The sequence below is a fragment of the Oncorhynchus masou genome, chromosome 17 (assembly GCF_036934945.1).
Source record: "Oncorhynchus masou masou isolate Uvic2021 chromosome 17, UVic_Omas_1.1, whole genome shotgun sequence".
Lineage (NCBI taxonomy): Eukaryota > Metazoa > Chordata > Actinopteri > Salmoniformes > Salmonidae > Oncorhynchus > Oncorhynchus masou.
In genome coordinates, this window is record NC_088228.1 from 11,158,817 (window position 1) to 11,280,987 (window position 122,171).

The following is a 122,171-nucleotide window of genomic DNA, read 5'->3' on the forward strand; positions in this document are numbered from 1 at the left end:
CCCTAAGCAAGCTGGTCCTGGGCCTCTGTTCACAAAAACAAACAGACTCCATAGAGCCCCAGGACAGAAATACAATTAGACCCAACCAAATCATGAGAAAACAAAAAGATAATTACTTGACACATTGGAAAGAATTAACAAAAAAAACAGAGAGTATACAGTGGCAGAATACCTGACCACCGTGACTGACCCAAAATTAAGGAAAGCTTTGACTATATACAGACTCAGTGAACATAGCCTCAGTGGTGTACTTAAGTAAAAATACTTTAAAGAACTAGTTAAGTCATTTTTTTGGGTATCTGTAATCTACTATTTATTTTACTGACACCCAGAAGTACTTGTTACATTTTGAATGCTTAGCGGGATAGGAAAATGGTCCAATTCATGCACTTATCAAGAGAACCTCCCTGGTCATCCCAAGCCTCGGATCTAACAGACTCACTAAACACAAATGCATAACTTGTAAATTATGTCTGAGTGTTGGAGTGTGCCCCTGGCTATCTGTAAAATTGAAAAACAAGAAATGGTGCCATCTGCTTTGCTTAAAAGGAGGAATTTGAAAGTATTTATACTTCTACTTTTGATACTTAAGTATATTTTAGCAATTACATTTACTTTTTATACTTAAGTATATTTAGAACCAAATACTTTTAGACTTTTCCTCAAATAGTTAGTATTTTACTGGGTGACTAACTTTTACTTGAGTAACTTCCTATTAAGGTATCTATACTTTTACTCAAGTATCACAATTGGATACTTTTTACACCCCTGCATAGCCTTGCTATTGAGAGATGCCGCCGTAGGCAGACCTGGCTCTCGAGAGAAGACAGGCTATGTGCACGCTGCCCACAAAATGAGGTGGAAACTGAGCTGCACTTCCTAACCTCCTGCCAAATGTATGACCATATTAGAGACACATATTTCCCTCAGATTACACAGATCCACAAAGAATTCGAAAACAAATCCAAATTTGATAAACTCCCATATCTACTGGGTGAAATACCACAGCAGCAAGATTTGTGACCTGTTGCCACAAGAAAAGGGCAACCAGTGAAGAACAAACACCATTGTAAATAAAACCTATCTTTATGTTTATTTATTTTCCCTTTTGTACTTTAACTATTTGCACATCGTTACACCACTGCATATAGCCATAATATAACATTTGAAATGTCTCTATTCCTTTGGAACTTTTGTGAATGTAATGCTTACTGTTTATTTTTGATTGTTAATTTCACTTTAGTTTATTATCTATTTCACTTGCTTTGGCAATGTAAAGATATGTTTCCCACGTCGATTAACCATTTGAAATGAAATTGAATTAACCGTAATAAAAGAAATTCCCGCTCCTGTGCGCCTAAGAAAATATCACTACACCAACTGGTTGAACAGTAGGAAACACGTTTACTGTAAACTCTGATAACTCCGCTACAACGAGTGACGTTTGGAAAGACTGTAGCAGGCTGCCAGGACTGCCCATTTTTGTAGGGAAAGTCACGTTACTGTGTCTGAAGCCGTTGGTTTCGAACCGCCTGGCTCTGTATCTCTAGGTATTATCTTTAAAATGTTCATACATTTCCTTGAGATATCAATTTTGCAATATTTGTAAATGGATAACATGGTTTAGCTTGAACACGAGGATTACAGCGGAAACCATCTATCAAAAGATTTCAGACAAAGTAGGTACTGGATTATGGAGACATTTTGAAAGAGCAGCTCGCTAACTAGCCTAGCCTACTTGCTAGCGTTTAGCAGAACATTTCATATAAGACCGAATCGTATGTTTTGTATTTGTTGTTGGAACATAGGAATGAATGCAAAATATTGCCACCCCTTTCAAAACGATTTGCCTTTGGTTTTTGAAACAACTACGTTAGTGTAGCTAGCTAGCTAACGCTAAGTCCTTTAGCAATGCCTCATGGGCACGGGAGTGTGGCGAGCGGAAAAACCACGTCGCGGTGCTCAGGCTAGCTAGCTAACTTACATTAGCTTAGCCTCATTTGCTAACAACCGTGTGGGGGATGGGATTTGTGCTCTCCCCGTTAGCTAGCCAGTTAGCTAAGATAGCTTTAGCCTGGTGACATAACGCTAGCTAGCTAACGTTAGGTGACAGACCGTAATAGTTTGGCTAGATGAATGAATTTCTGTTTTAAAAGCTGAGGTTATACGTTAGATGCAATTTAAACGACGCCGTTAACTGTTTATTTAAGTTACCTATAGTAAAATGTGCTAACTAGTTAGCTAGTTAACTAGTAAATGACCTCCAATTAGTTAGCTACCAGTGTGCTAATGTTAGCAGTCTTCTACCACTACTAGTAGGTCCTCATGCTTCGGCAGTGGGGGACTTTTGTTAACTGGGTGTTAAAGAAATAGAAATTGCCATGGTACCTGGGCTCAACCTCCCATTTTAAGACCATGATAATAATGAGTAGGGATTAATCCGATATTTGATATCAAGTAGACGTGTTCAACTAGGCTACCATGGGAAATAACGTTAGCTAGGTATCCACTGTTTTAAACTCACAACTCACTCATTAGTGACTTGTGTACAGTTAAAGGGGAGAGTTCATTAACTACTGTAGTAGGGAACGGTTCAGTCAGACTAGCTATATCCCAACTCATTAGTAACTTGTGTACAGTTAAAGGGGAGAGTTCATTAACTACTGTAGTAAGGAACGGCTCAGTCAGTCTAACTATCTCATTCAAGCGTTGTATTTTCAAATAGAGAAGAGAGAAATGGCAGAATTAATGATTTGTAGCGCCAGAGGAAAAGTCCATCAAATACACTACTAAGTGTTTTTGTTGAGTGTGTGTTGAACTGGGATGGAGAGTGTGGAACCAACATCCCACTATAGTCTACACACAAACACTAACACATGATTTCTTACATTTGCTATCAATTTCTTCAACCTTCTAGCTCGGTGTCAAGAAAACGGAGCCTAAGTTATAGAAACAAAATCATAGCCCTTCCAATAATTGAACTACCATGTTGTAGGCTACATGTTGAAAATTCAACACACATTTTCAAGGTACACTACTATACACAGTCCTTGTGAACTGTATAAAATAATTCTCGTCAGTCTGCTTCTTGCATTCTCCCACCAGGGCACTGGTAGCACAAAGGTCCATTGGCTGTTTTGGCTTCAACACTGCTGACCTGGTTTCCCTGATAGTATAGTGAGTGACACAACCTTCCTGGCCAGTCAACTCTTAACTCTTTCCTCAATCTGCCTACATAGGCACTGCTACATTTTCCTCAGAACTCCCATACAACATTAATAGGTAATATCTATGCGCTGGGATTTGTATGTTTGTCATGGATAATCATGAGGTCTGATGTTGCTATGAAATATGATAGCGTCATCCTCTTTCCATGCTATATACTTTTAAACAGTATACTCAAGGTTTCACTCAAGTACTGGCTCAGAGGAGGGTCAACATGAACAACAGCGTCATTGTTATTTTCCCTGTCTTGGGTCCTAGATTGCGGAGTTCCTCCTATGGATGGTGGAGCAATGAGCTTCTGAAAGACACTTGATCACATGGTGAGTAATCTGGAGCTGACATCATCGTATGTAATAGCCTACATGGGGTCCCTTAGAAGCAACACACAAGTTGTGCTTTTGTCCAATAACGTATATTAGAAAGCACAGTGGTTATCGCAGGTTCACACTTTGACTTGAGTGCAAAGTGCGTTGTATGGATGACTTTCTCTATACGTTGGCTCAGACCTGGACGACCAGGATGCAGAGTTAATTTTGGATACCACGTAGGATAAGCGTGTCATTTTGCATCAACATAGTCTTTTCTCATCTGCTCTGTGAACTGTAGTGAAGGAGCACGAGAGGAGTCTGCAGGCACAGTCATGCCCCCGAAAACATGTCAGGACTCTGGGGTTAAGGCCTGTACTTCAGTGTACGTCAAACAGAGAGACAAAGACCTCACACCAGTGAGTCATATGCACCCTCCATGACCCGACTGACTTGTGGCACAACCTTGAAGCGGCACGGACTGGAAAAAAGAAACACCTTCCGTCCCTTGAACGCTGTAAATAATTTACGTAGGGGAATAGGAATACACATCGGCACAATTTAGTAAACGCCTCAAACCGTTGTAATCTGGCTTGTCGAGCTGTAGCTGACATGATTTCCCGCACATTCACTCTGGAGGCCCCAGCTGTGATTTATGGATGGAACGTGCCGTACAAACGGTGCTGTGCTGGGTTAATGCATTCACACGCACAGCCTTGGGCCTCGTGCTCAGGGAGATTGCTGTCCTTGGGGCTCGTATTCATAGAACATAGCTTTGTCACGAAACCAGGTACTACAATACATGATTTTCCATGGCAGGAAAACACAAGTCAGACAACTCTTTGGTCCTACTGTATGTAAAATATTGTGCTATGGCTTGGAAAAGAAACATGTGATTCTGGGTAACAACATAAGGCTGTTTGTTTCCAATATTAGGACTGTTTTCCTCAGCAAATTTTGTCCGCTTCATGTTTTGTTTCCTTGCCACGATACTTCTGAGTTTTGTGATACTGGTATCGTGACAACCCAAGAGAGAGTGCTGTCCGTGGGCCTCGCGTTCAGAGAGGGAGTACAATACAGTAGAAGCTACAGTGTACTATAGCCTACCGAGAGGTAGGGATGTTAACCGGTTAGCCCTCAAAAATACATGTGATTGGTTGTGCTTATTGGTCTATGGGTTAATTTGCATTATTTAGTACAATTAAATTGTCGGTTGTGTGTTTTCATTAGTCATCATGTATCTTATCACACGCACAGCATACAGAGCCTAGTTTGAGGAGAGGAATATACTGTCACCTGTCAGACAGAATGAGAGCAGCTCTTGAAAAAGATGCTACTGGAGTGAAACTTGTTTTTATAAGCCCTGTCATTGCATAACAAATTCTATATGCTATCATGTGCTCACTGTTTTGATGGCCACGATTAAAAAGCTACTCTTTTATTTTTTTATTGTAATTATAGTGTGCCTCCGATTCGCCATTTGAGTGCATAGGCTATAGTCAATGGTAGGCAGGCTAGGCTATCAGCAGGTCACTCACCACTTTGCAATGTGAGCTATGGTCTGGCTTAACATCACTAATCCTGGCCAATGGGTGGGTGTTTTCAAGCAGCTACAAGTTTGAATGAAAACCTGGCACTTTCTCATTCTTCTCCTCCAACGCCTTTTGAGAAGGAGGCGAGGAGAGAGACCCTGTCTGTAATTGATATGGGACAAGAGAAAAGCAATGTACTCAGCAAATAACATGCAAACCTGTTGTCAGTGTATTTAAAAATATATATGTATGTATGTAGACACCACCTCAGCAACCTGACCCCTCATAGTCAATGTGAACACCTATGGGTGTCTCCTGCAATGCGGTTACGCACCCAACATTGTCATGATTCTGTCTGCGCAATGAAGTGCATCGTCATTCGCCAGAGTCCAAGGCGCTCTTGATTTGATTAGCGTTGGATCTAATTTCTGGCCTGAGTGTTGACTTTAGTGTGCTGGCATGACAGAGAGCTGGAAGTTTCAATCCAGCCACCCTCTACGTCCCTGTTTATTTCCACAGTCCTGTTTAAACAGTGTGTGGCTTTGCTTGAATAAATACGCGGCAGGGATACAAACTATGCTGGCTGTTATTCCCGTACCCCCCCCCCCCCCCATTTCCTTTCCCCCAGTGGTTTTGTCCACAAGAATTAGCCTGACCTCTTTAAGGAGGGCTTGGTAATGATTTCCAGTTGTGGGGATTAATGAATGGAAACTAGTGCCCCGCCTAAGGACCAGGATGGGAACACTCCACAACCCACCAAAGAAGAATTCAACTCCATGATTGTACTGCCAAATGATGATCGCTGTAGCCACAGAGTTATGAAGTTTGCACAAAGTAGGTCGGGCAAGGTGAGGGATCAAAAGGCCTTAGGTCATTATCTGTTGGGGAGTTAGTCTTTAAAAAAAAAAATACACCCTGTTTTCAAGGATCTACTACACATTTACAATCTACACTACGTGTTGAAAGTCAATGTTGTCACTTGCCAAGACTACCAAGTTCAAAAGCATGTCCAGTTCCAACTAAATACTTAATTACTAATCGGTGTATTGGTAATCCATGGGCAAGCGTTCAAATGTTCAACCCCGGCGAAGGCACTGGGTTCATTGACATGTCAGTTCACTCGGTAAATAATTGTCTTACTATAATAGGATTCAGCATTCGTATTTCGTCAGGGTAGGTGTTGTAACTGTGTCTGTCTCTTGTTCTTGCCAGGCTCCTATCCTGCGCTGACCCCATGGTTTAACCACCAGGATTAAAAATGAGCATTAGCAGTGATGAGGTCAACTTCCTGGTGTACAGATACCTGCAAGAGTCGGGTAAGACAGACCTACATCTTCTCATGTACTTTGTGCAGTAGCCTGCGCCGAAAATGTAGTGTCTCGTCCTATTGAACATTTCTATTTGAACTAATTGGGACCACTATCAATTGTCAGATCTGCAATTTATCTAGCTGAAATGCAGGAAAAATGCTTAATATTTCTACCACCATAATCCTCAAATGGAATGTTAACTGAGTGCTACACAGCTGGTGAAGCTGGTTGAAATGATGTCACTATGACCAGACACTAGTTGAAATGATGTCACTATGACCAGACACTAGTTGAAATGATGTCACTATGACCAGACACTGGTTGAAATGTCACTGTGACATCATTTCAACAAGTTTCGCCCGCTGAGTATAAACTCAAGGTGAACGTAACCATAACAACCTAATGACGCAGTGGTGTGGCGCTTTGAAGGACAGGGGAGTAACAACACCAATGTCCCTCTCTCGCTCTCTCCATCCCTCTCCCTGTCTGCCAGGCTTCTCCCACTCGGCTTTCACCTTTGGCATAGAGAGCCACATCAGCCAGTCCAATATCAACGGAGCCCTGGTGCCCCCTGCTGCCCTCATCTCCATCATCCAGAAGGGCCTGCAGTACGTGGAGGCAGAGGTCAGCATCAACGAGGTCAGTACCCTCAATGCTAACTTGCTTATTTACTGACTGTACGCCACTCTAACTGTCAACTTTCCTATATATTGACTGTTTATTTTATTTAACCTTTATTTAACTAGGCAAGTCAGTTAAGAACAAATTATTATGTACAATGATGGCCTAGGAACAGTGGGTTAACTGCCTTGTTCAGGGGCAGAACGACAGATTTTTACCTCGTCAGCTCAGGGATTCGATCTAGCAACCTTTCGGGTTACTGGCCCAACGCTGTAACCACTAGGTTACCTGCCGCTGTGTGCATTACTTTCTCTGTAGCCTTTAATTTCCTAAATGTAAGACAGTTGAAGTTGCCCCAACCACAAATCTAGGATTACATTACATCTAATCCTAGGGAAGAGCAATCCTATGACATCATCCGCTCTATTGCTCTGCTATAGCTGATGTCATTGGATTGTAATTTTCTAGTGCTCTTCTACAGATTTTGACTAAAGTTTCTGGGTAAAGACGCATGTTAGACATATCAATTGAAACATTCAAAGGTAAAGAAAGAAATTTAAACTTTTGAGTGGAATTTCCCTTAAGCCATTAGGGTATTATGAAACCATCTGGCCCTGAATCACCTGTAGTGATGGGGTGGGAATTAATGAAGTTACAAATCGCAATATTATTTTTGGACTATCTTATCTATATTTGACTCAAAGTATCGATTTGTACATGTATTTATTATAATTTTTGCTACTGTAGTTAGTTAGCTAGTGCTGGTCATCTGTGCCTGTGCCGAAACTGCTGTTTTTCATCCTATAGCTTGTTCTCTGTTTTGTTTTTAAATAGTGAGCCAACATGTTTTCAGCACTTCGTTTCACTGACTGATCAAAACTTGTTTTCTACTGTTCTCTCTTGTCCCTCAGCAGCAGACATAGTGAGCAATATGTTAGGAACATCAAATCACAGTGAAAGCACGCTGTTGAATCAATACATATACAGTAGGGAGAACAAGTATTTGACACACTGCCGATTTTGCAGGTTTTCCTACTTACAAAGCATGTAGAGGTCTGTAATTTTTTATCATAGGTAGTACACTTCAACTGTGAGAGACGGAATCAAAAAAATAAAAAATCCAGAAAATCACATTGTATGATTTTAAAGTAATTAATTAGCATTTTATTGCATGACATAAGTATTTGATCACCTACCAACCAGTAAGAATTCCGGCTCACACAGACTTGTTAGTTTTTTTTTAAGAAGCCCTCCTGTTCTCCACTCATTACCTGTATTAACTGCACCTGTTTGAACTCATTACCTGTATAAAAGAAACCTGTCCACATACTCAATCAAACAGACTCCAACCTCTCCACAATGGCCAAGACCAGAGAGCTGTGTAAGGACATCAGGGATAAAATTGTAGACCTGCACAAGGCTGGGATGGGCTACAGGACAATAGGCAAGCAGCTTGGTGAGAAGGCAACAACTGTTGGCGCAATTAATTCGAAAATGGAAGAGGGGCTCCACGCAAGATCTCACCTCGTGGGGCATCAATGATCATGAGGAAGGTGAGGGATCAGCCCAGAATTACACGGCAGGACCTGGTCAATGACCTGAAGAGAGCTGGGACCACAGTCTCAAAGAAAACCATTAGTAACACACTACGTTGTCATGGATTAAAATCCTGCAGCGCATGCAAGGTCCCCTTGCTCAAGCCAGCGCATGTCCAGGCCCGTCTGAAGTTTGCCAATGACCATCTGGATGATCCAGAGGAGGAATGGGAGAAGGTCATGTGGTCTGATGAGAAAATTGAGCTGTTTGGTCTAAACTCCACTCGTCGTGTTTGGAGGAAGAAGAAGGATGAGTACAACCCCAAGAACACCATTCCAACCGTGAAGCATGGAGGTGGAAACATCATTCTTTGGGGATGCTTTTCTGCAAAGGGGACAGAATGACTGCACCGTATTGAGGGGAGGACGGATGGGGCCATGTATCGCGAGATCTTGGCCAACAACCTCCTTCCCTCAGTAAGAGCATTGAAGATGGGTCGTGGCTGGGTCTTCCAGCATGACAACGACCCGAAACACACAGCCAGGGCAACTAAGGAGTGGCTCCGTAAGAAGCATCTCAAGGTCCTGGGGTGGCCATGCCAGTCTCCAGACCTGAACCCAACAGAAAATCTTTGGGGGGAGCTGAAAGTCCGTATTGCCCAGCGACAGCCCCGGAACCTGAAGGATCTGGAGAAGGTCTGTATGGAGGAGTGGGTCAAAATCCCTGCTGCAGTGTGTGCAAACCTGGTCAAGAACTACAGGAAACGTATGATCTCTGTAATTGCAAACAAAGGTTTCTGTACCAAATATTAAGTTCTGCTTTTTTGATGTATCAAATACTTATGTCATGCAATAAAATGCAAATGAATTACTTAAAAATCATCATCAAATGTGATTTTCTGGATTTTTGTTTTAGATTCCATCTCTCACAGTTGGTGTACCTATGATAAAAATTACAGACCTCTACCTGCTTTGTAAGTAGGAAACACTGCCAATTTGCAGGTTATCAAATACTTGTTCGCCCCACTGTAGAATCATGATAATCACAATACATATATAATCAATGTTTATCGACTCGGGAGAATCGCAATACATATCGAATTGGAATACATATAGAATCGCAATACATACAGTTGAAGTCGGAAGTTTACATACACTTAGGTTGAAGTCATTAAAATTAGTGTTTCAACCATTCCACAAATTTCTTGTTAACAAACTATAGTTTTGGCAAGTGGATTAGGACATCTACTTTGTGCATGACAAGTCATTTTTCCAACAATTGTTTACAGAGATTATTTAACTTATAATTCACTGAATCACAATTCCAGTGTGTCAGAATTTTACATACACTAAGTTGACTGTGCCTTTAAACAGCTTGGAAAATTTCAGAAAATTACGTCATGGCTTTAGAAGCTTCTGATAATCTAATTGACATCATTAGAGTCAATTGGAGGTGTATCTGTGGATGTATTTCAAGGCCTACCTTCAAACCCAGTGCCTTTTTGCTTGACGTCATGGGAATATCAAAATAAATCAGCCAAGACCTCAATTTTTTTGTAGACCTCCACAAGTCTGGTTCATCCTTGGGAGCAATTTCCAGATGTCTGAAGGTACCATGTTCATCTGTACAAACAATAGTACGCAAGTATAAACACCATGGGACCACGCAGCTGTCATACCGCTCAGGAAGGAGACTCATTCTGTCTCCTGGAGATGAATGTACTTTGGTGCGAAAAGTGCAAATCAATCCCAGAACAACAGCAAAGGACCTTGTGAAGATGCTGGAGGAAACAGTTACAAAAGTATCTATATCCACAGTAAAGCGAGTCCTATATCAACATTACCTGAAAGGTTGCTCAGCAAAGAAGGCACTGCTCCAAAACCTCCATAAAGCTAGACTACTGTTTGCAACTGCACATGGGGACAAAGATCGTACTTTTTGGAGAGATGTCCTGTGGTTTGATGAAAAAAAAACAGAACTGTTTGGCCATAATCACCATCGTTATGTTTGTGGGGTGTTTTGCTGCAGGAGGGACTGGTGCACTTCACAAAATAGATGGCATCATGAGGAAAATTACGTGGATATATTGAAGCAACATCTCAAGACATCAGTCAGGAAGTTCAAGCTTGGTCGCAAATGCGGCTTCCAAATGGACAATGACCCCAAGCATACTTCCAAAGTCGTGGCAAAATGGCTTAAGGACAACAAAGTCCAGGTATTGGAGTGGCCATCACAAAGCCCTGACCTCAATCCTATAGAAAGTTTGTGGGCAGAACTGAGAAGGCGTGTGCGAGCAAGGAGGCCTCCAAACCTGGCTTAGTTACACCAGCTCTGTCAGGAGGAATGGGCCAAAATTCACCCAACCTATTGTGTGAAGCTTGTGGAAGGCTATCTGCAACGTTTGACCCAAGTTAAACAGTTTAAAGGCAATGCTACCAAATACTAATCGAGTTTGATAGCTTCTGACCCACTGGGAATGTGATGAAAGAAATAAAAGCTGAAATAAATCACACTCTACCATTACACTGACATTTAACATTCTTAAAATGAAGTGGTGACCCTAACTGACCTAAGACAGGGAATTTTTACTAGGATTAAATGTCAGGAAAAACTGGGTTTTATTGCATTTGGCTAAGGCGTGTGTAAACTTCTGATCTCAATTGTATAGAATTGCAATACATATAAAATCGCAATACAATATAGAAACGTAAGAATCACAATACTTATAGAATCAGCAGCGAAGTATGGTGATGATATCATGAGGTCTCTGCAGTTCCCAGCCCCACCCATCATTAGTAGTACCTGAAGCCGTGCAAGAACCCAAACTTCTGTCTTGTTGCCACCCAGGATGGCACTCTTTTTGACGGGCGGCCCATCGAGTCGCTGTCCCTGATCGACGCGGTTATGCCCGACGTGGTGCAGACGCGGCAGCAGGCCTACAGAGAAAAGCTGGCCCAACAGCAGCAGGTGGGCAGCACCAGCGGCACCCAGGGCCTCCAACCTGGCGGTGCCAAGAACGGAGAGGGAGGCACGGCTGCCAACGGCGAGGAGAACGGCGCCCATGGCTTAGCCAGTGAGCAGAACCTTTTATTATCGCACGTCTTTGATTATTTTTGTTACATTTTCCATGTTTCCTTTCATGATCCATAACAGTACAACTGATTTACAATACATAGGCCTCACACCTCCTTGAGTTTAAAGCACAATGTATGGTGGAGACTGTTGTCATCCATACTAACACTAGCGTAGGTTTAGCTGCTATTCGACAAGCTAGCAATATCTCCCTCTGGTCATGGATTTAACAGGGGTGGAAACTCCCATCAGCCAATGCTTACGTCAATCCTATGCATTTTAAATGATGGAGGAATGTGCAAGTGCAGAATTGGCCCTGGACTCCGCCCAAGAACTCTGATCTGTGTGTCTAGGATAGAGATGGAGGACTCATGATGGATATAAGACATTTGATACACGATGAGTCCTCTAACTTTATGGTTTGCCCCCCCCAGACCACCATGCAGAGATGATGGAGGTGGACCAGGATGTGGAGATCCCCCAAAACAAGGCCATGGTGCTGAGGGGCCACGAGTCAGAGGTGTTCATCTGTGCCTGGAACCCCGTCAACGACCTGCTCGCCTCTGGGTACAGAACAAACTCCTATATCCTTCTGTTTCACTGTCCGTACTACTTCTGTTTCACTGTCTGTCCTCCTCCTCCTGTTTCACTGTCTGTCCTCCTCCTCCTGTTTCACTACAGAGAAGGGACATACCCTAAAGAAATGATTTCTGTTCATAAAGTAAAATCCACCTTCATACAGCATTGGTAGTCTGGAGAAGTATGCATTGACCTACATTTTGATGTGGCAGAACTTAGTCAAGGCTGTTTCCAACAGGTTGCTGGTGGTAACCTTCAGTGAAATAATGTTTATTTGTGTTTCGTACTCGCACATCTAATTGAATCCTACATATAATACAATCTACGTAGTCAGACATTACTGTGGTTTTAGGCTATCCAAGAAGTTGGATGACTGTGTGTGTGTGTGTGTGTGTGTAGGTCTGGGGACTCGACGGCGCGGATCTGGAACCTGAGTGAGAACGGCACGGGCAGCTCCACGCAGCTGGTGCTGAGGCACTGTATACGGGAGGGAGGCCAGGACGTACCCAGCAACAAAGACGTCACCTCACTGGACTGGAATGTGAGTTAGAGAGAGACCCCGATTAGTTTGTATTCCCAGCTGGAAATATGGGACTGGCTTCTCTCTCCCATGGAAAATACAGGGCTGTCGCTACTGAATAAAGATTTACAGTAGAGCATTTCCCTGCTCTATGAAGGATACTCAACCTGCTTTTAAGTACTTTGAGCCTAATCACAACTCAGGGCGAGCAGGCAAAACTGACTTTCTGGTAAATGTTTGATGTCATCAGGAGATCATTTTTTTCCCAAGGTTTTAGTAATGCACATAAATCTCAAATTAGGATCGGTCCCTTGTTTGGTCCCAATCTGGTATGCATCAGAAACAAACAAAAATATGGCAACCCAGAATTCCAGGTTAAACCTCTCTGGGATATGTGGGACACTGGTGTCCCACCTGGCCAAAAGCCAGGGAAAATGCAGAGCGCCAAATTCAAAGAAATAACTATAAAAATCAAACTTTCATTAAATCACACATGCAAGATAGCAGATTAAAGCTACACTTGTTGTGAATCCAGCCAACATGTCAGATTTCAAAAAGGCTTTTCGGCAAAAGCAAACGATGCTATTATCTGAGGATAGCACCTCCGTAAACAAAGAGAGAAACCATATTTCAGGCGCGACACAAAACGCAGAAATAAAAAATATTCATGTCTTACCTTTGACGAGCTTCTTTTGTTGGCACTCTAATATGTCCCATAAACACCACAAATGGTCCTTTTGTTTGATTAATTCCATCGATATATATATCCAAAATGTCAATTTATTTGGCGCGTTTGATCTAGAAAAACACCGGTTCCAACTTGCTCAATGTGACTACAAAATATCTCAAGTTACCTGTAAACTTTGCCAAAACATTTCAAACTACTTTTGTAATACAACGTTAGGTAATTTTTAACGTAAATAATAGATACAATTGAAGACTGGATGATCTGTGTTCAATACAGGAAGAAAACAAACTGAAGCATGCTTTCTGGTCACGCGCCTCTAACAGTACACTTCAAGTGACCCTCGTTCAAGATTGCCGTACTTCTTCATTACACAAAGGAAAAACCTCAACCAATTTCTAAAGACTGTTGACATCCAGTGGAAGCGATAATAACTGCAAGAAGGTCCCTTAGAAATCTGGATTCCCAATGAAAACCCATTGAAAAGTGACCTAAAAATAAATAAATCTGAATGGTTTGTCCTCGGGATTTCGCCTGCTAAATAAGTTCTGTTATACACAGACATGATTCAAACAGTTTTAGAAACGTCAGTGTCTTCTATCCAAATCTACTAATAACATGCATATCTTATCTTCTGGGGGTGAGTAGCAGGCAGTTGAATTTGGGGCATGCATTTCATCTGGATGTGAAAATACTGCCCCCTGTCACCAAGAAGTTGAAGGTTTTTGTTTTTGTTTTGGTCTAAATTATGAATTTGTATTTTTCAGAGTGAGGGTACGCTGCTAGCCACAGGCTCGTACGACGGCTTTGCCAGAATATGGACTAAAGACGGTAAGCCATTTTAAAGATGCACTACGGCCGTTGTTAGTGGTTTACATAACATTTTTTGCTTTAATAGTTTTAGGCAAACCAATATAAGCGTTTGTCCAATGAGGTGATTTCTGGACAACATGTCTGTCCATTTAGGGGGATCCTTTTTGGTTAGAGCAGCATCTCAACATTTCTAAACACCGAATCATAGATGACCCATAAACCTGTTCCCATGCTAAACAAGCACTGTGACATGTGTTTTTGCAGGTAACCTCGCCAGTACCTTGGGCCAGCATAAAGGTCCTATATTTGCCCTTAAATGGAATAAGAAAGGAAACTTCATCCTCAGTGCAGGAGTAGATAAGGTAAGATAACGGGTTTTGTGATAGACAGTAGGATTTAAAATCCTTTTTAACTGAATTTGATTCATCATGGGGTGCTGTCATTGGTCAGTCATGATGAAAGGACTCTGACAGTTTATCCATCTCCCGTTCAGACCACCATCATTTGGGACGCTCACACAGGAGAGGCCAAGCAGCAGTTTCCCTTCCACTCTGCGCCGGCCCTGGACGTGGACTGGCAGAGCAACAACACCTTTGCCTCCTGCAGCACAGACATGTGCATCCACGTGTGTAAGCTGGGCCAGGACCGGCCTGTCAAGACTTTTCAGGGACACACGGTAAGACCAGGGACTGGCTGTCTGGCCTGGATGCGTTTCAACAGTCTCCTCTCTGTCACGTTGACATTGTGACTGACATTGATTCATCTCTATAGTCTAAAGGCCTAGTCTTCAAATGCACTGACCTGAATATAAAGGTGAAGGCGTTTGCCCGCCCTGTTCCTGTTCTCACGTCACTACAGGAAGTGCCTTTAGACAGATAATGCATTCTTTGTGTGCTGCTATATTATAAAGTTCACAACGTGTTTCCTTGTATTTCCACTCATCCCTTTCTCTTTCCCTCCTATAGAATGAAGTGAATGCAATCAAGTGGGATCCCACGGGGAGTCTGCTGGCCTCCTGCTCTGACGACATGACACTCAAGGTCATTACACACACACAGCTCTCACACACACACACCTCTCGCGCGCACACACCTCTTGCGCGCACGCACACACACACCTCTCGCGCGCACGCACACACACACCTCTCGCACGCACACACACGCACAGCTCTCTCACTCTCTCACAACTCTCTCACACACGCACAGCTCTCTCTCTCACACACACACACACACACACACACACACACACACACACACACACACACACACACACACACACACACACACACACACACACACCTCAGAACAAGCTTCCTGACATCTTCCTAAATGAAAGTGACCTCTAGCTACTGTACTGGCAAATCTGTCTACAACCTCTCCTTCCTGAGTCGGTCCCATGGTGCTACATAATGTCTCCGTCTCTCCTTCCTGAGTCAATCACATGGTGCTACATAATGTCTCCGTCTCTCCTTCCTGAGTCAATCACATGGTGCTACATAATGTCTCCGTCTCTCCTTCCTGAGTCAATCACATGATGCTACGTAATGTCTCTGTCTCTCTCCTTCCTGAGTCGACCCCATGGTGCTACGTAATGTCTGTCTCTCCTTCCTGAGTCAATCACATGATGCTACGTAATGTCTCTGTCTCTCTCCTTCCTGAGTCGACCCCATGGTGCTACGTAATGTCTGTCTCTCCTTCCTGAGTCGGTCCCATGGTGCTACGTAATGTCTCTCTCTCCTTCCTGAGTCGATCACATGGTGCTACGTAATGTCTCTGTCGACCCCATGGTGCTACATAATGTCTGTCTCTCTCCTTCCTGAATCGATCCCATGGTGCTACATAATGTTTGTCTCTCTCCCGTCTGTCTCTCTCAGATTTGGAGTATGAAGCAGGACTCGTGTGTCCACGACCTGCAGGCCCACAGTAAGGAGATCTACACCATCAAGTGGAGCCCCACGGGGCCCGGGACCAACAACCCCAATGCCAACCTGATGCTGGCCAGGTAATAAAAGATGGTGAATCACTCCAACTCCCAGCATTCCTCTTTTTTTTTTTTTTTTTTAATCATAAGAGGTTATGTATCATAAAAAAACATTTAGGATCTGTACGTGATGTAGTATGGAGTCATGTGTTCATCTCTATCTGTGACGTTCTGTTTCCCTCAGATGAAGAAAAATATAAAGAGCCCAGGATCGTCACTGTAATCAAATATGTGAATAGATCTTCTGTCCTTCTCTCTGCTTTTTACCCTCCTAAACAGCTCCAGGGGCGCTGCACCATGCTCCCTCCCAAATGGGTGGTGTCTGGGTCGTTAGGAGCAGAAGATGAATACTATAAAGTACTGTTCTTCTTCTCCCCAGTGCGTCGTTTGACTCGACGGTGCGTCTGTGGGATGTGGAGCGAGGCGTGTGCATCCACACGCTCACCCGCCACCAGGAGCCCGTCTACAGTGTGGCCTTCAGCCCCGACGGGCGCCACCTGGCCAGCGGCTCCTTCGACAAGTGTGTCCACATCTGGAACACACAGGTACGGGGCGGACTGACACACACACACACACACAGTCGCTGACCTCACTCGTACATCATTCACATCTCAAGCCCGACTGTTTCTTGTAGGGCTGGTCTGGTGGTCGACGAATGGGCTTGAATATTTAGGTCTGAATCTGGGTGCCTGACTCTGACATATATGATGCATTGATTTCAATGGGTGGTTTCTGTGAAAATGTTGAGTTCTACATGTAAATCTGGAGCTCAGCCCTTAGTGAGATGCGTGTAATAATGTAAACATGATTGAAATTGAGTTGCCCCAAATCCATTTTGTCCTGGTCATTGTTGGCTGATTACACCCCTATCCCTCTGTCTATCCCTCTGTCCAGACGGGTGCTTTAGTCCATAGCTATAGGGGAACGGGGGGCATCTTCGAGGTGTGCTGGAACGCCACGGGCGACAAGGTGGGAGCCAGTGCATCAGACGGATCGGTGAGTCTCACTAGCTGCCTCTTAATGGACACAGCCAGGAATTATTTCCTGGTGTCCGGAGGAGCTGAGATGGAATGACGTCAGACCCCAGTTAAAAGCTTTATCTAGGGCCCAAGGTGTTTCCTGCTCACGTCTCGTGGTCCGGGTAAACGCCTGGCTTCATTTACACACACTGTTCACGAGCACCAAGTAGTGACACTTTATATAGATTGTAGTACTGTGCTAATGATCTGTCAGCTACCTGTCCAGTATCTAGCGTCTGTTATATTCATCTGGAGGTCAAAAGGAGCAATGAACAGAATTGTTTACTTGCCAACAGTTGCAGCTGAGGAGTAATGAATCAAACGGCTAGTTTGTCGATGGTCTTGAGCATCTACAGGTCATCTGTAAGGGATTGTTCTAGAAGTTCTACACCATAGTGCCCTCCAAGCTCATCACTAAGCCCAGGAACCTGGGACTGAACACATCCTTCTGCAACTGGATCCTGGACTTTGAGGGACCACAGTGGGGGTAGGCAATAACGCATCCGCCACACAGACCCTCAATACGGGGGCCCCTTAGGGGTGCGTGCTTAGTCCCTTCCTGTACTCCCTGTTCACCCACGACTGGCGTGGCCGCGCACGACTCCCAACACCATTGAGTCTGCTGACGACACATCTACATCAACGGAGCTGTAGTGGAACGGATCGAGAGCTTCAAGTTCCTTGGTGTCCACTATGGAATTATCGTCCACGCACAGAAACGGTTGTGAAGAAGGCACGACAATGCCTTTTCCCCATCAGGAGGCTGAAAAGATTTGGCATGGGCTCTCAGATCCTCAGTTATTCGGCAGCACCATTGAGAGCATCTTGACTGGCTGCATCATCGCTTGGTATGGCAACTGCTTGGCATCCGAATGCAAGGTGCTACAGCGGGTAGTGCGTATTTTATTTATTTATTTTACCTTTATTTAACTAGGCAAGTCAGTTAAGAACAAATTCTTATTTTCAATGACGGCCTAGGAACAGTGGGTTAACTGCCTGTTCAGGGGCAGAACGACAGATTTGTACCTTGTCAGCTCGGGGGTTTGAACTTGCAACCTTCCAGTTACTAGTCCAACGCTCTAACCACGAGGCTACCCTGCCGCCCCGTATGCCCTAGTACATCACTGTAGCCGAGCTCTCCAAATAGCCAGATAATGCTAACTAGCATTAGCATAATGACTGGAAGTCTATGGTACCTGCTAGCAGATACCCATACACTTTCAGTCATTGCGCTAATGCTCGTTGGCAATGGCACGCAAATCTACCTCTTAACTTCAAACTGCACACAGAGACATAATGTTTATCTGACTATGGGAAAGTAGATCACGGCCCTTAAGGCCAGGGGTTTTCCAGGTCTGGTCACGTGGTCAGAAAAAAATATGGCCCAGCTCATTACATATGACCTTTAACGTCTATCTTTCCTGCTCTCTTTCTCTGGTTCCAGGTTTGTGTATTAGATCTGAGGAAATGACGCTCGTTTGGGGAGCCATGGACCGACTACGAATGTGTACATAGCCAAAATGACTGTCCCTGCCTGTCGTCTACACTGCTGTAGTCCCATCAGAAGCCATGGCCTGCCATCACAACCACCACCACAGACGGAGTGTCCAACACCCACATAAACACTTAAACTACACCTCCAGAGAAGGGGTCAAACTAACCTCCAGTGAAGGGGGTCTGCCCCCCCACCCCACCCCATCAAGTCACTCAGACCCACAGGAGAGAGAAATTACTTTTACGTTCAGAGAATTTAAAAAATCCCAAAGGGGACCCATTGCATACATACCAAAATATCTGCTATTTTGTTTACTTTGTTTATTTTTATCCTTTATACCAGGAATTAGACGTCTTTTTTTCCCCTCGTGTCGTTGGTGTGTGCATATTGTACATGTCAGCATGTTTTGTTGTCCTTTTGCCGTAGGTTTGTGTTACATGTCGGGGTAAGAGTGGAGAGGTCAGTAGGCTTTTTGTTTATTTTACCATTTGGTTTTGAAACTGTTTATTGGGAGAAATCCATTCACTTTGGCACTGTATTTTTTTTTTTATGGCTCAAGAAAACATTGAACAAATCTATATTTCATAAGTTGAAATGGGTTAATTGTAATTGTAATTTTGATGCTTGTTTTTCAGTTTGCCCAAAATTGTTTGTTTAAATTTTTTGTTGTTGTTGTCAGAGCATTTAGTGAGGAGGAATGCCCAATGTCTCATTTTGCTTGTTTACCTTGAGAAATGGTTTCAGGTGTGAACTGTTAGATCTCTGGACTAAAGATCATCACCGTTAGCTACTACATAACCCCATCCTGTCATATTTTAAGGACATGTTTAGGTTTCAGTGTTATGTAGAAGGAAAGGCTGATTGTCCATCTGTGCCTCCGTGGCTCTTTTAGCCAGAACACAGGAATGACAGTGCTTTGGGTAGCTCATGAATGAATAGGACACAGGACAACCCCCATATAAACGCCGATGTCAAAGTTAGCCGGGAGTTTTCATACCTGAAATTGGTCAAACATGAGATTTTGTCAACGTTCCAAGACTACTTTTGGGTCGTAACTTCTGACCAACTTTGATTTTGGAGTGAACCATTGTTTCAAGTGTTCTGTTTGAGGACGCCCTGCTGCGTCTGCTCTTAGGTCATTGTGGATGATTGATTTTCTACCCAGCACCAACACTTGGGAGACAGGCTGTGTCAAGGCCTGTGCATGGACAGATGGTGCTTATTTCTTTTGTGGTGGTCAGAAGGTGATGTTTTCTAGGCAGGGAGATGAGAAGTGGACTTTGGAACATATGACTTGACGTAACATTCTAACTACATATAATATATATATATATTATATATGTGTGTGACATCACAGGGGATTCTTTTTGTATGGCTCTTGTATGCAAGGTTGGTTTTGAGAAATTCTCCATAACTCGAAGACACGCTTGGAAATGTGTTATTCTTATGCATCATGTGGGTCTTTCACCATGAGAAATGGTTCTTTATAAAATACCATTAAACGGTCATAGCTGTAAAAGAGCAGCCCTAAGAATGGGTTTGTTTTTAAGTTATTTTCTGCACTTAAGAATAATGCAAAACAGGGACATGTGTTCAAGCAAGGGTTGGGGGTCATTTCCATTTGGATTCATTCTGGAAGTGAACTCCCAATTCTAGAATTTGAATAAAAATATTAATTGAAAATAAATGGCAACTTTTTTTCCCGTTATTGAATTGGAATTTGAGCACTTTAAAATGGCTTTGACCACCAACCCTGGTTGGTACTTCCAGACGCAGGATAATGCTGTTAGTTTAATATCTCTCCAGTAGCTGAACGCGTGCAGTCGTTCTGTGAAAAAGCGAGGGACAATAGTAGTTTCTAAACTGTTGACTTGTTGGGTACACATTGGATCCAACCCAACTTCATGGCATTCCAACATACCATCTCTTAGCCCTAGCTAACATCCAGTGGCTTTAAAAACACCCATGTTTTATTTAACAAAAAAAATTATCCAAAAGCCTCCTTTGCTCAAAGAATGTCACTTGTTTTACAAAAGCATTTTGTACAGAAGCTATCTAAGAGTATTTTGAAGTTTGCTTTAATATAACCAACAGTGAGTGGATCGTACCATGAAGACTATTAGGAAGTCTGACAGTGGAATGGTATTTTATAATGTTTGTTTTAAAATGATCTTTTTACACTGCATTCAAGTGTTTGCTATTTCTTGTTCCTACCTACAGTACTAATTCTCTTTGCTATGCCTAAAAAGCTCTTGAAGGTTTTGTACTCTTTGAAAAACTTTTATAATTCTGATTTATTTGTAGCTATGTACGCAAAAATGAACAAGAACAATAAATCTAAACTTTAATGTGGATGTATCCATAACACCCTGGACCATGTAGGTAAATACCAGTGTGCAGATTTTTTTGGTTTTTGTTTAATTTTGTCTTTGCCCTCACCCATGTTATCTTCTCTCACTCACACAGATGCTGAGACTCTCTGCAACCTACGCATCTGACTGTTGTAATATCAATCAGACCTTTGAAACGTCTAGAATAAAAAATCTATTTTGATAATAGCCGTGTGGTTTTTCTGTTGACTTGGTTTGTTTCTCATCTAGAGGCCTTTTTGGTGTATTGCATGATTTTTTTTTTTTATTTAATCTTTTTCGTTTATGAAATACACATCCTCTTCAGCCATAGGTTGTGCAGTAGTCTATCCTTGGTCATGGTACATTCGAAAATATTCAGACCCCTCGACTGGGGCTGCAGGGTAGCCTAGTGGTTAGAGCGTTGGGAGTAGTAACCGAAAGGTTGCAAGTTCATATCCCTGAGCTTGAACAGGCAGTTAACCCACTAGGTGGTCATTGAAAATAATCATCCTGGGTATGATGCTACAAGCTTTCCACACATGTATTTGGGGAGTTTCTCCCATTCCTCTGCAGATCATCTCAAGCTCTTGTCAGGTTGGATGGGGAGCATCACTGGACAGTTGTTTGGGTTCAAGTCCAGACTCTGGCTGGGCCACAAGAACATTCAGAGACTTGTCCCGAAGCCACTTCTGCATTGTGTGTTCTGGGTCATTGTTCTGCTGAAAGGTGAACCTTTGTCCCAGTCTGAGGTCCTGAGTAGGTTTTCATGGAGCAGGTTTTCATCAAGGATCTCTCTGTACTTTGCTCCGTTCATCTTTCCCCCAATCCTGACTAGTCTCCCAGTCCCTGCCATTGAAAAACATCCCCACAGCATGATGCTTCACTGTAGGGATGGTGCCAGGTTTCTTCCAGACGTGACACCTGGAATTTAGGCCAAATAGTTCAATCTTGGTTTTATCAGACCAGAGAATCTTGTTTCTCATGGTCAGAGTCCTTTAGGTGCCTTTTGGCAAACTCCAAGTGGGCTGCCATGTGCCTTTTACTGAGGAGTGGCTTCCGTCTTGCCACCTGATTGGTGGAGTTCTGCAGAGATGGTTGTCCTTCTGGCAGATGATCAATGGAAACAGGATGCACCTGAGCTCAATTTCCAATTGAGGCAGGGTAGCCTAGTGGTTAGAGTGTTGGACTAGTAACCGGAAGGTTGCAAGTTCAAACCCCTGAGCTGACAAGGTACAAATCTGTCGTTCTGCCCCTGAACAGGCAGTTAACCCACTGTTCCTAGGCCGTCATTGAAAATAAGAATTTGTTCTTAACTGACTTGCCTAGTAAAATAAAGATTAAAAAAAAATCTCAGTGAAGGGTCTGAATGCTTATGTAAATAAGGTTATTTTTATTGATTTTTTTCTTTGCTTTGTCATTATGGGGTATTGTGTGTAGATTGATGAGAATGTTTTTTAAATGTAATACATTAAAGAAAAGGCTGTAACGTAACAACATGTGAGAAAAGGGGTCTGAATACTTTCTGAATGCACTGTAGCATCGTCCCTCGAGCACTTTCGGCACAGACAGAAGGAGCCAGATGTCTCACAGGATGTATAAATCTGAAGTATCCGTTTAGAACTTCCACTCACCACCAAATATGGTAATAAGAGGAAGTCCAATGATGGGAAGTGGGAGAAGATGGAGCCAGATGAAACTTGGACGCCGTTCTGCTAACTTCAACTTTTAATACATTGTAGTTTTGGGAACAGAAAATCTTAAGAACAGAGTGCTCAAAGTTTTGTAGACTTGACCCTTTGCCAAGGTTTTGAAATATTGTGTTGTTTAAAAGGCAAGGAAGGGTGAATTGAGTTAGTGCACACACACTTCAGTTATTGCCTCACGGAAATAAGCAAATGTAAGAAACAAAAAATATAAATGCAACCATTTCAAAGATTTTACTGAGTTACAGTTCCTATAAGGAAATCAGTCAATTTAAATAAATTAGGCCCTAATCTATGGATTTCACATGACTGGGAATTCAGATAACTTTTCTTTTTAAAGATAGGAGCGTGGATCAGAAAACCAGTCAGTATCTGGTGTGACCACCATGTATTTGCCTCATGCAGCGCGGCAAATTTCCCTCGCATAGAGTTGATCAGATTGTTGATTGTGGCATGTGGAATGTTGTCTCACTCTTCAATAGCTGTGCGAAGTTGCTGGATATTGGCGGGAACTGGAACACGCTGTCGTACACATCGACCCAGAGCATCCCATGCTGAAACATGAGCTGATGGTTGCAGATGAATGGCAAGACAATGGGCCTCAGAATCTCATCAAGGTATCTCTGTGCATTCAAACTGCCATCGATAAAATGCAATTGTCTTCGTTGTCTGTAGTTTATGTCTGCCCATACCATAACCCCACCGCCACCATGGGGCACTCTGTTCACAACATTGACATCAGCAAACCGCTCGTCCACACGAAGCCATACATGTGGTCTGCGCTTGTGAGACCGGTTGGACCTACTGCCAAATTCTCTAAAATGCTCCCTCAAAACTTTAAAATTGTGTTGTGTGACAAAACTGAACATTTTAGAGTGGCCTTTTGCTGTCCCCAGCACAAGGTGCACCTGTGTAATGATCATGTTTAATAAGCTTCTTGATATGCCATACCTGTCGGGTGGATGGATGAATTTAGCACTAATAAGGATGTAAAGAAAAGCTTACTGTGCCTATGGAACATTTCTGGGATCTTTTATTTCAGCTCATGAAACATGGGAACAACACTTTACATGTTGCGTTATCTGAGTTAGTATTTGCTTTCGGTCTTGTGATGTTTGCATGCTCTGTGTCTAGTTGTCCAAACCTAGGCTACAAGTTAGGGAAAGCATGCAGTCCAGTGAGCAGCCGATGCTTTTTTTTTCAATGGCCATTGACTGCCATCTAGTGGTCAAAAGTACATTGTGAAATTGGGATATTAAAAGGAATTGCTTTTGAGACTACTTTAAACCCCTTCATTGCAAAACTGTGTTTTATGCAGATATGATTTATATGAAGTTTTATTTACAATGATGATTTTTAAAATATATATATATTTTTTTAAATGGTCTTGTTTCAAATTTACAGGTGAGGTCCATTCTCCATTTCCTCCCTGCATTGGCCTTCCTTGCCATTATCACAGGAAGTCACTAAATTATATATGCAGATTGCTCATCCTACTGGTTTTGAAATTACACAGCCTAATACAGACAAAAGCATGTATGTTCTACTCAATATATTCCCAAATACATGTATTCTTAAATGTTGTTGTTTTTTAAAATCTGTGTGCACTGAACTGACATGCATGATTGTTGACGTGCCCTCCGATGTTCAGATGAAGGGAATTAATTCATCTTTAACGTGCACCACAGTAGCGCTCAATTCCGACAGCGGTGTGTAGCCTACTGTAACTGCTGGCAAAGTCATTCAGAGCCTGTACTTTTAACTATGTACCTTTCCAGAGATACTATTTTTGACCTAATGTTGTTTTTATAACAAAATCAGACAACCCCACAGTAGCACAGTTGACCTATTTACCTAGTCGGCTTGTTGTGTTCTATGTGAGATAAATATTCCTCTCGAGGCGTGTTAGAGAGCCATAGGAGGGGAATTTACTCAGACAAGTAGTCAATGCACAACAATTCTTAATGCGATAGCTGGTAAACACGTTTGAAAGCAGTTTTGGGCTTTGTTTTAAAAAAAAGGGGGGGGGGCAGTTTTACATTGCTACCACGTTTATTTATTTTAAAAATTAAATTGCGCGTGGCATCATTTGACAAATGCCGTCTTTACATCCTGAGTTTCAAGCATGGTTTAGACACAGCTGCGCAACAGAGCCCTTAAAGAGGTAATGTCACCTTTAAAACGTCATTACATACCTGGTAATAGAAACCAAAAACATCTGACAAGTAGCAACAGAAACATTTATTTAATTTCCAATATCTAATTGATCATGATAATTTAGATTATCTACTTTTTCTACTGTTAAATGTTATGATATTCTTGCACCCAAAGAGTACTGGGTCGATGATAGTTACACTGGTCCTAGATGGCTGTTCCCTACTGGGTCCAGGATAGTTACACTGGTCCTAGATGGTTGTTCCCTACTGGGTCCAGGATAGTTACACTGGTCCTAGATGGCTGTTCCCTACTGGGTCCAGGATAGTTACACTGGTCCTAGATGGCTGTTCCCTACTGGGTCCAGGATAGTTACACTGGTCCTAGATGGCTGTTCCCTACTGGGTCCAGGATAGTTACACTGGTCCTAGATGGTTGTTCCCTACTGGGTCCAGGATAGTTACACTGGTCCTAGATGGCTGTTCCCTACTGGGTCCAGGATAGTTACACTGGTCCTAGATGGTTGTTCCCTACTGGGTCCAGGATAGTTACACTGGTCCTAGATGGCTGTTCCCTACTGGGTCCAGGATAGTTACACTGGTCCTAGATGGTTGTTCCCTACTGGGTCCAGGATAGTTACACTGGTCCTAGATGGTTGTTCCCTACTGGGTCCAGGATAGTTACACTGGTCCTAGATGGTTGTTCCCTACTGGGTCCAGGATAGTTACACTGGTCCTAGATGGTTGTTCCCTACTGGGTCCAGGATAGTTACACTGGTCCTAGATGGTTGTTCCCTACTGGGTCCAGGATAGTTACACTGGTCCTAGATGGCTGTTCCCTACTGGGTCCAGGATAGTTACACTGGTCCTAGATGGTTGTTCCCTACTGGGTCTAGGATAGTTACACTGGTCCTAGATGGTTGTTCCCTACTGGGTCCAGGATAGTTACACTGGTCCTAGATGGTTGTTCCCTACTGGGTCCAGGATAGTTACACTGGTCCTAGATGGCTGTTCCCTACTGGGTCCAGGATAGTTACACTGGTCCTAGATGGCTGTTCCCTACTGGGTCCAGGATAGTTACACTGGTCCTAGATGGCTGTTCCCTACTGGGTCCAGGATAGTTACACTGGTCCTAGATGGCTGTTCCCTACTGGGTCCAGGATAGTTACACTGGTCCTAGATGGCTGTTCCCTACTGGGTCCAGGATAGTTACACTGGTCCTAGATGGTTGTTCCCTACTGGGTCCAGGATAGTTACACTGGTCCTAGATGGTTGTTCCCTACTGGGTCCAGGATAGTTACACTGGTCCTAGATGGTTGTTCCCTACTGGGTCCAGGATAGTTACACTGGTCCTAGATGGCTGTTCCCTACTGGGTCCAGGATAGTTACACTGGTCCTAGATGGTTGTTCCCTACTGGGTCCAGGATAGTTACACTGGTCCTAGATGGCTGTTCCCTACTGGGTCCAGGATAGTTACACTAATGCTAGATCGTTGTCTGAGATCAGTGATGGGCAACTGGCGGCCAGCTGTTTTTCTCTTGTTATGTCAGTCACTGATGGGCTAACTGACTATGTTAGCTTACATTTTTTAGATTGCTAAATTAGTTTAGCGGCCAGCTATCTAAACTTGTTATCATGGTCGAATTACCGGCCAGGGAGGCCCCATAATTTTTTGTCAGTCTCACTCATATTACAGACTGCAAATATTTCTCTCCAACATATGGCAAAATGTGTAGATTTGAGGGAAATTAGCTGTAAAACTGCAAAGTCTTCTCACCGTCCCATGGCAAAATGTGCATAGTAATAATATGATAATAATAATAACAACAATCAGGATGTTGTGTCCAATGGGGTGAATGCAGATTTTATAGCCACTAATCTTCATCAGTTGGGTTACAGGTGATAATGCTTATTGCTAATAGCACATCTGATAATATAGACCATGCATAGGCTATATCCAATATGTTCAAATCATTTTAGCATAATTTTTATCAGTATGTTATTAGGCCCATTTTTGGAGGTGGTAATTATAGCTTAGATGGTGTCAGCATGAACTTATTTTAATTAATTTTGGAGTATGTCCTTTTAACAAGTCACCAGAACTGAGCTTCTCAGTCCTTCTACTTAAACATTCTCCCAGGGGAGGACCCTGGACCCCCTTATCAAGGGGACTGTAATCAGTCACACTCGCAGTTTAAAACATGTACAAAATGATCCTCTTTCCCTAAAAGCATAATGGTTATGACTTTATTACAGTACCAGTCAAAAGTTTGGACACACCTGCTCATTCAAGGGTTTTTCTTGATTTTTACTATTTTCTACATTGTCGAATAATATTTAAGACATCAAAACTATGAAATAACACATATGGAATCATGTCGTAACCAAAAAAATTGTTAAACAATTAAAACTATATTTTATATTTCAGATGCTTCAAAGTAGCCACCCTTTGCCTTGATGACAGCTTTGCACACTCTTGGCATTCTCTCAACCAGCTTCATGAGGTAGTCACCTGGAATGCATTTCAATTAACAGGAGTGCCTTGTTAAGTTAATTTGTGGAATTTCTTTCCTTCTTAATGCGTTTGAGCCAATCAGTTGTGTTGTGACAAGGTATGGGTGGTATACAGAAGATAGCCCTATTTGGTAAAATAGAAACAAAGTCCTGAAGGCACTGTAATCACTATTGGTAAGGTATTGATAATATCATTGACAATATAAACATTAGAATAACGCAATCATAATCAGTTGACTGTTCCTTCATTGAGTGTTCGTTAATCCAGCTCATATTTCTAGAACACCCCTTTTATCTATGATGGTTGTTGGAACTTTGTTCTTGTTAAACATTGGATCTAATCTTTAACCAAGGTTATGGAACGAAAATCCTTGATGGTGGGTTCACTTAGTTGTCATACAAGCTATTAACAAAGGTGTTGGCACGGAAAAAGGCTGTAAACATTTTACTTTTGATGGGGCACACACACACACACACACACACACACACACACACACACACACACACACACACACACACACACACACACACACACACACACACACTGGTGTAAAGTACCTAAGTACTTTTTTGGGGTATCTGTAATTCACTATTTATATTTTTTTACTACTTTTACTTCACTACATTTAGTAAGAAAATATTTTACTTTATACTCCATACATTTTCCTTGATACCCAAAAGTACTCGTTACATTTTGAATGCTTAGCAGGACAGGAAAATAGCCAAATTCACACACTTATCAACCGAACGTCCCTGGTCATTCCTACTGCCTGTGATCTCGCGGACTCACTAAACACACATGCTTAGTTTGTAAATGATGTCTGGGTGTTGGCATGTGCCCCTGGCTTTCCGTTTTTTAAAAACGAGAAAATGGTGCCATCTGGTTTGCTTAAAGGATCGTACCCTTTTTTTTCTTCCAATTTTCACCTAAAATGACCCAAATCTAACTGCCTGAAGCTCAGGACCTGAAGCAAGGATATGCATATTCTTGATAGCATTTGAAAGGAAACATTTGAAGTTTGTGGAGATTTTAAATTAATGTAGGAATATAACACGTTAGATCTGGTAAAAGACAATACAAACAAAAAAATGCATATTTAAAAATAAATGAATCTTTGAAATGCAAGACATAGGCCATACTTTCAGATAGCAGTCTAGGTGCAATTTATATTTTGGCCAGCAGACGGCAGCAGTGTGTGTGCAAAGTTTCAGACAGATCCAGTGAAGAATTACATTACTGCACAACATTTTGTATCAAGTCTGCCAGGAGTTTACCCAAATGTGTGGAATTGGTCAATTTATACATTTTGAAGTACATAGCTATGGTAATAAAATATTTAAGTTGACACACTCCCAGGAATGTCATACATGATGGATCATTAGATTATACACTAACTTTCACACATCTAGACGGCCGGGCGGGGTGGGTGTGCAGCCAGAGACAGCAGTGGGGGTCAAACTGTAGACCCCATTTCCAACATTTGAACATACATTTTTTTCAAACAAAACTCTGCTACATTTAATCTCTGGGACCCTCAGCGGTGAATGTATCAAACCAGTTATCGTGATAAGTGTTTTGTTGTTGTGCATTCTCCTCAAACAATAGCAAGGTATTTCTTTCACTGTAATAGCTACTGTTAAATTGGACACCGCAGTTAGATTAACAAAAATGTAAGCTTTCTGCCCATATAAAACATGTCTATGTCCCGGAAAGTTGGCTGTTGTATACAACATCATTCTAGTCACATTAGCGCACATTAGCAACAACCATCCCAATTTAGGGACACCCATCTCGTACGTAGTGGTTAATAGAAGGAATTTGAAATTATTTATACTTTTACTTTTGATGCTTAAGTATATTTTAAACCAAATACTTTTAGACTTACTCAAGTAGATTTTACTGTGTGACTTCTACTTTTACTTGAGTCATTTTCTATTAAAAAGGTATTTTTTTTACTTTTTCTCAAGTATGACAATTGGGTACCTTTTGCACCTGGGTTGTCATACAAGCTATTAACAAAGGTGTGGGCATGGAAACACACGCACATGCACGCACACACACACACAGGCACACCTTTCGCTGTTATCACTCTCACCTTAAGCTTTCTCCATTATGCCGTGTGTTCAGCTGCATGTCACACAGACTTCCACCTACTGTTTATTTAAGTGATAATGCCAGGGAAGCCGGTGTTTGGGGGATAAATTGACACGGGTATTGTTTCGTCTCGGGCTGGCAAACTGTGTCAATATATCCTCCAAACACCGGCTTCAAGGGCATTATGAATTTACGTCACACAGACTTCCATGTACTATATCCCCTAGAACCAGGCACTAGCATCACCCCTTCATCTCTGTGGCTTGTGAGACCATCAATCGGAGATCGACTTACATTCCCATCACAGGATCCAGTGGTTGCTGTATTAATCCCTGACTATAGACCAAGATTCGTCATTGAATTGAAGCAATATGGTGTATATTGTACCATTGCAGCAAAAGTTAATTTATGTCTGTTAAATTCGTTGACTGAATCAACATTGAATGTAAAATATTTACACTAGATTTTTTTTGTCACCTAGTGAACGCCTGTGTAAACACAGCTCTGCAGTAAAGCAGAACTGTGAAACTGTTTTGTTGTGTGTGAGAGAGTGTGTGTGTGTATTTCTTGATTTTCAGTCTTAGTACCTACCATGGCCATTTTTTTTAAAGATTCATAGTACATGACAACCAGACATTGAGTACTCAAAAACATTTAACGTGCTAATTACATACCCATTCTCAATGTTGATCCAGTGAAACCTGTTAAGGTGGTTGGCAGTAGGGCGTCAATTGAACACATTCTTTTAAAGCAAATACCTCAAGCTGGCTAAGGAGGCACATGCACATTTTCCATGCCCAATTGCCTATACAGCACAATAAAACTTGTTGAGGAGTAATGCAGTAGCCTAGTGTATCAATGAGCAGAACATTGGAATGTCAATGTTGACAATAGCTCAAACTTAATCATGATAAACACACCCGTTTTCCAAACTGTCCGTCCAATGACGCCAGTTGATGGGTGCAACGGCATTGAATCAATGGAAGGTATAGACACCATGATGATGTCAATGTGGACGGTATCTCAAGTCGGGTGTGAAGCAGACAATCTCTGAGAGAAATCCATTGCTGCATGGTCACTACCATGACGTCATATCTACTGCATCACGAGGCACTAGTCCCAAATGGAACCCTGTATGGGCCCTGGTCAAAAAGAGGTGCACTACATAAGGAATAGAGTGCCATTTGGGATGCTGACACAGTCTCTGATCTGATCTCAGACCAGATTGAATGGATTTTTAGCAGCTCCGGTGGGAAAGCAATGTGTCTGTTCCCCTCTCTAACTCCATCTAAATATATCGGTAGAATGACTTATCCTATCAAGGCTAATTTAAATGGTGACCTACAGTGCATTTGGGAATTATTCAGACCCTTATTCTAAAATGGATTAAATTGTTTTCCCCCCCTCAATCTACACACAATAGCCCATAATGACGAAACAAAAACAGGTTTGTATTTTTGTTTTGCAAATGTATTAGAAATACGAGACTGAAATGTCACATTTATTCAGGCCCTTTAATCAGTATTTTGTTGAATCATTGTTGGCAGCGATTACAGCCTCAAGTCTTCTTGGGTATGATGCTACAAGCTTGGCACACCTGTATTTGGGGAGTTCCTCCCATCCCCTCTGCAGATCCTCTCAAGCTCTGTCTGAACAGCTATTTTCAGGTCTCCACAGAGATGTTCAATCGGGTTCAAGTCCAGGCTCTGGCTGGGCCACTCAAGGACATTCAGAGACTTGTCCCGAAGGCACACCTGCGTTGTCTTGGCTGTGTGCTTAGGGTCATAGTCCTGTTGGAAGGTGAACCTTCGCCCCAGTCTGAGGTCCTGAGCAGGTTTTCATCAAGGTTTTCTCTGTACTTTGCTCCATTAATCTTTTCCTCAATCCTGACTAGTCTCCCAGTCCCTGAAAAACATCCCCACAGCATGATGCTGCCACCACTATACTTCACCGTAGGGATGTGTCACGTAGAGTAGGCCAGAAGGCTAAACTGGATAACCTAACCTCTATCAAAATAAAAAGATGGCGGAACCGCAAAAGTTCTTCTGTGCAAAGGTGTTTATTTACAAGTGATTCCGGAACAAAAAACAACAGTACGGCCATCAACGTCTACCTTATGGGACAGCTTAAAAAACAATGCTGCCCCATCCACAGCTCAATCCAAACTGCCTCTTCATGACTGAAAGAGAGGCTCCTTTTGTAGGGCTAGCCCCTCCCCTCAGAACAATTAACCCTAATTAATTAATCAATTAACAATACAAACCTACATTTTCCATGAACTAAACATACTAAAGGATATACATTGCAACACGGTTTTAAACAATATCACAACATAACATTTACAACATTACATCACTACTGACAATATCTTTCAATATGCCCATATGCATTAATGAGCCATTTGGGACAGGCACTATAAAGCCAACCCAATTCCCTTAGCTCGGGTCCTTTTCCAGCATACCCGGAAGCTACAGAGATGGAGAGAGAGGAACAGAACAAACAAACAATGCGCTCATCCACAACATTGATAAGTATAATAATTATTGTATCTCTCAAATATGAACATTGACAAGTGTGAAATGCATGCACCAAGACAGAAGTTAATTTGTGTGTCGACCCACATTGTTAACTTATCTTATAATGGCGCAGGGAGGAGTGATGAATATGTGTGTGCGTTAAAGAACCAAATGCTGCCAGTGACGGACTTCTACGTCACAGGATGGTTCTCATTGTCTGAGTGTTCTTTAGGTGCCTTTTGGCAAACTCCAAGTGGGCTGTCATGTGCCTTCTACTGAGGAGGGGTTTCCGTCTGGCCACTCTACGATAAAGACCTGATTGGTGAAGTACTGCAGAGATCTGGAAGGTTCTCCCATCTCCAAGGAGGAACTCTAGATCTCTGGCAGAGTGACCATTGGGTTCTTGTCCAACTCCCTGACCAAGGCCCTTCTCCCCCGATAGCTCAGTTTGGCCGGGCGGCCAGCCCTAGGAAGAATCTTGGTGGTTCCAAACATCTTCCATTTAAGAATGATGAGGTCACTGTGTTCTTGGGGACCTTCAATCCTGCGGAATGTTTTTGGTACCCTTCCCCAGATTTCCGGTCACAACTTGCAGACTTGTTTACGTGTTGCTGTGCATTTTGTTGCCAACCTTACTTTGCTACCTGACAACTTTACGGTTTTTACTTTTTAATTACCGTTTATATTTTTGTTTTTTCCCTCACTCAACTTTTTTTTCATTCAACTTTTTCAGTCCGGACGCTTTATCTGGACGTGGTTCGTCAGAACCTCCAACAGCCGGAGCTAAGTAGTAACATTAACATGATGCCTTCTAATTGCAGTCACTGTACTCATAATATACAGGAGAACGATCGCCTTACGGCGAGGATAGCTGTGCTACAAGCCCAGCTTCAGACGCAATCGTTAGGCAAGGGTAATTTCAGTGTAGGAAAGGATGAAACCGCGTCTGTGCCACCAGTAAGTACAGATAGTAACGTTAGTATAAATCCCCTCGCCCGGTCCCCGCAGCCGGACAACTTTCTCACGGTTTCAGGAGGGAAATGCTGCAGGAATGCTGTGGGAATGCTGTAGGAATGCTCAACCGGTGTCGCTCATTCAGCCGAAAGAAACTGTCAACCGGTTTTCCCCGTTAAGCAACGAGTCGGAGTCAGAGGCCAAGCCTTCTCTTGTCTCTACTCCTCTCGTTACGGGGTCTGAGATGCCGAAGCTTCCCACCATTAGCTTTGACAAATTGAAAACTCTAGTCATTGGCGACTCCATTACCTTCCGTATGGGCTCAGGAGAGATGAAGGTTGAAAGTCATGTGTCCTCCGATACACAACCCAACCAAGCCGCACTGCTTCTTAATCAAATCAAATCAAATCAAATTTATTTATATAGCCCTTCGTACATCAGCTGATATCTCAAAGTGCTGTACAGAAACCCAGCCTAAAACCCCAAACAGCAAGCAATGCAGGTGTAGAAGCACGGTGGCTAGGAAAAACTCCCTAGAAAAGCAAAAACCTAGGAAGAAACCTAGAGAGGAACCAGGCTATGTGGGGTGGCCAGTCCTCTTCTGGCTGTGCCGGGTAGAGATTATAACAGAACATGGCCAAGATGTTCAAATGTTCATAAATGACCAGCATGGTCGAATAATAATAAGGCAGAACAGTTGAAACTGGAGCAGCAGCACGGCCAGGTGGACTGGGGACAGCAAGGAGTCATCATGTCAAGTAGTCCTGGGGCATGGTCCTAGGGCCGCGGTTCAGTTGAAACTGGAGCAGCAGCACGGCCAGGTGGACTGGGGACAGCAAGGAGTCATCATGTCAGGTAGTCCTGGGGCATGGTCCTAGGGCTCAGGTCCTCCGAGAGAGAGAAGGAGAGAATTAGAGAACGCACACTTAGATTCACACAGGACACCGAATTGGACAGGAGAAGTACTCCAGATATAACAAACTGACCCCAGCCCCCCGACACATAAACTACTGCAGCATAAATACTGAAGGCTGAGACAGGAGGGGTCAGGAGACACTGTGGCCCCACCCGAGGACACCCCCGGACAGGGCCAAACAGGAAGGATATAACCCCACCCACTATGCCAAAGCACAGCCCCCACACCACTGGAGGGATATCTTCAACCACCAACTTACCATCCAACTTACCATCCTGAGACATCCTTAACACAGCTCCATCCAACCCAGAAGCCAGCCGCACCAATGTGTCGGAGGAAACACTGTGCACCTGGCAACCTTGGTTAGTGCGCACTGTGCCTGACTCGCCACAGGAGTCACTGGTGCGCGATGAGACAAGGATTTCCCTACCAGCCAAACCCTAACCCGGACGACGCTAGACCAATTGTACGTCGCCCCACGGACCTCCCGGTTGCGGCCGGTTACGACAGAGCCTGGGCACGAACCCAGTGTCTCTGGTGGCACAGCAGTACAGCGCCCTTAACCACTGCGCCACCCGGGAGGCTGTCCCTAGAATTTCTAAGCAAACAGCTGGAGGCAGGGCTTTCTCCTATAGAACTCCATTTTTATGGAATGGTCTGCCTCCCCATGTGAGAGACGCAAACTCGGTCTCAACCTTTAAGTCTTTACTGAAGACTCATCTCTTCAGTAGGTCATATGATTGAGTGTAGTCTGGCCCAGGAGTGTGAAGGTGAACGGAAAGGCTCTGGAGCAACAAACCGCCCTTGCTGTCTCCGACTGGCCGGTTCCCCTCTTTCCACTGGAATTCTCTGCCTCTAACCCTATTACAGGGGCTGAGTCACTGGCTTACTGGTGCTCTTCCATGCCATCCCTAGGAGGGGTGTGTTACTGATGCGATCTTCCTGTCTGGATTGGCACCCCCCCTTGGGTTGCGCCGTGGCGGAGATCTTTGTGGGCTATACTCGGCCTTGTCTCAGGATGGTAAGTTGGTGGTTGAAGGTATCCCTCTAGTGGTGTGGGGGGGTTGTGCTTTGGCAAAGTGGGTGGGGTTATATCCTTACTGTTTGGCCTTTTTCGGGGGTGTCATCGGATGGGGCCACAATGTCTCCTGACCCCTTCTGTCTCAGCCTCCAGTATTTATGCTGCAGTAGTTTGTAACGGGGGGCTAGGGTCAGTTTGTTATATCTGGAGTACTTCTCCTGTCTCATCCGGTGTCCTGTGTGAATTTAAGTATGCTCTCTCTAATTCTCTCCTTCTCTCTTTCTTTCTCTCTCTCGGAAGACCTGAGCCCTAGGACCATGTCTCAGGACTACCTGGCATGATGACTCCTTGCTGTCCCCAGTCCACCTGGCCGTGCTGCTGCTCCAGTTTCAACTGTTCTGCCTGTGATTATTATTATTTGACCATGCTGGTCATTTATGAATATTTGAACATCTTGGCCATGTTCTGTTATAATCTCCACCCGGCACAGCCAGAAGAGGCCTGGCCACCCCTCATAGCCTGGTTCCTCTCTAGGTTTCTTCCTAGGTTTTGGCCTTTCTAGGGTGTTTTTCCTAGCCACCATGCTTCTACACCTGCATTGCTTGCTGTTTGGAGTTTTAGGCTGGGTTTCTGTACAGCACTTTGAGATATCAGCTAATGTACGAAGGGCTCTATAAATACATTTGATTTGATCTTGTGTTATTGACTGTACGTTTGTTTATCCCATGTGTAACTCTGTTGTTTTTGTCGCACTGCTTTGTTTTATCTTGGGCAGGTCGCAGTTGTAAATGAGAACATGTTCTCAACTGGCTTACCTGGTTATGTAAAGGTAAAATAAAAATAAATGTTTAAAAAAATCTGTGCCTCGACACAATCACATCACAGAGCTCTACGGACAACTGTTTTGACTTCATGACTGCCTCGCCTGGTTCACCAACTACTTCTCAGAATTCATTGTGTCAAATCGGAGGGCCTGGTGTCTGGACCTCTGGCAGTCTATGGGGGTACCACAGGGTTCAATTCTCGGGCAGACTCTTTTCTCTGTATATATCAATGTCACTCTTGCTGCTAGTGATTCCTTGATCCACTTCTACGCAGACAACACCATTCTGTATACATCTGGCTCTTTGGGCACTGTGTTAACAAACCTCCAAACGAGCTTCAATGCCATACAACACTCCTTCCGTGGTCTCCAACTGCTCTTAAATGCTAGTAAAACTAAATGCATGCTCTTCAACCGATCGCTGCCCGCACCAGCCTGCATGACAAGCATCCCTACTCTGGACGGTTCTGACTTAGAATATGTGGACAACTACAAATACCTAGGTGTCTGGCTCGACTGTACACTCTCCTTCCAGACTCATTAAGCATCTCTAATCTAAAATTAAATCTAGAATCTGCTTCCTATTTTGCAACAAAGCCTCCTTCACTCTCTGCCAAACATACCCCCGTAAAAATGACTATCCTGCCAATCCTTGACTTCGGCGATGTCATTTACAAAATAGCCAAAGCCCCATATACCACCCACCACTGCGATCTGTATGCTCTCTTCGGCTCGCCCTCGCTACATATTCGTTGCCAGACCCACTGGCTCCAGGTCATCTATAAGTCTTTGCTCGGTAAAGCCCCGCCTTATCTCAGCTCACTGGTCACCATAACACCCACCCGTAGCACGTGCTCCAGCAGGTATATCTCACTGGTCATCCCCAAAGCCAACAACTCCTTTGGCCGCCTTTCCTTCCAGTTCTCTGCTGCCAGTGACTGGAACGAACTGCAAAAATAGCTGAAGTTGGAGACTTATCTCCCTCACTTAAAGCATCAGCTATCTGAGCAGCTTACCAATCGCTGCAGCTGTACATAGCCCATCTGTGAGTACCCCATCCAACTGCCTACCTCATCCCCATATTGTTTTTATTTACTTTTTTGCACACCAGTATTTCTACTTGCACAACATCTGCACATCTATCACTCCAGTCTTAATGTGCTAAATTGTAATTACTTCGCTACTATGGGCTATTTACTGCCTTACCTCCTTGTTCCATTTGCACACACTGTATATAGATTTTTATTTTGTGTTATTGACTGTACTTTTGTTTATCCCATGTGTAACTCTGTTTTTTGTCACACTGCTTTGCTTTATCTTGGCCAGGTCGCACTTGTTCTCAACTGACCTACCTGGATAACGGTGAAATATATATTTTTTTAATATATAGAGAGGTGTGTGCCTTTCCAAATCATGTCCAATCAATTTAATTTACTACAGGTGTACTCCAATCAAGTTGTAGAAACATCTCAAGGATGATCAATGGAAACAGGATGCACATGAGCTCAATTTCGAGTCTCTTAGCAAAGGGTCTGAATACTTATGTGAATATGAATTTTATACATTTGCAATAATTTCTAAAAACCTGTTTTTGCTTTGTCATTATGGGATATTGTGTGTAAATTGCTGAGTTTTTTTTTATTCAATCCATTTTAGAATAAGGCTGTAATGTAATAAAATGAGTTTCATTATCCTTAATGAGTTGTTGCTACCTCAATTCATGTGATTTTTTTAACATTCTGATTGTTTTTAATTGTTTTTCTATTTTATTTTACTTTAACCCACCTCCCCAATGTGTGGGGCCTAAACCATTTTTGACATTTATGTGTAGAACATTTCCTTTATATTTTAAAGTGATTGTTTGCGTAAGTGGCAATGTACGCACGCACACACACACTAACACAGAGCTGTAGGGGTGATGCTAGTGCCTGGCTCTGGGGGGAAGGAACAGGTACAATACATGCCTGTATTCTGATTGTGTCCATCACCACTAATGTAAACACACACACACACCAGCCTCAGAGATGTAGGGGTGATGCCAATGCTTGGTCTACAGGATATTGTACATTTATACAAAAGGTGTGTCTAATCCTGAAGGCTGATTGTTTAAAAAAACGCATTCCAGCCGAGTGTCTATTCCACAAATCATCACTGGCTAAATCTATGACTTTAAAATGCCTATTTACTTTGTTCCATCTGGCTGTGCAATCCACTGTCTCATCAGCCCAGCCAGGCAAGTTATAAACTTGTTCTCCACTATAAAAAGCATCTAGACATCTCACATTTCTTTCAGACTAACATTTAGTTGTCATCAGCAGAGATTTGTATAAACCTTGATATCTGTTGCAAATGTCGGAGAGACATTGTTTCAATATACAAATTCGATCTCCAGCTGTCCCATAGTAATGAACATGTCGGGAGTCGCAATGAGACAGACGGGCAGGCAGCTTTTCTCAGCCAGTCGAAATCATGAATCAGCATAATTTTTAAGGATATATACAAAGAACTATCAATAGAAAACAGGTAAATGAAATGAAATTGTAGATGGTTAAATCTTTCCAGCTTCAGACTTTAGTGATTGTGTTAGCTGTGTTGTTGGCTCCTCTGAACAAGTGTCCTGACGAGAGAGCTCATTTTCTACACCAGGCGAAATCGCTCATCATTAGCTCATAGTTATGGATATATCCAAATAAATGCCACTAAGAAACAGCTTAAACGCAAATGCAGCTACTGTAATTTGTTATTTTGGCTTCACTGATTGACGTGACTGTAAGTTAGCCGTAGTTGGCGAGCTAGCAAGCAAGGGATAAGAACGTTGTCAGCCAGTATGGCAATGGAACATTTAGAATAAATGACTAGGTCGCGTCCATAGATACAGAACAAAAAGACTGAACGACTGGGTCGCGTCTATGGCAACCAAACCAATAGAATGAATGACCGAGCCCGCTTGGGTAGCAACCCTAGAATTGTGTCGGGACTATATCTTGAGGAAGGATGAATAGTAGGAATACATTTTTTATTAAAATATGTATATAAATTATATTATCAATTCTATTATCAATACCTTAGCAATAGTGATTACAGAACGTATTCATACCCATTGTCTTATTCCACACTTTGATGTGTTAGGCTACAATTTGAATTCAAACTGGATTACATTTATTTTTTCTCTCACCCATCTACGCACAATACCCCATGATGACAAAGTGAAAACATGTTTATAGAAATGTTTACGCATTTATTGAAAATAAAATACAGAAATATCTAATTTACATAGCTAAGTCAATACATGTTAGAATCATCTTTGACAGTGAATACAGCTGTGAGTCTTTCTGGGTAAATCTAAGAGATTTGCACACCGGGATTATTATTTTTGAAATTCTACCAAGCTCTATCAAATTAGTTGATGATCGTTGCTAGACAACCATTTTCAAATCTTGCCATAGATTTTCAAGCCGATATACGTCAAAACTGTAACTAGGCTACTCAGTAACCGTCAATGTCATCTTGGTAAGTAACTATAGTGTATATTTGGCTTGTGTTTTAGTTTATTGTTCTGCAGAAAGGTGAATTTGTCGCGCCGTGTCTGTTGGACAGCAGACTGAACCAGTTTTTTCTGTGCTTAGCTTTTTATTTAAAAAAACAACTTCCTAGTCCTTCCCAATCTTTATTTCACTAGGCAAGTCAGTTAAGAACAAATTCTTACCCCAGCCAACACTGGGCCAATGGTGCAGCGTCCTATAGAACTCCCAATCACGGCCGGATATGATTCAGCCCGGATTCAAACCAGGAACTGTAGTGACACCTCTTGCACTGAGATGCAGTGCCTTAGACCACTGCGCCCTTGGGTTAATAACTGCGCTACGCTCGAAGGGATATTCAATGTCTGCTTGTTTACATTTTGATCTTTGTGGTTAAATCTGTGTTTCCAATTCACTGCTCGATTGAAGGACCTTGCAGATGATTGTATGTGTGGGGTACAGAGATGAGGTAGTCATTCAAAAATCAGGTTAAACACTAATATTGTACACAGAGTGAGTCCATGCAGCTTATTATGTGACTTGTTAAGCACATTTTTACTCCTGAACTGTTAGACTTGCCATATCAAAGGGGTTGAATATTTGACTTGAGACATGTTTTTATATATAGATTTTTTATACATTTGTAAAAATGTATGTGTAGGCCAGTGACACAAAATCTTAATTCAATCCGAATTCAGGCTGTAACGCAACAAAAATTGGAAAAAGTCAAGGGTTTGAATTCTTTCTGAAGTTACTGTAAGGGTGACTCACTTCTTACTGACACTCCAGGAGGAAGTGAATGCAAGGCACACAATGTACGGAATCCTGTAGCACACAGTCAAACATATGCTGTCATATGCGCACACGCAGGTGCCGAACTGATTTGGTCAGATCTATAATAAAGATAAAACCAACATTCACTTATTTCCAGGCAGCACTTTTACTCCAGTGTAACATAATACGCCAGGAGTCAGGTGCGGAAGGTGAGTTTAATAAAGAAATGATTCAGAACGTGAGAAAAAACAATATTACCTAATGACTGATGTCAACTCAGGGCTAAATGAAGAGGGAGTAATCACAGAGTAAATGATGACCAGGTGTGCGTAATGATGGATGTTGAGCACCTGAGGGAGGGAGGCAGCAGGAGTAGGCGAGACGGTGGTACACCCTGCCAAGGTGCTTCAACAAAGTACTGAGTAAAGGGTCTGAATACTTATGTAAATGTGATATTTCATATTTGTATTTGTTATAAATTTGCAAAAAATTCAAAAAACCTGTTTTTGCTTTATCATTAAGGGGTATTGTGTGTAGATTTAGGGGATTACATTTTTTTTTTTACAATAAGGCTGTAACATAACAAAATGTGGAAAAAGTCAAGGAGTCTGAATCCTTTTCGAATGCACTGTATGGTATATGTGTTTGGTCCACAGCCATTGCAACAAACATTGGATTTAAAAATGTTTTGTGATTGGTCAGATACAAGTGTCATATTTCCTAATAAAACACCATAGTTAAACTGTGCTCAACCAGATATTAGCATTAGCATGTAGATTCCGTAGAGCGAAATGGCTTGCGTTGAGTCCCGGGTTCCCATGGACACAGTAGTATTTTTCCTGAGCCTGTGTGAGATTTAGGATGTGAAATCTGAAAGCACTTGAAGCTAGGATGTCCCTCCTACAATTTCATTTTTTCTTCTGACTGTCCATCAACTACTGGCTGAAACCTAAACATCACAGCCACTGACAAAGCACATGCTTGCAATCGTTACATCATAGCGCAGCAGGAGTGTGTTTTTTCATCACGGGTATCACATTCAGAGATCGATATATAGCCATTCATCTCAAATAATGAATAGATTTGAATCAAAAACAGTTTGTCATAGAAGGACAATATTAATGAGATGAAAGGCGAGTTCTTGAGGAGTTCAGGAAGCTGAGCTAGAGCTCTGTGAAACATTCACAACGATGGGGGGCAGATGTTTTGATCAAGAGAGACCTTTAGAAAATATGCACATTTTCTCTAATACTAAACATACATATATGTATTTTACAGTTATAAGGAAGTTGAAATCGTATATACTTAGTCGTGTTTCATAATCTGATCATGCTATATTTAGAAAGCATATACAGTGCCTTGCAAAAGTATTCGGCCCCCTTGAACTTTGCAACCTTTTGCCACATTTCAGGCTTCAAACATAAAGATATAAAACTGTATTTTTTTGTGAAGAATCAACAACAAGTGGGACACAATCATGAAGTGGAACGACATTTATTGGATATTTCAAACTTTTTTAACAAATCAAAAACTGAAAAATTGGGCGTGCAAAATTATTCAGCCCCTTTACTTTCAGTGCAGCAAACTCACTCCAGAAGTTCAGTGAGGATCTCTGAATGATCCAATGTTGACCTAAATGACTAATGATGATAAATACAATCCACCTGTGTGTAATCAAGTCTCTGTATAAATGCACCTGCACTGTGATAGTCTCAGAGGTCCGTTAAAAGCGCAGAGAGCATCATGAAGAACAAGGAACACACCAGGCAGGTCCGAGATACTGTTGTGAAGAAGTTTAAAGCCGGATTTGGATACAAAAAGATTTCCCAAGCTTTAAACATCCCAAGGAGCACTGTGCAAGCGATAATATTGAAATGGAAGGAGTATCAGACCACTGCAAATCTACCAAGACCTGGCCGTCCCTCTAAACTTTCAGCTCATACAAGGAGAAGACTGATCAGAGATGCAGCCAAGAGGCCCATGATCACTCTGGATGAACTGCAGAGATCTACAGCTGAGGTGGGAGACTCTGTCCATAGATCAACAATCAGTCGTATATTGCACAAATCTGGCCTTTATGGAAGAGTGGCAAGAAGAAAGAAATTTCTTAAAGATATCCATAAAAAGTGTTGTTTAAAGTTTGCCACAAGCCACCTGGGAGACACACCAAACATGTGGAAGAAGGTGCTCTGGTCAGATGAAACCAAAATTGAACTTTTTGGCAACAATGCAAAACGTTATGTTTGGTGTAAAAGCAACACAGCTCATCACCCTGAACACACCATACCCACTGTCAAACATGGTGGTGGCAGCATCATGGTTTGGGCCTGCTTTTCTTCAGCAGGGACAGGGAAGATGGTTAAAATTGATGTGAAGATGGATGGAGCCAAATACAGGACCATTCTGGAAGCAAACCTGATGGAGTCTGCAAAAGACCTGAGACTTGGACGGAGATTTGTCTTCCAACAAGACAATGATCCAAAACATAAAGTAAAATCTACAATGGAATGGTTCAAAAATAAACATATCCAGGTGTTAGAATGGCCAAGTCAAAGTCCAGACCTGAATCCAATCGAGAATCTGTGGAAAGAACTGAAAACTGCTGTTCACAAATGCTCTCCATCCAACCTCACTGAGCTCGAGCTGTTTTGCAAGGAGGAATGGGAAAAAAATTTGTCTCTCGATGTGCAAAACTGATAGAGACATACCCCAAGCGACTTACAGCTGTAATCGCAGCAAAAGGTGGCGCTACAAAGTATTAACTTAAGGGGGCTGAATAATTTTGCACGCCCAATTTTTCAGTTTTTGATTTGTTAAAAAAGTTTGAAATATCCAATAAATGTCGTTCCACTTCATGATTGTGTCCCACTTGTTGTTGATTCTTCACAAAAAAATACAGTTTTATATCTTTATGTTTGAAGCCTGAAATGTGGCAAAAGGTCGCAAAGTTCTGGGGGCCAAATACTTTCGCAAGGCACTGTAACCTAATTTCAAGCCTTATTCATACAGTTTTGTTGAATAGGAAATACATCGTATAAAATATTTTCTATTTGTACTGTGTACTGGAGCTTGTGTCCTCAAACGTAACTATACCTCAACAATGTATAAACTATGTTTAAGAGAAAGGTGAGATTTTAGCCTTTATTTGAGTAGGCCTATGCAGCATTACTAGTTATTGTTTATGGCCCTCTCATGATAAATGAAGATTACCTTTAACTGGTTAACAAAAGACCCAGCCGCCCAGAACATGACACTAGCCCAGGACAGGACTAGACTAGTAGAACACTGAACATTCATTTTGGTGAGAGAGAGAACAGGAAGAATAATAGATGCATGACAGATAGATACTTGAGCATGTGTCATCAAATGTGACTACACAACAGCAATTTATAACTATGTTTACCAGAAAGCTGAAATGTTAACCTTTGAGTATGCATCATTGCTAGTTATTGTTTATGCCCCCCCCCCCCCCCCCGATAAATAATTACTTTTTGGGAATATGTAGATTCCATGTAGTTACATTTAGCTGTTTAACAAAAAGACCCAGCAGCCCAGAACATGACACTCGCCCAGAACAGCACTAGAGTAGTACATCAGGAAAAACACTTAATTGTGGTGAGAGAGAGAATAGGAAGAGGCCTTGACAGTGTGTCTCCTCCCTCTGTTAATAGCTAGCTAATACTAGATGCATGATAGATAATTTCCTTTGTCTCTACTCTCGTTGTACTAGATGAGTATAATGGTTTCAGTTGAAAGACAGGACCCATCCTTATATAATAATAGATACATGACAGATAATTTCCTTTGTCTTAAAAAAATAAATATTAGATCAGTATTATTTGTTGGGAAACTCAGATAATTTCCTTTGTCTTTACTTTTACTATATGATAGATGACTTTCTCTATATGATATGATTGGGGCGGCAGGTAGCCAAACCGGAAGATTGCTGGATCAAATTCCGGACCTAGCAATGTAAAAAAAAAGGTTGTTCTGCCACTGAACAAGGCAGTTAACCCACTGTTCCCCGGTAGGCCGCCATTGTAAATAAGAATTTGTTCTTAATAAAAGATAGGTACTATAGATGATCTAGGGACATGTTTATGGATTTGATATCGTCAGGGGAAAACCTCTGGTTGAAAATGTTGAGGTAGAAGCAAGCACTTAAAGGGTCTTTCACTCCCTCATATGGCTTCCTACCTCCCTGTCTACACACCCCCACAGTGTGTGAGGGCGGGGAGTGAGCAGAGAGACGTATTCACACGCTCTTGACAGAGTGATGCTGACACACTCAGTTGAACTGGCAGCTGCTGCCGCTGCTTCTAGAAAGAGGAGTGTGTGTGTGTGACTCCACTCCAGGGAGAGTAGACAGAAACATTTCCAGAGCTATACAAGGAGAGAATCTGTACAGGAGGGGAGAACTCAACAGGAGTCGGTTGACATTGGGATATTATGCATAACAGCGGTAAGTGCTGTGTTGTGGCGCGTGCTCGGCAGTGATTCTTTCCAGTTTGAGATCTATTTATACCACTTGTGACCATAGCGGCGGGAAGATGTTTTGTTATTTTATGTAGAATACTAAATGATATATTATGTGATCTCCCAAGACATTGATTCAGCTTTGATCTAACTACTAAAGGAGCACCATTGTGAGAAGTGGCAGAGCCAAACTCCATGCGCTCTCCGGACCGCTGCGGTCCGCTGCACCTACCCAACTATTTTTGCCTCCACATATTTGGCATTTTTATGAAAATCTTAGAATATTTGGCCAAGGAAACGTTTCTGGTTGATCTAAACCAGTAAAACATGAAGGGAAACGGGTTAAAACGGGATTGAGTGCCGTAGCAGCAAATATGTTGAAAGAACAACTAATAAGCATGGAGAGGCTCATAAATTTGACCGAATTACTTTATAATCTAACGCCATTTGCTTATTTGTCATCAGAACAACATATTACACTGCACCGACCTGGTGACAATAAAATATGTATATATATATATTTTTTTAAACATGCTTTTTGAAAGTAGTTAGGCCTACTGGCCTCTAAGTTTAGCCGGAACAAATATTATGGATATACTGACAAGATATACAGGTCTCTCCGCCCTAACGAGGGCTATATCAGACTGCTAATACAGGACTAGTGAAGGCCCAGTGCTCTACATTTGTGAATACATGTTTTTTTTAATATACAGTACCAGTCAAAAGTTTGGACACCTACTCATTCAGGTTTTTTCTTTATTTGTACTATTTTCTACATTGAAGAATAGCGAAGACATCAAAACTATGAAATAACATATGGAATCATGTACTAACTAAAAAGTGTGAAACATCAAAATATATTTGATATTCTCCAAAGTAGCCACCCTTTGCCTTGATGACAGGCTCTTGGCGTTCTCTCAACCAGCTTCATGAGGTAGTGACCTAGAATGCATTTCAATTAACAGGTGTGCCTTGTTCAAAGCTCATTTGGGGAATTTCTTTCCTTTTTAATGCGTTTGAGCTAATCAGTTGTGGTGTGACAAGGTAGGGGCGGTATACAGAAGATGGCCCTATTTGGTAAAAGACCAAGTCCATATTATGGCAAGAATAGCTCAAATAAGCAAAGAGAAAACGACAGTCCATCATTACTTTAAGACATGAAGGTCAGTCAATTCAGTGGCAAAATCCATCAAGCGCTATGATGAAACTGGCTCTCATGAGGACAGCCACAGCAAAGGAAGACAAATTTAACTCTGCTGCAGAGGATAAGTTCTAGGCTACACTGCCGGGGCGGCAGTGGACTAGTAACCGAAAAGTAACCGAAAGGTTGCAAGTTCAAATCCCCGAGCTGACAAGGTACAAAATCTGTCATTCTGCCCCTGAACAGGCAGTTAACCCACTGTTCCTAGGCCGTCATTGAAAATAAGAATTTGTTCTTAACTGACTTGCCTAGTAAAATAAAGGTAAAAAATAATAATAAAATAAAAATAAATAAATGGTTCAAAGAGTTCAAGTTACAGACACATCTCAGCATCAACTGTTCAGAGGAGACTGTGTGAATTAGGCCTTCATGGTTGAATTGCTGCAAAGAAACCACTACTAAAGAACACCAATAATAAGAAGAGACTTCCTTGGGCCAAGAAACACCAGCAATGGACATTAGACCAGTGGAAATCTGTCCTTTGGTCTGATGAGTCCAAATTTGAGATTTTTGGTCCAACTGCCTTGTCTTTGTGAAACGCAGAGTAGGTGAACGGATGATCTCCGCATGTGTGGTTCCAGCCGTGAAGCATGGAGGTGGTGGTGTGATGCTTTGCTGGTGACACCGTCTGTGATTTTAACCAGCATGGCTACCACAGCATTCTGCAGCGATACGCAATCCCATCTGGTTTGCGCTTAGTGGGACTATCATTTGTTTTCCATCAGGACAATGACCCATCACAACTCCAGGCTGTATAAGGGCTATTTGACCAACAAGGAGAGTGATAGAGTGCTGCATCACATGACCTGGCTTCTACAATTACCTGACCTCACCCCAATTGAGATGGATTGGGATGAGTTGGACCGCAGAGTGAAGGAAAAGCAGCCAACATGTGCTCAGCATTCCAGGTGAAGCTGGTTGAGAGAATGCAAAGCTGTCAACAAGGCAAATGTTGGCAACTATGAAGAATCTAAAATAGATTTTGATTTGTTTAACCTCTTATCACGGCAACTACTTTGATACATTCACCCTGGAAGGTAAATAATGTACTTACATTCAGTAATCTTGCTCTGCTTTGTCATCCTGAAGGTCTCAGAAATAAAATGTAGCATAGTTTTGTTTGATAAATACATTTTTATGTCCAAATGTAGGCACTGGGACCTACAGTTTGACCCCACTGCTGTCTCTGGCTCCACACCCACCACGCCCGGCCACCTAGATGTGTGAAAGTTAGTGTATAAGCTAATGATCTATAATTTATGACATTCCTGGGTGTGTGTAAACTTAAATGTTTTATTACCATAGCATTTTGTATGTTCACTATAGTTATGTACTTGAAAATGTATCAATTGGGCACATTTGGGCAAACTCCTGGCAGACTTAATACAAAATTTGGTGCAGTAATGTAATTCTTCACTGGATCAGTTGGAAACTTTGCACACAAACTGCTGCCGTCTGGTGGCCAAAATATAAATTACACCTAGACTCCTATCTGAAAGTATAGCCTTTCTCTTGCATTTCAATGATGATGAAAAAAAACGCACCTCAATGAGCTGTAAGCTGTATACGTATATGTATATGCACCTCAAATGAGCTGTATACGTCCATAAGCAAACAGGAAAACGCTCAAAAAGAGGCAGCGCTCTTAGTGGCCGGAGACATTAATGCAGGGAAACTCAAATCCATTTTACCTCATTTCTACCAGCATGTTAAATGTGCAACCAGAGTGAAAAAAATTCTAGACCACCTTTACTCCACACACAGAGACGCGTACAAAGCACTCCCGCCATTTGGCAAATCTGACCATCAAATCTGACCATCAAATCCAATTTTATTAGACACATGCGCTGAATAGAACAGGTAGGCCTTACAATGAAATGCTTACTTATGAGCCTAACCAACAATGTATTTAAAAAAATACAGATAAGAATAAGAAATAAAAGTAACAAGTAATTAAAGAGCAGCAGTGGAATAACAATAGCGAGACTATATACAGGGGGCTACCTGTACAGAGTCAGTGTGTGGGGGCACCGGTTAGTTGAGGTAATATGTACATGTAGGTAGAGTTATTAAAGTGACTATGCATAGATGATAACAGAGAGTAGCAGCAGTGTAAAATGGGGGGGGGGGTGCAAAAAGTTTGGCTAGCCATTTGATTAGATGTTCAGGCTTCTCACGACTTGGGGGTAGAAGCGGTTTAGTAGCCTCTTGGACCTAGACTTGGCGCTCCGGTACCGTTGCCATGAGTTAGCAGAGAGAACAGTCTATGTCTAGGGTGGCTGGAGTCTGACAATTTTTAGGGTCTTCCTCTGACACCATGTGGTATAGAGGTCCTGGATGGCAGGAACCTTGGACCCAGTGATGTACTGGGCCTTTCGAACTACCCTCTGTAGTGACTTGCGGTCGGAGGCCGAGCAGTTGCCATACCAGGCAGTTGCCATACCAGGCAGTGATGCTACCAGTCAGGATGCTCTCGATGGTGCAGCTGACCCTTTTGAGGATCTGAGGACCCATGCCAAATCTTTTCAGTCTTCTGAGGGGGAATAGGTCTTGTTGTGCTTTGACCATGTTAGTTTGTTGATGATGTGGACACCAAAGAACTTGAAGCTCTCAACCTGCAGCCCCGTTGATGAGAACGGGGGCATGCTCAGTCGTGTTTTTCCTGTAGTCCACAATCATCTCCTTTGTTTTGATCACATTGAGGGAGGGGTTGTTGTCCTGGCACCACAGGTCTCTGACCTCCTCCCTATAGGCTGTCTCGTCGTTGTCGGTGATCAAGCCTACCACTGTTGTGTCATTGGCAAACTTAATGATGGTGTTGGAGTCGTGCCTGGCCGTGCAGTCATGAGAGAACAGGGAGTACAGGAGGGGACTGAGCACGCACCCCTGAGGAGCCCCTGTGTGGAGGATCAGCATGGCAGATGTTGTTACCTACCCTTACCACCTGGGGGCGGCCCGTTAGGAAGTCCAGGATCCAGTTGCAGATGGAGGTGTTTAGTCCCAGGGTCCTTAGCCTATGAGTTTTGAGGGCACTATGGTGTTGAACGCAAAGCTGTAGTCAATGAATATCATTCTCACATAGGTGTTCCTTTTGTCCAAGTGGGAAAGGGCATTGTGGAGTGCAATAGAGATTTCATCACCTGTGGATCTGTTGGGGCGGTATGCAAATTAGAGTGGGTCTAGGGTTTCTGGGATAATGGTGTTGATGTGAGCCATGACCAGACTTTCAAAGCACTTCATGGCTACAGACGTGAATGCTACAGGTCAGTTGTCATTTAGGCAGGTTACCTTAGGCACAGGCACTATGGTGGTCTGCTTAAAACATGTTGGTATTAGACTCAGACAGGGAGAGGTTGAAAATGTCAGTGAAGACACTTGCAGTTGATCAGGGCATGCTTGCAGTACACGTCCTGGTAATCGTCATATCGGCAGCGGAGAGCGTGATCACACACTCTTCCAGAACAGCTGGTGCTCTCATGCATGTTTCAGTGTTATTTGCCTCGAAGAGAGCATAGAAGTAGTTTAGCTCGTCTGGTAAGCTTGTGTCACTGGGCAGCTCTCGGCTGTGCTTCCCTTTGTAGTCTGTAATGGTTTGCAAGTCCTGCCACATCCGACGAGCATCAGAGCCGGTGTATTACGATTCAATCTTAGTCCTGTATTGACGCTTTTCCTGTTTGATGGTTCGTCAGAGGGCATAGCAGGATTTCTTATAAGCTTCCGGGTTAGAGTCCCACTCCTAGAAAGCAGCAGCTCTAGCCTTTAGCTCAGTGCGGATGTTGCCTGTAATCCATGGCTTCTGTTTGGGGTATGTACGTATGGTCACTGTGGGGACGACGTCATCAATGCACTTATTGATGAAGCCAATGACTGATGGTGTACTCCTCAATGCCATCGGAGGAATCACGGAACATATTCCAATCTGTGCTAGCAAAACAGTCCAGTAGCTTAGCATCTGCTCCATCTGCCAACTTTTTTTATCGAGTCACTGGTGCTTCCTGCTTTAATTTGTGCTTTGTACTTTGAAACTATGCAGACATAGAAGGCTCACTTTTACACAAACTGTACTTAGAGTTAGGAACCCATGAGGAGGCTTTTTCAATGTGCACTTCCGGTTAGAGTTTCAAGTACAGGTTTGTGACTGTGTGAGTGTGAAGTCGTGGCCAAAGGTTGAGAATGACACAAATATGAATTTCCACAAAGTTTGCTGCGTCAGTGTCTTCAGATATTCTTGTCAGATATTACTATGGAATACTGAAGTATAATTACAAGCATTTTATAAGTGTCAAAGGCTTTTATTGACAATTACATGAAGTTGATACAAAGAGTCAATATTTGCAGTATTGACCCTTCTTTTTCAAGACCTCTGCAATCCACCCTGACATGCTGTCAATTAACTTCTGGGCCACACTGATGGCAACCCATTCTTGCATAATCTATGCTTGGAGTTTGTTAGAATTTGTGGGATTTTGTTTGTCCACCCGCCTCTTGAGGATTGACCACAAGTTCTCAATGGGATTAAGGTCTGGGGAGTGTCCTGGCCATGGACCCAACATATCGATGTTTTGTTCCCCAAGCCACTTAGTTATCACTTTTGCCTTATGGCAAGGTGCTCCATCATGCTGGAAAAGGCATTGTTCGTCACCAAACTGTTCCTGGATGGTTGGGAAAAGTTGCTCTCGGGGGATGTGTTGGTACCATTCTTTATTCATGGCTGTGTCCTTAGGCAAAATTGTGAGTGAGCCCACTCCCTTGGCTGAGAAGCAACCCCACACATGAATGGTCTCAGCATGCTTTACTTTTGGCATGACACAGGACTGATGGTAGCGCTCACCTTGTCTTCTCCGGACAAGCTTTTTTCCAGATGCCCCAAACAATCGGAAAGGGGATTCAGAGAAAATGACTTTACCCCAGTCCTCAGCAGTCCAATCCCTGTACAGTTTGGAGAATATCAGTCCGTCCCTGATGTTTTTCCTGGAGAGAAGTGGCTTCTTTGCTGCCCTTCTTGACACCAGGCCATCCTCCAAAAGTCATCACCTCATTGTGCGTGCAGATGCACTCACACCTGCCTGCTGCCATTCCTGAGCAAGCTCTGTACTGGTGGTGCCCCTATCCCGCTGCTGAATCAACTTTAGGAGACGGTCCTGGCGCTTGGACATTCTTGGGCGCCCTGAAGCCTTCTTCACAACAATTGAACCGTTCTCCTTGAAGTTCTTGATGATCCGATAAATGGTTGATTTAGGTGCAATCTTACTGGAAGCAATATCCTTGCCTGTGAAGCCCTTTTTGTGCAAAGCAATGATGACGGCACGTGTTTCCTTGCAGGTAACCATGATTGACAGAGGAAGAACAATGGTTGGAGTCATTAAAACAAATTTTTCAACCACTTCACAAATTTCTTGTAAACAAACTATAGTTTTGGCAAGTCCTTTAGGACATCTACTTTGCACATGACAAGTAATTTTTCCAACAATTGTTTACAGACAGATTATTTCACTTATAACGCACTGTATTACAATTCCAGTGGGTCAGAGGTTTACATACACTAAGTTGACTGTGTCTTTAAACAGCTTGGAAAATTCCCCAAAAATTATGTCATGGCTTTAGAAGCTTCTGATAGGCCAATTGACATCATTTGAGTCAACTGGCGGTGTACCCGTGGATGTATTTCAGGACCTACCTTGAAACTCAGTGCCTCTTTGCTTGACATCATGAGAAAATCAAAAGAAATCAGCCAAGACCTCAGAAAAGAATTGTAGACCTCCAAAAGTTTGATTCTTCCTTGAGAGCAATTTCCAAACGCCTGAAGGTATCACGTTCATCTGTACAAACAATAGTACGCAAGTATAAACACCATGGGACCATGCAGCCGTCATACCGCTCAGGAAGGAGACGCGTTCTGTCTCCCAGAGATGAACGTACTTTGATGCGAAAGTGCAAATCAATCCCAGAACAACAGCAAAGGACCTTGTGAAGATGCTGGAGGAAACAGGTACAAAAGTATCTATATCCAAAGTATAACGAGTCCTATATTGACAAAACCTGAAAGGCCACTCAGCAAGGAAGAAGCCACTGCTCCAAAACCGCCATAAAAAAAGCCAGACTATGGTTTGCAACTGCACATAGGGACAAGAATAGTATTTTTTGGAGAAATGTCCTCTTTTCTGATGAAACAAAAATAGAACCGTTTGGCCATAATGACCATTGTTATGTTTGGAGGAAAAAGGGGGAGACTTGCAAGCCAAAGAGAACCATTCCAACTGTGAAGCACGGGGGTGGCATCATCATGTTGTGCGTTGCTTTGTTGCAGGAGGAACTGGTGCACTTCACAAAATAGATGCATCATGAGGAAAATTACATGGATATATTGAAGCAACATCTCAAGACATCAGTCAGGAAGTTAAAGCTTGGTCGCAAATGGGTCTTCCAAATGGACAATGACCCCAAGCATACTTCCAAAGTTGTGCCAAAATGGCTTAAGGACAACAAAGTCAAGGTATTGGAGTGACCATCACAAAGCCCTGACCTCAATCCTATAGAAAATTTGTGGGCAGAACTGAGAAAGCGTGTGCGAGCAAGTAGGCCAACAAACATGACTCAATTACATCAGCTCTTTCAGGAGGAATGGGCCACAATTTACCCAACTTACTGTGGAAGGTTACCCAAATGTTTGACCCAAGTTGAACAATTTAAAGGCAATGCTATCAAATACTAATTGATTGTATGTAAACTTTTGACCCACTGGGAATGTGATGAAAGAAATAAAAGCTGAAATAAATCACTCTACTATTATTCTGACATTTCACATTCTTATAATAAAGTGGTGATCCAAACTGACCTTGGACAGGAAATTGTTACTAGGATTAAATGTCAGGAAATGTATTTGTCTAAGGTGTATGTAAACTTCCGACTTCAACTGTATATACAGTGGGGCAAAAAAGTATTTAGTTAGCCACCAATTGTGCAAGTTCTCCCACTTAAAGAGATGAGGCCTGTAATTTTCATCATAGGTACACTAACTATGACAGAAAAAAAATCCAGAAAATCACATTGTAGGATTTTTAATGAATTTATTTGCAAATTATGGTGGAAAATAAGTATTTGGTCAATAACAAAAGTTTCTCAATACTTTGTAATATACCCTTTGTTGGCAATGACAGAGGTCAAACGTTTTCTGTAAGTCTTCACAAGGTTTTCACACACTGTTGCTGGTATTTTGGCCCATTCCTCCATGCAGATCTCCTCTAGAGCAGTGTTGTTTTGTGGCTGTTGCTGGGCAACATGGACTTTCAACTCCCTCCAAAGATTTTCTATGGGGTTGAGATCTGGAGACTGGCTAGGCCACTCCAGGACCTTGAAATGTTTCTTACGAAGCCACTCCTTCGTTGCCCGGGCAGTGTGTTTGGGATCATTGTCATGCTGAAAGACCCAGCCACGTTTCATCTTCAATGCCCTTGCTGATGGAAGGAGGTTTTCACTCAAAATCTCACGATACATGTCCCAATTCATTCTTTCCTTGACACGGATCAGTCGTCCTGGTCCCTTTGCAGAAAAACAGCCCCAAACATGATGTTTCCATCCCCATGCTTCACAGTAGGTATGGTGTTCTTTGGATGCAAAGCATTCTTTGTCCTCCAAACACGGCGAGTTGAGTTTTTACCCAAAAGTTATATTTTGGTTTCATCTGACCATTTGACATTCTACCAATATTCTTCTGGATCATCCAAATGCTCTCTAGCACACTTCAGACGTGCCTGGACATGTACTGGCTTAAGCAGGGGGACATGTCTGGCACTGCAGGATTTGAGTCCCTGGCGGTGTAGTGTGTTACTGATGGTAGGCTTTGTTACTTTGGTCCCAGCTCTCTGCAGGTCATTCACTAGGTCCCCCCGTGTGGTTCTGGGATTTTTGCTCACCGTTCTTGTGATCATTTTGACCCCACGGGGTGAGATCTTGCATGATGCCCCAGATCGAGCACGATTATCAGTGGTCTTTGTATGTCTTCCATTTCCTAATAATCGCTCCCACAGTTGATTTCTTCAAACCAAGCTGCTTACCTATTGCAGATTCAGTCTTCCCAGCCTGGTGCAGGTCTACAATTTTGTTTCTGGTGTCCTTTGACAGCTCTTTTGTCTTGGCCATAGTGGAGTTTGGAGTGTGACTGTTTGAGGTTGTGGACAGGTGTCTTTTATACTGATAACAAGTTCAAACAGGTGCCATTAATACAGGTAACGAGTGGAGGACAGAGGAGCCTCTTAAAGAAGAAGTTACAGGTCTGTGAGAGCCAGAAATCTTGCTTGTTTGTAGGTGACCAAATACTTATTTTCCACCATAATTTGCAAATAAATTCATTTAAAAAATCCTACAATGTGATTTTCTGGATTTCTTTTTTTTTCTCATTTTGTCTGTCATAGTTGAAGTGTACCTATGATGAAAATTACAGGCCTCTCAGCTTTTTAAGTGGGAGAACTTGCACAATTGGTGGCTGACTAAATACTTTTTTGCCACACTGTATATAGTGACGTATTTAGCTTGATATTTTCCAGTACCTTATAGAGTAAAACATGACTTTAAACCCATTCCAATCCTGACATTTCCTGAGTAATGTATTTGTATTTATTATGGATCCCCAGCAGCTACTCTTCCTGGGGTCCGGCAGAATTAAGGCAGTTATTAAATTTGAAAAACATTACAATATATCCATTACAGAATTCACATTTACATTACATTTAAGTCATTTGGCAGACGCTCTTATCCAGAGCGACTTACAAATTGGTGAATTCACCTTATGACATCCAGTGGAACAGCCACTTTACAATAGTGCATCTAAATCATTTAAGGGGGGGTGAGAAGGATTACTTTATCCTATCCTAGGTATTCCTTAAAGAGGTGGGGTTTCAGGTGTCTCCGGAAGGTGGTAAATGACTCCGCTGTCCTGGCGTCGTGAGGGAGTTTGTTCCACCATTGGGGGGCCAGAGCAGCGAACAGTTTTGACTGGGCTGAGCGGGAACTGTACTTCCTCAGTGGTAGGGAGGCGAGCAGGCCAGAGGTGGATGAACATACATACTAAATGTGTGCCCTCAGGCCCATACTCCACTACCACATATCTACAACACAAAATCCATGTGTATGTATAGTTTGTATGTTATCATGTGTGTATGCATGTGTATGTGCCTTTGTTTGTGTTACTTCACAGTCCCCCTGTTCCATAAGGTGTATTTTTACCTGCTTTTTAAATATGATTCTACTGCTTGCATCAGTTACCTGATGTGGAATAGAGTTCCATGTAGTCATGGCTCTATGTAGTACTGTGCGCCTCCCATGGTCTGTTCTGGACTTGGGATTGTGAAGAGACCTCTAGTGGCATGTCTTGTGGGGTATACATGGGTGTCCGAGCTGTGTCCTAGTATTTTAAACACTTTGAGCCATGAGAGATTGACATGAATGTCATTGATGTTAGCTCTCCGTGTACGTTTAAGGGCCAGCCGGGCTGCCATGTTCTGAGCCAACTGCAATTTTCCCAAGTCCCTCTGTGGCACCTGACCACACGACTAAACAGTAGTCCAGGTGCCTGTAGGACCTGCCTTGTTGATAGTGTTGTTAAGAATGCGGAGCAGCGTGTTATTATGGACAGACTTCTCCCCATCTTAGCTACTGTTGTATCAATATGTTTTGACCATCCAGGATAACTCCAAGCAGTTTAGTCACCTCAACTTGCTCAATTTCCACATTATCCATTATGAGATGTAGTTGAGGTTTAGGGTTTAGTGAATGATTTGTCCCAAATACAATGATTTTAGTTTTGGAAATATTTCGGACTGCAGCTCTTTGTTAAGTTTTGCAGTCATTTCAGTTGCTGTAGTAGCTGACGTGTAAAGTGTTGAGTCATCCGCATACATAGACACACGGGCCTTACTCAAAGCCAGTGGCATGTCATTAGTAAAGATTGAAAAAAGCAAGGGGCCTTAACAGCTACCCTGGGGAATTCCTGCTTCTACCTGGATTATGTTTGAGAGGCTTCCATTAAAAGAACACCCTCTGTGTTTTGTTAGACAAGTAACTCTTTATCCACATTATAGCAGGGGGTGTAAAGCCATAACACATCAGTTTTTCCAGTAGCAGACTATGATCGATAATGTCAAAAGGTGCACTGAAGTCTAACAAGAACAGGATCCATCTGCCCAACTGTTTTCTCCCCTTACTAGCTCTGACCTTGTTGATAGCTACTTTCTTGAGGAAAAATGGACTTACTGTGATATGTGGTTTTCCTACCAAGTTACTGTACCTTAAGATGAATGCCCTAACTGTCAGACCTAAATGACTAAAATGTAAAAAAATATATATATACATACAAATAATTACTTAAAAAGGTTAAACATTAGTAGAAAGTAGTCTAAGTAAAGGTATGGGTCACAACACATATTACAAACCAAACACACCTGTGAGGTAAAGCATATTGGACTTTCAAAAGTCAACAAGAAAACTTGCAGAACAAATAAGCAGTTTTACTGGCAGATGTCAATGATGAGACTTGAGAGGCGAGACACACCTTTGTCTTTGTTAGATGGACATGGTATCGTGGCCAATACACCATCGGCAGGAAAGCCATTAAAGCCTTGTATTTACAATGGAATACTTAAGTGCCTGGGAAGTATACTTAAGCAATAAGGCTCGAGGGGGTGTGGTATATGACCAACATACCACGGCTGTTGCGTCGTGCCTAAAAACATTCATTAGCCGCGGTATATTGGCCATAAACTATAAACCCTGAGGTGCCTTATTGCTATTCTGAACTGGTTACCAACGTAATTATATTAAAAATTAAATGTTTAAAAATAAATGTTTTGTCATACCTGTGGTATGCGGTCTGATATACCATGGCTGTCAGCCAATCAGCATTCAGGGCTCAAACCACCCAGTTTATAATTAGTGTCTTATGTCAGACATCAGTACACACACACGTACATGAAGCAGAAATTAATACAAAGTAAGACAATACTGATATCCAGAGCCATTTATTTTAGCATGACTCTACTTCTAACTGTTGTTTAATTTACCAATGCAAAATGACCCCAGGTTCATATACGGTAAGCGGTGGTGAGTGGAGTAGTGTAACTGAATGGCCCTTTCCAGTTAACTCCAGATTTACTTGAATCAGACAATTTGCAGACGATTGTTTCTTGAACCATTGTCCTTTATGAGAAAATGACACTTAAATTAGTAAACACAGATTCATGCAGGCGTGGACTTTACTGTAACACACAGACAGTCAATATTCTCATTAACACACGAGGGGGGGGGGTGGCTGGGGGAAGCTGAGGTTTAGACAAGACAGCAATAACTCATCTTACTCAGGCAAAGAGGGAGTCACAGGAAGAGATAAGGATAGAGAGAGGGAGACATGGAGAGGGGAGAGAAGAGACAGAGATAGATACGAGATTCTGAGCAAGTGACCCTATTAGGCAGTGGGTAGCTAATGACAAAGGCTCTCGGGGGGGGGGCAGCGGCATGGCGATGTGCTGGGAGTCCCAGGCCCATCCATGATCCCCCTTGGTCTATACCCAGGCCAAACGGGCGGAAACAACCTATTCCAATCCCTGCTCTCTCACTGTCATTGTGCTCCCAGAGCTATCCTGATGCCCTCCATTGTGTGCCGAACGCTTTCCGCAGCTCTCAGGAGTTCCGATGGATCGCCGCCATAAACCCCTCTATTGTGGCGGAACCCCCAGCACCACGTTTGCTGCGCTGGCTTTTACCATTCACCGGCCACATTTTGGACTCCTCAGCTAATGTCACACAAAGACACACTAGGAAATCAGAGGAGAAGCACACAACAGAAGTACTTGTTTTTATGATATGAAACTGATTTAGTTTAAATGATTAGCCTATAGATTTAAAACAGGTATAGAGGGATTGGGTGACTGGAAGGTCAACCTCTCTGAGGTGTGTGTGGGGCCTCGACTCATCTCACTTCAGTCTCTCGGTGGACCCACACTCTCCCCAAGTAGAACCCCACCAGCCACTATATTTTAATTTACGTTTGAGTAATTTAGCTGACGCTCTTATCCACAGCGACTTACAGGAGCAATAAGGGTTAAGTGTCTTGCTCAAGGGCACATTGACAGATTTTTCACCTAGTCATGTCAGGGATTCGAACCAGCAACCTTTTAGTTTCTGCTCCAACACTCTCAACCGCTAGGCTACCTGACCACAATACTCAGCGTGTGTCCGTAAATTCAATCTGGAGTGCCAGTGCGCTCTGGGCTTTCATAAATTCCCGAGCATTGTCAGATTGTCCAGAGTGTTTCGTTCTTGGAGCGTTCAGAATGCACACTAGACGCGCTGGCCGAGGAGGGCTGATCCGAGCGTTCTGACCTCACATCAGCAGTCAAGCTAACTGGCTAACGTTGGCTAGCCACTCCCAGACACGAATGTGAGAAACTCACTGACCATTTTATTCACCCTAGCAGAGCTGGTTCGGCTGCTTTCATGTTTTCCAGAGCGTTGGTGACGAACTGTGCTGCTGGCAACAATTTAAGTGCGCTTTGTTTTGCTGATGTTTACCGGCACTGGCCGTATTCAACGGGTGTTGAGCGTTCGTAAATTCATCAGTTATTCTGCACTCTGACAGTCAGACGAAAGTGCTCTGAAATCAGAGTAGATAGCCAGAGTAAATTTAAAAACGCACATTTAACTGACAGTCTTCCTCCAATGTATGTACAATAACATAATCCACAGATTTTCGGTACATTAGGAGAGGAGTTGGAGTTTAAAAGTGCGTCAAAGTACAAATAATTGCTAGATTTTTTGTTGTTGTGTGTTCTGTTAAATGTTTGCTCAGCCCACATGCTCTATATATGCAATGCATACTATAACTATCTCCTGATATACCTGACCATATTGAAAACTCAATGCCACTCTTGGTAAATATAGTTTCAGAATACTCAAATATCAGGATATAAAATGAACTTGGAAACCCCTAAAATAATGGCAATAGGAAAAACAAAACATTCATGATCTACAGCAATCCTTTAGTGGACCACAAAAAATATATAAAATACTTAGGATGCTAAATAAGTGACAAACAAATATAAAGAAGTGTGTCTCATTACTCAACAATATGAAAGCAGGTCTAATTAAATGGAAAAAAAATCTTCCCATAAATCTTACAAGTAGAATATTTCCTCTTCAGAATGGCATGGCTCTCAAAGTTGTTAATTGATTTCTCGGTTACCACACCGAAGACATTCTTGTAAAAAAAGTATACTTGATCATACGACTTTATATGGGCAAATAAAAATAGAATAAAAAGGAAAGTTCTACACCTTAAGTCTGAGGGTGGTGTTACGTTCCCCCAGCAAGAACCAAACATGTCACTCAAACAGAAAAGGGAACTAACAAAGTCACTGACAACAACAAAAACAGGTGGGGTTTTAGGAGGGGTTATAAAAAGACTCTCATAGGTGTGTTCATTGAAAATTGCATAGCAAGAACAACTATGACCTAAAAGACACCCACCCAACTAGGGAGCACCAACTAAAAGGTGTTGACCCCCCCTGTCAAGACAACTGAAGCACTAGGCCAGCCACTCTTAAATGTCATGTCAGCACAGGTGAAACACCTTTCGACTAACGATATGGACAGGCCAGCACAGGTGTGCTGACTAACGAGGTGACACCAATCGGCATGCCTTACGTGCTAACCTGCAGCCTCGAAATATAATTGGAAAAACCAATACTTGTAACAGTGGTTTTAACCTTTCAGACATGGAATTGAATCAACACGCCGCCACCCAGGGCTTTTACTTGCAATACATAGGCTAGTTAAATGCACTAAAGAGGAACACTGTGTACATATTGAAGATGTGCACGCTCATCCCCAGAAACTTTTCACATGTGAAGTTTCAAAGGATAAAGCTAAGAACATATCACTCCCTAAAAACACAACCCTATGGAACAATCATTGGATCATAGCATTTAAGAATCTACTGATAAATTGGTCCACATTGAAAAGTAAAGGCATATAAACTGTAAAAGAGATCACAGAAGAGCCAAGATTAATAATTGTTGCCCTGCATAAAGCTGGAAAGGGTTGCAAAAGTACCTCAAAGTCAGTCCAAGGTAAGACAAACGGTCTATAAATGGAGAAATTTCAGCACTGTTGCTACTCTCCCAAGGAGTGGCCGTCCTGCAAAGATGACTGCAAGAGCACAGCGCAGAATGCTCAATGAGGTTAAGAAGAATCCTAGTGTCAAGCTAAAAACTTACATATCTCTGGAAGATGCTAACTTCTCTGTTGACGAGTCTACAACACGTTAAACACTAAACAAGAATGGTGTTCAGGGGAGGACACCATGGAAGGAGCCACTGTAAAAAACAACAACATTGATGCACATCTGAAGTTCGCAAAAGAGCACCTGGATGTTCAACAACACTACTGGCAAAATATTATGTGGACAGATTAAACTAAAGTTGTGTTTGGAAGGAACACACAACACTATGTGTGGAGAAGGAAAGGCACAGCACACCAACATCAAAACTTCATCCCAACGGTAAAGTATGGTGGAGGGAGCATCATGGTTTGGGGCTGCTTTGCTGCCTCAGGGCCTGGACAGTTTGCTATCAGACGGAAAAATGAATTCCCAAGTTTATCAAGACATTTTTCAGGAGAATGTAAGGCTGTTCGCCAATTAAAAGCTCAACATAAGTTAGGTGACGCAACAGGGCAACAACCCAAAAGACAAAAGTAAATCAACAACAGAACAGACGCAATACGCCTTCTGGAGTGGCCCAGTCAGTCCTGAACTCAACCTGATTGAGATGCTGTGGCAGGACCTCAAGAGAGTGGTTCAACACCAGACATTATATTGTGTAACTATTTTTTTTTTTTTTAAAGAGGAATGGTCCAAAATTCCTCCTGACTGTTGTGCAGGTCTGATCCGCAACTACAGAAAACGTTTAGTTGAGGTTATTGCTGCCAAAGGAGGGTCAACCTGTTATTAAATACAAGGGTTCACATACTTTTTCCCAACCTGCACTGTGAATGTTTACACTGTGTGTTCAATGAAGACATGAACAATTATAATTGTTTGTGTGTTATTAGTTTAAGCAGACTGTGTTTGTCTATTATTGTGACTTAGATGAAGAGCAGATACAACTGTACGATCAATTTATGCAGAAATCCAGGTAATTTTAAAGGGTTCACATACTTTTTTCCCCCACAGTGTATATATATATATATATATATATATATCTCATCATACTATTTTCTTGAGGTACTATTTCATTATTGGTTTTGTTAATGACGTCACTACTGCATGTTAACCTCCCCAGTAATGAATCATCCTTGAAAGCCCTGTCAGGAAATCTATTTATGACCATTACACTATTAGACACAGTCAGAATAGACACAGCTCAATATATATATTACCTTAACTTACATACCGTGGCTTGGACAATAAAACATGTATCTGTGTGCCTGCATGACTAAATGGCCCCACAATTCATCATTATGACACTTTATTAGCCCACTAGCTTTTTAAAAAATCATGGAGATTATAGAAGCAAAAACTATGCTAAATAAGAGTAAATACAACAACTTTACATTAAAAAAATAATTGTTAAGTCTTTACATTAAGTTGCTTTTGTACCTGTGTAATTGCTCTATTAATGATGTTGTATTCAAGCTGCAATATCTAACTTTTTTAGGGAGACCGACCAAATGCACATAGAAATATGAGTTATAGAGCTTTCATTCTCATCATTCGCTATTTCTATGCATCCTATTCTTTAGTTTAGTTTTTGCATCTTCTACTTTGGGTTTTGTACAACAGCTTCAAACAGCTGAAAGTATAATATTTTTGTTATGGAAAAGATATTTCACAGTGGTTTAGATGGTGCAATGAGTCTTCACAATGACTGCTTGTTTTGTCACATCAACTGAAATTAGGCAAACTATTAGAATTTTATCAACTAGGAAATGGCAGAGCGATTTCTGCATATTGCATCTTTAAATAACAACATTGTATTAAGAACTTAATACATTCTAGTTAGAGTAATTACAGAGTAACTACACAAGTAGAAGAGCAGTCTAACGTAAACAGTTACCAGATGTTTAAGAACTCTATCACACCCAAAGGCAAAATTGTAAAATTCCGTTTCAGACTAGTTGATTGATCTGTTTGTCTGCTTTTCTCTAAGGAGGATTTTATTACACTTAACTCTCACCACATTGGGCCATTAGAGTAAAATGTGTACTCTCTGTTCCATTTCAGAGCAATGCTCGGCACCCTGGGGACGCTGGATGAGTCTTGAGTAACTATGAGGACGGCTGTGTGTGAGTCAGTAACAACAGGAGTGTGAGTGACTTGCCGGACGGAGGCGATGGTTTCCGGGAGGCTCCTCATGTGATTCTCCCTGACACACCCATGCCTCCTGCTCCATGTGGGAAACCTAGGATGGAACACACACACTGCTATGCACAGTCACTGGGACAGCTGCCTGTGCAACCACTCTTTCACACACTCTTGACACACATCACCGCCGCCACCACCACTCAGACTTGACAGAGGAAGAACCCTGGAATTTTCCAGAACCAATTTTCCGGTATGTTTGTGAATCTTCGGCGGATCCGCAAGTGCCAGTGCTTGCAGCTAATGACCACGTGCCTGGTGCTGTCGGTGGTGATGGTGTGCTGGGATGGCAGCGTGATGAGCCACGTCAAGGCCTACTCCTACCGCTACCTGGTCAACCGTTACACCTTCATCAACAAGAGCTTCACCATCCCGCGGCAGGAGGCCCACATGTTCAGCAACCACCGCTACCTGCTCAACCACCCGTATAAGTGCTCAGGAGAGAAGAATGTTTTACTGCTGTTGCTAGTCAAGTCCTCCCCAGAGAACATCGAGAGACGGCGAGCCATACGGTCGACGTGGGGCAACGAGACCTACATCCGCCAGACCCTGGGGGTGACGGTGAAGGTGGTTTTTGTGCTGGGCCTCCCCAAGCAGCAGGAAGCTGCCCATACTCGGAGGAGCCGAGGGGGCACCCAGGACAACCTTGTCCGTGAAGACCGCTTGAATGGTGACTTGGTCCAGCAGGACTTTGTGGACTCCTTCCACAACCTAACCCTCAAGCTTCTGCTACAGTTTCGGTGGGCGCACGCCTACTGCCCGCATGCCCGCTTCCTCATGACGTCTGATGATGACATTTTCGTGCACATACCCAACCTGGTGCGCTACCTTCAGGACATAGACAGGAAGGGCGTTACAAACTTCTGGATCGGTCGCGTGCACAGAGGCGCGCCACCCATCCGCCGGAAGGAAAGCAAGTACTATGTCCCATACGAGATGTACCCGTGTTTGGCATACCCGGACTACACGGCAGGGGCGGGTTACGTTGTCTCTAGAGACGTGGCAAACAAAATCTACCAGGCTTCGTTGACCCTCAACGCCTCGCTGTACATCGACGATGTCTTCATGGGCATCTGCGCCAACGCCATGGGTGTGTTGCCGCAGGAGCATGTGTACTTCTCAGGTGAGGGCAAGGCGCCCTACCACCTGTGCATCTACGACAAGATGATGACGTCGCACGGCCACGTGGCCGACATATACGAACTCTGGAAAGCTGCCACGAATCCGGAGGTCAAGCGGGTCACGTCAGGACTCTTTGGGAGGTTGTATTGCACAGCTGTGAAACTCACCCTTCTCTGTAGACCTTATTTCTTAAACAGCTACCCCTGCAAGGCAGCCTTGTTGTAGTACAGTAAACCTATGTACTGTGTTTGGTCCAAAATAGAGCGAGGGATCATTTTGTGCCAAATTTTTCTTTCATCGGTCTCCCGTCATTTGAAAAGGATGAAAGAGGGAAGGCCTGTTTTTTATGTTGATGGAGGAAGATACTCATGAGTCATATCTATTGCTGTAAATTTGGGTTTTACAGTGACCTATCTATATGGCTTTATAGTGACCGTCTATCTATATGGCCAGCAGTGGTCCAATTCTTGATATCTTTACGATGTATTGAAGAGCAGAGACTGAATGTGATGAATAAGGAGATGCTATCCAGAGATAAGGATGACAAATAGGATTCTAAGTGAATTTCCGTGAACATCTGGTTCCATTAAACTAATTGAGAGAATGGCCTAAAATTCTGTTATTCTGTTGGTTATGCTGCTGTGGTTTAAAACTAACTGTGGATGGACTCAATTGGCTCATTGTCTGTCGTTTCACAGTAAGGTTTGCGAAAGTTAAAAGGAAGATATCATTTATTTTTTTAAACTTCAAAACGTACCCAATGTCAAGGATGCATTGGAAACTGACAGCAAGCATTTCAAATGGATGTTGGGGGTTAAAGAAGTCTTCAAAACTCTACAGCCATAAGGTGCCAACTGTCTTAGGTGAAGCAGTACATTAATGTGTAGCATATGTTTGAGTTATTAGTGGTGACTAGTGACATACTGTGCCCGTGGTTGACATACCCAGACTACATGACAGGGATGGGTTACCATGTGCGAGTGCCAAAAGTGTCTGTTACGAGGTGGAAAATTCCACAGAGATTCAAAGTGTTATACATATCAGCTGATCTCTTATCATTAATGAACATTTAAATGAACATTAATGAATTGTTCTGTAAATTAAAGGAGGATGCAGGTGGGAAATATACAGCTTGTTTCAAGCAATTTCTTTGTATTACATTTGGAAACCCTAATCAAAGCATATAGGAAGCCTTTTCAACCTGTCGCAAAGCAAATAAGAAACAAACAATGAGGTGATATAGACTAACTGTGAAACAAATTCATCTCAGAGAAAGGTTGTTGAACCACAGATCATATCCAACCCCTTTCATGGGTTCTCTCTCTTCACCATAGCAACTGTATGTTGAGCAGCGGGTGGGGGAGTGGGTTAGATGAGTGACACACAAGCCTCACCACAAAGCTCTGGGTTGTGTTCCTGTGGACATTCTGCATGATGGCTGTTGACATGAGTTCACTCTTGATATAAAAGCCGGTGGAGGTTCTTCCAGGATGTACTGTAGAAATATTTAATATAATGAAACATAAGCCTGTAAATTAAATAATTGTAATCATTATAGCTGTGAACTATTGAGGGCAAGATGAGAATATTAAGCAAACAAATGCCTCATTGCCAGTGTCTATATACAAAAGTATGTGGACACCCCTTCAAATTAGTGGATTCGGCTATTTCCACACACCCATTGCTGAAAGGTGTATAAAATCGAGCACACAGCCATGCAATCTCCATAGACAAACATAGACAGTAGATTGGCATTACCGAGAACTCAGTGACTTTCAACGTGGCACCGTCAGTTCGTCAAATTTCTATCCTGCTAGAGCGTGCAACTGTATGTGCCGTTGTTGTCAAGTGGGAACGTCTAGAAGCAACAACGGCTCAGCCGCATAATGGTAAGCCATAAAAGCTCACAGAATGGGACCGCAGAGTGCTGAAACGCATAAAAATTATCTGTCCTTGGTTGCAACACTCACTGCCGAGTTCTAAATTACCTCTAGAAGCAACATGAACACAAGAACAGAGCTTCATGAAATGGGTTTCCGTGGCTGAGCAGCACACAAGCCTAAGATCACCATGAACAATGCCAAGCATCGTCTGGAATGGTGTAAAGCTCACCGCCATTGGACTCTGGGCAGAGAACGCTACCTGCCCCAATGCATAGTGCCAACTGTAAAGGTTGGTGGAGCAGGAATAATGATCTGGGGCTGTTTTTCATGGTTTAGGCTAGGCCCCTTAGTTCCAATGAAGGGAAATCTTAACACTACAGCATACAATGACATTCTAGATCAGTGGTCACCAACCTTTTCTGAGTCAAGATCACTTTTGCAGTCAAAAAGCAAGCGGAGATCTACTGCTCAGATTCTCATTCCTACAAACAGTTGTGTAGGAATGAGGTTTTGGCAGTAGGCCGAATACATTATCACAGCATATTGGCTATATGATGGCCTGCCAATATTGTTAATCAGACCATATTCTATTTCAAAACTTGAGCTTTGATAACAGAATAGATCCGTTGGTTTACCATTGTGGAGCATCAATTGAAATAATTTGCTTTTTATTTTACTGGACTGATGGTACCTGCATCTGATGTTCAAGGAGGTCAAATTACGACGCTAGTGATCTTAAGGTCAAAAAGTCGGAGCTCTAAGAAAGATCCCTAAGTTTCCGACTTGGAATGGCCGTTCAAAACTATTTTTCCCAACCTCCTCTCACGGTCCCTGCTCTCTCCTTCCTTTCATCCGATGAGACTGACCAGAGAGAGGGGACACCGTCTTCCATCTGATGGTGAAATTCGAGTCGCACCGTATCTGCCTCATGAACAAATGAATGTTGTTCCTATGACCAGAGAATGTTAAATATTCCTTAATATTAAAATCAATATGACAAGCTGCTCATAATAATAAAACGCAGGGCTATCGATACTTGGCTACTCATTCATTGCAGCTGCAGCATGAGAAGCGCGTTTTGTAATAGTGTAGAATAAAAACTGTGACAGTCCTGAATATAAACATGAACTCACTCAGAAAAACAGCAGCTCTTTGCTGTGTTCGTTGACAGTCTCTCTGTGGCCATTGTTTTAAAAGTTATTAAATCTGACATAGGCTAGTAGCCTACTAAACTTGGCTGTAGCCAGGGTCATGGAAGCTCTGTAGCCACGGTGATTTGAGCTATCTGATTGGGCAGCACAATAGGTGCACTCGATTTATTCACAGATTTGCCGGTCCGCCGGAGTTTGTCTCATGGGAACACTTTGCTTACCCGGTGCGCAGGACTTTTAAATCCAGTGCACCTACCGACAACAGCTCAACGAGATTTTTAAAAACGAACGCAAGACTTTATCGTTTGTTGGTTTTTCTACAGAAATATTTGGTTATCGACTAGGAATGCCTTGAAGTGATCGACAGGCTGGCGACCACTGTTCTAGACGATTCTGTGCTTCCAACTTTTTGGGAACAGTTTGGGGAAGGCCCTTTTCTGTTTTAGCATGACAATGCCCCCATGCACAAAGCAAGTCCATACAGAAATGTTTTGTTGAGATCGGTGTGGAAAAACCTGCACAGAGCCCTGACCTCAACCCCATCGAACACCTTTGGGATGAATTGGAATGCTGACTGCGAGCCAGGCCTAATTGTCCACATCAGTGCCAAACCTGACTAATGCTCTTAGGCTGAATTGAAGCAAGTCCCAGCAGCAATGTTCCAACATCTAGTGGAACCAACTCCATATTAATGCCCATGATTTTGAAATTAGATGTTCGACGAGGTGTCCACATACTTTTGGTGATGTAGTGTATCAGCTTCAAATGTTTTTGTCTTTCCAGATCAGGCTGACTCAAAGACTTGTGGGGGAGAGTTGAAGAGGCATCTAGACCATTGCTACAGCATGATGACATGCATGCCTCAGAGACAGTCACCTCAAAACTATAGCTCTATTGTTGTTGATGTAAAACTTAAAACATTGGGACTGTTCTGTCTCCATAATGTCAGTTACAAATAGTTTTGAGGAAGTGCATTTCTGATCTGTTGCATAAGTAAGATAAGAATTGGTTGAATCGTTCAAAACCAAATAAGTTGGTCAGTGCTGTGAAGTATACTTGGGACGCCCCTATCCTAAACCCTATCCTTAACTTTAAAATGTCAAGTTCAATAGGGGAGAGATATCCCAAAATCACGGACCCCAAAAACATCCGCCTTTCTTTCTGTTTTGGGCATATTTTCTCGTGGGCCTTTTTCCTATTTGTGCGTTTTCTTTGTATAATGGCCCACGACTTGTTCTGAAAGAGGTATGTAGGAATATATTTGGGATTAACAATTCTCCAAACATCTGGCCTGTTTCCAAGGCAACTTCACAACGAGAATAATTCACACAAATGATTAAGAGAGGGCCCAAAACACAGTCCAACAACCTACCTCTCACAATTCATAGCTACTACTGCAGAGCACATGTAGCTTTCATTTTACCATTGAAAGGTCCTGTTCAGAGTGACACAACTACCCAAATATGTTCAATTTTCTTGTTTTTATCACTTTTATGATATTATCGGAGCGTTACAAAGGTCAACCAGTTTTTCTCCAGTCCTTTGGAAGACTTGCTTCTCAATCCGAAAAACATTTAACAATGCAGCAGAACTGGTCCATGTGGAATCAGCCAATCTCTATCCAAATGTCCAATTAGTTTATTTTTTCTTCTCTCTACCCTCCCAATGCGGTCCTGCCAGCATAATTGCATTGACTTCTGTGAACGTGGGAGTCAAAGAACAAAGTTCATGTGCTAAAAATACATGCATTTACCATATCATAGCCAATTACACATTCACTGAGGTGCTCAGTGCCCCTGAGGTAGACTATATTTACACAGAGGTACTGAGATATGGAGAATTTATACAAACATGCCTGAGTGCGTATCCACCGAGCTAAATTCAACAGATTAAACTAAAGGCCATACAAACTTGCCTGCTTTATTGCTACAAACAGTAACAGTATTATTGTGATCTATACAGTGCTTTCAGAAGAGTACTTACACCCAAGACTTTTTCCACATTTTGTGTTATAAAGTGGGATTAAAATGGAATTGTCATCTGTGAACAATCTACACAAAATACTCTAATGTCAAAGTGGAAGAAAAATTCTAGCATTTGTACAAAAGTAATGAAAAATAAAACATGAATATATCTTTATTAGATAAGTATTCAACGCCCTGAGTTAATACATGTTAGAATCACCTTTGACAGAAATTACACCTGTGAGTCTGTGTAAGTCTTCAAAAGCTTTCCACACCTGTATTGTGTAACATTTGCCGATTATTCTTTTCAAAATTCTTCAAGCTCTGTCAAATTGGTTGTTGATCATTGCTAGACAACCATTTTCAGGTCCTACCATGAATAACTCCAGTGTAGGTTTGGCCTTGTGTTTTGTTATTGACCTGCTGAAAGGTGAATTCATCCCCCAGTGTCTGGTGGAAAGTAGACTGAACCAGGTTTTCCTCTAGGATTTTGTCTGTGTTTAGCTCAATTCCATTTCTTATTTATCCAGAAAAACTCCCCATTCTTTCAACGATTACAAGATGCAGCCACCACTATACTTGAAAATACGGAGTGTGGTACTCAGTAATGTGTTATATTGGATTTGCCCCAAACATAACACTTTGTATTACACTGTGAATTAGATCAGTGCTATGGAGTAACTACAATGTGGTTGATCCATCCTTAGTTCGTCACAGTCAAACTCTGTAGCTGTTTTAGTCGGACTCATGGTGAAATCTCTGAGCAGTTTCCTTCCTCTTCGGGAACTGTTAGGAAGGACGCTTGTGTCTTTGTAGTGACTGGATGTATTGATACACCATCCAAAGTGTATATTTTACCCATCTACTGTCTACAATGTCTTGAGTGACATTTCAGCATACAGGCATAGTCACTAATTTTCAACTGTGCCTTGTCCCAGTCTAATCCCCACATTTTATTACTCCAATCCTTCACTTCCCAAACTGAGCAATCAGGGGAGAAGGGCCTTGGTCAGGATGGAACTCTTTGGCCTGAATACCAAGCATCACATCTGGAAGACACCAGGCACCATTCTTAAGGTGAAGCATGGTGGTGGCAGCATCATACTGTGGATATGTTTTTCAGCAGCAGGGACTGGAATACTAGTCAGGATCAAAGGAGATGAATGGAGCAAAGTACAGCGAGATCCTTGATGAAAACCTTCTCCAGAGTGCACATGACAGACTGGGGCGAAGGTTCACCTAACACGACTCTTAATTAAGCACACAGCCAAGATAATGCAGGAGTGCCTTTGGGACAATTCTCTAAACGTCCTTGAGGGGCCCAGCCAGAGCCAGGACTTAAACATCTCTGGAGACCTGAAAATAGCTGTGCCGCAACGCTCCCCATCCAACCTGACAGAGCTTGAGGGCTCTGTACCGGTACCCTGTATGCAGCGCCGCTATTATTTACTGCTGATGTGTTTGTCTTTAGATACCGTTTTTTAAATTACACCATCGGTTAAGGGCTTATAAACAAGCATTTCATTGTAAGGTCTGCTGTATTCGGCACATGTGACAAATAAAATTTGATCTGCATAGAAAAATGACAGAAACTCCAAATACAAGTTCCAAGCCTGTAGCATCATACCCAAGCAGAAAGCCAGTCTCCAACTCTGACATAATTGACAAAGCATGGGTTTGGTGAGACTGCCAGATCAGAGGCAGTAGGGATGACCATGGATTCTCTTGATAAGTGTGTGAATTAGACAATTTGCCTGGCCTGCTAAGCATTCAAAATGAAACACATTGAGTGTCAGGGGAAAATGTGAGTAAAAATAAAAAATATTTAGGAATGTAGGGAAGTTAAGTTGGCAAAATACAAAAAGTACAGACATTTTAAAAAACTGTAGTACTCAAGTATTTAACTTAAGTACTTTACACCACTAAGAGGAAACAATCACAATAAGTAAAATTGTGGATAAAGTCAGCAGGTCTGAACATTTTGATGGCACTGTATACTGTAGCTAAGTGTACGTTGTGTAGTAAGCTATCTTTTGGTGCACAGCCTATATGCCCCCCAATATTGTAAGAGCTTTTGTTGTCTGCTTATATGCCCCCTTACCCTACTGTTCTAACTTGGGGTACAGGTGGAATACCGACGTTCAGAATTCCAGCACTGTACATTTCACAAGTGCTGAACAAATGTAAAATTGACTACATCCGGCCTGGCTCGCTCATGCCTTAATCAAAATTAACCGTTGAGTCTCTTTTCCACTCGTCCCCTTATGCCATAGTATGAACAATTGTCAGTAAAAAAAACACATTTTCAGCCATGTTTCATTTTGTTTTATTAAAAGGTAGTATATGAGGCTGATATAACTGTTGCTGTCAGACAAGGCTCCGCTGATATCCAGGTGTAGTAGTCGTAAGGATTCACTCCTTTGTGAAAAGCTCTGCAGTTGTGTCCTAAGTGTATGGGCACCGTGTGAATTAATGTATTGTTTGTGGCTTTGCTGGCACAAAAAAGATTGTGGCTTGTGATGGTTTTAGCATGTACAATGAGTCAGCCTGCAGCTACACTTGTTATTTTAATCAGCTGTGTAGCACAGAGCATTGAGGTAAGTTTGCCCATCTTGAATCAGACTTGGTCTCATGAACAGTTGTTGATTCTAACCTGTCCATGAGACCACCATATCTTACAAATATCAGAAGTCTGATTCAAGATAGGAAAACTTACCTCAATGCTGAAATGAACACAATGAGTGCAAGACCGCTAGCAATGATTCAACATCCTCAACACCCAGGTTCAAATCAGGTCAGCCACATTCAAAGGCATCTCATCCACTGTTGTATTATGAAACATGTTGATGTCCCGAAGAATACACTTGTCCTCCTCGCTCAGTTTACAGCCACACCTTTCCTGCCAAAACAGGCACGACGACCAATTCTAAAGAAATGGGGGAGGAACAATCCTTAGGTCCAGGTCTGCTTTCCAAATGAAATACAGTCTGAACACGTCTACCATTTATATTTATGCAGGGACTGTACATACCTGCGCATATTATTCTCCCTCTTTGTAGGTGACCAAGGAACCTGCTGCACATCAATTCCAAGCCTGGCTATCAAAGCAAAAAGATATTAAACTCAAGTGTAAGTGTAATCAGATTTACACAACATTTAACTGTAAATGTAGTCTGACATTAAGTAACAGATTCCTACAGAGAGAGAAACCCGTGGTGGAGAACAGACATTTCATCTCCCAAAAGGTATTACTGCTAAGCCATGAAAGGGCAGTTGCAGAGAAAACCCATTTGGGATAACAAATACATGTAGCCATGTCAAGTCACATGACAGTTAGATGATAAGAGTGAGATTCTACCCTCACCAATAAGTCCGTAGCGATGAGTACTCTGCTTGAGCCAGACCTGAACTCCCTCGTGATGACATCCTTCCCCTTCTGGTCCATGTCGCCATGCTGGAAAACAAAGTGTTATATTTCAACCGGCATTTTCAATTACAACCCCATGCCAAACACAACAGTAATTTTAAATACATTATAATTCAGGGAGCAGTGTGTCTGATGGTCTTACCAGAGCAGAGATCGTGAAGCCCCTTGAGTGCATCTTCTCGGTCAGCCAGCAGGAGTGACTGTTGGCATCCCATACAGGTCACACATGTGTCCAACTTCCACTTCTGGAATTAATGTGAGGGTAACAACTTATTTCACTGACCAGACTCACCTTACAACCTACACCACTTCTAAAATGGAAAATAACCAGAAATTTTGTAGCACAGAATCTTGAGACAAAGGACACTGGACATTAAGAAAGAGGTCCACCCAAGCCTCATTTCAACCCTGGCTTTACTGTCCTTCCTTGGTGTACCCATGCTTACATGATCGCAGGAGCCAAGCCCACAGGCTTCGCCCCCACAATTTTAGCAGGGTGCTTTAAAAAGAAGGGAAACGCCATACACAATGACTACAGACACTCAATATTTACAAATGGCAGCAGCTAGTCTTCCTGCGGTCCTGCAACATTAAGGCAGGTATATACACACGCACAAGAGTTATGTATTTTCTGAACACTACCCACCTCTCTACATTGATGTAGAACTGCTCAATACCCTGTAGGGAAATTCCTTTTAGTTCACCAGAATGCCAATGGGCTCCAGCACATCAGTAGGCATGGTGGCTGACAGGAGGACCACCTGCGCAGCATTTAAAGAAACACCAGTAAAAATCACAACTGGAGGAAATGCACTAATCTTAAGTCACTGATTAATTGTTGCACTGGGCCTCGAGACAGGAGGTCAACGAACATTAAGAAAGAGGTTCGACCACAACTCTTTTCCGGCACAGTGCAAAATGCTCTCCTTCCACACAATACTCTGCTAGCATTATTGCCTAAACCAAGGGTTACCTGGATTCTGCAATTTTAGCACAGTTCTTTTATATGGAAGTGGGGTGGCTGGGGCAGAGACAAGCCCATGTTGATTGTCCTGTGGCAACTAGGTTTAACTTCTAATTTCTACAGCAAGGCTATAGAATTGTATCCAGAAATCAATATATATATATTTACAAGTAAAATGGGCACAATTTAAAATCTGCTCCGTGGTCAAGCCAAACTAAGACATCTGAAGCATATAAATGGACAAGATATACATCTATTTTTGTCTAATAGCTTATAATCAAGCATTTCACAGTAATATTGATCTGTACCTGTTGTATTTGGTGCATGTGACAAATACAATTTCATTTGAATACAAGCCAGTCAGATAGCAGATACTTACACTGATGAGTACTTACAGGCATCCAGCCTGGAGTTCCTACCACTAAGTGGGGGGACTCAGTCTGCAGCTTCTGTATCTTTGTGGACATTAGTGCCCAACTTGGGCATGGCAGGCCGCACCCATGTCGTCCCCCAGAGCCAGAAGCCCCTTCTGGATCTAAGAAAACAGACAATCGCCATGAAGTTTCTGCTCTTGGCGCCAATGTATTATACAGGACAAACGGTCTTGAGTGATCAGTATAACAGGTTGTCACCATTATCAGGTCTGTCCCGAAAGATGAAATGCCATCATTTCACTCACTTGTTACAAAAGAGAAATCCCTTGCTAAGTTGTCAGGCCACCTTTCAGATTAATGCAGTCATTGACTACAATAATCTCAAAAGAGTCACCTCCTTTAACCAAATTAGCTGATTTTGCAGGAAGAATTATGTAAAAGGATACCTTTTAAGTTTAAAATTGTCCGAATATGCCGCCTCGGTCTGATAAACATGTAAGTTTATCCAGACCCCAGGCACAGCATACCTGCTGAGCCAGCCCTGTGGCGGGGGCCAGCACCAGAGCCTGGGTCCAATTCTGCAGGATAGAGATGGCAAACATGGCAGTCTTGCCCGTGCGATGACGTTACAGCCTGTGAAGGGAAAAGGGATTCAGGATCAGAACTTAAATCCTGCTTTGCCCGGTGACAAGTGACTTAATGATCAGTAATACGAAAAGTAGTTCTCCATTGCTGTGTCAGTCCCGAAAGATGGTATGGCATCGTCACTCAGACAAGAATTTTCAACTTGCAATTATACTAAACCAAAATAACACGTTAAATGTTGGTCCCATGTTTCATGAGCTGAAATAAGACAACAGAAAATGTCCATATGGACAAGCTTTACTCAAATTTTGGGCATATATTTGTTTATATCCTTGTTTGTGAGCATATCAAGAAACAAAACAGCATGGTAATTACAGGTGCACCTTGTGCCAGGGACAATGAAAGGCCACAAATATGCAGTTGTCATAGTGGCAGACATGAGTGCACAATTTTTTTTCAATTAAATGCTCTACTTTGAACTGTAACTGAGTAAAATATTTTAAATTGTGGCATATATGTGTTCAGTGTATATTGTGTTGCCTTCAACAAGCCAATGACTTGCATACCTTTGATACAAGGAATGATTGCCCTCTTGAATGGCTGATGGCTTCTGAAAACCACTCAGATACCCAAGGAGTGTCTCCTTCAAGGCCATGTCATCAAAATTCAGCTTAATCTCGTTCCAGATGCTCTGCACAATGAGAGTATTCTGTTCACACATTTCGATGAGCAGTGTAAGAGCCTGCAGTTTACGCTTGAGGTTTGAGTGATCAGTATTAAAAGTTGTCACCATTATCAGGTCTGTCCCGAAAGATGAAATGCCATCATTTCACTCAACACCCCCCACAGAACTGAAATCCACTATAACAAGTGGTACGCAAAAAAGTTGCGTCAGATGGAACTGAGACACCAAAAACACTTGATTAACTTAGTTATGGTCGAGGGTTGAATCAATTACAGGAAAACCCAAGTCGCCACGTGGGAAGTTGGAAAATGTGTGACACTAAAAATACAAAAAGTTGTCGACAAAATTAGTTTCCGTTTCCGAAAGATGGGATACCATTATTTAACACATCGTCCAAAAACATTCTAAATGACTTGTTGCTTATCGAGTTAGGCCTGTGCTGTCCAATTTCACCAACCTTGGTTGGGCACGTGTCTCGTCCCGTAATCTCAGGTGAGGCTGACATGCCCCCGAAATTCGACAAGATGAACTCACATTCGTTGATATTGTATTTCCTTCTAAATGTGTATTTTAATCCTGCGGCAAGCCAACTCAGTGCGTCGCAAGTTAAGGTTAGTTTAGCCGAACAAGCTGGAACTAGGCCAAGGATGACACATTAACTTAGTTGTCATAGGTCTGATTCCATCAGTTAAATGTACAAATTATGTATTGGTAACTACTATAGTTGACAGCATATTATTTGCATACTAACGTTACACGCAACTACAAGAGTCGGATATGAATTGCCATCTTCGCAGATAATTAAAGTAGCTAACATTACCTAGATAACGTTAGCTAATGCCAATGTGTCCGGCGTAACCCACCTAGTTCCCTCTGAATATCTGCAAGATGCATGGAAAACGCATATATATAAATACATGTCATTTTAATTTATTACAATAATTGTAAATGAAACAAGTTTCTTCTTTGTTTTACCTGTTGTAATCAGGAGAGTGGCAAGATATGATCCTTCTCCAACTTCAACATGCGACTGGAAAGATCTACGTGGAGGAGGACAAGCGCATTTATATAGCCGGACTATTTTCACTGAAATGTAAAAATTCAATTTATTCGACACGACTTTCTCAACACAACAACACAATATTTTTTAATATACAAATACTTTTGTTGTATGTGTTAATACTGTGAAGTTTCATTCTATAAAGATTTTATTTTAAAGATTTAGACTATATTTTAGAACGGAATGATATTACAGCACAAATTGCATGTGATTCGGTTGCTACGGCGTCCTCATCATGTCAAAATTCTGGGAATGGAAAAATGTAATGGTAGGTGCTATCTGGATTCCTGGGGACGTCCCTACCCTAAATCCTAACCCTAATCCTAACCTTAACTCCTACCCTAACCTTAACTCCTACCCTAACCTTAACCCTTACCTAACCCTAACCATTTTAAATGTCACCTTCAATGGGATAGGGACGTCCCAAGGATCTGGGATAGCAAGGATGCAGGAGTACCTTTGCCAAGACAACATACTGTATCAGCTTTATGAAATAATTTCTAACCTCAATCAGACTCCTATTTTGCTCATGTCAAAATGCCCTGTTTTACCACTCATACATTTGGAATGTTTTGGATTATTATCAAATTAGTTATAGCTGTCCCGGCCCTAGCCCCATGTCAAAAATACAAAACTGAGGCTGAAATGCAAAATTAAGATGTTTATTAAAACATCATTAGTGTCCAAAAAAATCATAGTGCAAGAAAATGCATAAATAAAAAACCTACAGCAAACTCAGCAAACTCTGTTTGCGGTTCATTGTGATCATTACAAAACATATGTAATTGGTTGGCATTGATTCCAGTGTTTGTGTAATGAGTGGTATAGATCGATCATTATTATACAATATATATTTTGGTGATTGCACACTGCAATATCATGGGAACAGAATACTAATTACAATAGTATCTATATTAATAATACCTTTGAGAGATTTTGTAATATATGTAATTTACATATTCTGTATTTTATTCTTATGGTTGGGGTTGGTAAAGAGGTATTGTGTGTCTGTCTATGTGTTCAGTTTGAAATATAAGAATCTGGTATCCAGGCAGGATTAATGTTTTTGGGTGGTATCTGATCTAGTAAATTATATGTCTGGTATACTAGCATAGCATTTCTGCCCCACCCACAAATAGTGTCCACCACCAACCAACCATTATGTCAATGGTTAAGATACACTAACCGACCATTCAGTCAAATAAGATACACTATGCTACAGTCTGTCAACCGTAGTCAGTAGACATGCATACGGACCATGTATGACTATACATATAGCGACCTGGAAAAGTGATATGTAGCTACACCAACATGACAGGCATCTGTTGTGTCCAAACTGCGCATGAGCGGAAAAAGGTGGAAGAGAGCGAGGCAGCTGGATGGGAAAAGGGAGTCGGGCAATTACAAACATGGTGAAGAATACGTTTATGTATCTATTTTTTTAATGTTTATTTTTAGTTATGCCATACACCATTGATCAAATGAACACCCTAAACACTGCATTTAAACATACTTGTTTAAAAGGTTATCTGTTAGCGTTGCAAAGGTAACGCTAGCTAGTTGTTAGCTATTTAGCTTTTCAGCAACTCGACTGTATTTCGTTTCATTGTCATTGAACAACCTAGGTGGCTTGTCAATACTGCAGCATAGGTGGGTTGTCAGACAGTTCTAGTCAACAACAGATACTAGACAGTCATTATCGTTATCTAAAGATTAAAACGTTGCTAAAGAAGCCGGCCAATCTCGGCTAGCTGGTCGTTCAAATGAATATTATGCGCCGTCGCGGATCATAGCTTTGACTAGGCCTGTTTGTTTTGCCTATGAACGCTGTGGATATTGAATAGAATGTGTGAATGTCACAATAACTTAATTGTTGTGCTCAGCCTCCGTATGTCATGCCAATACTTTTCTGCATCCAAACCGTTCATGTATAGTCGATTAAGCAGTTTTGCGTTGTTGCCTTGATGCCTAGAGGAAAGTCATTAGGCTAAGTAGCTTCCCAAAACGACTTCCGTGGCTACAAGCCAGCTATTATAACATGCATCCAAAGATTATGCTTATTGCTTGGCAAGATGACACCAGAAGAAGTGTGCAATGCATGTATTGTTAGGTTTGCAGACTCAAGAGTGTTGCCAGGGATGGAATTTCTACCCAAGGCTATACCGTTTTGAAAGCTCACATTTCTGAGCAGGAGGAGAGCTACATTTCTGTCATTGTGTTTGTTCTGTAAACGTCTGTGTTGTTCCCCAGAACAAGCTGAAGTCCTCACAGAAGGATAAAGTTCGACAGTTCATGATCTTCACACAATCAAATGAGAAGACGGCATTGACCTGTCTGTCACAGAATGACTGGAAACTAGATGTCTCCACAGACAACTTTTTCCAAAATCCAGACCTCTACCATCCAAATCTAAAGGGAGTGTTGGACAAGAAAAGGTTAGAACAACTCTACAACAGATACAGAGGTAAGTGTCATCTTTCTTTTCACATCTCTGTCTATGCAGGATGTACTATAATACTATATGCCATTTAGCAGACCCTTTAATCCATCGCGACTTGGTCATGCGTGCATATATATTTAAGTATGGGTGGTCCCATCGAACCCACTATCCTGGCATTGCAAGCACCAGGCTCTACCAACTGAGCGACAGAGGGCTTGTCACAAGGGCACAAGATAGTACTATGGTACTGTAAGTAAAAACAATAGCAGTATAACTGACTAAAAATAAAAACTGCCATAGGCCATGCATAATGTCGAAACACATAACTTACCTTTGACCACCAAAATCAAATAAAAATGGATATCATCAAATAAATTCATATATTTGTCAGTCAAGTTGCTCAAAAGTGGCAAAGTATTAATTAAACACCTTATTTTTGCCTTATCCTTCATTCAGACCCACAAGATGACAACAAGATTGGAATAGATGGCATCCAGCAGTTCTGTGACGACCTGGGCTTGGACCCGGCCAGTATTAGTGTGCTCTTCATCGCCTGGAAGTTCCGGGCTGCAACACAGTGCGAGTTCTCCAGACAGGAGTTCATGGATGGGATGGCAGAACAAGGGTGAGGAGGGCCTTTAAAAAGAGAGAGGTTTCACTTCATTTTTGGGGCCAATTTAATTGACAACAAGTGTGTGTGTGTTGTGTTAATTCATTTCATCATGTAATTATATAGGAAATTGTTTGTTGTTGTCCATCAGCCACTGAGTTGTGTAACAGAATGTAGGCTAAGCTCTTCTTTCTCCACATCAGATAGGCTAACCCATAAACTTGTACTTGGTGCTAAAGCTTATTTTGTTCTCCTCAGGTGTGACAGTATAGAGAAACTAAAAGCCCAACTACCAAAAATGGAGCAAGAGTTAAAAGACCATGGGAAATTTAAGGACTTTTACCAGTTTACATTTAACTTTGCAAAGAATCCTGGCCAGAAAGGTTTGGGTAAGCAATACATTTTGACATTCCTGATCTATTTTCGTAGTCTACTCTGCTCATTGGACTTGGATTTCTCTCAGACATGTCCTCATTGTTGTGCATTTTCTAGACTTAGAAATGGCAATTGCGTATTGGAATTTAGTACTGGCTGGAAGATTCAAATTCCTGGACCTGTGGAACAAATTTTTAGTGGTAAGTTATTTTCTCTTTATTGAATTGAGTATACTTTATTGATCCACACAGAGGGGAAATTGGATGGGTTTGCTTCAGTTGAAGGCGTCAATAAACAGGCTAGTTGTTTCTTTTAATGCACATTTTTATTTTTTCTTCTATTTTCCCCGCAGGAGCACCATAAACGATCAATCCCTAAGGACACCTGGAACCTCTTGTTAGACTTCAGCACAATGATAACTGATGACATGTCCAATTACGACGAGGAAGGTTTGTGTTTTTGTGTACTAAGGCTGAACTATAGCAACCCATTGCCTCAGGTCAGGTGCATGACAATGGAATCAGTTGTGAATGGAATAATATGGAGCCAGCCCACTTGTTGCCTCTCCCAACAACCACCAGAGTTGAAAAGTAATTTTTTCTTGCTTAACCCTGTATCTGTTGTGCTTCCTTTTAGATAAAGCAAGTTGAATTTTATGCATGAAACATCTGTCATTTTTGTCTCCTTCCTCCAAGGAGCATGGCCAGTCCTCATTGACGACTTTGTGGAGTTTGCACGACTGCACATTGGGACCAAAAGCACCGCTGTCTAGGGACCGCCCAAACTCGGAGGAACGTCCATACGTTTGTTTATACAAAAAACACAAAACCGAGGCGGAGAAATGGAGCACAGGGGACTGCACTGAGCTGAGATCTATGTTGCCTTTTCCAACCCTCAGGACTGAGATGTTTTACACAACAGACAATATAAAAGGCATATCTCCTCGTCGGTCGTCTTGTTGTGGTTTGGGATTTTATCTTTAGTATGGGGCTTTTTTCGTGTCAACTCTAGCCAACTGGAGAGGAGTCGCCATCCTGGACCTTACAGTTCCTGTCCCAGTGTTTAGTTGACACAGTCAGTCGAGGTTCTCGTGAAGCAAACCGACACCCGAAAAGACAAATACAATTGTATCGTATTCTAAACACGATGGTCCGTGAGGGAATGTCATTCTTTAAATATTAAATAAAATTTTAATACTATGTGTGCATTCCTGCTATGAATATGAATTTTGTTTTATGAGACTTGTGTGACAGAACAGTACAAAAACATTTGATTGTAATTTTTGTTAGTTTTAATCATAATGCTATTCCAGTACAAATGTATAAGGTAATAAATGTTTCAATTTTAATTTCTTTGATGTGTGTTGATAATGGTGATGCACTCTTGTCTGTCATATTTCTCTCTGCCAAAGCTGATACCTGAAACCTGCATATGAACTTGTATGTCTTATGTTAAAAGGATGTACTATTCTTCCAATTGTCTAATTTTACTCCAGATGTTTCTCAAATAGTGATGGCCTTTGTATGCTACTGGCCTGAGAGTGAATTAACTATTCTTTAATGTGATTATTTTATTTAACTAGGCAAGTCAGTTAAGAACAAATTCTTATTTACAATGATGGCCTACAATGTTAAGTATGTAAGTTGGATAGAAAATAGGCAGGATGGTTTATTGTAAAATAGTAATTCAATTCTAACCTTTTGGTGTGATTCACAAAGTTTTTAGTGGATAAACTGAGTACAGTGACTCCGGTAGCATGCATTGCCAAGTGGTGGAAGTTGTGGCCCTCTTGTGACGCGTGCGATTTTATTTTACAACCGGATGATGTGGTAACTAACCACCTGACACGGTTGCTAGGGGCCAGCATTGACAACACGGCGGTTTTGTATCATGTTATGACCCTTTACAAGTTGTCAAAAATAGAACAAAGTAGCAATTTATTACTTATTGTAAATAATTAGTTGGCATATTGGGCTGGCTTGATATTCAGTTCTAAAACTTGGAATTTAGTCATACAGAAAAAATGTCGAACATACTTTTATCCGAGGTAGGCTGGGACGAGGGCTTTGCTATTCCAGTTGCCAATGCAGAAAATAAAGGTTTGGAAGATGAGGTAAGTGTCTGTTAGCTAACAGTTTATTAGATTATCTGTACCAGAATATCTGACATTTCATTTGTTTCAACTGTATTTTATATAAATCGAAATATTTTTGCCCCAGTTACATAGCGGACAGTCGGTCAGTATCTAAGTTAGTTAGCGAACGTTAGCTAGCTAAAACTAAACAGGTAACGTGACCTGGGGTGAAGATCAGTCCAATGTGAAATATGACTGTCATTTGCACTTCCTGCCTCTCCACAGCTTCAAATGAAACAAAATCAGAAGTTACAACTGGAGAATAAACTTGGTGGATACAAGGATAGAATACAAGCCATGGCTGAACACCTGACAAATGTTAGGCAGGAGTTATCTCAAACTCAGGTAAAGCTACTTGCCCATTTTGGAATTCCATGAAAATAGACTTCTGAGGTTCTGACCCAAAACTATTTAGCTCATGCATAGATCTACACACATTACTGTATGACTGATAGTTATATTGCTAAGTAATTATGTTTATGCAAGGATGAATTAATAATGCCATGTGAACACAGGTATGACAGTAATCGTTTTGCAACAACTTTGAAATGCTGTCCTATAACTGGTTTATTTTTATCTGTACTGTATCAGGCTCTGTGCAAAGCCAGGGAGAAAGAGACTGAGTCGGAGATGCATTTCAAGGCCCTGGCAGAGAGAGAGGTGGGCCGCCTGCGTCAGGAGATTGCACAGCTGGACAATGAGCTTGGAGCTCTGAGGGAGAAGAAGAATGCACAAGAGGTTATTCTACGTACCATCAACATCCTGGTCTTTCTGTTCTAAAATAGAGGTCTTTCCTCAAAACAGCATTGGGTCTCTGTCTCTCTCTCTCCATGACTGAGAATTCTCTGGCCTGTAGTTCTATTTCCAACTGCTCGTATTCACCGGAACATACAATATATTCAGTGTATGTTCCACTGTATTAGATAAATGTCTAGCCATCTGTTTCCTCAGAACAACATCTTCAAAGCCACCCAGAAGCTGGAAGAGCTGAAAAGCCAGCTGAATTGGGACCAGCAGACCCTGGATGCCTGGCTTGAGGAGTCGGCACACAAGGACGAGGACACCATGGCCATCATCAAGTACGCCCAGCAGGACGAGAGCAGGATACGGGTACGTCATGGGTGTTGTGAGTGACCGACTGATGGGGGTACGAAAACCAAGGTACCCTGTGTGGTCTTGGATCTCAGTTGCAGTGGCAAGCAACTACATTCCTTTCAGGATCCTCTAGAATGAACAGTTCACTGACAATGGGATATTCTTAATGAACAGTACAACAAACTATTTTCTAAACTACTGTTTGCATTCTTTGTTTACAGGAGCTCACCTTGTTGATAGAGAAGATGACGCTTGAGGCCAACCAAAAGCACAAGGCACTAGACAACGAACTGACTGAGACCATATCAGCACAGGTCTAAAACACCAGCTATCTTACAGTTCAGTACATTAACTAGTACAGAACAACACAGGAATATCAGTCAATGTTCAATCACCCGCAACTAAGAATATTTTGTTGACATTTAATAAGCTACTGTGTGTCCATTGTTGACACACTAGAGATTTATACTTCCCACATCAAACAGAAAGCATTTATTCTTCCTTGTTGATATCCATCAGAGTGTGTCTCATTTATTGTAGTTGTGCTCTGCCAACAGATTGGTCTGGATAAGACAGCAGAAAACTTCCGCCAGGCTCACCTAGAGAGACAGGAGCTGATCCACCAGTGGGAGAACACCATCGAGCAGATGAAGAAAAGAGATAGCGAGATGCAGCAGTGTTCAATGGTAACCACTAGATGGCAGCCTGCAGTCATTACAGTCAGTCAGTCATACAATATTTGAGATGAAGATGGGATATCATAGCCTGGATAAACCAGATTGAATGCTCCACTCACTTTGCTTCACTATCATTTTGTCAAGTTCAACTAGGCTAGGAATATTATAGCAGTTTGAAACTATTGTAAAGACACTAGTTTACCTTTTCACATAATCACTTGGTCCAGAAACGATTACATGTGTTTTATAGGTATTTTATAGTTGAAACAACACTGTTTCAACACCCCTTTTCATATTACGACACCTTCTTAAGATTAGTCCATCAAAATCATAAAAAAGGCTACATGAAAGTGACTGATGTACAACCGTGAAGTTTCTAAAAAATAATGGTCAGACAATGTAAGCAATGGATTTTGCTATATATTTCCAGCTCCTCACCCAAGTCAACCAGGACATCAGAGAGAGGAATGGAGTGATCAAGGAGAAGAAGGCCTTCCTGGAGAGCGAGACGGAGAACAACAAGGAGTACGAGAAGAAGATAGCCATGGCCGACCGGCAGGCGGCCAAGCTGAGACGGGAGTTCCAGGAGCAGGAGAGTAACCGCACCAGACTACAGGACGAGGTGAGTCTGTCTGTTGTGTGTCTGTTGTCCCGATGCAATTCATCAGCATTTATATGCATGTAATTACATTTATAGTGTCTTGTTCAAGAAAGTTATTAAAAAAGTGTAACCAAATCATTTAGTCAATGCTTTCTGCTGACAGGTATTTTTATTCTGTATGACTTCTTTCTGTGGGAATGATGGCTTGTCTTATATGTTATTATCACGTATCTCTTTCTAGTTGGAGAGTCTGAAAGGGACAGTGGACAGAGCAGCTACTGATGTCGAGTCCATGAGGTCCCAGCTAGCCAACATGAAAAAGGACATCCAGGACAAAAACAACAAGTGAGACATAGAGATTGGCAGTCCTCAGTACCAGTCAAATAGGAATAATTGGAGGCATCGTTTTGGGGGGAACTAACTGCTTACATTTAAATTAATTCCCTCACAGGGATTCTATATGTAATTCTGTGGAACACCCACCCTCTCACTAGTTTTGGTGTGTGTGTGTGGGTGTGTGTGTGTGTGTGTGTGTGTGTGTGTAAACCTGGTCCAGGATAAAGGGGGCCAAGCTTCACAACACAGCCCTGGAGGAGAAGCTGAAGACAGTGACTGAGGCGACCCTCAGCGTGGAGGAGAGGGCCGCTCAGATGGAGCAAGTACTGAAGGAAGAGGAGCAAACTATCAAAGTGAGTGCACTCCGCATGATAAAACAATGTTTTTGTTATAATATCAGTATGTTTATTGGAAAGAGTGTCTGCATGGTACTGGGATGGCAGGCTGCGGTTGCGTTGAGCTAACCTGTGCATTTTACCTTGCAATGGTCACATGGTCACAATATGAACTCGATATCGCTAGATATTTAGAAGTATATGAACATTGTATCAATCAAACTGATACATTAAATCCTATTCTGACTGACTGTATTCTCACATTTAGTTATTTTCATTTAGATGCTTTGATGTCATTCTATTCATTCCCATGAGGAATGTAGTGTTACATTATGTATTGGTTCTCTTTCATAATTTTGCCAACCAGGGAAACATCTCAGATGTCTTTCTTTGGAGCTGGTGAACCATGTGTTGACTTCAGTGTCACATTGTGTTGGTTAATGTACTCATGACCATGTTGTGGTGAACTGTCTCATTCTGCGTCTGTCGTGGGCTGCAGGACATGGACGCCCAGCTGCACCGCCACCGCGAGGTGCTGTTCCGTGAGAGCCAGGAGGTACAGGCCCTGAGGTTGAAGGAGAAAGACTCCAAGGCCGTGCTCTCTGGGAGCCGGGTGGCTCTCTCAAACCTGGACAGCCGCCTCAGTAAACTGGACCAGAACTCCCTCAAGCAGCAGGAGATCATCTACAACCAGGCTAGACAGCAGAAACACTAGTCTTTCTCTAGTTGTTATTTTCCTATCACTATCAATATGCAATACCCACCCTGTTTATTATCTATGCATAGTCACTTTACCCCTACCTACGTATACATATTACCTCAATTACCTCGACTAACGTGTACCCCCTGTTTATAGCCTCGTTATTGTTATTTTATTGTTGTTTTTTTATTTTTTACTTTAGTTTAGTTAGTAAATGTTTTTTTCTTAACTCATATTTTTTTTTTTACCTCCTTTTTCTCCCCAATTTCGTGGTATCCAATTGTTGTAGTAACTACTATCTTGTCTCATCGCTACAACTCCCGTACGGGCTCGGGAGAGACGAAGGTTGAAAGTCATGCGTCCTCCGATACACAACTCAACCTAGCCGCACTGCTTCTCAACACAGCGCGCATCCAACCCGGAAGCCAGCCGCACTAATGTGTCGGAGGAAACACCGTGCACCTGGCAACCTTGGCTAGCGCGCACTGCGCCCGGCCCGCCACAGGAGTCGCTGGTGCGCGATGAGACAAGGGCATCCCTACCGGCCAAGCCCTCCCTAACCCGGACGACGCTAGGCCAATTGTGCGTCGCCCCATGGACCTCCCGGTCATGGCCGGTTACGACAGAGCCTGGGCGCGAACCCAGAGTCTCTGATGGCACAGCCCTTAACCACTGCGCCACCCGGGAGCCCAACTCATATTTTTCTTAACTGCTTTGTTGGTTAAGGGCTTGTAATTAAGCATTTCACTGTAAGGTCTGTTGTAATCGGCGCGTGTGACAAATAACATTCGACTTGAATAGTAATAACAGCATGGTCATTCAACAGACGCTTTCAGATAGCCCTTAGACCACTGTCATATGATCATTATCTATTTCTACCACCATGACCGTTATAGCTAGTGTTCGCCCTAATGTCATCACATCTCCCCCTACCATTAGGGTAAACAAATCAAATCTTTTCAGTGTCCTGAGGGGGGGAAAGGTGTTGTCGTGCCCTCTTCACAACCTATACAGCTGGTCTTGAGGTGTATGCTTGGTGTAGTGGGTACATCACTAACTCCCTCTCCACCTCAAACTTTGCTACTCCAGGACTTCCAGATCCAGCTGCTGGAGAGGAAGATGTTGCGTCTGCGTGGCGAGGTGAACACGGAGGAGAAGCAGGTCCTGGAGAAGAAGGCCCAAAAGCTGGCCCACAGGCTGGAAGAGAAGAAGAGGACTGCCACCATGCTCACCACCCAACTCAAGAAGCTCCAGGTGGACAGACCTCTCTCGTACTGTAGAATGTTCTTGATGCTATTTTTCCTGATTATTTGGGTATTTCTGTTTTTTTTGTCACCTTCTATTTCTTGCAACCCTATCTTATCATAGAAATCATCAAAAATTGTTGGTGTTTTTTTTCTCAGATTTTCTATGTTTTCAAATTAGTCTCTATTCACAGTTACCATATAATTACATTTTAACTAATCATAAAAAAATATTTATAGACATTCTGTGATTTTACTGTTTCTGTCGTCTGACAGGATGATATTCGCTGTGTGAGGAAAGAGGCGGAGAAGACAGGAGCTGAGAAGAGTGACCTAACCACCAAGATCGAGGAGCTGCACCTGTTCAACCACATCTCCGACAAGGAACTGAAGAAGCTCCGGCTCAAGAAGCAGGTGAGAACGCAGGCGCACACACACAGTCACTGTCACTGCAGTTTTACTCAGCCAACCTTGACTTTATCAATCTTATTAAATAAAAACGATTATATGAAACTCATACTCTTACACAGCCACTCGTTGCCTCTGACCTTTGACCTTCAGGACACCATGGTGGAGGACAACATCCTGAAGCTGGAGATCAAGCGTCTGCGTGACCTGCTGTACAACAAGGCGGACGGCGTGCTCTCGCTGGAGAAGCGGCGGCTGCAGCTGCAGACGGCCATGAGGGAACGGGAGGAGGAGATTAAAGCGCACCGGGAGATGCTCAACAAGCAGGTCAAGATCACTGACCAGGAGCGCCAAGGACTCAGGTATGTCTAAGACGGGCTCCCAAAATATACCCTATTACCCATACAGTATAGTGACGTGTTCTTAAAGGGATACTTTGGGATTTTGGCTGTGGGGGCTATTTATCTGATGCCTTTAAACCCTGAACCTGGTCATGGGGATCCACAGGGTGTGCAGGCCTTTTCTCCTTCCCAGTACTAACATACCTGGGCCCATATTCAGATAGTCTTTTAGATCATAATGAATAAGATTGGGTGGGGGGGGGCTGATTCCAGATCAGCACTCCTACTCTGTAATGTTCTCTGAATACAGGGCTTGATGATCCAGTGCCATACGAGGTGGGTTGTGTTTGTTTTGCCCAGGGCTCATATAAAGTGGTAATGCGGCACTTAAAAAGAAAGATGTCCAATTAATTGAACATAGGATAGCTGGACACTTGGTGTTTTGAGCCATTGTGTATATTCTATGTCTAATCAAATCAAGCTTTATTTATACAGCACATTTCAGACATGCAATGCGCGTCGCAGGAAAAAATAAATCAAAACAATGAAAATGGAAACTAAAATATTTACTACATAAGAATAACAATAAAAATTTCTCTGAAATATGCCTCAAGCTCAGCACATTTTAAATGTGGAAGAAATTACACATAGGTTTACGGGGGTAGGATTTATCAGGCCGTCAATGGTCGGGAAGAGCACTCTCAAATTATTCTATGCATACATTGATTGGTTAATTTCAGTGCTGAGGTGCATGAGAGACTGTCCAAGGTCGACAAGATGAGGAAACGCTATGAGATTATGACTGTCTCAATGGCTGCTCCCGAGGGAGAAGAGGAAAAATCACAGGCTTATTATGTGATCAAGGTGAGAATTCCTTCAGACACCAAAAAACATTCACCAGCCAACTATTGCTTCAGTTAATAATTGATTTGGCTTATTGTGAAAAAATATATACAGTGTCAAGAAAAAGTACAGTGGGTAGAACAAGTATTTGATACATTGCCGATTTTGCAGGTTTTCCTACTTACAAAGCATGTAGAGGTCTGCAATTTTTATCGTAGGTACACTTCAACTGTGAGAGACGGAATCTAAAACAAAAATCCAGAAAATCACATTGTATGATTTTTATGTAATTCATTTGCATTTTATTGCATGACATAAGTATTTGATCACCTACCAACCAGTAAGAATTCCGGCTCTCACAGACCTGTTAGTTTCTCTTTAAGATGCCCTCCTGTTCTCCACCCATTACCTGTATTAACTGCACCGGCTCAACTCATTACCTGTATAAAAGAAACCTGTCCACACACTCAATCAAACAGACTCCAACCTCTCCACAATGGCCAAGACCAGAGAGCTGTGTAAGGACATCAGGGATAAAATTGTAGACCTGCACAAGGCTGTCATGGGCTACAGGACAATAGGCAAGCAGCTTGGTGAGAAGGCAACAACTGTTGGCGCAAATATTAGAAAATTGAAGAAGTTCAAGATGACAGTCAATCACCCTCAGTCTGGGGCTCCATGCAAGATCTCACCTCGTGGGGCATCAATGATCATGAGGAAGGTGAGGGATCAGCCCAGAACTACACGACAGGACCTGGTCAATGACCTGAAGAGAGCTGGTACCACAGTCTAAAAGAAAACCATTAGTAACACACTACGCCGTCATAGATTAAAATCCTGCAGGGCACGCAAGGTCCCCCTGCTCAAGCCAGCGCATGTCCAGGCCCGTCTGAAGTTTGCCAATGACCATCTGGATGATCCAGAGGAGGAATGGGATAAGGTCATGTGGAATGATGAGACAAAAATAGAGCTTTTTGGTCTAAACTCCACTCGCTGTGTTTGGAGGAAGAAGAAGGATGAGTACAACCCCAAAAACACCATCCCAACCGTGAAGCATGGAGATGGAAACATCATTCTTTGGGGATGCTTTTCTGCAAAGGGGACAGGACGACTGCACCGTATTTAGGGGAGGATGGATGGGGCCATGTATCGCGAGATCTTGGCCAACAACCTCCCTGCCTCAGTAAGAGCATTGAAGATGGGTCGTGGCCTGGTCTTTCAGCATGACAACAACCCAAAACACACAGCCAGGGCAACTAAGGAGTGGCTACGTAAGACGCATCTCAATGTCCTGGAGTGGCCTAGCCAGTCTCCAGACCTGAACACAATAGAACATTTTTGGTGGGAGCTGAAAGTCCGTATTGCCCAGCGACAGCCCGGAACCTGAAGGATCTGGAGAAGGTCTGTATGGAGGAGTGGGCCAAAATCCCTGCCTCAGTGTGTGCAAACCTGGTCAAGAACTACAGGAAACGTATGATCTCTGTAATTGCAAACAAAGGTTTCTGTACCAAATATTAAGTTCTGCTGTATCAAATACTTATGTCATGCAATAAAATGCAAATGAATTACATAATCATACAATGTGATTTTCTGGATTTTTGTTTTAGATTCCGTCTCTCACAGTTGAAGTGTACCTATGATACAAATTGCAGACCTCTACATGCTTTGTAAGTAGGAAAACCTGCAAAATCGGCAGTGTATCAAATACTTGTTCTGCCCACTGTATGTGAACTCTTTGGAATTACCTGGATTTCTGTATAAATCGGTCATATAATTTGACAACAATAGACAAACACAGTCTTCTTAATCTAATAACACACAAACAATTATACGTTTTTATGTCTTTATTGAACACACCGTGTAAACATTCACAGTGGAGGGTGGGAAAAGTACGGTATGTGAACCCTTGGATTTAATAACTGGTTGACCCTCCTTTGGCAGCAATAACCTCAACCAAACGATTTCTATCGTTGTGGATCAGACCTGCACAACGGTCAGTAGGAATTTTGGACCATTCCAATTTACAAAACTGTTTCAGTTCAGCAATATTCTTGGGATGTCTGGTGTGAACCGCTCTCGAGGTCATGCCATAGCATCTCCATCGGGTTGAGGTCAGGATTTTCTTCTGTTGAAGCCATTCTTTTGTTGATTCACTTCTGTGTTTTGGGTCGTTGTCCTGTTGCATCACACAACTTCTGTTGAGCTTCGATTGGGGGACAGAGCCTTACATTCTCCTGCAAAATGTCTTGATAAACATGGGAATTAATTTTTCCGTCAATGATAGCAAGTTGTCCAGGCCCTGGCACAGCAAAGGAGCCCAAACCATGATGCTCCCTTCACCATACTTTACAGTTGGGATGAGGTTTTGATGTTGGTGTGCTGTGCCTTTTTTTTCTCCATACAGTGATGTGTTTCTTCCAAACAACTCAACTGTAGTTTTATCTGTCCACAATATTTAGCCAGTAGAGCTGTGGAACATCCAGGTGCTCTTTTGCAAACTTCAGACGTGCAGCAATGTTTTTTTTTGGACAGCATTGGCTTCTTCCATGGTGTCTTCCCATGAACACCATTCTTTAGTGTTTTACGTGTTGTAGACTCATCAACAGAGATGTTAGCATGTTCCAGAGATTTCTGTAAGTCTTTAGCTGACACTAGGATTCTTCTTAACCTCATTGAGCATTCTGCGCTGTGCTCTTGCAGTCATCTTTGCAGGACAACCACTCCTAGGGAGAGTAGCAACAGTGTTGAACTTTCTCCATTTATAGACAGTCTTTTATAGACTTTTTTATAGTCTTTTATAGACAGACATTTATAGATAGTCTTACGGTGGACTGATGAACATCAAGGCTTTTAGAGATACTTTTGTAACCCTTTTCAGCTTTATGCAAGTCAACAATTCTTAATCTTAGGTCTTTTGAGATCTCTTTTGTTCGAGGCATGTTTCACATCAGGCAATGCTTCATGTCAATAGCAAAATCAGATTTTGTGAGCGGTTTTTATATTCCAGGGCAGCTCTAACCAAAATCTCAAATCTCGTCTCATTGATTGGCCTCCAGGTTAGCTGACTCCTGACTCCAATTAGCTTTTGGAGAAGTCATTAGCCTAGGGGTTCACATACTTTTTTCAACCTATACTGAATGTTTAAATTATGTATTCAATATAGACAAGAAAAATACAATAATTTGTTTGTTATTAGTTTAAGCACACTGTGTTTGTCTATTGTTGTGACTTAGAGGACGATCAGATACATTTCTTGACCAATTTCAATCAAATCAAATCAAATTTTATTTGTCACATACACATGGTTAGCAGATGTTAATGCGAGTGTAGCGAAATGCTTGTGCTTCTAGTTCCGACAATGCAGTAATAACCAACAAGTAATCTAACTAACAATTCCTAAACTACTGTCTTATACACAGTGTAAGGGGATAAAGAATATGTACATAAGGATATATGAATGAGTGATGTACAGAGCAGCATAGGCAAGATACAGTAGATGGTATCGAGTACAGTATATACATATGAGATGAGTATGTAAACAAAGTGGCATAGTTAAAGTGGCTAGTGATACATGTATTACATAAGAATGCAGTCGATGATATAGAGTACAGTATATACGTATGCATATGAGATGAATAATGTAGGGTAAGTAACATTATATAAGGTAGCATTGTTTAAAGTGGCTAGTGATATATTTACATCATTTCCCATCAATTCCCATTATTAAAGTGGCTGGAGTTGAGTCAGTGTCAGTGTGTTGGCAGCAGCCACTCAATGTTAGTGGTGGCTGTTTAACAGTCTGATGGCCTTGAGATAGAAGCTGTTTTTCAGTCTCTCGGTCCCAGCTTTGATGCACCTGTACTGACCTCGCCTTCTGGATGATAGCGGGGTGAACAGGCAGTGGCTCGGGTGGTTGATGTCCTTGATGATCTTTATGGCCTTCCTGTAACATCGGGTGGTGTAGGTGTCCTGGAGGGCAGGTAGTTTGCCCCGGTGATGCGTTGTGCAGACCTCACTACCCTCTGGAGAGCCTTACGGTTGAGGGCGGAGCAGTTGCCGTACCAGGCGGTGATACAGCCCGCCAGGATGCTCTCGATTGTGCATCTGTAGAAGTTTGTGAGTGCTTTTGGTGACAAGCCGAATTTCTTCAGCCTCCTGAGGTTGAAGAGGCGCTGCTGCGCCTTCTTCACGATGCTGTCTGTGTGAGTGGACCAATTGAGTTTGTCTGTGATGTGTATGCCGAGGAACTTAAAACTTGCTACTCTCTCCACTACTGTTCCATCGATGTGGATAGGGGTGTTCCCTCTGCTGTTTCCTGAAGTCCACAATCATCTCCTTAGTTTTGTTGACGTTGAGTGTGAGGTTATTTTCCTGACACCACACTCCGAGGGCCCTCACCTCCTCCCTGTAGGCCGTCTCGTCGTTGTTGGTAATCAAGCCTACCACTGTTGTGTCGTCCGCAAACTTGATGATTGAGTTGGAGGCATGCGTGGCCACGCAGTCGTGGGTGAACAGGGAGTACAGGAGAGGGCTCAGAACGCACCCTTGTGGGGCCCCAGTGTTGAGGATCAGCGGGGAGGAGATGTTGTTACCTACCCTCACCACCTGGGGGCGGCCCATCAGGAAGTCCAGTACCCAATTGCACAGGGCGGGGTCGAGACCCAGGGTCTCGAGCTTGATGACGAGCTTGGAGGGTACTATGGTGTTGAATGCCGAGCTGTAGTCGATGAACAGCATTCTCACATAGGTATTCCTCTTGTCCAGATGGGTTAGGGCAGTGTGCAGTGTGGTTGAGATTGCATCGTCTGTGGACCTATTTAGGCGGTAAGCAAATTGGAGTGGGTCTAGGGTGTCAGGTAGGGTGGAGGTGATATGGTCCTTGACTAGTCTCTCAAAGCACTTCATGATGACGGAAGTGAGTGCTACGGGGCGGTAGTCGTTTAGCTCAGTTACCTTAGCTTTCTTGGGAACAGGAACAATGGTGGCCCTCTTGAAGCATGTGGGAACAGCAGACTGGTATAGGGACTTGATTGAATATGTCCGTAAACACACCAGCCAGCTGGTCTGCGCATGCTCTGAGGGCGCGGCTGGGGATGCCGTTTGGGCCTGCAGCCTTGCGAGGGTTAACACGTTTAAATGTTTTACTCACCTCGGCTGTAGTGAAGGAGAGATCGCATGTTTCCGTTGCAGGCCGTGTCAGTGGCACTGTATTGTCCTCAAAGCGGGCAAAAAAGTTATTTAGTCTGCCTGGGAGCAAGACATCCTGGTCCGTGACTGGGCTGGATTTCTTCCTGTAGTCCGTGATTGACTGTAGACCCTACCACATGCCTCTTGTGTCTGAGCCGTTGAATTGAGATTCTACTTTGTCTCTGTACTGACGCTTAGCTTGTTTGATAGCCTTACGGAGGGAATAGCTGCACTGTTTGTATTCAGTCATGTTACCAGACACCTTGCCCTGATTGAAAGCAGTGGTTCGCGCTTTCAGTTTCACGCGAATGCTGCCATCAATCCACGGTTTCTGGTTAGGGAATGTTTTAATTGTTGCTATGGGAACGACATCTTCAACGCACATTCTAATGAACTCGCACACCGAATCAGCGTATTCGTCAATGTTGTTATCTGACGCAATACGAAACATGTCCCAGTCCACGTGATGGAAGCAGTCTTGGAGTGTGGAGTCAGCTTGGTCGAACCAGCGTTGGACAGACCTCAGCGTGGGAGCTTCTTTTTTTAGTTTTTGTCTGTAGGCAGGTATCAGCAAAATGGAGTCGTGGTCAGCTTTTCCGAAAGGGGGGCGGGGCAGGGCCTTATATGTGTCGCGGAAGTTAGAGTAACAGTGATCCAAGGTTTTTCCACCCCTGGTTGCGCAATCGATATGCTGATAAAATTTAGGGAGTCTTGTTTTCAGATTAGCCTTGTTAAAATTTATGCAGAAATCCAGGTAATTCCAAAGGGTTCATATACTTTTTCTTGCAACTGTAGTTTTGACAGTTGTTAATTGTTTTGAGAACATGGAACTTTGTTTACAAATCAATTGAGAAAAACGTTGTACCATTTTACTTTCTACCGTGGGTGATGTGCTTTTCATAAGGCTGCCCAAGAGAAAGAGGAGCTCCAACGTGAGGGAGACGATTTGGACGCCAAGATCCGCAAGATGGAGAAGGAGATCCGAGCGCTGGAGAACACTCTCCACGTCGTCAACAGCCGCAACACAACCTATCGCAAATCCTTCAACAAAGTGACTGAGTCCAGTGCGTACTGTATGAGGAAAGGTTCCCTGTCAGATAAACTGATTCCAACAAATCAAATTTTATTGGTCACATACACATGATTAGCAGATGTTAATGCGAGTGTAGCGAAATGCTTGTGCTTCTAGTTCCGACCATGCAGTAATATCTAACAAGTAATCTAACAATTTCACAACAACTTCCTTATACACACAAGTGTAAAGGAATGATTAAGAATGTGTACATATAAATATATGGATGAGCGATGGCCGAACTGCATAGGCAAGATGCAGTAGATGGTATAGAGTACAGTATATACATATGACATGCGTAATGTAGGGTATGTAAACATTATATAAAGTGTCATTGTTTAAGTAACTAATGATATATTTATTACATCCAATTATTAGTGGCTATAGATTGAGCCTCGGACTCTATGCCTCCCCCTCCCCCCCAAAAAAGATGACAAATATGCCAGCAATAAATATTGACTCTATGCCATCACCATAGTAACGCAAGCATCAATGTTATCAGTGTTCTATATCTATGAAGGGAAAACCCAACATAATCAGATGAGAGGATATACTATTTATAAACTATTTTATAACTTTAATGTGGTGGTTGTTTTGTACTGTTGTTCTGTTCAGATCCTTTTATACTCTTTGTTTTAGTTTTTTACTCCTTTTTCTCCCCGATTGGCAGTTAGTCTTGTCCCATCGCTGCAACTCCTGTACGGACGAGGCGAAGGTCGAGAGCCATGCGTCCTCCGAAACACGACCCCGCCAAGCCGCACTGTTTCTTGACACAGTGCCCGCTTAACCTGGAAGCCAGCCGCACCAATGTGTCGGAGGAAACACCTCACAACTGGCGAAGGCTCACTGTGCATGTGCCTGGCACGCCACAGGATTCGCTATAGCGCGATGGGACAAGGACATCCTGGTGGGACAAATGCTTCCCGGGACGACGGTGGGCCAATTGTGCGTCACCTCATGGGTCTCCCATTTGCGGCCGGCTGCGACACAGCCCGATATTGAACCTGGATCTGTAGTGACACCTCAAGCACTGCAGTGCCTTAGACTGCTGCGCCAGTCTAAGACTGCTTGCTTTAGACTGCTTGCTTCATGCTGTAAAGTGTGTTGGTACAACCCTTTAATGTTTTTATAGGAGTTAACAATGAACCCAAAACTCTGTTTTGAAGGTGAGGAGTATCAGGAGAAACTGAAGCTGGATGAGCAGAAGAGAGCTGCTGAGGAGAAGTACAAGTACAAGAGGAGGCAGATCAGAGAACTGCAGGAGGACATTCAGGTACTTCTCCACCAAACCAACCATGACTGGAGGACATTCAGGTACTTCTCCACCAAACCAACCATGACTGGGGGACATTCAGGTACTTCTCCACCAAACTAACCATGACTGGAGGACATTCAGGTACTTCTTCACCAAACTAACCATGACTGGGGGACATTCAGGTACTTCTCCACCAAACTAACCATGACTGGGGGACATTCAGGTACTTCTCCACCAAACCAACCATGACTGGAGGACATTCAGGTACTTCTCCACCAAACTAACCATGACTGGGGTCAGGAGTTTTACTGGACTACTTAACCTGATCAGGAAAACTCCTGGTCCTAGACTTAACGTGAGCATGGGTTTTCCACCAGGCCATCATCTTCTCACATGAAACTGGAGTAGAATCATCTTTTGTGTACTTCATTTCCATGTTGTTACTTTACCTCTCTGTCTCTCTCTGCCTTTCCCATGTACAGTGTGTTAGATATGTCCTAAGCCCTATCATGATCTCTTTCATCTTCATCACACACCTTACATTGGCTGCTCGTGTCCAAGAACAACAGGTCCAATATAGACTTGTCTGACAACTCACTCTTAACTACCAGACAGTGCAATCGTGTGTGTGTGTGTGTGTGTGTGTGTGTGTGTGTGTGTGTGTGTGTGTGTGTGTGTGTGTGTGTGTGTGTGTGTGTGTGTGTGTGTGTGTGTGTGTGTGCGCGTTCGTGCGTGCGTGCGTGCGTGTAATTTAAATCTGAAGGGCATGAACAATACACTGGACAACCTGCTTCAAGAGGAGGCCATTCAGAATGTGAGGACTGAAGAGACCCAGTCACATATCATGTCTCTGAACAGAGAACTGGTTTCCCAACAGGAGAAACTCCACAGGGTCACTAAGCAGGTTTGATACCACCACCCAACAATTCACACCATCGCAACAAGTGAGTTCACACCATTCTTCAATGACGAAAGAAAAACATGAAATATGACATGTACTTTACTGTAGCCCCCTTATGATGCATTCATAAAGCCTTTATAACAGCTACACAAGACATATAACGTCTGTCATAGGCAATCATAAACATTAGTTGGTCAGGAAAAAATCCAGGCCCTACTTATCATTGCTCTGTGTTCATCCCTTGCTATCCTCCATGACAGTGCTCCAAACTGACCAAAGAGATCCGGTCGGCCAAGAAGGCCAAGGAGGAGACATTTGAGGAGAGGGACATTGAGCTGAGGGAGCTGAAGGACTTCAATAAGAATATCAACAAGATGCTGCTGGTTGCCATGGAGGAACAACCTGACCTCCGATCAGCTCTACAAATGTACTTTGCCCAGGTAGCCTTCTTTTCTTTTTACTATAAAAAGTAGGGCCTCCCGGGTGGCGCAGTGGTTAAGGGCGCTGTACTCCAGCGCCAGCTGTGCCATCAGAGACTCTGGGTCGTAACCGGCTCTGTCATAACCGGCCGCGACCGGGAGGTCCGACGCACAATGGGCCTAGCGTCCTCCGGGTTAGGGAGGGCTTGGCCGGTAGGGATATCCTGTCTCTTATCTATCTATCGGAGGACGCATGACTTTCAACCTTCGTCTCTCCCGAGCCCGTACGGGAGTTGTAGCGGCGAGACAAGATAGTAGTAACAATTGGATACCACGAAATTGGGGAGAAGAAAAAAAAAAAGTATGATGTTTTTCTTCATACACCTGTCTTTGAAAAAAGATGCCACCTAGAACCAAGATGGGTTCTTCAATTAGTAGAATCAAAGTAGAATCATTTCACTAATACGAGGTTCATGTGAAACCTTTTACCAGTAAATTAACATTTTTTCACAACCAAAGTGTTCTCCTATGGGGAGAAACAAAGAAAACAAATTCTGAAAGTGTAGGTGTGTGAATTATACCTTTTTAGCCTTGTAGAGTTGGGCAAGGCATTGACATTGGGCAAGGCAATGACATTGTGAAATTCTGACAGCGAATTGCCCTGATGTTAGTTGATTCCAGGAAATGCAAAATGTAAGGTTTTAGGGATAGCTAGGTTTCAAACCAATCTAATAAATCTAAACTAATCATTTTCTGGCAACTCACTCTAAAAGCAAACAAAAAGTTGACCCATCCCATTAAGTCTCATTTTGGATGGCCTTTTACTCAGGACTTAAAAAGGTCTAATTTAATTTGTGTGTACTGTATGTGTCCCAGGCCAACTTGCCCCTGCCGTCTCCTGCCTCCACCCCTGCCAGCCGACAGAGCTCAAAGACTAACTCTGCTCGCAGCTCCGTCTCTCTCAGGTACGTCACAACTACACAGTCTATCTAGCTCAGGGGTCTACAATATACACTCCGTAGCCAAATACCCTCGAGAGATACTTTTTGGGGGCCGACGGGTAAAAATTGAGAGACACACAGGGACATATCTGAAAGCTACATTCCTTTTCTTCCTGAGACATTTTAAAACCACAAAGGTATTTCCTGTTTAGCTGTTTTTTGGATGCCTTGTTTTTAGATTGCTACAACGGAATTGTCCATACTGTTATTTCTGAATCTCAAAGTTTCCAATAATATCTCCTGATAATTTACACAGAGTGTACAAAACATTAGGTACACCTTCCTAATATTGAGTTGAACCCCCTTTTGCCCTCAGAACAGCCGCAATTTGTCAGTGCATGGACTCTACAAGGTGTCAAAAGCGTTCCACAGGGATGCTGGCCCATGTTGACTCCAATGTTTCCCACAGTTGTGTGAAGTTGGCTGGATTTCCTTTGGGTGGTGGGCCATTCTTGATATACACGGGAAACTGTTGAGTGAAAAACCCAGCAGCGTAGCAGTTCTTGACACAAACCGGTGTCAACCTACTACCATACACCGTTCAAACGCACTTAATCTTTTGTCTTGCCCATTCACCCTTTGCAAAACTGATAGAGACATACCCCAAGCGACTTACAGCTGTAATCGCAGCAAAAGGTGGCGCTACAAAGTATTAACTTAAGGGGGCTGAATAATTTTGCACGCCCAATTTTTCAGTTTTTGATTTGTTAAAAAAGTTTGAAATATCCAATAAATGTTGTTCCACTTCATGATTGTGTCCCACTTGTTGTTGATTCTTCACAAAAAAATACAGTTTTATATCTTTATGTTTGAAGCCTGAAATGTGGCAAAAGGTCGCAAGGTTCAAGGGGGCCGAATACTTTCGCAAGGCACTGTATAGGGGTCCAGATTTTGCAGCTCTTTCAGAACATCAGCTGACATGATTTGGGAGAAGGAGAAATGGGGAAGGCTTGGGTAAGTTGCTATGGGGGGGTGCAGTGCTGTTGACCGGGGCAGGGGTAGCCAGGTGGAAAGCATGGCCAACCGTAGAAAAATACTTCTTGAAATTCTCAATTATAGTGGATTTATCGGTGGTGACAGAGTTTCCTATCCTCAGTGCAGTGGGCAGCTGGGAGGAGGTGCTCTTATTCTCCATGGACTTTACAGTGTCCCGGAACTTTTTTGAGTTTGTGTTGCAGGAAGCAAATAGCCTTGACTTTTCTAACTGTCTGTGTATATTGGTTTCTCACTTCCCTGAAAAGTTGCACATCACGGGGGCTGTTCAATGTTGATGCAGAACGCCACAGGATGTTTTTGTGTTGGTTAAGGGAAGTTAGGTCTGGAGAGAACCAAGGGCTATATCTGTTCCTGATTGTAAATTTCTTGAATGGGGCATGCTTAATTAATTAAGATGGTGAGGAAGGAATTTAAAAAAAATAACCAGGCATCCTCTACTGACGGGAAGAGGTCAATATCCTTCCAGGATAGCCGGGCCAGGTTGATTAGAAAGGCCTGCTCTCTGAAGTGTTTTAGGGAGCGTTTGACAGTGATGAGGGGTGGTCGTTTGATCGCAGACCCAAAAACAGAATACACCCCTGAAAACGGCAGAGGTATATTTAGAGGACACGTTGGTTAGGATGATATCTATGAGGGTGCCCGTGTTTACAGCTTTGGGGTTGTACCTGGTAGGTTCATTGATAATTTGTGTGAGATTGAGGGCATCAAGCTTAGGTTGTAGGATGTCCCAGTAAGCATGTCCCAGTTTAGGTCACCTAGCAGCACGAGCTCTGAAGATAGATGGGGGGCAACCAGTTCACATAAAGTGTCAAAGTGAAAGTCAGGTTTTTAGAAATGTTTGCAAAATAAATAAAAAAACAGATACCTTATTTGCAAAAGTATTCAGACCCTTTGCTATGAGACTCAAAATTGAGCTTGGTTGCATCCTGTTTCCATTGATTATCCTTGAGATGTTTCTACAACTTGATTAGAGTCCATCTGTGGTAAATTCAATTTATTGGACATGATTTCGAAAGGCACACACCTTTCTATATAAGGTCACATAGTTGACAGTGCATGCCAGAGCAAAAACCAAGCCATGAGGTTGAAGGAATAGTCCATAGAGCTCCGAGACAGGATTGTGTTGAGGCACAGATCTAGGGAAGGGTACAAAAACAATTCTGTAGCGTTGAAGGTCCCCAAGAACACAGTGGCCTCCATCATTATTAAATGGAAGAAGTTTGGAACCACCAAGACACTTCCTAGAGCTGGCCGACTGGCCAAACTGAGCAATCGGGGGAGAAGGGCCTTGGGGCGTGTTCATAAATTCAATCTGGAGTGCCAGAGTGTGCTCTAGGCATTCATAAATTCAGAGCGTTGTACAATTGTCTGTTCGTAAACCCGGAGTGTTTCGCTCTCGGAGCGTTCAGAATGCACACTGCTAAAGTTGGCTAGCTTGCTAGCTACTTCCAGACACAAATGAGAGAACACCTCACTCTATCCATTTTACTCGCCCTTGAAGAGTTATCCAGAGCCTTGGTGACTGACTGTGCTGCTGGCAACAATTGAATTACGCTTTTTTGCCAATGTTTACCTACCCCTGCCATATTCTGCTGGTGTTGAGCGTTCATAAATTCATCAGTTATTCTGCTCTCTGGCACACTCAGACAATAAAGCTCTGAAATCAGATGGAATTTACGAATGCACCACTGGTCAGGGAGTTGACCAATGCTCACTCTGACAGAGCTCCAGAGTTCCTCTGGAGATGGGAGAACATTCCAGAACAACAACCATCTCTGCAGCACTCCACTGATCAGGCCTTTATGGTAGAGTGGCCAGACGGAAGCCACTCCTCAGTAAAAGGCACATAACAGCCCACTTGAAGTTTGCCAAAATGCACCCAAAGGGCTCTCAGACCATGAGAAACAAGATTCTCTGGTCTGATGAAACCAAGATTGAACTCTTTGGCCTAAATACCAAGCATCACATCTAGAGGAAACCTGGCACCATCCCTACGGTGAAGAACGGTGGTGGCAGCATCATGCTGTGGGGATGTTTTTCAGAGGCAGGGACTGGGAGACTAGTCAGGATCGAGGGAAAGATGAATGGAGCAAAGTACACAGAGATCCTTGATGAAAACCTAATCCAGAGTGCTCAGGACCTCAGACTGGGGTGAAGGTTCACCTTCCTACAGGACAACGACCCTAAGCAGACAGCCAAGACAACGCAGGAGTAGCTTCGGGACAAGTCTCTGAATGTCCTTGAGTGGCCCAGCCAGAGCCTGGACTTGAACCCGATCAAACATCTCTGGAGAAACCTGAAAATAGCTGTGCAGTGACACTCTGTTTATTTTAATGATTTATTTGCAAACATTTAAAAAATGTTTTTTTTGCATTGTCATTATGGGTTATTGTGTGTAGATTGATGAGGGGGAAAAAAACAATTTAATCCATTTTAGAATAAGGCTATAATGTAACAAAATTTGGGAAAAGTCAAGGGGTCTGAATACTTTACGAATGCACTGTACACAATCCATGTCTCAATTGTCTTAAGGCTTAGAAATCCTTCCTTAACCTGTCTTCTACTGATCAAAGTTGATTTAACAGGTGACATCAATAAGGGATAATAGTTTTCATCTGGATTCACCTGGTCAGTCTGTCATGGAAAGAGTGTTTTGTACACTCATTGTATATCAATATGTTCTTGTAAAATATAGCTTCTTAAATGTATTTTGTATTTTTCCATTGCAGGTCAGCTGGGTCTTCAGCCAGCAGCAGCCCAAGGGCGGCATCAGTGCAGTCTCCCCCTGTTAAGACTCTGGAGCTGGGTCTGGGGTTGTCCGTTACGTCCCCTCCTCTCACCTCTCCACGGGACTCCCATCCACCCAGCTCCACCAGCAGCAGCAGCGGTAGCAAGCGCCAGAGCCCATAGAGAAACCCCACAATAGGACAGCCTCACTTACAGCACCAGAAGGCTAATGTGACTGTAGTGCCATTAGGAAAGAGAATGTGTGTCACTGTTCAATGTGTACCGAAAAACTGTTTGGTGATTTGATTTGCATGTTTTTTTGTTTTTTTTTGTTTTTTATGAACTGGGACAACTGGCAGTGATATGAGAAATACAATTAATTAATATATGATTTACCTTTTCTTTGAAATGCACATATTTTCCATTTGTCAGCTAACCTTTATAAAATTGTATTGTAAATGTGCATGAAAAATATGTACTTTTTCTAAATTAATTTGTACTCTTGACAATGTGTTTCTGGATATATCCCAATAAAATAGATGGTTGCTTGTCAGAATGATCAATTAGTTGATAATACACTTGTTTTGTTTAAATGCCCAATGTAGTCAAAACCGTTTTTTTTTTCTGTGTTTTATATATATTTCCACACTATGAGGTTGGAATAATACTGTTAAAAGTATGATAATGCCCTTTTAGAGTAAGAGCTGTTTGAAAAGACCACCTGTAATGTAAGGCTGTTTTGGTGGGATGGTGTTTTGGCCTGCCTGGTGACAAAATTCTTGCTTGAGAAATTGCTTTTTGTTAAGGAGCTATTTTTGTTTCTTTTTAAAATTTTAATTGAAAGCAATCACAGTAAGGTACTTAATTGTTACCCAGAAATTATGTGATATTGAGATTTAAAAAACGGTTTCATTGGACCTTTAAAAAAATACTGGTTGAGGTTCTGACATAATCTTGTAAGACAGAAATATGGAACAACTTCCTCATAGCTGTTAAAATAGTTCAAGAGGAGGCGGTTTGACCATTTTTCTGAAATCACTTGTGCCTCAAATGAATTTTTGAAAACCTGGGCATTATTTAAAAGGCAAATCCCTCCCACGACGAATAGAAGAGTCAACTTCCTCATGTTGAACATAGATTGTCAGACGGACTGGACTCTGAACAGAATCTTCCCACATCACAACTCAGTCGGGGCTCTGTCATCTGAAACAACATCATGCTTTTCCTATTACTTTGTGTTGGATGTGTTGCTTTGTCTGCAGGGCAATCCTTTGGTAAGTTATCAATTTAACATGTTTTTAATGTTCATGATTTGAAAAGAAAATGTCAGAGGTTCAGTCCAGAAAACAAATACGGTTGAAGCATAACCAAACCCAGATATCAGTGAAGATATATATATATATATATAGTCATTAGTAGTGAGCATGAGTAAGTCAACAACAACAAAAATGATATGTGGAAAAGAATAGAACAATTCAATTGAAAAAATCAGATGATTAAATGTGGATCAAATGCTGATATTTAAAATATAGTAGGAAGTAGAGAAGTGTGATGAGTCCTGCGAAAATGGTTTTTATTTTGTATTGCTTGTTGTGATCATGATGTAGATACATTAGAATGGGTACTAGTCTGGGCTATCATTCCACTCCTTATAATGTAATGCTTTGTATATGACACGGAGTACAGGGAGTGGAATGTTTAGCCTAAAACAGGTTTGGATTTCAGGCTAATGACAGATACAGCTTCATGTCAATATTTACCCCATCAGCTTCAACACCTACAATGGGACCAAGGACTACCACGACACAGGTGACAACACCTCCAACTCTTACTACCCCTTATGTGGACCCACCTTTTGGTACTAAACCCCTGGAAAGTGGTGGGTATTTAAGCATAAATAAATACATTGAATTACGGTACTCGGCTAGTTGTCTTTTATTTACTGAAATAATTTGAATATTCTTGCCCAAATATAGGATTTGCAATTCTTCAGGTTGCTGTCCAATCTTATCAGGAGCTAAATGAGACAACAGCTGATCCAGTCTTGAGTCAGGTAATATTTACACCACAGTTGATCCAGTCTGGAGTCAGCTGACATTTAGACCACAGTTTATCCAGTCTTGAGTCAGGTAACATTTCCTCATTCATTCATGGTGTTTAAACATTTTTTTTTAATGTTTATATCCCGGGTAGAATATTTTATATAAAGTTCCAATGCATATGATTGATCTATTATACAATTATATTTGAAAATAAGATCTAGATTAGATGAGCTTGAGTTGAACTAAATGGTGATCTATTTTCTGTACTAGATCTACGACATCGTTCGGGCGAAGCGACCTGATCTGAAATTTCGACTGACCGTGAAAACTGTCCAGAAAGTTTGATGGATTATGATCCAAGGCATAGCAGATTGAAGTTCTAGTGGTACATCATGTTCTGCAGATGTGAACTATTGTACTGTATTTTCAATGATTTTATGCTGTTTAATATCAGTCATTATATTCATGTTAATAATATATTTGAATGTATAATCTCATTGATTTACTGACTTGCTGCGCATTCCAATACCATCTGGGGGAGGAGCTGTAATTCAAGAGTTATGTCACAACCTTTCCCACTTTCATAGAATCTTGTCATCTGCTTCCAGTGTTTTCTGATGGATTTGATGTTGGACTGAATAGACCTAACTACTGTAATATTTTCTTTGGCTATAAACATGTTACAAATACTGCAACTGTTCTCACATTCATGTTAATTCAACGGATCTGACTTCAGTGTTTTTTTAAATAACAAACATAAGGTGACTTCCCTGAAGAGAACAGTCCAACCCAACCCCCAAAAAATGTATATATAATTTTTTTCATTCATAAAAAAATCATGACAATGTGTACAAATTAAGCTAAACCTTTAACTACTAGCCACATTTTTTATGCAAGCAAGGGGTTTTCCTTCAAAGCTAAATCAATTGGTGTATTAATTTACAACAGAAACATGAATATTGTTAAGCGTTTTTAATTGAGTATTCACAAATATCAACGTAAAACTTGTACCATGTACATTTTAGAAGGACGTTTGAAACTAAGTCACGTAGGACAATGTTATTATGAACATACAGAACCAGAGGGCTCCAGAGAGTGTAGACTACATTTATTTTATTTTACCTGAGTAGCCAGCAGCATACCATCCTGCATCCCACTGACCAGGACCAACCCTGCTTAGCTTCAGAAGCAAGCCAGCAGTGGTATGCAGGGTGGTATGCTGCTGGCAAATGAATATGTATGAAACAACAGTTTAACATTCTCCTTCTGCTACCATTTCTTTCAAGCCGTCTACGCAGACAGTTTGACGCATACGTTCGATAAATCCAAGGTATACACCAAGCCGAACGCACTGCAACTGCCTCTGAAACGCAATGCTGCAAGGCAAACGCAGCGTTTCGTTGGAAATGAATGTAATTCTGGTGTACCAAAATGCAAAAACACTGTCGGTGTGATCGAAGCATTAGTCACATGTCCGGGACACGCATGGTATACATCCTTCAACGAAATGTTTACTCGCAGGTTCCTTCTTGACAATGCAACAACAATGAGAAATAGTAAAAAAAAAAAGTAGAATATGAACATAAAGTAAATGGCAGCAGAATATTGGACATTACCAGGGACGTTACTGGATAAATAGTAGGGATATACTCTTACCTACAATCAGGTCTTTGAGGCTGCAGTAGTTGGCTTATCCAAGACTCTGAGATGGCATCACCCTGGTAAAGAACAGAAGTATCACTTGAGAACATGCAAGAGGCCACAGTGTGTGGAAGGGAAGAATAATTGATGGATTGCTTTGCGATGGAGACAAAATGACCTAAATCCTCACAATATGTCACTTTGACCAAATGTGCTCCTGGTGACCTTTTTCTAGCTTACCGACATGCAGCATGTGGAAGTCTTCTCGGGTTTGATAGAGGGTGAAGGTGAGGCCATTCACATTTTTGTTGCAAGGTGACATTTTCTTGGCTCATATGGGGTCACAGAAACTAACTAAGGAATCAAAGTGCAGATTTCATTAAATACACAAAACCAGCAAATGGATCTCAACCCCTCATACAGATAGTGTTAAAGGACATGGAATTTAATTAAATAAATACTGTAATCAAACTCGTATACTGCAGGCATATGTATGTGTTTGGTGTTCAGGGAATGTGTATGTGTTTGGTGTTCACGACATGTGTTTGGTGTTCAGGGCATGTTTTTGTTGTTCATGGGCATGTGTTTGGTGTTCAGGGCATGACCTATTCTGCGCAAGAAATAAACATTCCAAACATTGTCTGGGACAGTTGTGGGAAGCGATAGATCCCAAATTAATACAACGACTATCATCCACCCAAAAATGTTTAAGCTTTGTGGCTGACGCAACATATCAGAACATTTATCTTCAAATGTTGATAAACTATTCGGCTATTTCTTCACATTATAAGCGCAGCAATGCACACATGGTAGTATGCGGGAAAACACCATTATCAAAAGTGACCGCAAATGCAATTATGCATGTAATGCTTTTATTATAAAGGTGCATTTTTATGGTGAAAATTAACTTCCCCAAACTTGAAACTCACGTGCTGCTTATATATGCTTATAAAACGTTGTATTTATTCAATCCAAGAAAGTAACAAATATCCCGTTATCAAACAAGGACAAAACAGGATAGAACTCAAACACACGAAAGACAATCATGCACAAACAGAAAGGGAAACTAGAGGGTTAAATAAGGAACATAATTATGAGATGGGAACCAGGTGTGTAAGACAAAACAAAAGGAAAAATGAAACATGGATCGGTGGCAGCTAGAAAGCCGGTGACGTCGACCGCCTAACGCTGCCTGAACAAGGTGAGGGAACAACTTCGGTGGTAGTCGTGACAGTACCCCCCCCTTGACGTGCGGCTCCAGCAGCTTGCCGATACCAGCCTCTGGGACGAGACGCAGGGCGATCCGGATGGAGTCTGTGAAATTCATGGAGTAACGATGGGTCCAGGATGTCCCCCACCGGTACCCAGCATTTCTCCTCCGGGCCGTACCCCTCCCACTCCATGAGGTACTGAAGGCCTCTCACCCAACGTCTTGAGTCCATGATGGCTCGCACTGTATACGCCGGGGCCCCCTCCAGAGGGGGCGGAGGAGCCTCCCGCACCTCAGACTGCTGGAGCGGACCAGCCTCCACTGGCCTGACGAGAGACACATGGAACTAGGGGTTAATACGGTAATCAGGGGGGAGCTGTACCCTATAGCAAACCTTGTTCAGTCTCCTCAGGACTTTGAATGGCCCCATAAACCGCGGACCCAGCTTCCGGCAGGGCAGGTGAAGGGGCAGGTTTCGGGTTGAGAGCCAGACCCGATCCCCCGGTGCGAACACCAGGGCCTCACTGAGGTGGCGGTCGGCACTCATCTTCTGCCGCCTGATCGCCCTTTGCAGACGCACATGGGCAGCGTCCCATGTCTCCTCCGAGTGTCGAAACCATTCATCCACCGCAGGAGCCTCGATCTGGCTCTGATGCCATGGTGCCAGGACCGGCTGGTAACTTCGCACACACTAAAATGGTGACAGGTTAGTGGAGGAGTGGCAGAGGGAGTTTTGAGTCATCTCTGCTCAGGGGACAAACACCGCCCACTCCCCTGGCCGGTCCTGGCAATAGGACCGGAGAAACCTATCCACCTCCTGGTTGACTCTTTCCACCTACCCATTGATCTCGGGGTGAAAACTATATCCTCAGGCACCCCGTAGTGCCGGAATAGGTGGGTGAACAGGGCCTCCGCAGTCTGTAGGGCCATAGGGAGACCGGGCAAAGGAAGGAGACGGCAGGACTTAGAAAACCGATCCACAATGACTAGGATCGTGGTGTTACCCCGTGAGGGTGGAAGATCCGTCAGGAAATCCACCGAGAGGTGTGACCACGGCCGTTGTGGAACGGGAAGGGGTTGTAATTTCCCCCTGGGCAGGTGTCTAGGTGCCTTACACTGTGCGCATACCGAACAGGAGGACACATAAACCCTCACGTCTTTGGCTAACGTGGGCCACCAGTACTTCCCAGCAAGACAGCGCACGGTCCGGCCGATGCCAAGATGGCCAGAGGAGGGTAAAGTGTGGGCCCAACAGATCAAATGATCGCGGACATCGAAAGGAACATACTTACGCCCAACTGGACACTGGGTAGGAGTGGGCTCTGAACGTAATGCCCGTTTGATGTCCGCGTCCACCTCCCACACCACTGGTACCACCAGGCAAGAAGCGTGAATAATGTGAGCGGGATCTGCAGACCACTCCTCTGTGTCATACATCCGGGACAGTGCGTCTGCCTTAACGTTCTGGGAACCTGGTCTGTAGGAGAGGGTGAAAGAAAAGCGGGTGAAAAACATGGCCCACCTTGCCTGGCGAGGGTTCAGTCTCCTCGCTGCTCGAATGTACTCCAGATTGCGGTGGTCCAAATGAGAAAAGTGTGTCTGGCCCCCTCGAGCCAATGTCTCCACGCTTTCAGAGCCTTGACAACAGCCAACAACTCCCGGTCCCCCACATCATAGTTTCGCTCCGCCGGGCTGAGCTTCTTCGAAAAGAATGCACAGGGGCGGAGCTTTGGTGGTGTACCCGAGAGCTGAGACAGCACAGCCTCTATCCCTGCCTCGGACGCGTCCACCTCAACTATGAAAGCTAAGGAGGGATCAGGATGAGCCAGCATGGGAGCGGAGGTAAATAGAGCCTTCAGGTGACCAAAAGCCCGGTCCGCCCCAGCTGACCACTGCAGTCACACCAGTCCCCCTTCAGCAGTGAGGTAATGGGAGCCACTACCTGACCAAAACCCCGGATAAACCTCCGGTAGTAGTTGGCAAACCCTAAAAAATGCTGCAACTCCTTTACTGTGGTTGGAGTCGGCCAATTACCCACGGCTGAAATGAGGTCATTCTCCATCTCTACCCCTGACGCTGACCATCTCTACCCCTGACGTGGAAAAGCGGTACAAAGGATCGGAAGACTGATGGAGCATTCATTAACCCGTATGGCATGACGAGGTACTCATAATGCCAAGAAGTGGTGCTAAATGCTGTCTTCCACTCGTCTCCCACCCAGATACGCACCAGGTTGTAAGCGCTCCTGAGGTCCAATTTTGTGAAGAAGCGCGCCCGTGTAATGACTCGGTCATACTGGCTATGAGGGGTAGCGGGTAACTGTATTTTACCATGATCTTATTTAAACCTCAATAATCAATATACGGGCGCAAACCTCCATCCTTCTTCTTCAGAAAAAATAAACTTGAGGAGACAGGTGAGTTGGAAGGCTGAATGTATCCCTGTCCCAGAGATTCGGTGACATATGTCTCCATAGCCGCCGTCTCCTCCTGTGACAGAGGATACACGTGACTCCTGGGAAGTGCAGCTTCTACTAAGAGATCTATCGCATAATCCCCCTGTCGATGGAGTGGTAATTGAGTGCCAAATCGGCATATTCGGGGGGGAATGTGCATGGTGGAGACCTGGTTTGGACTTTCCACCGTAGTGGCACCTAAGGAAATACCTACACACCTCCCTGAGCACTGACAGGACCATCCCTTGAGAGCACTCTGTTGCCACGAAATAGTGGGATCATGCAAAGCCAACCAGGGAATCCCCAACACAACAGGGAATGCAGGAGAGTCGATTAGGAAGAGACTAATTTGCTCCCTATGACTCTCCTGCATTATCATAGTGAGCGGAGCTGTGACCTCAGTAATTAGCCCCAACCCCAAAGGACGACTGCCTAAGGCATGTATAGGGAAGGGAACATCAACAGACACAATAGGGATCCCTAATCTCATAGCAAAGGAACGGTCGATAAAGTTCCCAGCTGCACCTGAATCTACTAGTGCCTTATGCTGGGAACGCGGGGAAAACTCGGAAAATTCAATCGACAACCATATGTGTGCAACAGGGAGCTCTTGGTGAGTGGTGTGCCTACTCACCTGGGATGACCCACCAGCACTCCGCCTGCTACCTCTACCTCCTGGGGAATCCCACCAGCACCGACCAGCAGTGTGCCCTCTGCGGCCACAGTTGGTGCAGGGAATGATCCCCACCTCCGGCGTTGGATCAGGAACGCTGGGGAATGGAACTGACGGACCCCGATCAGGACGTCCGCAGGAGGCCAACAGGTTGTCCAACTGGATTGATAAGTCCACCAGCTGGTCCAGTGTAAGGGTGGTGTCCCTGCAGGCTAGCTCCCGAAAGCTAGCTCAGGGCATTCTCTCGTAAGCTACACCTGTAGTGATTGATCAGGGCCCGCTCATTCCATTCCGTGTCGGCCACCAGAGTTCTAAAGTCCAGCGCAAAATCTTGAGCGCTCCTCATCCCCTGACGTAGATGATATAGGTGTTCCCCCGCCGCTCTCACCTCCGGGGGATGATCGAATACCGCCCAGAAACGGAGGGCAAACTCCTCATAGTCATCCAACGTCTGACCTTCCCTGCCCCAGATGGCGTTGGCCCATTCCAGGGCATTACTGGTCAGACAGGAGATAAGGGCACTGGCTCTCTCGCGTCCCGAAGGAGCTGGCCGGACAGATGCCAGGAAGAGCTCCAGCTGGATTAGGAACCCCTGACACCCGGCAGCTGTCCCATCATACGCCCTCGGGAGCGAGAGCTGAATCCCAATCGGATCCTGATGATGGAGGGGCGGACATCACGGTAGGTAGTGGTGGAACCTGAGGAGACGACACAGGGTTCACAGGAAAAACCCCTCTCTTCCATCGGTCCATGGTTTGCAGCTACTATTGACCAGCATCAGAGCTTGGAGAAACCTAATTACTGTGACTAAACGGTCATCTGGAATTTGACTGCCTTCATGACTCGTGACCGCAGGTGTGGAGGTAATGTGGTCACCCCAACAGACCTAAACGAGAGTTTCTATTGGAGAAATTCAGGTATGTTTATCCCCGTTTTGTTCCGTTTGCTTCCGATTTAAGAAACGTTTTTCAACAGAATCGGCGGAATGGATACAACCCTGATCATGCATAGGCAGAGCTGCCGCTTTCAAGGAGCGGGATTCTAACCTGGAAGCTTATAAGAAATCCCGCTATGCCCTCCGACGAACCATCAAACAGGCAAAGCATCAATACAGGACTAAGTTCGAATCGTTCTACACCGGCTCTGACGCACGCCGGATGTGGCAGCGCTTGCAAACCATTACAGACTACAAAGGGAAGCACAGCCGAGAGCTGCCCAGTGACACGAGCCTACCAGACGAGCACTACCTCTATGCTCACTTTGAGGCAAATAACACTGAAACATGCATGAGAGCACCAGCTGTTCTGGACAACTGTGTGATCACGCTCTCCGCAACCGATGTGAGTAAGACCTTTAAACAGGTCAACATTCACAAGGCCGCAGGGCCAGACGGATTACCAGGATGTGTACTGCGAGCATGCGATGACCAACTGGCAAGATTCTTCACTGACATTTTCAACCTCTCCCTGTCCGAGTCTGTAATACCAACATGTTTTAAGCAGACCACCATAGTGTTCTTGGGCACAGGGACTATGGTAACCTGCCTAAATGACTACCGACCCATAGCACTCACATCTGTAGCCATGAAGTTCTTTGAAAGGCTGGTCATGGCTCACATCAACACCATTATCCCAGAAACCCTCGACCCACTCCAATTTGCATACCGCCCTTTCCCACCTGGACAAAAGGAACACCTATGTGAGAATGCTATTCATTGACTACAGCTCAGAGTTCAACACAATAGTGCCCTCAAAGCTCATCACTAAGCTAAGGACCCTGGGACTAAACCGTTCCCTCTGCAACTGGATCCTGGACTTCCTGACAGGCCACCCCCAGGTGGTAAGGGTAGGTAAAAACACATCCGCCACGCTGATCCTCAACACAGGGCCCCTCAGGGGTGCGTGCTCAGTCCCCTCCTATACGAGACAGCCTATAGGAAGGAGGTCAGAGACCTGGTCGTGTGGCACCAGGACAACAACCTCTCGCTCAACGTGAGCAATACAAAGGAGATGATTGTGGACTACAGGAAAAGGAGGACCGAGCACGCCCCCATTCTCATCGACGGGGCTTTAGTGGTACAGGTTGAGAGCTTCATGTTCCTTGGTGTCCACATCACCAACAAACTAACATGGTCCAAGCATACCAAGACAGTCGTGAAGAGGGCACAACAAAACCTATTCCCCCCCAGGAGACTGAAAAGATTTGGCATGGGTGCACAAATCCTCAAAAGGTTCTACAGCTGCATCATCGAGAGCATGACTGGTTGCATCACTGCCTGGTATGGCAACTGCTCGGCCTCCGACAGCAAGGGACTACAGAGGGTAGTGCGAACGGCTCAGTACATCATTGGGGCCAAGCTTCCTGCCATCCAGGACCTCTATACCAGGCGGTGTCAGAGGAAGGCCCTAAAAATTGTCAAAGACTCCAGCCACCCTAGTCATAGACTGTTCTCTCTGCTACCGCATGGCAAGCGGTACCAGAGCGTCAAATCAATGTCCAAGAGGCTTCTAAATTGCTTCAGCCTGCAAGGCATGAATCTACTGAACATCTAATCAAATGGCTACCCAGACTATTTGCATTGCCCCCCGCCCTTTTACACTGCTGCTACTCTCTGTTATTATCTATGCATAGTCACTTTAATAACTCTACCTACATGTACATATTACCTCAAATACCTCGACTAACCGGTGCCCCTCACATTGACTCTGTACCAGTACCCTCTGTATATAGCCTCGCTATTGTTATTTTACTACTTTAATTGTTTGTTACTTTTATTTCAAAAGCTTACCTTGACTTGGAAGAGTTCCAGTGCTGTGTTGGAAAATCATAGCCAGCTAGCTAACATAGCATCCCTCTGTTTGAGCAGGCTGTTTCAGTGGACTAAACTAGCTAGCTGCATTTGCTAGCTAAGTAAGTGAAACTGAAAGTGAAAAAAATACACTATTTCTTTTTCTCTCTCTTTGAGTCAACTACCTACCACATTTGATGCCCTGCAGTGCTAGCTGTAGTTTAGGCTTTCAGTAAGTACTGGATTAATTATCTGATCGTTTGATTGGGTGGACTTCATGTCAGTTCATGCTGCAAGAGCTCTGATAGGTTGGAGGGCATCCTCCGGAAGTTGTCATAATTACTGTATAAGTCTATGGAAGGGAGTGAGAAAAATGAGCCTCCTAAAAAAAATTTAAAAGTCAATGTACCCAGAGGACGGAAGCTAGCTACCCTACAGGGTGCTGTTGATGCTACTGTAGACCTTATTTGGAAAATAGTGTGTTTTAATCAATTCTTTGGTGACGTGATTATATTTAGTATAGTTTTTTCTAAAAAGGATAACTTTTTAAATCTTTTACAATTTTTATTTTTATGAAATTCCGTTAGGATTTTTAAACAAGACCGCAAGAGACAAATGTCCATTTCACGATGGACAAAGAGGTACTATTCTGTATGTAGTCTCTCTAGACAGACGAGTTGCCTCCCACAATGTAACCAATATTCCAGCATACACTAGGTCTGGAATTTTCAAGACTATTCAGTATGGATAAGCAGTATGGATAAGCATGGAGTAGCATTAACATTCAGTATGGGGAATGCAGGATACCTAGTCAGTTGTACAACTGAAATGTGCCTTCCACATTTAACCCAACCCCTCTGAATCGGAATAGCCTTCATTTTTCAGATCAAGAATAGACTGACGAGTTTCAGAAGAAAGGTCTTTGTTTCTGGACATTTTGAACCTGTAATCAAACCCACCAATGCGGATGCTCCAGACACTCAACTAGGCTAAAGAAGGACAGTTTTATTGATTATTTAATCAGCACAACAGTTTTCAGCTGTGCTAACATAATTGGAAAATGGTTTTCTAATGATCAATTAGCCTTTTAAAATGATCAACTTGGATTAGCTGACACAACGTGCCATTGGAACACAGGAATGATGGTTGCTGATATTGGGCCTCTGTACGCCTATGTAGATATTCCATACAAAAATCAACCGTTTCCAGCTACAATAGTAATTTACAACATTAACACTGTATTTTTGATAAATTTGATGTTATTTTTCTGGACAAAAGTGTGCTTTTCTTGTGTGACCCCAAACTTTTGAACGGTAGTGTATACAAAAACATATACAAATCATTTCTTTGCTCAGGTCATAATAAATAAAATAAAACATCTATCAAAGTCTGTCTGTTTAAGATAGAGATATCTGCTTTTTGATCGGTCTGCGTCTCAATCATGACCGTATCTATATGAGGACATCAAGGACCTCTGTTATATTTCCTAATTTGAAAAAAAGTAGATTCATAAAAATATATATTTTGTATACAAAGAAAATCAATTATGGGTCAGCATCTAAATATTGCTCCCAGTGTTGATCAAAGCTCAGAACGCTTATATTTTGGGGTGTGTTCATATATTCGCTCTGGCTGTCTACTCCAATTCCAGAGCACTGTTGTCTGAGTGTGCCAGAACGCAGAATATCTGATGAATTTCCGAACAGACAATCTGACAATGCTCTGAATTTACGAACACCCAGAGTGTACTCTGAGCGCACTCTGGCACTCCAGAATGAATTTACGAACACACCCTGAGTTCGAATCAAACGACCGGAGTGATGAACAGTAGTTTGTTCATTATGTTCCCCTGCGTCTCCTGGATTTGTTTTTTTTAGCAGCAAATTCACCACTCTTTCAAACGGCTAACTCTGCCCTCGCGGCACAGGCCGAACAAACTACCTCAGCTCAGAGTAGGCTCACAAGAGGAGTAGTTAATGGATACTGCTCTGATACTTTAAAACTAGCAAGAGCAGTGAGACAGGGTTGTTCGCTCTCACTGTATCTATCTCTAATTGGAATTGAAATACAAGCTATAAAGTTGATAAATAATATAGAGATTAACTGATTAGACATGTATGGTTTTATGACCAAGATTTCTACCTTTGCAGAAGATGCCACCTTCCGTCTCCGTCCTCGATCGGCCTGCATATGTGCCCTCACCAAAGATTTAGATGGTTTTGCCAATTGGTCTGAAACCAAAACATGACAACTGCTCACTACTTTGACTGGGATCTTTAAGAAACTCCAACTTTATATTACCATGTAATGTACCAAAGACGGGCTAGTAAATGTTCTTGTAATACATAAAGTGCATTAGAAAAGTATTCAGACCCCTTCCCTCTTTCTGCATTTTGTTACATTACAGCCTTATTCTAAAATTTATTAAATTAAAACAAATTAATATTCATCTACACACAATACCCCATACTATTTTTTGTTTGTTGCAAATGTAAAAAATAATAATACAGAAATACCTTATTGACATAATTATTCAGACCCTTTTCTATGAGACTCCAAATTGAGCTCAGGTGCATCCTGTTTCCATTGATCATCCTTGAGATGTTTCTACAACTTGATTGGAGTCCACCTATGATAAGTTCAAATGATTGGACGTGATTTGGAAAGGCAGAAACCTGTCTATATAAGGTCCTACAGTTGACAGTGCATTAACAGAGCAAAACCAAGCTATGAGGACAAAGGAATTGTCTAAAGAGTTCAGAGACAGGATTGTGTTGAGGCAGAGATCTGGGGAATGGTACCAAAACATTTCTGCAGCAGCATTGAAGGTCCCCAAGAACACAGTGGCCTCCAGCATTCTTAAATGGAAGAATTTTGGAACCACCAAGACTCTTCCTAGAGCTGGTCACCTGGCTAAACTGAGAAAATGAGGAAGTAGGGCCTTGGTCAGGGAGGTGACCAATAACCCGATGGACACTGACAGAACTCCAGAGTTCCTCTGTGGAGATGGGAGATCCTTCCAGAAGGACAACCATCTCTCTAGCACTCCACTAATCAGGCCTTTATGATCGAGTGGCCAGACAGAAGCCAATCCTCAGTAAAAGGCATATAACAACCTGCTTGGAGTTTGTCAAAGGTACCCTAAAGTCTCTCACACCATGAGAGACAAAATTCTGTAGTTTGATGAAACCAAGATTGAACTCTTTGGCCTAAATACCAAGCATCACATCTAGAGGAAACCTGGCACCATCCCATACGGTGAAGCACGGTGGTGGCAGCATCATGCTGTGGGGATGTTTTTCAGAGGTAGGGACTGGGAGACTAGTCAGGATCGAGGGAAAGATGAACGGAGCAAAGTCCAGAAAGATCCTTGATGAAAACCTTCTCCAGAGTGCTTAGGACCTCAGACTGGGGCAAAGGTTCACCTTCCAACAGGACAACGACCCTAAGCAGACAGCCAAGACAGCGCAGGAGTAGCTTCGGGACAAGTCTCTGGACTTGTCCAGCCAGAGCCTGGACTTAATCCTGATCAAACATCTCTGGAGAGACCGGAAAATAGCTTGTGTGCATGTTTTTATTTTTATTTATTTTTATTTTTAATGCACATAGTTTCCATTTGTCAGCTAACCTTTATAAAATTGTATTGTAAATGTGCATGTACTTTTTCTTAATGAATTTGTACTCCTGGCAATGTGTTTCTGGATATATCCCAATAAAATAGATGGTTGCTTGTCAGAATGATCAATTAATTGATAAGACACTTGTTTTGTTTAAATGCCCAATGTAGTCAAAACCGTGAGGTTGGAATAATACTGTTAAAAGTATGATAATGCCCTTTTAGAGTAAGAGCTGTTTGAAAAGACCACCTGTAATGTAAGGCTGTTTTGGTGGGATGGTGTTTTGGCCTGCCTGGTGACAAAATTCTTGCTTGAGAAATTGCGTTTTGTTAAGGAGCTATTTTTGTTTCTTTTTAAAATTTGAATTGAAAACAATCACAGTAAGGTGCTTAATTGTTACCCAGAAATTATGTGTAATTGAGATTGTAAAAAAACAGCTTCATTGGCCATTTAAAAAAAACTGGTTGAGGTTCTGACATAAAATCTTGTAAGACAGAAATATGGAACAACTTCCTCATAGCTGTTAAAATAGTTCAAGAGGAGGCGGTTTGACCATTTTTCTGAAATCACTTGTGCCTCAAATGAATTTTTGAAAACCTGGGCATTATTTAAAAGGCAAATCCCTCCCACGACGAATAGAAGAGTCAACTTCCTCATGTTGAACATAGATTGTCAGACGGACTGGACTCTGAACAGAATCTTCCCACATCACAACTCAGTCGGGGCTCTGTCGTCTGAAACAACATCATGCTTTTCCTATTACTTTGTGTTGGATGTGTTGCTTTGTCTGCAGGGCAATCCTTTGGTAAGTTATCAATTTAACATGTTTTTAATGTTCATGATTTGAAAAGAAAATGTCAGAGGTTCAGTCCAGAAAACAGTGACTGTTGTAGCATAACCAAACCCAGATATCAGTGAAGATATGTATCTTCCACTCATTAGTAGTGAGCATGAGTAAGTCAACAACAACAAAAATGATATGTGGAAAAGAATAGAACAATTCAATTGAAAAAATCAGATGATTAAATGTGGATCAAATGCTGATATTTAAAATATAGTAGGAAGTAGAGAAGTGTGATGACTACTGTGAAAATGGTTTTTATTTTGTATTGCTTGTTGTGATCATGATGTAGATACATTAGAATGGGTACTAGTCTGGGCTATCATTCCACTCCTTATAATGTAATGCTTTGTATATGACACGGAGTACAGGGAGTGGAATGTTTAGCCTAAAACAGGTTTGGATTTCAGGCTAATGACAGATACAGCTTCATGTCAATATTTACCCCATCAGCTTCAACACCTACAATGGGACCAAGGACTACCATGACACAGGTGACAACACCTCCAACTCTTACTACCCCTTATGTGGACCCACCTTTTGGTACTAAACCCCTGGAAAGTGGTGGGTATTTAAGCATAAATAAATACATTGAATTACGGTACTCGGCTAATTGTCTTTTATTTACTGAAATAATTTGAATATTCTTGCCCAAATATAGGATTTGCAATTCTTCAGGTTGCTGTCCAATCTTATCAGGAGCTAAATGAGACCACAGTTGGTTCTTTCTTCAGTCAGGTAACATTTAGACCACAGTTGATCCAGTCTGGAGTCAGCTGACATTTAGACCACAGTTGATCCAGTCTAGAGTCAGCTGACATTTAGACCACAGTTGATGTCTGGAGTCAGCTGACATTTAGACCACAGTTTATCCAGTCTGGAGTCAGCTGACATTTAGACCACAGTTGATCCAGTCTAGAGTCAGCTGACATTTAGACCACAGTTGATCCAGTCTGGAGTCAGCTGACATTTAGACCACAGTTTATCCAGTCTAGAGTCAGCTGACATTTAGACCACAGTTGATCCAGTCTAGAGTCAGCTGACATTTAGACCACAGTTGATCCAGTCTAGAGTCAGCTGACATTTACACCACAGTTGATCCAGTCTAGAGTCAGCTGACATTTACACCACAGTTGATCCAGTCTAGAGTCAGGTAACATTTCCTCATTTAATCATGGTTTTTTTATATTATTTAAATGTTTATCTATATTCCAGGTAACATATTTTATATAAAGTTCCAATGCATATGATTGATCTATTATACAATTATTTATATTGGAAAATAAGATCTAGAGTAGATGAACTTGAGTTGAACTAAATAGTGATCTATTTTCTCTACTAGATCTACGACATCGTTCGGGCGAAGCGACCTGATCTGAAATTTCGACTGACTGTGAAAACTGTCCAGAAAGTTTGATGGCTTATGATCCAAGGCATAGCAGATTGAAGTTCTAGTGGTACATCATGTTCTGCAGATGTGAACTATTGTACTGTATTTTCAATGATTTTATGCTGTTTAATATCAGTCATTATATTCATGTTAATAATATATCTGAATGTATAATTTCATTGACTTACTGACTTGCTGCGCATTCCAATACCATCTGGGGGAGGAGCTGTAATTCAAGAGTTATGTCACAACCTTTCCCACTTTCATAGAATCTTGTCATCTGCTTCCAGTGTTTTCTGATGGATTTGATGTTGGACTGAATAGACCTAACTACTGTAATCTTTTCTTTGGCTATAAACATGTTACAAATACTGCAACTGTTCTCACATTCATGTTAATTCAACGGATCTGACTTCAGTCTTTTTTTAAATATCAAACACAAGGTGACTTCCCTGAAGAGAACAGTCCAACCCAACCCCCAAAAATGTATATGTAACTTTTCATTCATAAAAAAATAAAAAAAATAATCACAATGTTAAGCTAAAATTAAGCTAAACCTTGATAACTAACGAGCCACATTTTTTGTGCAAGCAAGGGGTTTCTCTCCAAAGCTCAAAATCAATTGATGTATTAATTGACAACACAAACATAAATATTGTTAAGAGTTTTTAATTGAGTATTCACAAATATCAATGTAAAAAATATTGAATGTACATTTTAGAACGACATTTGAAACTAAGTCACGTAGGCCTATGTTATTATGAACATACAGAACCAGAGGGCTCCAGAGAGTGTAGACTACATTTATTTTATTTTACCTGAGTAGCCAGCAGCATACCATCCTGCATCCCACTGCTGGTTTACTTCTGAAGCTAAGCAGGGTTGGCTTTGGATGGGGGACCAGGTGGTGTTGGAGGGCCAGTAGGAGGCACCTTTTCCTTTGGTCTAAAAAAAATATCCCAATGCCCCAGGGCAGTGATTGAAGACGTTAAACAGGTGTCCTGACTCTCTGTGGTCACTTAAGATCCCATGGCACTTATCGTAAGAGTTGGGGTGTTAACCCTGGTGTCCTGGCTAAATTCCCAATCTGGCCCACATTCCATCACAGTCACCTAATCATCCCCAGTTTACAATTGGCTTGTTCATCCCCTCTTCTCCCCTGTAACTATTCCCCAGGTCGTTGCTGTAAATGAGAATGTGTTCTCAGTCAACATGCCTAGTTATTTATGTAACCAGGTAAGTCAATTAAGAACAAATTCTTATTTACAATGACGGCCAAACCTGGACGACACTGGGCCAATTGTGCATCGCCCTATGGGACTCCCAATCGCGGTTGGTTGTGATACAGCCTGGAATCGAACCAGGGTCTGTAGTGACACCTCTAGCAATAAGATGCAGTGCCTTAGAACACTGCACAACTCGGGATCTGTATAACATGAGTATTCCTTCCCAAATCCTTCTGCTGAAAAGCTTAACTGTAGAAGTTGGCTGATTCATATGTGAGGCAAATCCAGTTGTTGGTGTAATCCTTGCATTTTACTGAGCACACTTCCTGCAAAGGTATTAGACAGGCAAGGCTAGAATCAGATTGTGGAGTATGTTTGACATTGGGTGTGTTCGTAAATTCAATCTGGAGTGCCAGAGTGCGCTCTGGGTGTTCGTAAATTGAGAGCGTTTCGCTCTCGGAACGCACACTGGACGCCCTGGCCGAGGACTAGGGTTGATACGAGCGTTCTGACCTCATAACGACAGTCAAGCACCCAAGCTAACTGGCTAATGTTGGCTAGCTACTTCTAGACGCAAATGAGAAAACAATCTCACTCTGAACATTTTACTTGCCCTAGCATAGCTGGTTAGGCTGTTTTCATGTTATCCAGAGCGTTGGTGACTGTGTTTGGTGTTTGTGATTTCTGATACTCATCAGTCTATTCTTCTTCTGAGAAATGAAGGTGAGAAATTGCCAAGAAACTGAAGATCTCATACAACGTTGTGTACTACTCCCTTCACAGAACAGAGCAAACTGTCTATAACCAGAATAGAAAGAGGAGTGGGAGGCCCCGGTGCACAACTGAATAAGAGGACATGTATATTTGTCACGTTGTTTGTAATAATGGTTGGACCAAGGCGCAGCGTATGTAGAGTTCCACATATTTATTGAAGAATAAAGTGAAACTTTAGCAAAGACAAACAAATAAAGAATCAACAAAACGTGACTAACAATGCAGTGCTAAAAGTCAACTAAACATAAACAATATCGCATATCCCACAGGTGGAGAAAATGCTACTTAAGTATGATCCCCAATTAGAGACAACGATAACCAGCTGCCTCTGATTGGGAATCATACAAATCACCAACATAGAAAATAAACCTAGAACCTCACATAAAAAATATAAACTAGAACAACCCCCCAGTCACGCCCTGACCTACTCTACAATAGAAAATAAAAGCTTTCTATGGTCAGGACGTGACAATATTAGAGTGTCTAGTTTGAGAAAGACGGCTCACAAGTCCTCAACTGCAGCTTCATTAAATAGTACCCGCAAAACACCAGTCTCAACTTCGACAATGAAGAGGCGACTCCGTGATGCTCCTCTGAGTTCCTCTGTCCAGTGTCTGTGTTCTTTTGCCCATCTTAATCTTTTCTTTTTATTGGCCAGTCTGAGATATGGCTTTTTCTAAACAACTTTGAAACAGATTTACGTTTATTTTTCTGTTGTTCTGTCTTGATTGTACACACCTGGTTCCCATTACGTTATAATTTATTCCCTATTTAACCCTCTCGTTCCCACATGGTTTTGTGCGTGTTTGTTATTTGTTTAGTGTTCAAGACTTCTGTGAGCTGGTGTGTTTTTCCCTGCGTGGAAATCATTGTTTCTTTTTGACTAAAGTACGTATTTTACTCAGTTATGTGTCCTGCACCTGACTCCGTCCTAACCGCTGCACACTGACACTTGACAGTAGTGTATCAATTACATGGCCAGACGGGCTAGTAAATGTTCTTGTAATACATAAAGTGCATTAGAAAAGTATTCAGACCCCTTCCCTCTTTCTGCATTTTGTTACATTACAGCCGTATTCCACAATTGATTAAATTAAAACAAATTATCATTAATCTACACACAATACCCCATAATTCTATTTTTTTTTTGCAAATGTAAAACATAATACAGAAATACCTTATTTACCTAATTATTCAGACCAGGCACATCCTGTTTCCATTGATCATCCTTGAGATGTTTCTAGAACTTGATTGGAGTCCACCTATGGTCAATTCAATTGATTGGATGTGATTTGGAAAGGCGCAAACCTGTCTATATAAGGTCCCACAGTTGACAGTGCATGAACAGAGCAAAAACCAAGCTATGACGTCGAAGAAATTGTCTAAAGAGCTCCGAGACAGGATTGTGTTGAGGCATAGATCTGGGGAAGGGTACCAAAAAATGCTGCCTCCATTATTCTTAAATGGAAGAAGTTTGGAACCACCAAGACTCCTCCTAGAGTTGGTCACCCGGCTAAACTGAGAAAATGAGGGAGAAGGGCCTTGGTCAGGAGGTGACCAAGAACCCGATGGACACTCTGACAGAGCTCCAGAGTTCCTCTGTGGAGATGGGAGAACCTTCCAGAAGGACAACCATCTCTGTAGCACTCCACTAATCAGGCCTTTATGGTCGAGTGGCCAGACAGAAGCCACTCCTCAGTAAAAGGCACACGACAGCCTGCTTGGAGTTTGTCAAAGGGAACCTAAAGGACTCTCAAACCATGAGAAACAAGATTCTGTAGTTTGTTGAAACCAAGATTGAACGCTTGGACTAAATACAAAGTGTCACGTCTAGAGGGAACCTGGCACCATCCCTATGGTGAAGCATGGTGGTGGCAGCATCATGCTGTGGGAATGTTTTTCAGCGGCAGGGACTCTGAGACTTGTCAGGATCGAGGGAAAGATGAATGGAGCAAAGTACAGAGAGATCCTTGATGAAACCAGAGCACTCAGGAGCTCAGACTGGGGTGAAGGTTCATCCTTTCAACAGGACAATGATCCTAAGCACACAATCAAGACAACGCAGGTGTGGCTTCGGGATAAGTCTCTGAATGTCCTTGAGTGGCCCAGCCAAAGCCCGGAGTTGAACCCAATATAACATCTCTGGAGAGACCTGAAAATAGCTGTGCAGCGACGCTCCCCGTCCAACCTGACAGAGCTTGAGAGAATCTGCAGAGAAAAATGGGAGAAACTCCCCAAATACAGGTGTGTCAAGCTTGTAGCGTCATACCCAAGAAGACTCGATGCTTTAATCGCTGCCAAAGGTGCTTCAACAAAGTACTGAGTAAAGATTCTAAATACTTACGTAAATGTGATACATTTGCTAAAATTTCTAAAAAACTGTTTTTGCTTTGGTATTGTGTGTAGATTTATGAGTTGCAGTTCAAACGAGGAAATCAGTCAATTGAAATATATTCATTAGGTCCTAATCTATGGATTTCACAT

At 42.6% G+C, this 122,171-nt stretch overlaps 4 protein-coding genes, 2 long non-coding RNA genes and 5 other non-coding genes across 17 annotated transcripts; 5 read left to right on the forward strand and 6 right to left on the reverse strand.

Moving 5' to 3' along the window:
* The first annotated feature begins 1,468 nt into the window (after positions 1-1,468).
* Positions 1,469-21,248, forward strand: LOC135558443 (F-box-like/WD repeat-containing protein TBL1XR1). Of its 3 annotated transcripts, XM_064992248.1 has the most exons (16): positions 1,476-1,679; positions 3,484-3,545; positions 3,832-3,949; positions 6,275-6,378; positions 6,866-7,011; positions 11,377-11,602; positions 12,036-12,168; positions 12,580-12,721; positions 14,153-14,216; positions 14,463-14,560; positions 14,692-14,874; positions 15,164-15,238; positions 16,072-16,199; positions 16,558-16,723; positions 17,073-17,174; positions 18,642-21,248. In XM_064992248.1, the coding sequence occupies exons 4-16, from the start codon at positions 6,321-6,323 to the stop codon at positions 18,666-18,668; spliced, it is 1,548 nt and encodes a 515-aa protein (XP_064848320.1). In that variant the 5' UTR covers positions 1,476-1,679; positions 3,484-3,545; positions 3,832-3,949; positions 6,275-6,320; the 3' UTR covers positions 18,669-21,248. The 3 variants fall into 3 exon arrangements, with proteins under 3 accessions (XP_064848321.1, XP_064848320.1, XP_064848319.1); XM_064992249.1 differs by lacking the exon at positions 3,832-3,949 and having other exon boundaries at positions 1,469-1,550; XM_064992247.1 differs by lacking the exon at positions 3,832-3,949.
* Positions 21,249-44,316: 23,068 nt separating this feature from the next.
* Positions 44,317-64,353, forward strand: LOC135558148 (lactosylceramide 1,3-N-acetyl-beta-D-glucosaminyltransferase A-like). 2 transcript variants are annotated; one of them, XM_064991886.1, is made up of 3 exons: positions 44,317-44,495; positions 46,862-46,939; positions 61,981-64,353. In XM_064991886.1, exon 3 carries the CDS (start codon positions 62,314-62,316, stop codon positions 63,463-63,465), a length of 1,152 nt encoding a protein of 383 aa, XP_064847958.1. In that variant the 5' UTR covers positions 44,317-44,495; positions 46,862-46,939; positions 61,981-62,313; the 3' UTR covers positions 63,466-64,353. The 2 variants fall into 2 exon arrangements, with proteins under 2 accessions (XP_064847958.1, XP_064847957.1); XM_064991885.1 differs by lacking the exon at positions 46,862-46,939.
* Positions 64,354-70,548: 6,195 nt separating this feature from the next.
* On the reverse strand, positions 70,549-75,319 carry LOC135558444 (uncharacterized). Of its 3 annotated transcripts, XR_010458360.1 has the most exons (9): positions 75,249-75,300; positions 74,155-74,279; positions 73,450-73,636; positions 73,009-73,164; positions 72,312-72,426; positions 71,808-71,910; positions 71,603-71,692; positions 71,270-71,336; positions 70,549-71,164 (listed from the first exon to the last, which is right to left on the reverse strand). It is a non-coding gene; the product is annotated as an uncharacterized LOC135558444 (long non-coding RNA). The 3 variants fall into 3 exon arrangements; XR_010458361.1 differs by lacking the exon at positions 74,155-74,279 and having other exon boundaries at positions 73,531-73,636; positions 75,249-75,319; XR_010458359.1 differs by lacking the exon at positions 74,155-74,279 and having other exon boundaries at positions 75,249-75,319.
* Positions 72,000-72,179, reverse strand: LOC135559104 (small nucleolar RNA SNORA81). Its single transcript, XR_010458446.1, has one exon. It is a non-coding gene; the product is annotated as a small nucleolar RNA SNORA81 (small nucleolar RNA).
* LOC135559105 (small nucleolar RNA SNORA81) lies at positions 72,499-72,679 on the reverse strand. The gene has a single exon (XR_010458447.1). It is a non-coding gene; the product is annotated as a small nucleolar RNA SNORA81 (small nucleolar RNA).
* On the reverse strand, positions 73,236-73,306 carry LOC135559107 (small nucleolar RNA SNORD2). Its single transcript, XR_010458449.1, has one exon. It is a non-coding gene; the product is annotated as a small nucleolar RNA SNORD2 (small nucleolar RNA).
* Positions 73,701-73,773, reverse strand: LOC135559108 (small nucleolar RNA SNORD2). Its single transcript, XR_010458450.1, has one exon. It is a non-coding gene; the product is annotated as a small nucleolar RNA SNORD2 (small nucleolar RNA).
* Positions 74,353-74,423, reverse strand: LOC135559106 (small nucleolar RNA SNORD2). Its single transcript, XR_010458448.1, has one exon. It is a non-coding gene; the product is annotated as a small nucleolar RNA SNORD2 (small nucleolar RNA).
* A 1,339-nt stretch (positions 75,320-76,658) lies between the features above and the next one.
* LOC135558447 (DCN1-like protein 1) lies at positions 76,659-80,106 on the forward strand. Its single transcript, XM_064992252.1, has 7 exons — positions 76,659-76,745; positions 77,584-77,797; positions 78,230-78,398; positions 78,642-78,772; positions 78,876-78,958; positions 79,111-79,207; positions 79,454-80,106. Exons 1-7 carry the CDS (start codon positions 76,713-76,715, stop codon positions 79,528-79,530), a joined length of 804 nt encoding a protein of 267 aa, XP_064848324.1. The 5' UTR covers positions 76,659-76,712; the 3' UTR covers positions 79,531-80,106.
* A 396-nt stretch (positions 80,107-80,502) lies between these two features.
* On the forward strand, positions 80,503-103,767 carry ccdc39 (coiled-coil domain 39 molecular ruler complex subunit). Of its 2 annotated transcripts, XM_064992251.1 has the most exons (23): positions 80,503-80,871; positions 81,118-81,237; positions 81,484-81,630; positions 81,844-82,002; positions 82,209-82,301; positions 82,545-82,673; positions 83,095-83,286; positions 83,507-83,610; positions 83,822-83,954; positions 84,436-84,630; positions 85,726-85,890; positions 86,157-86,294; positions 86,442-86,650; positions 87,370-87,493; positions 93,564-93,723; positions 94,898-95,004; positions 95,750-95,890; positions 96,148-96,327; positions 97,183-97,271; positions 101,033-102,304; positions 102,799-102,909; positions 103,007-103,083; positions 103,343-103,767. In XM_064992251.1, exons 1-20 carry the CDS (start codon positions 80,782-80,784, stop codon positions 101,211-101,213), a joined length of 2,856 nt encoding a protein of 951 aa, XP_064848323.1. In that variant the 5' UTR covers positions 80,503-80,781; the 3' UTR covers positions 101,214-102,304; positions 102,799-102,909; positions 103,007-103,083; positions 103,343-103,767. The 2 variants fall into 2 exon arrangements, with proteins under 2 accessions (XP_064848323.1, XP_064848322.1); XM_064992250.1 differs by lacking the exons at positions 80,503-80,871; positions 81,118-81,237; positions 81,484-81,630; ... (9 more) ...; positions 87,370-87,493; positions 93,564-93,723 and having other exon boundaries at positions 86,569-86,650.
* Positions 103,768-116,001: 12,234 nt separating this feature from the next.
* Positions 116,002-118,064, forward strand: LOC135558448 (uncharacterized). The gene is made up of 4 exons (XR_010458362.1): positions 116,002-116,261; positions 116,751-116,861; positions 116,959-117,035; positions 117,640-118,064. It is a non-coding gene; the product is annotated as an uncharacterized LOC135558448 (long non-coding RNA).
* The last annotated feature ends 4,107 nt before the right edge of the window (positions 118,065-122,171 follow it).

What these genes read in the sequence shown, in the direction of transcription:
- LOC135558443 (XM_064992249.1), top strand. Translation starts at nt 6,321, where the DNA reads ATGAGCATTAGCAGTGATGAGGTCAACTTCCTGGTGTACAGATACCTG. An exon ending in AACGACCTGCTCGCCTCTGG is followed by an intron (nt 12,169 to 12,579) that starts GTACAGAACAAA and finishes GTGTGTGTGTAG; the next exon opens with GTCTGGGGACTCGACGGCGC. An exon ending in AGACTTTTCAGGGACACACG is followed by an intron (nt 14,875 to 15,163) that starts GTAAGACCAGGG and finishes TCCCTCCTATAG; the next exon opens with AATGAAGTGAATGCAATCAA.
- LOC135558148 (XM_064991886.1), top strand. Translation starts at nt 62,314, where the DNA reads ATGTTTGTGAATCTTCGGCGGATCCGCAAGTGCCAGTGCTTGCAGCTA.
- LOC135558447 (XM_064992252.1), top strand. Translation starts at nt 76,713, where the DNA reads ATGGGAAAAGGGAGTCGGGCAATTACAAACATG. An exon ending in TCCTGGCCAGAAAGGTTTGG is followed by an intron (nt 78,773 to 78,875) that starts GTAAGCAATACA and finishes TGCATTTTCTAG; the next exon opens with ACTTAGAAATGGCAATTGCG. An exon ending in TGTGGAACAAATTTTTAGTG is followed by an intron (nt 78,959 to 79,110) that starts GTAAGTTATTTT and finishes TTTTCCCCGCAG; the next exon opens with GAGCACCATAAACGATCAAT.
- ccdc39 (XM_064992251.1), top strand. Translation starts at nt 80,782, where the DNA reads ATGTCGAACATACTTTTATCCGAGGTAGGCTGGGACGAGGGCTTTGCT. An exon ending in AGGAGTTATCTCAAACTCAG is followed by an intron (nt 81,238 to 81,483) that starts GTAAAGCTACTT and finishes GTACTGTATCAG; the next exon opens with GCTCTGTGCAAAGCCAGGGA. An exon ending in CGCAGCTCCGTCTCTCTCAG is followed by an intron (nt 97,272 to 101,032) that starts GTACGTCACAAC and finishes TTTCCATTGCAG; the next exon opens with GTCAGCTGGGTCTTCAGCCA.